The sequence below is a fragment of the Apteryx mantelli genome, chromosome 21 (assembly GCF_036417845.1).
Source record: "Apteryx mantelli isolate bAptMan1 chromosome 21, bAptMan1.hap1, whole genome shotgun sequence".
In the NCBI taxonomy this organism is placed as follows: Eukaryota; Metazoa; Chordata; class Aves; order Apterygiformes; family Apterygidae; genus Apteryx; species Apteryx mantelli.
In genome coordinates, this window is record NC_089998.1 from 10,211,710 (window position 1) to 10,355,888 (window position 144,179).

General features: G+C 43.1%; 2 protein-coding genes across 8 annotated transcripts in view; both read left to right on the forward strand.

The window, feature by feature from the left end:
- Positions 1-24,598: 24,598 nt before the first annotated feature.
- Positions 24,599-99,871, forward strand: TNC (tenascin C). Of its 7 annotated transcripts, XM_067309361.1 has the most exons (28): positions 24,599-24,777; positions 50,524-51,116; positions 52,503-53,909; positions 55,683-55,946; positions 56,805-56,920; positions 57,015-57,171; positions 57,782-58,051; positions 59,194-59,379; positions 60,124-60,213; positions 60,926-61,189; positions 68,077-68,496; positions 71,232-71,504; positions 73,532-73,804; positions 75,072-75,344; positions 77,745-78,020; positions 80,340-80,612; positions 82,120-82,392; positions 86,982-87,104; positions 88,386-88,529; positions 89,701-89,820; positions 90,290-90,433; positions 91,309-91,439; positions 92,436-92,568; positions 94,505-94,656; positions 95,652-95,748; positions 96,453-96,614; positions 97,870-98,033; positions 98,577-99,871. In XM_067309361.1, the coding sequence occupies exons 2-28, from the start codon at positions 50,654-50,656 to the stop codon at positions 98,685-98,687; spliced, it is 6,759 nt and encodes a 2,252-aa protein (XP_067165462.1). In that variant the 5' UTR covers positions 24,599-24,777; positions 50,524-50,653; the 3' UTR covers positions 98,688-99,871. The 7 variants fall into 7 exon arrangements, with proteins under 7 accessions (XP_067165462.1, XP_067165463.1, XP_067165464.1 ...); XM_067309362.1 differs by lacking the exon at positions 77,745-78,020; XM_067309363.1 differs by lacking the exon at positions 68,077-68,496.
- A 29,704-nt stretch (positions 99,872-129,575) lies between these two features.
- Positions 129,576-144,179, forward strand: part of TNFSF8 (TNF superfamily member 8) — a 17,271-nt gene continuing 2,667 nt past the window's right edge. Inside the window, exons 1-2 of the mRNA XM_013953805.1 lie at positions 129,576-129,770; positions 137,410-137,455. Coding sequence (XP_013809259.1) covers positions 129,576-129,770; positions 137,410-137,455 — 241 coding nt within the window. The remainder of the gene's footprint in view (positions 129,771-137,409; positions 137,456-144,179) is intronic.

The window sequence follows — 144,179 nt, forward strand, 5'->3', positions numbered from 1 at the left end:
AGTGAGCCTGAGTCTCCTGGAATAGGTCTGGACTAGGTCTGGACTTGTGCAGAGAATTAAGAATATTACTGTTTTTCAGACATACCTGCTTGATGCAATACCTAAGCACCACTGTGAAAGAGACCTAACTTGATTCCAGAGAGGAATAAAGGAAAGTGGTTCCTCCTTTTCCTTACATGATAACTGCTAATCAGCGCTTCAGAGAGGACTGTGTGGAGAAACTCTCCATCTGGAGGGAAGATGTGTGTAGGTCCAGGTTGTCTGTTATTATAACAAAAATGCATACTCTGCTGGCAGTTTTTATAACTGAATCACAGAGCCAACTGTTCTGAACCTGAGCTGGGTGAGGGGAAGGCTACCTGAGGATGTAATGACCTTGCAAGTTCTTGAGAAAATGTTTTAACTGTGTCATCCCAGAGAAAGGGCAGCCTGGAGATTGTATCTGGTATGGAAAACCCCAGGCAGGGCTTGTAAAAAGTAGCGAGGCCAAATCAAAATGATGATCTGAAAGAGAAGGCCAGCTTGTTACTCAGCATGACCTCACTGAAATCAGTTGAGCTGTATCAGAGTGGAGATCTGACCCAGAATACAAGTATGTTTGCAGCATGCTTGGACTATAGGATGTCCTATCCTTATAAAGTATAAATCCAAGCAGAGTCTTTTCTTGTAGCCCTATTCATATAAACAGTCTAACGCATGAGTTGTCAATCTGATTATTCACAGAAATAAAGATTAAGATCTGCCTTGCAATTTTGTATCCTGCCATGAAAATTGCATTAAGGCTGAGGCATAAAAAGAGTAAATTTTCTGATGTGTTTGGAGGCTGGTGTGTCTTTGGCTTAGACTTAGCATGTTGCTATGTGGATACCCGCACAGTTTGAGACAATTGTGTGTCTACTTTGTGTTCTGTGTGCACTGTCAAGCTGTGACATTGAAGAAATGATGCTGCTGTTCTGAGGCCAGTAATGTGCGTTAAGTCAGCAGTGTTAGATTAGCAGCATCTGGCGTGCAGGGCATATGTTGTTTCAAGAAAAGCAGGACAGAAGGGCACCTTAAAGCAAACAAAAGATTGAAATGATCTGGCTCCAGGCAGCCAGTAGAAGGAGGATTTTAGGTTTAGGGTATGGAAATGCAGCCAGCACTTGCTCTAACCCTAGGCCATGTGACGTTTCACAGCAGCTATGTAAAACAAGAACTCTTTTACACTTTAGTCCCCTCACTGTGATGGGGTGTTGCACTAAGCTGAGTGTTACCTGACTTTGATGTTCTCCATACAGCCCCCAGATTTGTTCATGTTTACACATTCTCATAGTGAGGGAACAGCTCTGCTTAATATCCCCCGGATTTCCTTGCAGCCGTTCTAAACACTGCAGTGCAAATAACAAACTCAGCAGGTCCGACGTCAACTTGGATGCCGCCAGACAGTGCGTGTGTCTGGCAGGGCAGCAGATGAGAGAGCAGATTGCTGACGTAGGTCTCAGACCTATAGTCTCTCCTGCGTGCAGATATTTGGAAAGCTCCTGTTCCCTCCAAATAGGGATAGGAAAGTGATGAAGATGCTGCGATAGGCCATTGAGTTTGCTCCTTCCTCTTTTCCTTTTAAACCCATCCCAGCATGCTTTATAAATACCTTTCACAGTAGCTGGGCTTTGAGGAGCTTTTCAAAAATACTAGTTGCAGGGATATTGTACTGGGTTTGCAGGTTCAGTCAGTAGTATCCTGCCTTTAATATCATATGTGAATATCTGACTAAATTCCACTGGACTTGATTTGTGGAAAACTTGGTTTTACGTAGTTGATGCTTCCTTTCTGATGCTGAACTTAATCCTGAGCTGAGCCTTTATATATAATAAATAACTGGCATGGGGGCCAATGTGCTGAACATCCTTGGTCAAATTCTACCCTCAGTCGTGTTGCTTTTACCCAGTATTCATCTTACTACAGGCCCTGCTTTGAACCATTGTGTTATGTGCAGAGTGCTTAGAAAAGAAGGTAGCTCCTGCCCTGAAAAGTTGGAAGAGTTAGAGGTTGTGTGGACATCACTTTTTCTGATAAGGAAACACTAAGCAATCTGGCCATGGCTTGAAGGTAATCAGGGTAATTTTCTCAAGACCATCCTTCCTCATCCTTCTGAACTTCAGTCATGTTTGCATCTTATTGCTTAATGATTTTCTTTTTGAGTTAATAAGGAAAAAGAACAAACAAACTAAAAGCAAAAGTGTATATATATTCCCCAAAGGTATACAATCTTTAGGATACTGAAGAAGATATAATATGCCTTCCCTTGAAGGACCTTTCATCTAACTCTTAAGCAGTTGTATTGTCAGTACGCGGGCTAACAAAGAATTGTTATCTTAATGACAAAGATAAGGCAGAAAGGAAGGTCAGGAGTACATACAGGTATGGCAGTGAGTGGTCCATACTGGGGTGAAGCTTTCCTCTCTGTAAACAAGCAGCAGATGATACTCGGATCAGTGAATTCCAGCACTGGACTCCTCTTGAGATCCTTTCCAGACCTGGGGCTCTTTCTGGCTTGCTTTTATTTTTTCCTGAATATTGTGAAATAGAAAATTAATGTGTCACATCCCAAGCTAGAATCAGACTAGCTGAAACCTTATTTGTATGCAGGATCAATGAGGTTAAGTGCAGCAAGCCAAAACCTTCATTAAAAGGCAATTTAAGTGTCCAGTGTAGGAATGCAAAGAAGCAGCAATTAGAAATAATGAATGCACTGTAGAGCTGCTGAAATGAGTCTATTCACATCTAATAGCTGTATTCAAAAAGACAATCTAGTCTTGCCAGTAATCAGAAATACAGGACAAAACTGAGAAGGGGAAAGCCATATTATCTCTAAATAGATACTGTAAGGGAACAGGGACTGGCCTGCTGCTAATGCAGCAGAATCAGCCTTTGGCTCTAAGGAAGGGGATTTTTTTGAGGGAGATGAAATTGCAGTGGTCTGAGGACCTTCCTCTCCCCATCCCAGGGCTTCCTTCAGCCAGTAAAGGAATAGTGGAAAATAGCAACAAACCCGGACTGAAAAGCCACAGTCAAAGCTTGGAGTGTTCTGTACTTGAACTGTCCATTTGGAGAAAGCACTAATCTACTCAGTTCAGGCAAACTTAGTGGGCGAAGAAGCTTGCCCCAGGTTGATTGGAGGAGAACATGACGAGTGCATTGAGGCTGGGAAAGAACGGAGCAGATATCCTACCCCATTGCCATGTATGAGGTCGAACAATCCAGCTCAGTCTCAGTCATTAAGATCCTGAAAGTTTAGACAGGTTAAGGTCTCTTGGGGAGCAGTGTGAAGTTGTGTAAGGCCACTATGTGTAGCTTTTTAATTTTGGAATAGACTTCTCAACTGAAAGATGGGAAAGGGCAATGGCACATCAGAAGCCCTTACGACTAGGGTAGATGAAACTGGTAGTCTGAATATCTGATATACTAAGGAAACAAATGTTATCAGGTCCTAAAAGTAAACTGTACACAAAACTAGATCTGCAGCTAAGAACTGGATAAACTCTATTAAAGCAAAGTTGAACGGTACTGCTTTATATTTCATGAAGATCTTTGTATTTGGCAGTGTAATAGATCAGGCTCCCTGGCACACTTAAGTGTGGATGGAACAAAGTAGGATTTCATTCAGTCATTGTAAATATTTATGAACATAGCCATTCTCCGCAGGGAATGCATCGGTGCCCAGCATTAACAAGGCAATGAAAAGGGTAAACAGGAGGCTCCTGAGGCCAGGTCAGGAACCAGTGAAACTTATATAAGGATCTGTTCCTCGCTAGCTCTTACATATCTTTCTGAAACTCTAGGCAGGTAGATAAATAGCTGCACAGAGGATGCCTGTTTCAAGTCAGGAATTATTCCTGTATTGATACTAATATATTGAACTGCAGGAAGAAATTCTTTGGTTTTTTGTAGGTAGAAATTTGGACTCAGTGATGCATTTGTTTCCTACTGGCTCTAATAACCCCTCAACTTCATTCTGCCTTATGCATGGGATCCCAGTGAGTCAGTATGACACCAATGAACCAGATTTCATACTGCAGTTGCCCAGAGGATTGTAGTCAGATGTATTTGTAAGTATCTGCAAACTTGGGATCTGACTCTTATTGTGGGGTTGTTAGGAAAAATGATTCTTTGACCTGAGAAAAGTTTGGGAAAGGGTTTCTTTCCAGTTCTACTTTGCCTAGAAGCAGCACATTTCATTGCAGGCTTGCAAAGTGGTGAAGGTTTTGGTTTGGCTTCTCACTCTACCAAAGATACTGTATTTGACCAAACTTTGGTTTATTTTCTGTCTGTAACTATATAGAATGCAGTGGGGGTTTGGGGTAGAAGATGCTGTAAAAGGGAAGAATTGTATTAAAGCACAATTCATTGTTTTTTCAGGTTCAAGTTTCTATCTTAGATCTATCTTATACCAGAAAGGATTTTGTTTAGGTTTGCTTCACTGGTATGAACGTGACATACATTGTAGCAATATTTATTTTTTCCTGTGTAAGACTATCTGTAAAAGTTTTTCCATCCAATGCTTGTGAGACTCTCCTACTCTAGTACCCTAAATATTTTACTATAGCGAGAAAGTGTCACAATGTTCTGATGTAGATAAAGCTCAAACCAAACATCATCTTTCACTCGCGGTACTAGCCTGACACCTTAGGGAGCTGTTCTGCAGGCACAGATCCATTTGTCAGACTCGTCTGGCGAACACCTCCGCACAACCAGATGTGTTTAGCTCTTTGGCTTTCTATCCTCTGGCTTTTAAACCTGATCCCTGGAGCAAGAGTTGGGAAAGAGTGACCCCTCACCTCCTCTTCTCCAGTCATCTTCTAGCTTCCAGCCTGCCTTGCCGGCACCTTCCTCAGCAGCGTGTGATTCCTGGAAGTCTCTACTCATTGGTTATATTTTAAGATGATAGAGTTGGACGGATCCTGGCCTGTGGAATTCAGTGGTAAACATTCTCACGAATGGCTTACTGTCTGTCACAATAATTTGCTAATCTGTTTATAGCTGAGATTCTTACAAAATGAGATCAGTCCCCCACATTGTCTTTTCATCCAGATATCTCCAAGAAACAGAGTTGGTGCCTCTGATGACATCACTTTTGCTTGCTGCTGTTGAGCTCAGTGGCATTGCTCAATATGCTTACAGGATTTTTCCTACTTTGGAGCTCACAAGGTACGAGAACCATTAAAAGGGTTTTTACATCCCCCTTTCCTATCAAAGGGAACCCTAAATTAATGATGATTCAAGAATGTCTGCAGAAGACTTGTTTGTAATAAATGTTGGCCAGACAGTGTAGATGGGAGCCAAAGCAATGTTTAATAAGTACATATGAATTTTAGTGAGTTGGAGAGGTCATTATAGAGAGCATTTGCCACTTCAAAATTATTGTGATATCTCCGTTATCTTGTGGTATGACTTTGTGAAGACTTTGCAGCTTAAAGAGTTTATGAACGTTGAACAGCGAACAGTTTTGTTGCCATTTATGTCATAACTTTGGGGCTCTTCCAGCTACTTTGAAAGGAGCCTGCATAGGACCCATTCAGAGTCCACCTTTCCTTTCTGTCCTCGCATATTGGTGGCCTATGCAGCAAAACAAAGAGCCAATTGTAATATAAGTGTGTATAACTTCAAAACAAACTTCAAACTGGTGGCATAAATAGCAAGGACTTTTAAAATACGTGGCAGATTTCAATATTGGAGAGCCACCACATTATGTGGTACAGTCTCCAGTAGACTTGATGCTGATCTCACTTCCAGCCAAACCGCCCACTGCCACTTGCTTATTGCAGGCATTATCTGTGCCACCAAGCTGAAAGTAATGTAGCAGTCACACCTATGTTTTGCTGTGCATACGCATCCCAAAAATTCTTTTGCATGCCTGAGTAGTTGCCTTTCCAGCAGAGATCATATAACTAAGAGGCCAAAGACCTCTGTTTTTCCTGGGGCTAACCTAGAAGCATCTATGAAGAAGCTAATGTTCGAGAAAAAACTTGGTAGTAGCTGAAGCAAAGAATTTCCCAACCTTTGCTGTAGAAAAATTTGTGAAGTTTCCTTGCGTATTTGGACTGCTCTGTTAGAGTCCTACTCTGTTAGTCTTTTCTTAGGTAGAGGGGGGTGAGTTTTGCAAATCTGTGCCCAGCTTAAATATATATGTATATATATATTAGTGGGCCCAATTCAGTTGTCCTATACTTGAAAGTGTTCAGTAACTTCTGGGAAATCACTGCAGCCAGTCAGGAATGATCATGGGAAATGGAAAATCCCTGCTCATCTTGCTGAGGAAATTCAGACAAGGCTGTGCAATCAGTGCAGAACTGCTCTCCTTGCTCTCTGAAGGGACCTACATGGCATTGTAATATCCAGCTCAGGTGCAGCCCAAACCCCTGGCAGATGGGGAAATCGCAGGCCAAAAGTAATTCCAGGAAATATTTCATTTTCTAGGAGTTTCTGGTATTTTGCAGTAATCCTTGTTTTATTTTCTATTTCTATCTGAAAGAGCCAGACCCTTTTATGGAGCTTTTGGGTACATCTATACTGCAGGCCAAAGGTATCCATGGCAGTTTAATCTTGGCTTAACTGCATGCATATAAATTTCCTAGTACTGGTAGTAGGACTCAAGTAGTAGGACTGCAGCAGGGCTCAAAGTAGTCTTCAGACCTCTCCTGGGATTGTGGAACATACCTGCATTGACTTTTGTGTTGTGAGATGGCCTGTTACTAAAATGTCTGTATGGAAACATTATTTTCTTCATCTTTGCATTCATTGCTCCCTTTGCCATCTAGTCTAGGACTAGCTGATTTGAATCTATATAAGCTGCAGTCCCAATTTTGAATTGCAGTTTGCCTAGATATCAAAACCCAAATAACTTGCCACTGGCAACAGCACTGCAGAATGATTGAAAGACCATATGGTCACTTTAACACTTCAATCATGTTGTTAATTTCCTGTCTATATGTCTGCATTACCGTATCATCTATTAATATTGGTTAATAACATGCCAAAAAGAGGTAGCAGTCATCAACAGCTGCAGTTCTGATCGCTGAACAAATCAGACTTTGGTAAAACGAAGGGGTGCTCTGCACCCTTTCACAGGTGCAGGGGAAGGAGTAATGACATTACTGTGCATTAATAATGACAATAAGGGCTGTCCAAAAAGCTAGGCTACCTGACGAGCCAAATCTGATTTCATGAGGCTGACTAGAGTTTCCTTAGCTGGAAGGACTAAGGCTGGCGTATGAGTACCAGTCTGTGTATACTGGAGATGAAGGTAAATCTGTCATAGAAACTGTGCTCCCCTGGGAGGAGATGGATGGACAGAGAGCTTGCTGGTCATGGCATGCTGCAGGCTTTCAGAGTGAGGAAGCTGTCTACTGGTTTTGTTTCTGTGTCAAGAAACAGAGTATTTGGGAGAGGGATAGAGGCGGACAAGGTTATATTAAAAAGAGAAAAATTCAGGATGATGTAATTGATTTCCTGTGGCAACCAATCAGCATTGTATAGCCCTGTATAGTGACTAAGGCAAGAGTATATGATTTCTATTGTTGCTACTGCTGTTGTCATTATCCTGAAAGAACCGTGATTTATTGCTAGGAACTTCCAAAAAATATGTGTGTGTGTGTGTATTACACATATTACACATATTTTGGAGGACAAGAAGGTGATCAGGAGTAGTCAGCATGGCTTCACCAAGGGGAAATCATGCTTAACCAATCTGAGAGCCTTCTATGATGGAATGACTGGCTGGGTAGATGAGGGGAGAGCAGTGGAAGGTGTCTACCTTGACTTCAGCAAGGCTTTTGACACCGTCTCCCATAACATCCTCATAGACAAGCTCAGGAAGTGTGGGCTAGATGAGTTGACAGTGAGGTGGATTGAGAACTGGCTGAATGGCAGAACTCAGAGTTGTGATCAGCGGTGCAGTCTTGTTGGAGGCCTGTAGCTAGCGGTGTCCCCCAGGGGTCAGTACTGGGTCCAGTCTTGTTCAACTTCTTCATCAATGACCTGGATGAAGGGATAGAGTGCACCCTCAGCAAGTTTGCTGATGATAAAAACTGGGAGGAGTGGCGGATACACCAGAGGGCTGTGCTGCCGTTCAGAGAGACCTGGACAGGCTGGAGAGGTGGGCAGAGAGGAACCTCATGAAGTTCAACAAAGGGAAGAGCAGGGTCCTGCACCTAGGGAGGAATAACCCCATGCACCAGTACAGGTTGGGGGTTGACCTGCTGGAAAGCAGCTCTGCTGAGAAGGACCTGGGAGTGCTGGTGGACACCAAGTTAAGCATGAGGCAGCAATGTGCCCTTGTGGCCAAGAAGGCCAATGGTATCCTGGGGTGCATCAGGAAGAGTGCTGCCAGCAGGTCAAGGGAGGTGATTCTCCCCCTCTACTCAGCCCTGGTGAGGCCGCATCTGGAGCACTGCGTCCAGTTCTGGGCTCCCCAGTACAAGAGGGATGTGGCACTACTGGAGCAAGTCCAGCGAAGGGCTACAAAGATGATTAGGGGACTGGAACATCTCTCTTACATGAGGAAAGGCTGAGAGAGCTTGGCCTGTTTAGCTTGGAGAAGAGAAGGCTGAAGGGAGATCTTATCAATGCGTACAAGTATCTGAAGGGAGGGTGTCAAGAGGATGGGACCAGACTCTTTTCAGTGGTGCCGAGCGACAGGACGCGAGGCAACAGGCACAAACTGAAACACAGGAAGTTCCATCTTAACATGAGGAAATACTTTTTCACTGTGAGGCTGACAGAGCACTGGAACAGGTTGCCCAGAGAGGTTGTGGAGTCTCCTTCTCTGGAGATATTCAAAACGCGCCTGGATGCGATCCTGTGCAATGTGCTCTAGGTGACCCTGCTTGAGCAGGTTGGACTAGATGATCTCCAGAGGTCCCTTCAACCTCAGCGATTCTGTGATATTTGCATGTGTGTGTATATATATATAAAAATTTTCTATGATGAGGTAGCAGGATTAATCAGATTTTTGTGTGCCCCAGTAGCACACATACCAGTTTAATCAGAGCAGTTGCAACTACCCATAAGATGAGAACACCTATGAGCTCATGAGTTGTTCCTTTTATCCTGCAAATGTTTTCTTGAATTCATTTAAAAATGTTTTTGAAAGATGAGAAAACAGGGTTCAGTTTTTAGGTTTCTGGACTGAGATGCAGAAAAGCTGCCTTTGATTCTTAGGTCAGCTGTACATTTCTGTCTCACACTTCAGCTTATCTTCTGTAAAAGGAGATAGTATGTCCTTACTTGACAATTATAACTAAGGGTAAACTTCATTGTTTGATGATTCGCTCGGATGTTAAAGTAGCAAATCATACAGAAGCTACATTATTCTATAGACTGGAATTTGCTCTGTCTTTACTATGAACACTCAGTTCAGGGAGAAAGTAACTGGAGATGAGAGGGATCCCATGTGAGTGCATGTGCAGACCTGCCCTCTTCAGAGGGCATATGAATGAGCTCATCTGTGTTACTAAGGGAACATCAGAAATAAGTCTTCCCAAAAGGTTTGCCTATGGACAAAGGTAAGATTTGGGCAACTCCAAATGCAAGATGAGAACAAGAACACTGAAATGAAGTTTGTGAAGAGGAGGGTGGGAACTATGTGGTTAGATGCACTGTGTGACTGTACTGGGATTGATGTAGGAGGAAAGGGGTGTGAAAGCTTCAGTTCAGAGGTTTGGTGGGCCTTAACCTACCTCGTAGAGCCAGGACATTGATTCGGAAAGTATTCAGCTAAAATGGAAAAAAAGAAAAACCTCTTTATTGAGCAAACCGTAGAGCTTATCTGCCCTGGAAGTATGAGTGAGATAAGCTGTTGCATGTTTTTTTTTAGAGGAGACAAACTCGAGAGGCTGCAGCTGTTTGCAGGAGCTGTATGTAGTACAGGGATAGTTTATAAAGCAAGAGGAAACCTCTTTACAAGCTGTTTCTGAGCCATAATCTGGATCTTGAATTCAGACTTGATGAGAGAATACATGGTTGACAGTGCTTGGTTGGTGGAACAGCAGGTACAAGGACCTGCCTCTCTATCAGTCATTTCCACTGCAGGCATGAGGAATAAAAGGATTTTAACTATGCAAGCGGTGTAAAATCACCTAGGTGGGATGTTTCTCAGTGAGGAAGAGGCTTTGGTAGCATTCTGGTATAAGTTGCACGTGCTGGGCAGGCTTATTCTCAGCATATGATTGCAGGGGTTGCCAAGTGTGCCATGTGCCCTGAGGAGTTGAGAAACATTATTCCTGTTATCTCCAAGGCCTCCCTCTCTCCTTAATGCAGCCATTTCAAATGCAGGCCTTTGCTCCCAACAAAGATGGCTATTGTAGTTGTGTCTCTGGCAAATGCAGGTCATGATCTCATCAGAGGGACAACTAGTTATGTGAAGGTGTGACTGACTTTCCAGTCTTGAAGAATCTTGAGGTGCAAGAGCCAAGTGCCTTTCTAATGTGGTGGTGTACATGGTCTCAGACTTGAAAGATGCAGATGGTGCATCATTTTGTATCTTTTGACCCCCTTGTCTGGAGAATAGAAATTGTGGTCTTTGCCCAGTCATTCTCTTTGATCTTCAGTAGATCTGCGATGAGGAACTTTCACTGACCTTTTTGGAATACTAAATATGTTATTTGTAGTCATTTTAAATTTTAAGTCCTCAAAACCTCCTGTGCTACTTGCATTTAACTAGGGAAGGAAACAGTTCAATTAGACCCAGCAAGCCCTGGAGTTCTGAGGACAGCTGGGTCTCACGCTGTGCTCAGCCCTGTTTCCAGCTGAATTGTCCTGGAGGCATTTGGAGAAAGCTTTGCAGCCATGTCCAGCTTGTTGACGTTTTCTCCAAATAGAACTATTAACCTGTGAAGGAATTTGAGACTTGCGCCACCCTGAGTCATGAGGCTCCCTAAACCACACTTTCAATGATCATGTTATTCATATTCTCAGGGAAAAAATAATATTCCATTGACGTATTATGTCTCGCCTTGTGTTTTCTGATACTATGGTAGGAGGCCGCACCTATGCATTTCTGATGTCAAATTCAACCACATTTAGAAACTTTCTTCCTCCAGGTAGAATATAGTCTATTGACACAGTTGGTTTTTTACAGTGTGGTGAAATGTTAACCGCTTCCTCTCCTCCAGTCTAGAACATCAGACTTTTCACCTGTCACTTAAAAGGCCAGGTTCCAAGCCCATTTACACCAACCAAAATCTGGAGTAATGTCATTGGTTTCAGGGAACCTGTTTTGGGTTTACACCCTTTTAAGTAAAATCAGAATGTGCTCCTGAATGTTCTCCTTTCCCTCAACCCCTTCCTGCCTGGTTAAAACACCCTGACTTTTTTGTAGACTCCCACATTCTGCTTAAACCCACAGCAGTCTGGAGGTTAGGCAGTCCCATGGCACTGTGGTAACTCTGTCTGCTTCCTCTGAAATAATTTCCCTTTCATCAGATTCTTTTTTAATGAGGTAAGAAATTTAATGGTAAATCAAAAAAAAAAAAACTCAAAAACCTAAAAGGTATATGTGGTATATGAGCAACTCCATCAGACTTTGTAGGAAAATGAGAATTACCAGACCAGGTCTAGAGAGCAGTTCAGCCACTCCAGTAACTTGTCTCTAAATTGGTTAATTATGGAACGAACACCCCACTTAAAACATTCCCCTGAGAAAAGCTCTGACTGTCAGGTTGTCCAGCAACCAACTTTGAAAAAATGCAGTATTAACATTTACAGGGTTTTAAAACATTGCTTTCAATAATGAAGTCTCTTGTTTGGAGAGAAAATTAACTTTGTAATAAATGCAGCTTATACATTGTCTAGCTTGTCTTTTGGTCTCCTTGCAATAGCTGCTATATTGCAACCCTTGGAGTCTTCTGAAAAGGACACAGGTTAAGTGAGGAACCAGTTGTGACATTTTGCCCTAGTTACTGGACTGTTTGCTTTTGTCCATCAGTAGATGCCAAAAATAAGATTTTTTTTTTCCTCATCTTTACCACAGTGTTAGAACAGGCACAGGTGCCTGAAGGTCACTTCCAAAGTTGTATTGTGGTAACTTCCTCAAGTGTCCATACTCTGAGATGCAAGTTCTTTAACTGAAGCATCGTTTGTTCTTTGCTCTGCTTTTTTTGCTGGATCTGCAAACACACAAATAAAGGGGACCACCTGAATCCATGTCTCTGCCACCTGGGGCAGCCACTGAAGGGAGTAAAATCTGTTGTATGATCCTTCCTGAATTGTTACTTAAACATAGGCAGTTTATAACAGAGGGCTCCACAGAATAAAGCGAAGGGCATTTTTCTTTAGTTATCTTGCTATTGTTGTCTGACTGACTGCTGCTCTGATATACCTTCGTGTACTCAGAAGCTTCTTACCTTAATGTTATTAACTACTCTAGACTAGTGGTGCTTCTCTTAAATAGGTCATGGTCTCTTTGGCAGCAGCTTACACTCTTGACTCGTTAGAAATGCCTATCAAGCCACTTAAAGGTGAATATTTAAATGAGTCATGTTGTGTTCATGTTTAGCGCAAGGTCTCAGTACTAGCAGGAGCAAGTCAGCACAGTAAGGGTTCAAATCCACCCTGAGGTCCTGCCTTGAGGACCTGAGACCTGGGAGCATGGTTGAGGAGGTGGCACAAACAGTAAAGACACTTTCTAGCTCCACAAAGCCAATCTCTGCCACCTTGCCTAAATAATAAAGGCAGTTGGCAGTTTAATAGGGGCTCCATGTCATTTCATGGTAGTCTCTCAGCTGGGCTGAGCATCCTCGACCTGCAGAGGGGAGTTTATTTGCATTGAGGCTGCTCACAAAGCACTAAGATGTCCCAGCTTAACTTCTCCAGCTACCTCATGGGATACTTTGAGAGCAAAGGAAGTTATTTGGCAGCTTGTTCCAGCAGACAATATTGCTGTTATTGCCAAATGCTTTCCTCCTGACTTGCTAGTTCCTTGTCTTGGGGTGGGTGGCGGGGGGAATCACCTGCAACTAATTAGAAACAGGTATAGTCTGCAGGTAGCACTGCCAGACAGAAGCCCTTTTGCGTCTTAGTCCACGCAGTGTCTGAACAAGCCTCATGGGGAAAGAGATGAATTTTTCACACCTGTTTCTCCAGATTTAATAATAATAAATTCCATGCAAGCTCAGGGAAGGCAACATTCCAGTAACATTTTGCTTTTACTGACTGAAATTTCCTGTAAGATGGGCCTCTGGCTGTAGAATGGAAAATCTGTCCTCACTCACTTCCCCCCTCAGCACTGGGGTGGACGTATGGAGTCGGTTGCTTTTTTTCATTCTTGCCAGGGCTGCAGCAGTAGCTCTGAGCTTGTTAGTCCTGGGTGCTGTGAAGTCAGAGACATGAGTCTGCTGTTGCAGTAGGCGGTGGGAGTTGGTAGTTTGTTCCAGGGGACGTTCCTAAACCCTGTGTCACTTCATTACACAGCAAATTGGGAACAGAGATTACCAGTGTAGACAGAGGGAGGAAAAAAAAGAAAGAGGAGTCATGATGCTATCAAAGAAATATGTGTAAAGTCCATAAGTGCTTCTGCACTTTGGCCAAAGGCCAAGTTCGAACCCAAGATGCTTGATGTATTGGATTCTGGTTTCCCACCACGCTTTTTTTTTTTTAATTTCATTTAACAATGGGTAATGAGACACAAAATGTTTCTGTGTGGCTGTTACTGTGTTGAGGTGGTGGAAAACTACAGCAGGAGAACCTGGGCTGAATTCAGCTATAATTGACTGGAATTCATGACACAGTGTATCTTGGTGGCTTTACCAAATGGAATCACTTCCTAAGTGTAATGAGCAATCTTGGACATGGTCGTTTTGGGATGCTAAAGCACTGGCTGTTACATGAGTGCTTCTAATCCTCATTGCATAATAGCGTCTGTAAAAAGCTTTTAAAGAGGAAATAAAATATTTGGAATTGGATACCTATGTTGGTTCTGCATCCTCTGTTCTCTGGGCATCAGTTTTTAGAAGTCAGTCTTATGGGACACACTGACTTTGCCAAAATACATGTGATTTAATCAAGTAACAGTGGAAATAACTGTAACACTTCATAATGCAACTGCTTGCCCTAAAAACTGCTTTAGTTGCAAGAGTGTTACCTGCACTCTAACTGAATCTGGGCTGTTTTGGAGAGAACAGAGATCTACAGCAGGAACTCTTCTCTCTTGGTTAGACCCTTGTCTTAGTTGTTTGCTTTTGTGCATTCCTCAGTATAGGCAATGACTGCCATTCGTCTGGAATAACTGACAAACTGAATTTACCCCTGCAACAAGTGACAAGAATTTTCTGCTGTCTTGGTTATTTTGAAAACATAATATTATTAACACTTTAAACTGATGTTCTAAGTCCAGAAAATGAAACTTGTCAGTTCTTTTGTGAATTGAATTTGTGCGTTCAATTAATCTCAATTCTGTAAATGAAGTTTTGGAGGAATGTTTGCACAACACTGTCATATAACTTGCGCTCCAGAAGTGTGGGGATAAAAGAAATGTATTTGGAATAAAAGCAGCATGCATGGTTCCTATTTTGGCACATCACATTGCAAGCAACCTTATTTCAGCACAGAGTGATTTGGCTTGCTCTGTTGTAGAGGTTTGCCTTCCTTACTAGCTCTCGAAGGGAGGCAATCTTAAATCTGAGCAAGACAGACCATTCTGAGCAAGGAAAAAGCCTTAAACTAAACTTGTTCTTCAGCTGTTAATGTTAACAGAGCCCAAACTTATGAAGAGATGAAGGGGTTGGATTTTGTAGAAGGTGCGAAAGGGTATAAGGGTTAGCCAGTTCTGCACCAACCTCTGCCTTAACACTGTAGCATATATTCTGCTTATTGCTGTATCTTATGCGCCCCAGTCTCGGGCTAGGGTGGACACCACTGCCTGTGTGAAGAACTGGGGAATAAGAAAGGGTTGGTGCTCAGAGTTCAATTACCAACTGTTGTAATTTTGTGTGTTAAATTGATGACTGTCAGATGCTTATGACAAACTCACTTGCCTTCATTCCTTGGTTCAAAATTATTGTTAAGCCTGGATCTCTAGAGATATAAAAGCAAAGAAAGAACTGAGCTAACCTATTCAAAGAAGTCTGGGATTACAGCTGTCTTTAATGAAACCTGAGTTAGCTATAGAGAATGTAAGTAAGTTAAATCCCATCTGCTTTGAGGTTTCCCTTTGGTCCCAGAAGCCGCCAAACGCAGGATATGAGGAGAGGTGTATGGGCTCTTACCGGAAATGCTGGGAGAAAGGCAAGGAAAAATGCCTCCCTGTGCTCTTTCTGTCCGCTTTTATGATGTGACCTCACTGCAAACAATTTAATGCAGCAACACGGTGCAGCGTGTTGCATGAGGAGGGAGCAGAAGGAGCTTGTCCTCCTCCGCACCACCGTGCCCCTGGGAGGAGAGCGCTGCCCAGCTGCTGCCGGCTCTCCCTCCTCCATCGCTCTCCTGTGGCTGGATCGTGCTCCCATCTCCATGTGGCTGGTTGCACGCTGGAGATGAACCGCTTTGAGCGCTCTCGTGTGGGCTTAATCGCACAGTGTGAGGTTGCTTGCCAGCCTTCGACAGCCTGGATGTGACATCCCAGCTGGTCAGGGGGCAATGCTGAGAAAAAAACACCAGAGGGGAGGGAGTTGCTAATTAGCACTTGTTGCTTAAAAAATCAGTGAGACAGGAAGGAGCTGGGGACACAAGTGCAAATTTTCTCATCTCTGCTTTTCCTTGACCCTATTTCTTGTTACATTATTGATAACCTATGCAACAGTGCAGCAAGCATAGCTATAAAAACCTCTTCATTTTAGGCTAGGAAGCCGGTGTTATGTTTCAAGGATACATGTGTATTGTACCTACAGGACCCTTGCCCCTCTGCTCCCAGGATGTTAACCTTGAACCTGAGGTTCAACATCCGAATTTGCTTCTTCCTTGAAACTGAATATATTAGTACCAATTCTCACACTAAAACACTTGGCTGCTCTGTACAAAGGCTGTGCAGGTCAAACAGCCTTGCTGTCTGGCTTGTCTCTCGACTGTTTCTGTGAACCTTTCACCTCTTCGACCGATTGTAGGAGCTAAGAATTGCAAAGAAAACAGTCGGTTCTCCATCAGCCAGATTCCTGACTTTCTATAATGACTTCATCTGCCACTCGTCCTCAAACTGGATAAATAGGCTAAAAATTTTGCTAATTTATGAGGCTGATTTATTATTTTAAAACACATTTTAGGATATGCTTTGAATACTAGAGATATAAGTGTCTAGGACCAGCATTATAAAGGGAATTTTTAGTCTCCTTCAGACTAGAAATTTTCACAACCTTTTCAAATCCTTGCTTTTTTATAACTGAGCCCAAGCTATGAATTTGGAATAGTCTGAAAGGTACTACTGATTTGATTATTTCTGCAAGTGCCTCTGCGTTTTTCTTACATTACTGGGATAGTAGCTGCATTTCTAAAAATGTTGCCAACAGGTGAAGAGTGGGAAAAAAAAATCATTATTTTTATTCATTAATAGAGTTACTGCATGGTGTTTTTATTCTCCTGTTACACATGTTCATCCCTCTTTTAATGTAGAGGTTAGTTTAAAACAAGGCAAAATTATCAAATAGTGTAAAAAAATATGCACATCTATTGAAGTAGTGAAATATTTCTGTGGAAAGGTATTGAACTTTGCAAGACTCCTTAGCTTTCCTAGACCCCTTAATGGGATGTTTCTTATCTCTTTAAGCACAGCTTGAGATTTCTAGAGTCTGGACAGAGCTGTTCTCTAAGACTTTCATTGCTTTTGACTCAAAGGACGGACAAACAGGTCTATTGCTCCCTTATTGGGCTGCTTCTAATTAATTTTTTTCCTCTCGTTTTTGTTGGTGGATCAGGACCCTCCTCATGGAGGACGGTCACACTTTTTGAGACAGACACTGTTTGTCTGCCCACCATCACATACAAGGGGAGCTTATCTTCAAGTGGGTCCTCTGTGGATGCTATTGATCAAATATTGATTGAAGAACCTATCATAAACAGTAATTTGTCCACATCCTTGCTGGTCTTCAGTCACAGGAATGCCCCAGTAATGAGGTGGATGGTATGATGGTTAAACAGTAGCTTTTACTTAATTTCTAGAGGGGTCATGATTCAAGATCCTTCTGTCACGTTTCTCTACACCTTTTCCTGTGTCAGGGTTTGTTTCAGCATTAAGACAGCAATGATGATGAGCTTTCTACTTTCAAGGCTGGGCTTAGTTACCTTGACAGCCAGTACGTATTATCTCTTAGCAAAAAATAGTCACTGCAGAGTGACTGTCTTACCAGCTTTAATCCCATGGATCAAAATGCTTATAAAGTTTCTCTTCTGTTTCATTTTTCTGCATATGTACGCTTCGTATGGGTTTTCTGTTAAACAGCAATTGGTTAACCAGGCCAAGTACAGCTTTAATCTTAATTGACAGCATTCCCTGAAGCATGAGTGACTAAACTGAGTTGTAATCTTTTTCCCTTACTAGGAAAGAATTTTTCAATCCTGTTTTCCCCGGAAAAGAGGCCTTCATTCTAAGGTAGGAATTATAACAGAACCAGGATGTTGTGTATTTCAGTATGGATAGCCAGAAAACATCAAATTTGTCGCATAGGCTTCTGGCTGGGTGTCAGAAAGCCATGTCACAATCTTTGATTTCTCATTCTGGTACTGACATCATGGTTAATTTGGGGGCACAAAAAATACTATTCTCTTTTGCAGAGCTCATTTTACTACTCTGTATTGGTTCTAGTATAGCTCGTTCTGCCCTAGGGAAAGACTATATTAACTTTAAATGGTCCCATCTCATTCTTGTTCTGTGCAAGTGCTGTGACATTTTTGGATGAAAGGTGTAGTTGAGACTAAATGTTTCTCTTCATTTTAACTTATGAAACCGTTTCTCTGTTGTCTTTGAGTTAAAGCACAGCATGGCTTGCACTACTGAGAATCACGTAAGGATATATCTAACTACCATGAGTACTTCTTGTTTGAATCTTCATTCTCCTTTCTCCTGGAAAAGTGCTTTTTATATTTAATAGCAGCAAGTGAAGAGATGTCCATGGCCCAGGTGTATGTTTCTGCAGAAGTGTTGTCCCATGCTCACGCAAGGTGAGTGGTCGATCTGTGGTAACCAGCTGGCATCTATCTTAGTGCCTGAAGGTATTTTCTATGTGCAGCATTTCTGTACTTAGGGAAGTGCTTCTTTCAGGCACTTCACTGCAGAACCCTTCAGGGCAGGGCTGTCACTTAGTCCAGGAGAACATCAAAGGTTATGGAGTGTCTAAGGCTCTTTTGCTGAGGGAGGAGGTATAGAATATCATAACAAGGGTATTTCTGACAAGTGCTATCAAATTCCTATTAAGAATAAAAATGTGTTCTTGTTAAACAAACCATACTTGACACATTGAGGTACAGATCAGTGGAATGTTACTATCATACTCTGTGGAGAGCTACATTTTTCAAGCACCACATGCATTAGATCCCCTCATCTCTCTCTAAGGGAGTGCTTGTGATCTCTGGCACCAATCCTGCGGCTGATGTAGACTATCTGCCTCCCAAGGCAAACCCCTTGTGATGATAGTTGGGTGAAAGTGCATCATAGTTTCTAACAAAGGATACATAGGTGTGGGCACATACACGTGTGCTATATGGCTGTCCTCCCTTCAGTCTTTATTAGAATAGGAATCCTTCTCATCACTGTTTTAGGACATATACTGATAACGACTATCATATTTGAACATCTTTCAGATAGAATGGATATGCACTACGGACTTCGCTTTGCTGCTATTCTTACTTACAGCTTCACTGGGGAAACGTTCTGTTCAGCAAGAAACTTGAGTATATGTTTAACATGATTAGCTGTAATATTGGCATCAATAGGCTTAAACACATGATTATAGGAGAGCGTACTTAAGTATTTAGAGATGGATAGAAGTATGTGCTTAAGTGTTTTCGTGAACTCAAGCACTAGAGGATACGAATTGGCATGGTACAGTATAAAGCGTTTACTGGCAATCAGTTGTGAAAGTTTGCCTGTGTCATCTGTGGCTTAACTACTCATAAGTAGTGCTAACATGCTGAAAAAAGCTTTATTCCATCCCACATAGTAAACTTCTTTTTCACCCTCTGTCCTCAACAACTTGGCATATTCTTCCTTGTCTCTTTTTTGCTATTTTGACACATAGCGAAAGCCATATTTTGTTGCAGACTTCTAATAAAGCTTATTGCAAATACAATAAGTGCCAAAGATATGTAGCTCAGAGGCTACTCTGTGTCACAGTCTGGCACCAACAGTTTCGATGGAAAATATTTATGCACTGGCACAGTTGTTATTCTTAGTTCACTCATTTTTTGCAGTGAAGTTTTGATTTTCTTAAGTGAATTTTGCATAGTGCTATCCCTATTCTTTCTAAACATTTCAGATACTACTAACAGCAAATTCTTGTCTAGTTTGTATTAGCAGTGTGTTGCTATGCGTTTAGTTCGGTTTTATAGAACAGGGAAAGAGAGGAAAGAATGTGATCGAGGTGATCGTTCAGAGTATGGCAGATACTGTGTTAGCATCTGTGTCACCTGGCTCTACTCCTGTGTATCCCTTAGCAAGCACATAGCTGCTTTTCGCTACTGTGGGAGGAGAATTTGAAATAACTTTATTAAGCATCAGTGTTTTCTCAATTACCTCCTCTTTCAGATTTGATTTGCAATCTTTTCAAGCCATATAAATGCTGCCAAGACATACTCAGCTCTTAAAAGAATAGTTAAGGAAAGACTAAATGAACATCAGTCACAATCAGCTTCCTGTGTACAAGCAGTGCACAAGCCCGACAGGTCTGCTTTCAAGCAGCTGCTTCATATTTTATCATTTAGGGGATAAAGGTAACCTTTGGGAAATATCTTGAGAATAATGATAAATGCAAATACTAGGGGAAATTTACTTTTCCTCTCTGGTGAATCTCTGAAAAATCCCCAAATTTTTAAGTATATTTTGTAATTTTAGTGACTAGCATGATCTTTGATCTTTATTTCATTGGATATTATGGGGCCTCAACTTTACTATCTTTACATGTGCAGTTGATTCTGCTGAAGTTCTCAGTACTGCAGTTCTGAGAAGTGATTGCAAACTTGCACTTTCAGATACTGCGTTCATCTATGTTGGTCAGACTTCCCCGGGGTTAGGTATGAGCTTCTGCATTCTCTGATATCAAAACACTGGATGCTTTTATGCCTTTCAATATGGGTTGCAATTACCAGAATCAATCCAGCTTCAAACCAAACTCTTCTTCAACGTGGTTAACATGGTTGTATCAGTGGTCATAACATTTGAGAAAGGAAGTTCTGTGTATGCCTATATAAATTGATGTTCTCACATAAATATAATCACTGGACAAGTAGCCATGCTGGAAAGCTTGCCATGCTTGTAAGCTCTTGTTACATTTGGGAATCATCAAAGCAGGGAAGGAAAAAATATTACTGAAAGGGCAACAAGAATAGCAAGCTACAAATAGCAAATATTTAAAACAATAATTTATATATTTTCTGGAAAATAAGTTGAACTGTCGTCTTGTGGAGCAGTGCTGAGCAATTTTAAATAACAAATGCATTCATAAATCTAAAAGTTCTATTTGCAAATGATTCCCAAGCAGGTAGCAGTGAATTCACTGGAAAAATGAATTGTTGCAAATTAGTAAGAAATCAATTGAGAAGCAGCAGATAAGATGGTAGCCCAAGAGCAAGCGTGCTAGAATACCTCTCAATGTGAATTAGAACTGACCTGCATTTGGCTACAGTCATGAAGGAATCAAGGCAATGCAGATGTAAAGACAAAAGCATTGTGGATTTGATTTTGCTCCAGGGAAATCTTGTGAATATTGGCTCAAAAAGATAGTGCAAGGGAAGAGTATTCACTGAGCAAGGATCAAAATGTCTCTGGAAATTACCTGTCCTGTAAACGTCAGTGGGTAAGAATGGAACACAGGATCTTTTAAGATCATGTCTCCATTAAGGATCAACCCTGTGAATATTATAGTCTCTCTTTAAACCATTATTTTTCTATCTTTCCCTTAACATTAAGTATGGTAGACTATCTTCTTCAGGCTTGTTGTGGCTAAATTGGTGCCATTTCTTAAGCTGTCTATCCTGAATCTGCCTGGGCTTTCTCCATGCTGCAGTCTCTGCACTACTGGGTGCTGCTTTTGAGCACTGTCCTAAAACATGAGTTTTCTATGAGAAATGCACTTTTTTTTTTAACAGACACAGGTACTGATACTTTCCTGGGTCCTAAAATTGTTCAAATCAAGAATCTGATTCCATGCACAAAAGCACAGTCATCTGGCCACTTATATTTCATGAGTTATGTTCCAGTGGTTTGCTGTGTTCCCATCTGCATGCTGCTGAAATCTGCTGCACCTTGTGCCTGGCTAAAGACCTCTCTGGCTACAGTAGCGATATGTTAATTCCCACTGTGTTCACAGTTCTTCATTTTCAGAGCAGTTTTCACAGTCAAACATTCTGCTACAAAGTAGATTATTTTGAGGCCTTGGTGAACCAGTACAGGTATTAAATTGGAACTAAGTCAACTGTGTTGCAACAATTTTGTCCGAATGTAATGATGAGCATATTTTGTGCAGTTCACTATATTTTCCAGAATAATGAATTGAGGGTGTCTCTCAACCTTTCATGAAAATCAATATATTCTTAGATTTGTCTGTCCGTTATGGCCTTCCCTACATGCTTGAATTTCGTCTCCAATATCATCTTGTAAGTGCATAAAAACACAGCAATAAACAGCCTCTGAAGTTCAATATTCCTTTACTTTCTCCCTCCTCCTTTCATTAAAAAAAATCAATTGCTATCCACATTTATCTGATGACAGAGGATACCACAGGGCACAGAAATCAGCTTTAGTCCTGCTCATTAGCGATCACAACTTAAAGATATCTTTCTGATTGAAATAAATTTTCCTGTTCTTTCATGTTATCGTTTGCTTCTGAGTCAGGGTATCATTCAATGTTTGCAGCAGAGTATGATTAAGGATGGGTGAGCCAGAAAAGATAAAACAAGAACAGGCCTGAACTCTTACCTGAAACATATCTCTCATGGCATGTTGTTTGAAGTCAGAAGATGAGTGGGTAGAGAAAGAGTGGAGAAAAAAGTGATTTAAATTTTGATTAAACAACTAGCAGCAGAAAAGCTGGTATTAACAAGTGCTAAAAAACCCAAATCCTGCAAATTGCTTTCCACAGTTTACACACAAGCTTTAACCATCTTAGTCTTGTGCAAATGGACGATGAAATAGTGCATGTTTCTCAAATGTATGTCAATTGACTCTGGAAGTAAGAGACAGCAAATGGCTCCTTGTATGGGGAGCTACCTTTTCCGAGTCCCCATCAGGTTTTATTGGACAAATTGTCTAACATCTCACAAGTTTTTGTCCTTCAGTACAATTCTAGTTGACTTTCACAGAACTATGCCATAGGGAGAGCTAATGTCGGCTGGCACTAGGGTCCTCCTGAGTATCTTATGAGAAGAATGGTACACAAGAATTGGGGAATTACAGGGGGCTGTATACGCTGACCCTATTGCCTTTGGGATTGGTGGAGATGTCCAGAACAAGACTTACTGTGGAGAAATTAGTGATCAAAGAGGACCTGATGCTTTTGTTTGGGATGAACCAACAATTTTGACAGTATTTCCAGTACCATCTCCAGCTTCTTCTATTAGGGCATGACTGCTTTGAAATAGCAAAAAATCAGAATAGAAATTGGAAATAGACTGAGAGAGATATGTCTCTATTTCTACTGAAACTTCCCATCTCAGTGGTTTTTGACCAATTCTGTAACTGGTTGAAGGATCAGAATCTGTTTTTTGCAAAAATAATTTGTAACAACTTCTAAAAACTTTTTTCCTTGTTTTTTTTTTTAATGAGTATCTATTTAGAAGTGACCAGAATTTGTGCCACCTACTGAGGATGGTGACCCAGCTTGAGCTCAGCCATAATATTAGACACCAGAGGATACACAAAGGAGATCAATGTTATGTCTTAAAGCCACAGAAAAACAGGTTTAAGCAGATTTATGGTTATATGATCTACAAAAATAATGATTCTAAAATAATGAATTAGGACTTCAGGGTCGGGAATTCTCCTGTCCTTTCCTAGACATGTAGGATAGGCCAAATCTTTCTGGTACTGCTGTGCCTGTAAAGCAGCAAAGAGGAAAAATCCTGATGTGCCAGAGTGTGAGGCAAGTCCTTGAAGCCTAGGAAAAGCCAGCTGAGAGGAGATGCATTCAGAAAGGAAAAGAAGATTGGAAGGACCTGGCAACCAAGTCTAATCCTTGTGAGTGTCCTCTTCCCGCTCCGGAGGAAAGTCCTATTTCTTTCTCATGGACCTGTCCCATAGCCTATTGAAATCAGTTTGTAGCATTTTCATTGTCTTCAGAAGCATTTTTATGCTTCCTAAATCATCAAACAGAAGAGCTGCTCCGTCCTTCATACAAGAAGACAGACTTGAATGTTTGAGGATTAACTGTGCCAGCGTAAAGAAAAAAAATACCCCAAGTGGGATGGGGTGTAGAGGATGGGGAGGCAGATTTTTAGTGTCAGGTAGGAGGAAAATCAGTGTTAATGAGAATCCTTCAACTGTGATCTTAACTCTTTGCCACAAGCCTGAGGTTCAAGGGTAGTTGGGAGATAACAGTTGCCTGTGAAATGGTCCCCGATGAGTAGTCTGTGTGTTACTGATAGCTCTGGCATGGGAAGTGGAGAGAATGCAATGACTAAAACAACCATAAACCTCACAAAAGGGGATGGATTATCTTTTCTTGCACACGCGGGCACACGCCCCAGCCATATAATCTCTTTTTATCAGATCTGTGAAGAAAGGGAAGCCCTCCTGTGTTCTTCTCTCTCGGCTTTTCTCTCTTCTTTACAAAGAGTCAGGCTAGGACTCTGATCACTAGGCTTTTCCTTGCTTTCTCCTCTCTTTTCCCTAGAGCTGTTGAGCAGGCAGAAGCAGTGCACTGAGATCACGAACTGGAAGTTACGTGAGTTTGCCAGACCCTCAGCTTGCGTAAATCAGAATTTTTCTGTTGGCTTCAATGGAGCGTGGTTGATTTATATTAGCTGGCTGTCTGACCCCATATGTCCTCTAGGTATTTCTAGAATTGAAATCCTACTTGTGAATCTGCTGATCTTATTTAATTTTGTTACTCTTTTGTAATGTTAAAATAATGGGGATGAGGGAATTAAAGCTCCTGATAATGTACTTTGCTGATGCTGTAAGGAAAATATTCTGCTTTCTGAGTCATTTGCCCTGAGCTGACTTTCTTTTTTAATGGTTCAGGGGTTTCCTTCTTTAGCCATAAATTGCATGCAAATTCTTTTTTTGTGTGTGTGTCTGTCTGTGTGTGTGTGAGTGTGTGTGCGTCTTTCAGAAGCTAAGCCAAAGAGAGAGGCTGTTCCTTTAAAGCAAAACTGAAAAAAATGCCTTCAGGCATCCTATTACAGTGGAATGAGCCAAGGATCAGGATTTGCAGCTCAGCTATATAAACCCAGCAGAATCTGGCTGATGTGACCAGTTTGCCTTACTGTCAAACACTTCTGTCTTTCACACACACATACACACACACGCAATATCAGGCAACACAACTTTTCTGAGTTTTTGACAGGACAGCAACAAAGTCGGAAGCCTGAGAGCTGACTTTAACATCGTATTTATTTCATGGAGGCTGCTCACAGCGGGATCTAATCTCTGTCAGAGCCTGTAAGGTAAGTCTGCTTCCTTCCTGAATTAAAAAATCAGGAGCTCTTCCACCCCCCAAGTTTGCAATAACACAGTGTTCTGTTGCGACCCTCACAGCTATGACTTTATTCAGTCTGAACAGGTAGGGGTCTTACTAGGAACTGTTTTTAAATTTGGAGTATGCCTGTCTTTAGTTTGTCTTTATTATCCAGTGTAAGAGCAATGTAATAAATGTTTCAGTGGTATCAATTTGAACTAATGAATGAAGGATGGGTTAGTTGGATGCTGGACACCTACAGAAATCTAGATAAAAACCTAACTGACAGGGTGGCTGGAAAATCAATAGTGTGGGGGATTCCCTCTTGGTTAGTCAAGTAATGCAAATATTTCCCCCATCTTCACCCCGCGTATCAGATTAAATCCCCTCCTTAAACCTTCCAGGTAACCTTCCTGTGCTGTTGTATGCAATTTGAAAAGTCAGGACCTTTTTGCTTTTTAATTTGCTGCCTGCCTACTTATTTGCACTGGAGGCTTTGTCACCTTCCTCCCTACCCCCCGGCTGCGGTTTCTTTCAGGAGTACAGTAACATCTGACTCTGTAGTGGGGAGCAAAAGACAAAGGAAGATTCAACTGGTATCTGATTACCAAGGCTTAAATGGGTGGGTTGTGAGCAGGGGGAGGGTGAAATTCTGCCATCATCATGGAAAAACCGAGACACTTGCTTTACAGTGCGTGTCTGCCTTAGTCTTAACTACTTGCTTCCTTGTGCACTGCAGTTTTCAGCCTGACTCTCTCTGTGCTTACCAGTAAGGCTCAGATTGACTTGAAATGCAGAGGTTGACTGGGGGAAGGTCATAGCACCTGGCTTCATTTAGCAATTAAACTTATCTACTCAAAACTTTGTGTTACATCACCTTTGCAGAGTTTTCCCTGCCTGATTTACTGTCTGGCCCCTGGGAGATAGAGTTTTTTGGCAGTTATTCTAAACTTCTCAAAAGTCTGTATCATACCATGCAGGAGGCTGTTATGTTCAGATTGACATGACCATGATGTGTCTTCTTGCACAGTGGAGACATCATCAAAGTAAGAAGCACAATAAAAGCATTTATTAACTTCTCCCTTATATATAAAAATATATATATATATACACATAGAAATGAATGAATGGCATGCTAATTGTATGGACTGGGTAGAAGCCCTATTGTTGAGCTGTTGTTTCTATTTGTTTTTTCCAGTTCATTTTTTAAAATTCATATTAAATAATGGGAATTCATTTTACATGCTTCCTGATTAATGCTTATGTATTTTTTGTTTTATTATGCTGGGGTCCTGCATTTGTCTTTTAGAGCTGTGAAATCTTAAGGGTGCTGTAGTTTGTGAATGAGCTAGGCAGTGGGGACTAGCCACACTGCTTTGAATTCCAGGAAGGCTTGCAGAAGTGTGTTATGAGCTTTTTTAAATTTTCTTCTTGCTGATAATGGAAACTGAGGAGTAAACGTTTGACCAGATGAATGTGCTTAGCCAAAAGAAGGGAATCAGTCTGTCTGCAGTTGACCACCCTGACAATGAGTTTTGAAAGTACATGAAGTGTTATCAGGGGGTTGATAGCAAGTCCCCTTTGCAGCTGTTACACCTCTGCGCCATCCGCTCAGGAAGGGACCCACATCTGAATGGAGCAAGGAGGTTAGCAGCTGAAAAAGGGCAGAGTGAAGAGGGATGCTGTACGGGGACTCCTTTCACCCACTGTCACAGACACTCGCATTCCCTATCCTTAGCAATTTACCACTCATTTGCCAGACTTTTTGTTCTTTAATTTCATCCTCTGGTTCCTTTTATGCCATAGAAAATTCTTTCCAAGTTCCAATCCTTAATCCTATAACTCTAGAATTACTTTATCAGTGCTTCCAAAGCTGTAGAAGAGCCAATGGATCTGCTGAAAAACATAGAGGCTCCAGAAGACCAGATAGGTAGCAGGTTCTGTACTTCTTAGGACTGATTCTCCTTTTTTCATCCTTTCCTTCCCAAAAGCAAAGCAAAACTGAAGAGCGTACATTTGAAATAGTGATGTTGCTTTGGAGCCAGACCTTTAACTCTTTCATCCTTTCTGGTAACACCATGTAAAATAATAGACCTGCTTGTACAGTTTTCTTCTGTTTTTCTGGTACAACACATCAGTACGACTGTTCATGCAACTTTGTAGGGTGTGTTCAGAGGTATAAGTGGTGCTAAATGTCAATGCAGCGTACCGGATTGTATAATGGAGTTGTCTGGTGTAAACGGATGACCTTCTTTGGCAGATTTGTAAGGGAGAAATAGTGATTGTTCAGTGGGCTGTTTTCGTTAGTGAACCCTGATACCTGTCTAGGTTGGATGTTAGGTTTAGAAACACAAGTGAATGCAGAGGGTGGTCCCTGCCTCATTGTCAGCTGCACGTTTATCTGTCTTACTTGCATGGTATACTGCAAAACATGAGAAATTAAGAATGGTTAAAAGTTAATCTACAGTTTGAAATCTGTGACTTGATATATTTGACCTTGGACATGTGCCATCACAGTGCTGCTAAGCCAAAGGACCATTGACAGTTTTAAGGTCCAGTGTCTCATAAAGCTCTAGCCTTAGAAATGCATGATTTATATTGCTAGAAAGTTAGACATCTCAGCTTTCCAATAACAAAACAGCTCTTGTTTTGAACTGTGACAGGTTGAGCTATTGGGCTTTAAAACTGTGCTCTGATTTGCCAACTTGCACTTTCTCAGACTTAATTTCTGGTGTGATTTTTAGCACACCTTTCTCAAGGACTGATGGTTGTCATCAAAACCAGTGGTTATAAACTACAGAAAATGTACTGTAAACTACTGTAAAATGTAATACCTACAGGGGTATTTTAAAGTCGTTTTAAGGAAGTGGCTGACATAATATTGCAGAAGAAGCATTGTTACCAAAGTAACAAGATAGGAAGGTAGGTAAGGGAGATAGCAATCAGAGCGATACAATTCAATGGGCCAATATTTTATCTTTATCCAGGCTCAGAAATATGAAAAGCCAGTACAAGTAACTGTAGGATTGGTAGCTTTTAGTTCTGGACAGAAAAAATAAAAATTTGAGCTCAAGAATTGAAAAATAAGAGACTTGTACAGGTCAGTTTTGAGTTTATAAGATGTAATTTAACTGATTAAACTGCTCTGATGTCTATTGATGTCCTTGCCTTATGCAGGTTTTGGATAGGACTTTATTAGAGGTTGATGATGTTATTACTACTGCTGCAGTATTTTAGGCCCTTATTGTATTAGAAAAAGTGAATAGACGTAATAAGTGATTCTCTTTTCCACAAAGATCTTACAATTGCTATTATTAGCAGTTCAAAAAAGTTCTTTGTGTGGTGAAGACAAAAGAAGAAGGAAGAATGCAGTTCTTTGAGGAACAAAAGTACCGGAAAGAAGGAAAATGAGCAACCCTGAGAGACGACATTGAGCTGTCTCAGTTTCCACTGGGCTCTGGGGTTTACACAAGTGAAACTTCCCCTAGTTCAGGGTGCTCTCTGTCTACTCGGGCGTTCGACCCTCTGTCCCATCTGAGCTGAAGTTAAATGCCTTCCACATGTGGGAAAAGTTAAAAACCGGGCATTCTTCCAGCTAGTGAAATCTCTCAATGTATGATGTAACTACACTGTGCAGAGTGGGCAGGCTGGGGAGGGGGGTCCAAAAGGGATCCTGCCCGACAAAAGGTGTCTCTTGGTCCAGCAGGAAATATTTGGGCATTGAAAGACGGATTATAATATGGATTGCTCTGCTGAATGGACAAAGTTGGGATTTACCTGGGATCCCTTTTTGATATTCATTAGTAGGGGAAAACTCATTACAGCATATGTTTAATAGAATGTTGTATATGCTATTATAACTAGATATGGACTTAATGTAGTACTTTACTGTGTTTCTGTATGCATCCTCCCTCTCTCTGCTACATATTTCATATCATGTTGCTGACAAAACATAAAAGAAGCTGCAGCTGTATCTATCTGGCAGTGGTTCTAGTGACTTAAAAGAATACTGGTAAATATATGAGGGTTGAGGTTATAGCCCATCATAAATGCAAGATTTTGCTGTTCAGGCCATGGAATCAATGAAAATATTCTTCCATTTTGTTTTTGTTTGGCTTATGTGTAAGTCAATCTCCAAAGATAAATTCATCCTGAGTTGATATGGTTGCAAGAAATTCACATCCTTAATTGTCTTGCCACTGTAGTTTCAATTAAACTAATGTAAGATGTTGCCAAGTTTTCAGAACTTTCAACTAGCAAGTCCCTGTGTACGAATAGCCTGTGGCATTTTGTATTCTTTGGGGAACGGAGAACAACGTTGCCAAGTTTGCATTCAGTCATCCATCACATATTAGCCTACTGGAGGTCCATTCTTCCCTAGCAATAGGGGAGTTCTGCTTCCTACTTAGAAAGATTACTCACACAGAAAGCTCTTTCCCTGTAACCAGAACTGCGCAGGGAAGAGAAAGGAAGCTTTCTTCAATTCATATAAGTGCTCGGTTTCCAAACCCTTGACAAAAATGATATTGTTTCATGCTTAGAAAACATATTCTTTTTAGTAATTGAGTAGAAAGTACAGGGTGGTGGGACAGAAATCGTTTTAATACAGATTTTAAAAACAAATGCTTGAATCATGGGCATGACAAAGGTCTATTGTAGTAGTCTGTCTCTTCCCCATGCCAGGCTGGAGCATTGACTGTACGTGTATAGATATCAGCCAAGATATTCAAAGGAGTCTGGAATTGGGTGCCTGGGGAAATTCCACTTTAATGGTTTTGATTCAACAAAGTACTTGAGCATTTGTCTGTGCTCTATCCCAAGATGCACCAGAACATCATAAGCTCATAAACCTAAAATTACAAATGCTAATTTTCTTATGGAGTTAGGGTATTAATGATAATATCAATCCCAAAAAAGCTTGACTCTTCAACTTAGGCTTTTTACACCAGTCTGGCAGCATAAAGCTAAAAGTGGATGTAAATGTCTTCATTTGCGTGTAAATGAAAATGAACCTAAAATTGTTTCCCTGTGTGCTCGCCGGAACTGGCTAAACAGTTATTTCCACCATTAAGGAGCTCCTGCTGCAAATGGATTAAAGATTTTTTTTTTTCCTCCCAAGAAAGGAGTTCTCTTTTCATTCCCAAGATATTAAAAGACCTGGAAACAGGCAGATTTTATCAAGCAGATTTGGGCTTGCCTCAAGGACAGGATGCAGAATTAGCAGGTGAGAGAGCCAACTGTGAGGTGAACGCTGTTGTGACTGGTGTTAAGCCTCTTTGTGATGAAAAGTCTTTATTGGGATGGGATAGACGCTTCGGTTTCGGTACATGGCGTTGTGCAGTGCAGTACAAGACCTTAGTGGTTATCTTCTTTCTTGGGCTAGCATGATCTCATTTTGTCAGAAGTCAGTTTGCCAGGCTTTCAAAAGGAGCTCAGTGTCCACTTTGCACTGGTTCTTTGTTTTTCCTGGTTCTTTTGGAAAATGGGCCCCTTTTGGGTACGCTGAATCCTCCTAAATAGCTTCTCTGTGCTCTGTGACAAAAGTCTATGCCAATAAAGATATAAAGGTAGCCTGTGATGTGTAGGCAACCCCTTCCTCTTGGTGAGACAGCGTAATGCATATTTTTCCTTTGCTTGTGGCATGTACTTCCCTTCTGCATTGCTTGGATTACAGTAATTTGAGTTTGACTCGGAATGAATGCTGTGCACTGTAGACTACAAGTCAAATGAGAACAGGATGCATATTAAGGGCAAGGTCTCAGATCATTCTTATTGAAGTATTTTGGCAATGTAAATGGCTTCCAGGAAAAAAATGCTGGCTTTTCCTATGCCAAGCACTCCTTATGAATGTCCTATCTATTTTTCCAGATTTGTGGCCAAGTGAAGTGTTTATAGGAGGATATACCATCTACAAGCCAGGGAATTTATATTTCCACTGCCAAGCGTTAATTAGGATGTAGGCTCATACACTTCACAGGTTAGCAAGTCAATCACAGTGACCCAGCACCAGAAGTTCCGCGGTTCCGGGTTTGATGGAAAAAATGCAAGACCTAGAGAGAGCCGTTCCCAAACACATTAGACATTCTTTACACTTGTCACTCTCGGACCTTTATTTCACATGCTGTCCATGTGCCTTAGTAACAGTACACTGGGATTTGACAGGGTCCCTGGCAGAAGCAAGGAAATACAGTTTTCTACCAGCCAACTATCAGTGCTTTTCCATGCTTTCCTATCATGGGAACTGGTGCCTAGACTCCTGCAACTCAGGAAACTCAGTGCAACTGCACCATCTGCATTTGCAAAAGCCCTGTGCTTCTGGGGTAGTAATGCCATGACAGCGCTGAGGAAGATCGGTTTGGACAAAGTCTGTTTGCTTTGATTTGGTTTGGATCCTTCCAAATATGGCTGTGAATACATACCCATGTTACTGAATACGTTACTAATGGTCCCACTGGCACTGTTCAAACAGGTAAAGGCTCATCTGTAAGAAGATAGAACTGACTCGAAATTATTACAGTGCTTTCCAGGTTATTGTCCGATTCTCTTTTATACTAAGACTGACTTACATTGCTCCTAATATACACAGGAGACCTTAAACTGTGTTTGCATGTAGATGGATATGGATGTCTATAACTTGCACTTGAAGTAAAAAATATGAAACTCCTTGATATGCCCTACCAGACTGATAAAAAGGAAGCTTTAGGGTAAATCATATTGAAGCGTAAGGTGTCTAACTTAAGCTGTTTCACGCTGAGAGCTGCTTCTGCTAGCATGAGCAATTGTTACTATTTCACTTTGAATATGGAGAGTTAAATATGAACATTTTCTTAATTATATGGTGCAGAAGTTTCTCTCTGCAGAGAATGCCTTGGGCTGGGCTGATCTGTGCTCGCACAAGTCAGGAGTACTGCTCATGGAGCAGTACTTGGGGGTAAGACCAATTTGAGGGAGAGGAAACTGGAGTCCACTGAGCATTTTTCTGGCATAGAATTGTATTTCATTGTCTGCACTATTTCTTGTCTACCTCATTTCAGCGTGCGTTTTTGAGGGGATCGTTCCTCCTGTGCAGACTTAAGAGACTGCCAGCCAAATTCTCGTGTGACACAATAGCATTGATTTCAGTGGAGATCTGTTGTTGGATAATTGAGCTCCACATCCCTTCTTTTGTTCCACGGCTCAAATTGCTGTCAGCTGAGACTTTTGCACAGACAGGTCTCAAGTAACTGTGCAAGGAGGTCAGAGCGTTGCCGGTGGAGGTCTCTCAAATCTCTCGTTAGTGTAATAGCGCTCAATTTGTTGATATTTGAAGCAGCAGAGCAGATTTTTGTCTGAGTTGAGTCACCATTTCAACTAATCACTTGCTCAGAGCTGTGTATATGGCTATATTTTCCATTACATTACATAATAAGTGCTTCTGCTTTACATCAGGGCGCTGAGAAACATCCTCAGACTGGACTGTTTAGAAACAGTCTCCTCTCTTTTTCCGAGTGACTCACACTCACTTTGCTTCATATTTTATGAATCTGATTTGTATTTTATTTTGTCTTGCCTCCCTGTGGTTGGTTTCATGCTCTCTTCAAATCTCCATTATATGTTTCATTCTGCTAAGAGTTTGCTACCCTGTCCTAGGCTGCTGAAGATGCAAATTGTTGATATCATGACATCTGACAGAACTAGGTCAGGCAGATATCTAGCCTGGAGGATATTACTGGAAGTCAGATTTCAAGGAACTCCTTCTACGCTCTTGTGAGTTAGAAAAATGTGCGCATTCCTGCACATTTAAAATGCTAGTACCAAGGACAGAGGAGCTCTGGCTGGGAGGAAAAGTAAACTAATAATTTGTTGAAAAGCAGAGGTTTGTTTTGGGGAGGGTTGCCCATGTGCTCCCCCAGCTTCTTTTAAGAAGGCCAAAGTCTGCTGATGACAGGAGATGAGCAATAACATTTCTGATCCCTAAGAATAGTACAGGCTTATAACTGCCTTCTGAGACAATTCAGAGATGTCATTTGCAGTGCTCGAATAAGTATGTGGTTAAATCAAAGTAAAATTGCAAACCGCATGCAAATAACCGCAATGAATTCTGAAAGTCTCCTGCTGCCTGGTGACCAATATCATCTTACCAACTCATACTTCTTAAACACTTTGTGTTATTCCAGGCCAACGCACATGTGAATTATTTGTGTTACTCATTACTGTGCAATCATTAAAACCTAAGAATTCTCCTGCACTTGCGTCTGTATGTGATGTTCCTTCAGGTAAACTAACTTAGAATGTGGAAAAGTGCAATGCTGGCCTTATGGAGTGGGTTGCTGGCTGGCCTCTTCTGCCTGACCTTCAGGAGCAATTTAAAAACATCTTCAGTAGAGACATTCCACAATGCAATGTTGTCTCAGTGTGCTTAACCTATTCCCTTGTATACTATGTGTGTATTTGTTTAATGTATCAATGACTTATAGTACTTATGAGTACAAAGATGATTTGCTCCTACCTATCATTATTAGTAGAAAAACTGACCTATATCTCTGTTGTTGTGAATTTTGGTGACAAATGAGACTTCACAGGCTCCTAGCCTCCGCTTTGGCTGTTGGCTTGCTCTCAAACTCTTGCTCAGCCTGGTGATGGGGTACCATTCTGGGACCCCACTCACTTTCCTTTTGGACTCTATAGTGAACATTGGTCTTTACTTCACCTTTATGGATTTCGCTATGGAAGCCATGAGGTGTAAAAGTGAGGTATTGCTAAGCTCAGTCCTGCAAAATTCAGGTCACTTCTTTCTGTCTATGGGGAGAGGGTCAGTCTTGTATGGTCCAACTTGCTGGGCCAAATGTGGTCTCGCTGATGTTGGTATCAATCCAGGGCAGCTGCTCTGAAGTGTAAATGAGGACAGAATTGTACAGATTCATTCTAGAGTCAATTTTGGTATTGGTGCAGAGGAATTGAGAGTGGACCAGCATCACGTAGCCTGTGAGTGAAGGAACATGAAGAAAATTCAGAAGTCCTGAGTTGCTGCTGTTCCTGTCACGTCACAAAACCTTCTAGAACTCTGTGAAATGGGCGCCGGAAAACCTCCGGGTGGTTTGGGAAGAGACACTATGGAGAAGGGTCTGGAAATGAGACAGAACTTTGTATGCAGAATGAACATAACTTGCTGTGATTCATGCAAAAAAAGCATACAAACCTCATAGTTTGAGACTGCATCAGCAAAGCCCTCAAAATAATTCAAAGCCAAGTCTCTGGTGTCTACCCAGAAAATAATGAGCTCCTGACAAAGTGTAACTTGGCAAAAAAACTTTCCAAAGACAAGTTTAGAAAACTGTAGATCTTTTCCAGCTTTGCATACGTCTTTACTATGAGGAGGGAAAAGCCAAGAGAGCAAGCAAATGCTTTTGCTATTAGGAAAGGCTTTATTAAAAGGTACAGTACATACTTTGAAGGCAACAGTGACTTCTGCTGCCTGTTTATGCACAGAAGTTGCTTTGATTGTGAAAGGCCTTTTATATCGGAAAAGTCAGTAATTTAAGCTTCAGTTTCTGTGACAGCTCTGCTATGGATCTGGTTTGATTCCACATTTAACAATCCAGAACGCCATGTGCATCTTCAGAGACTATCGGATAAAATTGACTTCTGTGCTATAAATGCAAATGGGGGGGGTTCAGTGGGAAACAAAGCAAAAGGAAGGTGTGAACACATCCCTTCTGCTTTCCATGGAGCCACTCTGAGATGACCCATTTCTATCATTCTGCTTCTGTTTTTAGAACAGAGACAGTTTTTCTGAATTCATTGCCTTTGTTGCTGTTCGCATTCCTAATGTGTCCTGCTGTTCCTAATCCATAGTTTTTGTCCAGGCTGTATCTGCCACCGGCTCTTTTCTTCCAGCTCTGAAAGCTACGGTAAGAACAGAGATTGCTTTGCAGATGGGAGGAAAAAAAAAGGTATTTGGTAGATGCATACTCTTGTCTTTTTATTTTATTTTTTTCCTCTCAAGTCTGTAGCAAATTGCTCTACTTGGCTGATTGCTGTGCACCCTGCCAGGAGTCTGAAAGCAGCTCAAAAGCACCCCGCTGACCTGCTTGTTTTGTTTCTCTTTTGTGAGTTCCCATTTCCAGAAATTGATGCTCAAGTGTCTGAGCTCTTAACAAAAAAACAAGCCCCAAGCACAGACTGAATTTCCTGTTAACTTGTGCCTCTTTTCAGTCAGTGGGAAGTAGGTGGGAGATGAGGGGTGTTAGTTTGCCCGTAGTTGTCTCTCTTAATTTGGAGTTTCTATCTCTTAGTCTATATATAACACATTTGGATAATCTGCCCGTAAAATAAGTGGCTTGTGGCTTGTATAAAAATCCTCCTGTGGTTTCAGCTGGATGTAGTATTCTTCTTTGCTTCCTATCTGAAAGCATGAATCACTTCAGTTGTGTAGCAGCATGAGATGTTGCTACACAATACTGGATGCATTTTGTCACGGAGGAAGACAGGGTGTACATGTGTGTATGAATGATTCCTGCACTGGGTTCATAAAATGTCTGGAGACTCTTACAGAAGAAGTGGCATTCTGTAGGTGTAAGATAATTAGTGGGACCCATGCATTTTGTTTTGGTTACAGTTTTTTCTCAAATTCTGCTATGTTTCTGTGTGGGTTTTGTCAACCTCACCATTTATTTCCATGGATTCATCTTCTTATTCTGGTAATTGGCTTGGCACATCCAATGTTTTGACTTCAGATTAAGTCTTCAATTTGCTGTCGCTACCCTAGAATTTTAGGCAGTCATGTAGCTATCTGCATGTTCCCTGCATGTCTCTGGTCAGCCTTTCTTCTCCAGTGCAAAAGACACTTCTCTATCTGACTCTTTTTCTCCCTTACATATTTTAGTGGAGCACACTGCAGTGTTCTGCTTTTTACTTACGTATTTTATGGCTTTGTTTTTAGCATTCTTCAGGAAAGTTTCTAGCTATAGGAAATGAGGATTTGAGAGCACCTTTCCTGTGAGGTCTTTGGAGTACTTAATCCACTGAGACATACATTCCCTCTGTGAGATTTTACAAATGGATAATCTGAGACACACCAAATGATTTATAAAATAATTTCAGTGCAGGAAGCCTGGGTTTCGGTCCTCTGTTCCAACCACTGGACCATGCTCCTGTTAATCCAAAGGTTGTGAGCATTTTCTGGAGTCTCTGCTGAGAGCAGACACTTCTGTGGGGACTCCAAGCATCAAACCCTAATGAGCCAGCTCTGTTTAGCTTCGTTTCTCTCGTTACGGTTCAGAAGACTCCTGGATTGCAGACCCTTGGGTGGAAAGCTTTCATCTCGGCTACTGTTGAGACATAGCTTGTCCAGGCCGGAGGAATCCATTCAGTGTGAGCCCCGTGCATTTCTCACTTTGCAATGATACTGTAAGGCAGCAGCCTGTGCCTCACCATTGAACTGTAATTCTCTGATGAACGTTTGCTTTGGCTGCCCTGTACACCCGTTCATCTCAAGTTTCATTTGCATTTTAATTTTCACAGCGGTGGGCAGCAGACTCCCTCATAGGTCCATCTGATACTCTTCATTCTCCATATCCATAACTGAGAGTAGAGAGAAGAGGCTGTGATCAGAGCATCCCAGACCAGGGCTCTGCTGTAGAGCAGAGCTGAGCGGCACGCTCCCTTCCCTGCCATCCTCTTCCGTGTGTCCCAGCAGGTCAAATCCAGAAGATACTTGCTGCTTTTCTCATGCTGCCTGTGTAGCAGAAACCAACTCACACTAACATACAAGCCACTGTTGTAAATGTCAGCTAAGCTATATTAAAAAAAAAAAAAAAGCAGTTTACTCCAAATGAACATTTGTTTGGCATTTTCAGCTCCAAGTTCAAACAGAGTTTCACCTCTCTGCATCATTCAGGGGATAGCCCTTAATTTGTGAAAAAGAAAAAGAAAAAAGTGTGCATTTTATAGAAGCAGCAGTTTAATTTCCTGGGCTTTGCAACTAAGCCAGAAAGGAAACAATATAAACCATGTGAGACATTACTTCAGTCAGCCCAGTACAGTTCACATTATTCCATTGAATTCAGTCAGCAGCATCCTTTTTACATGATCTAAGAAACTTTTTCTAATTTTCCCTCAAAAAAAATCCATCAACCCCCCCTGCATTTAAAGCAAAACTACTGCAGAGAAGTATTTTTAGTTGCTGTGAGTCACTGGAGCACCATGGGTCATATTCACCAGCTGGTCTAACTTGCTTTGTAGGAAAAGTGCTGTCAAGCGATACACCAGAAGAATACAATCAAATTATAAAATTGAGCAATCTGAGTACCTTTCCACTCTACTTCACCCCCCTCATTCCTTTCTCTTCTTTTTACCAGTCTTTCAAGCTGTTTGCTTCATATCTTGAACGAAGATGGTTTCCTGCCAAACATGCACGGTGGTGGTGGTGGGGGGGAGTGTTATTTATCAGCAAAAACTGATGGTATGGTAAAACTAAGCAGAACTTGCCTTGCAAACATAAGAATTGGTCCCCCAAAGATAGTAAGAAACCAGAATGTAACCAGACAGTGAGGCAGCTATCAGTAGAAAGCTGTTTGGCTCTTTTACCACTATTTTTGAAGTATTTGGGACCTGAAAACTCAGTTTGGAGTCTCATGGTATTTTGAAGTGCACCGATGTATCTTACTTCTCTTTGGGTGTGTATCTGTATTTTTAGGGGTTTAAATGAACATAAGGTTCATTCTGTCTCCTCCTGTCCTGGGATAAAGGAGAGCATGAGCAGTGTGGTTTTGTTTTGCTAGGGCTTTTCATTTAGTAATTGAAGTCCGGGCTGCTCTGTGTTTTATTAGAAAAATGAAGTTGAAAAAATGATTGAGGCAGTCATTCTTTAAAAAAACGCAGTTTTGTGAAAGCAAACCATAGCGCAGAAATTACTGGTTTCAAGGAAGGTTTCCTCAGGAAGGTTTCTCAGGGCTAGGATAGAATTTCTTGTTGAGAAGAAGCCCTGAAATGCTGCTGACTATGTTTTTAATTTTCTTCTTGCTGAGTTTTTAGAAACAAATGAAAAAGGGCAACTTTCAATGACAAATTAAGTGTTGTGAAAACCTTTCCAACCAGTCGTACCTGTTGCTTTCATCATATCTCAGATGCGGCTGTTTTCTAGAGCTGTTTTTACTGAGCCAGCCTTTATTTGTCTGCTTGATTGCTCAGCTCTCCAACAGAGAGGACAGGGAAACACTGAATGAAATAATCCAGCATGTGGGGAAGTGAGTTATGGTCTTCTTTCTAACAGAGTGGACCAATGGTGCCACCAAATAACTGACATAGAATGATACAACTCTGTTAAGTATGGGTATTTAACAGCAGCAGGTATCCTGCAGTTTACTGGTGTCTTTGAGTGCTTACAAGTAAATCACTGCAAAACAACTCAAGCTCGGCTGTTCTTAGGCTTCATGAGCTAAGCAGATCTCAACATGAGTTCTGCAAGGGAAGTTGAGGGATTGCAGGAAGAGCTGGTGATGATTTAGTTGTAATTCACTCTTCCCCGTCTGTCAGAACCGAGCTAGTGTTCCTGGCACAGAGTAAGGGGGACTACAAAAGTTGTCTGAGCCACAGGCCGATATAGTCTCATCCGAGGGTTGAATCTTTCTTCAAGTCAAATTACAACGGGAGCAAGTTTTAATTTACCTCCCCCAGGACTGAAGGAAAAGCCTGGTGTTTTCATAAGGATTTCGCTACTACGTAAGGTAGACCCTGTGTCACTCCAGCAGTGAGTGGCATAGGCTGGCTTCGGGGAGGCTTGTACGATTTGGATAACGCACTGTGGTTCTTTGAGATGCAATATGCCATGTAAATGTGTATCGCTCTTATCTGCGACAGGGTTGGGACTGTAGAAAACTTGAAATTAGATTCAGATCATTGTTATATCGTCTGAGAACAATGAGCCCCTTTCTTGTGCCCCTTTCCCAACTTACACCTCTCTTTTCCTGTTGGATAAAATGAAAAGGAAAAAGAGAAGAAAACAATTATTCACTTTTCAATTCTGCTTGAGACTCTTTTTTTAAAGACCCTGCTTTTGTGAGCTGAATCAGATGCTTGATAACAGAAAAAGCGTTGCTAACTAACGCGAGGTACAAAGAAACCCCTTCAGAGGGACACATGACCTCATCGACCGGATTACTCTATCACATGAATTCAGACTCCATCGCACACCCAAAATAAATGTTAGGCTCCGTCTGCAGTGAGGTGCTTTATTTGCCTCTCTTTGGCAGGACATATACTTTGCCAATGTCTTCCTCGGTTCCTGGGATTAAGCACGTATGGAAATTCAACACGAGGCAGATTTTCCTGGTTGCAAATAGCCTGCCATGCCCTTGAAAGCTTTTGGCCAGACTGTGCCTTTGGGCCGTCGCCTTCTGGGAACCTGTGAGCTCAGGCAGGGCTTTGCAGACACAGAACAAGTCTGGTTTTCGCTCAAGCTCCCGTTGTGTGTCTTGGTTTCATCGGGTGCTCAGAGCCTCAGCAGCCAGGAGCTGTGCTCTGGGGACGCTTGCCTGGTGGCACGCAGCACTCCCAAGACGAACTCTTTGCCAGAAGACAGCACATATCCCTCCCAAGCATGTAAGAAGCAACACCATCATGTTGTGTTGATGCTCTCAGGGTTCCCAGCACTACTGTCTGCCAGCACTTATCCTTAGCTCTTTACAGGCACTTTCTAGGAAGCCTGTGCCTGTTCTCTAACCAGGAGCCTTGCAATCCCAGCCTGGGTGCAAAGCTATAGCTTGCACTTCCTCCTATGAATGACGAGGAGGACACGAGAACAGTACAGCCTCCCACCCTGGCATGGTTGTGCTGGCTGAGGTATAGCAGCAGAGACCTGATGGTCTCCGAGCAAAGGCAAGAAAGGCTTCTGCAGATGTTGAAGGGAAATTAACTGAAATGGCAACATCCTGCCAAGTCACAAGCTAGAGGCATATTTAGTATAAGCCACATTGTACATAGCCAGGAGCCCAGGAGTATGCTGGAAACAACACAGCTGCAGCAGACTGAGATGTATCATTTATTTGTTTCAAATTATGTGCAAGTGACAATACATTACATGAGAGATTAAACACCAAGTTATGAGCATGAAATGAATAATTCTGCGTTATGGATCTAAGTCACTCAGCAATTATTCAATTCATTTCAAACTCACATAATTGTCTTAATTCCAGTGGCATCAAAAATGAGTTACTAGGAGCTTTCCGATTCCTGTGTTTAGTATGGGTCTCTTCCTGAGTCTGGTTGGCTATATATAACTATTACGTAATGCCACGTTGGATACTTCTTATGTAAACATTGGATGCAAAACAAGTGTGTTTAAACAGCCATAAGGCTCTGACAGTTCAAGAGAAGCTTGGATTCTGCAGATGTCCTTCCCTTAGGGCCTGATCCAGTACATGTGAATCTTTGATGGTTCCACATAACACTTGTCATACCTGTTGGTGGGGTAAGAGATGTTGCAAATCCTTATTCTTGAGGTTTTCCAATGGATATTTGTGAACATTTTGCTTAAGTGCGGGTCCAAGCCATTATAAATGCAGCTGGTCATAATCCAAGCTGTGCCTCTGCATTTTGATAAGGGGCAGCAGGTTTGTCAGCATGAATGGATAACTTCAAAGTCATCTGCAGGGGACAAAGCTGAGCAGTAATGACCCATTGCACATCCTGCAGGAGCTGTGCTTGGGCAATGAGCAGAGTGGCGAACGTGCAGCTTCTGCTGCAGCATCCATGGCACCGCATTGCTGGCTGTGTACATGGGGACTTGAGCCATCACTGCACCCTCTCCACCACATCCCACTGCTTGGAGAAGGAGCATTCCCAGGTTTTTTCCAATACTTGGTTTGGGACTGAGTTTAGGAGCTGTCTCTTCCTGTGCACAAGTTTAAGCAGGTGGGGTTTAACTTATTACCCTAAATGAAGTACTGGAAGGAGCAAACCAGGTAGGGTAGTGCAGGGGCTGTGCTGATATCCTGCTGTGAAGTGGTCTGAGCTCTTCTCCCACTTGTGCCCGGTCACTGTAAGTGTGCTTTAGCCTCATACTGCCTGGCCTACCTCATTCTCCAGAAACCACCTCCCAGCAGCCAGGAGATGGGTACTGGTGGGTGTTCTCCTCCAGAGGGCTGGTTCTGCAGCAGTCCCAGTGGGGCTCATGGTGCTCAGGAAGGATGTCTTCAGCAGTGGAGGGAACTTACTCCTCTCAAATCTAATTTTTGGGATGTGATAGGTGTAGAATACACTCAGAATAGAAGTCTCCTTATAGTAACACAGAGTGTTGCCATGAGGCTAATCTTTTAATAATGTTAAACACAGGTTTGTTATTTAATTTCCTCCATCAGTGGCTGGCCTCTGGAATGGCTCCAAAGGAAGCATTGAGTTTACTCTATAAATAATTATATAGGCATAGCCTTAACAAGAGTATCATATGCCCAGCAGCCCTGAACAGCATGGTAGTTGTTTCAGAGCGGTTCTGTTATAACCAGAGTATACAATTTCCAAAGGCATTGCACTTGCCCTTTTCACCACCAGTCTTGTCTAGTGTCTATTTGTAGCCTATTTAGAAGGTGACTGTGATTAACCTCCTTGGTAAAAACTGTAGCCCCTTGGCTATTCTTGTTTATATTAGAGGATGCTAGGGCTTCAGCATACATGCATTAAGAGACCACTTCTGGCACAAAGACCTTAAAATTTAAGCAGAAAATTGTGGGAAGAGGGAGAATCTTTTACACAGTGAGTCAACTGATGACTCTCTCTAGAGTTATGGTGGGAAATTCTAAAGGGATTAAGCAATTTCAGTTATTTGCACCTTGTATAGGATGCAAATTTCCCATAGACTTCTTAGGAGTCAAGATCTTAATCGACTTGGCTAAGCTTACTCCAGAAATTAGGAGCAATCTCAGGTCTCCCCAGTGCCAGTGCAGTGCCATTTCCACACTCCTGGCATTCCTCTGAATTGCTGCTCCTTAGTTGCAGCAGCAATATGTTCAGACAGGATTTCTTTAGGTTTCTCATCATCAGCTGTGAAATTCCTAAGAAACATAAATCAAAAAAGTCTTTAGGACTCTGGAACTGAAAGGCACGTCTTGGTCGTTGAGTTCAGTATCCTGTTATTGCAGGCACCTCCTCACATAATCTCTTTTTCACTTCTGTTTAGTTATTGCAAGTTTCCATCAGTCATTTTTCACCCACTGTATCTCTGCCAGTTGACTTCATTTTTCATTTCTTATGGTTATTGCTCATTATATCTAATACTTTATTGATCAAAGGTGTTACTGATACTGGGAAGGAGACCACTTCTGATCTCTGAACTTTTGCTCTGCTTTGAAAAACAGCCAAACCCGTTGTTTGGTTTGGAAACGTATGTTCTCTCTCTGAGATATTGAACAATGTTAGGGTCTAGAGAGAGTTTCTATGGCTAAGAATACGAAACTCTTGAGGCAAAGCAGTTTATAATGGAATAATCATGCTAATTTAACTCAAAATAGTCACCGTACAACAGAAGATTGAGTCTCTCGTGGGGATCCTTTTATGTTTATCATTCAGAATTTACCATAGCTCTTTCACATTTTTTATGGATGTTGGCTTCAGTGGGTTATTTTTCTCCCCCTTTGTGGTACTGTCATGCTGATGCCTTTGAAACATGAGCCTTTGCTAAATTCTAAATTGTACACAAAGCAATTAATTAAAATTCCTTCCAAAACAACCTTGGCAAAGTCCTGTCTATATGCTGCTTTGCAGCCAAGGTAGAATGGGAGGAGACTAAAATGAATCCAAATGGTTTCATTTAAGGATGACGTACAGTAGGATCTGTGAACCAGAAACAGTACAGCTTCCCCCAAGCAGAAATGTCATTAAGAGCTGAAGCCGAAGATGAAAAATTAACTGGAGTGAAGAGTTCAGGATTAGCTGAGTGATGTTTAATGCAGGACCTCAGGGGCTGGATGGGGCAAAAAAAAGTCTGTGCATCTGGTTTTGCTGCTACTCTTTGATACAGTCTGAGGTATAAATCTGAATGCAATTCAGATGATCACAGGACTGACTGCAGGGTTCATTTTTAGTACTCTACAATTTGTTTTGATTATATTAGTAAGTACTGCGGCATGGAGGAGGCCCTCAAATCACCATTTTTGAAAGTGGCGTGTTCTTGAACTGCACCATCAAAATGCATGAGGCATGCATTCTGCACATTAAAACCTAATCCATGAGCGCTCAGAAATCAATCATGAATTAACTGTGCAGATCAGCTCACATCTCCGCATGCAAAATGACCATATTTATAAGTGTTCTCAGTCCCGTGAAGGGGGCTCCTTGTAAATATGCAGTGCTAGAACTAGATGAGACACAGATGGCTTCAGGATGTATCCAGAGCTCTTAATTGTGGAAACTTACCCACATCACACACAAAATGCCAGTTTGCCCTTAAATAATAAAGATTTTAAGTTATAAAGGCAGAATTAAGAAAAGGAAAGTATGATATTGGGGTCTGGTGCTGGGAGGTGCTGAGAAAGACAGAAGTATGGGCATGTGGTTGAACAACTGATGGGGCTCCAGAAACCTGGATCCTACTTCCAGCTTCGTCAGTCTTGCCCTGGGTAAAATACTTGGGCTTAGATCCAGAGGCTTCTAGGGGCTTAGGTCTCTCGAGCTTGGCCTGTCTGTGCCTCACTTTTTCGTACTTAAAATAGAGGAATTAGGCTTAGCTTGTTCGCTATGATTATAAAACCTTTGGAGAAAAGGCTTTCTACCACTCCTGCAGTGCGCAGGAGTGCCGTGGGGCCCTCTTTTTGGAGTTACAAATGACTCTGAATCACTTCTGTAATGGAAAGTGGATTTTGGTACCTATACCTTGTAGCTTTAGATCTTTGTTTCTCTAGTTAAATGAGTACTTTTCAAAGCTTCCTTCCCAGCTGTTTGCCTTCTGCCTCTTTCTCCCAACAGTAGTTCCAGAGGGTGTTTTCTACCTCTTTCTCACGGTTGTTGGACATCCACAGACAGCAAGATCCTTTCAGCAAATGCTTTTCTTTCCTTTTAACTTTCAGGAATTAGTTCAGTGTGCAGATCTGGAGGTAGGTGGAAAAGGCATTCAAATCTGGGCTGTTGCATTTGGCATTTGTAAAAGAGGGGAGTCACTGGGTCTGGTTCCATAGTTTGTTTGGGAGTTTTCCAGATTTGGGGTTTCTTTTCAGTTTTGAAAAAAATGGATAAATACCTCCCTACAGAAATGTAGAGATGTTATAGAATTCCCTAGAATACATGCAGGACAGTTTTCTCCATGAGCTGACTATGGGGATAGAAGTGAAGTTGTTTTAATAAAAATTAGAAATAAGTCTTCACTGTGTAACTCAGAAACTGGATGGATTATAGCTTATGGCACTGCATTTTATCTGATTCAGGGAATTGGTTTCTTTCTTTCTTCCCTGATAGTTATGATCCTGTTTTCCCTTCTTTCTGCAGGTGATTTAAGACTTTGAAGAAAAATTCTGAATTGAGTTTTTTTTCCTTGAAAGTTCATGTTCCAAGGTCCTATTCATATCTGTGGAGTCTGATGGGTGTTGAGCTAATTGCAAAATTTCTTTGCACCCGCCTTCTTTTTACTCTTGAATCTGTAAGCCTCAGAGAATCCCATGGATTTTCTGAATTACTGTAGAAGTGGCCTCCTTAAAAATCATTCCCCTTAGAACGACTGCAGTGTAAATAAAGAAAAAGATGCAATGATTTGGCTTTGATCTTTTCTTCAAGCTGCTGGAAAGATTCAGCGCTGATAGTTTAGGACTATTACGGATTTTAGCTCTCCACTGTGATTTAATGCAGTTTAACCTACGCTGAGTTTCCCTGCTGATTCCTTTGGCCTGTTGGATTTGGAAATGGAAAGAAAATGATTTTCTGTGTGTATGAATGTATGGAAACAGCAATGAAAGTTGATGAGGTCACAACTGCTCGTGTTTTGGCCTGCTGTGTCAAAACCTTCAGTCCCCCCAGTCTTTCTTTGAAAATATTTCAGTATACTTAGACTTAGTCCATCTGTGCTTGAGAAGAAGTCTAGAGCCTCAAGAGTCGCATGGTCTTGGCAAAGCTCTGTTATTAGCGCTTTTTCTTTAAAAGGTTACATCTTTTGAAGCCCTTCCTTGTAAAAATCCACTCTGGCAGCCAGCTTCCATTTATTAATCCGGTGTAACGGCACTGCTGGTATTGCTTGTAGAAAATGCACAACAGTTTCTTTCGTTAACAAATCACAGAAAGCTGTTTGGAGGTTAGCAATTTGCAAACCTAAAAATGGTCCATTTTGTGTTTTCAGTAGAGGGCTCTGACTCTGCTCCAGATGAGTCTTCCTCTCTGTCAGAATCTAGCCCATTACTTTTATTTGCCAGATTTTAACAAGATCTGTTTGAATCCAATATATGCTAAAAATATTTGATCCATTCCTGCTGGGAGGCTGGAAATATCTGTTTGGCTAGGAATTTTTTCATTTTTTCCACTCTTTTTACTCCTGCCTTCTTTAAGGCTAATTTCCAAGTCCTGACGTGTAGAAGGTGTCTGAGCAGATCTAATCAGCCTTCTGCCTTCTCTAAGGAAGGACAGCAAGAGATATTTTTTAACACCTCCATTTCTTCATTCGTGCAATCTGTTTTGATTGAAATCACACAGGGTTCTCATTTGCATATTTATCGCTCCCTGTGCCCATAAGTCATCTCACAGCTCTGCCACTCCTGAATTTACAAGAGAGATTGGAGTGGTACACCAGAATTGTCATCTAGGCAAACATTGATTTTGTTTCTCACTCCTTATGGTTTCCAACAAATGTGTCTTTGAGGAAGCAAAATATTCATATATTTTCTTTGCTTAGCATTCCCTGGGAGTCAGGACTCTAGGGCTGTTTTCAAGGTTGATTGAAAATTTACTATTAAGAGGAAACAAATTTCTAATTAAATGGAAAGATCCTGAAACAGTTCTGATGTCACTTGGGAAAACAATGAAAGAAAGCAAATAAGTAAACAAAAAAATAACCCTAATTTTCTCAGCTTTTGACAACCAGAATGTGATGTGCTTTCAGACCCTCAGATGAAAGGGATTGCAGTGGAAATGAAAATTATTCCTTTTCTTTGTGCTATTGAAAATCCATCTTACTTCCACCATGTATTATTAAGAGTGTCACTTGCTAATGATCATGTTTTTAAGGAGTGTTTCTCTAGGAGTGGTCTCTTTTTTTCTCTTTGGATAACATCTAACATTTGCAGCTAGTGTTTATATAAGACAAGGACATATTTTCTTCTAAAACCCTTTCTGGGTCAGGCAGTACTGTGCAGATGCCATGATTAGCCTCTTAAATTTTTTAAACAGGCTAAAGAAACTCTAAAGTCAATATTAGCATGTCTAGAGCCAGCCAAGATATAGGAGTGCAGTGGAGACAGCAAGTTTAGGCCATGGCTGGGATGAAAAAACGTGCATTATCTTTATGCTCTTGTGACTGGAGCTGATGGGCATTTCCACAGCCTCCACCAGGGCAAAATGCTGGGTCTGCACGGTGTTCCTGCCTCGCAGCTGGCAGGGGAGCCTTGCTTTTCTCTGTTGCTTTAAAAACCAGGGTCCAGGTCGTATCCTGTGCTCTATACAAAAATGTTCCTGACTAATTTATTTAATTCCTCAAGCATTTGTCTAAGGTTATAACAGTGTGGTGCTGAGACAGTAGCATAGACTGTGGAAGTACCTAGATGAGCCTGTGTCTTATGCCTTCACTGAAAGTCCATTCTGCTTGCAGAGGTTCAAAGCTTTCTACGCTGCTACTGCTCCAGTGGCTGAGCCATTGCCAAACACCCTTTCCGCATGTCCCTTAGGTACAGAGAGCACTTTTCTCAGAGAGAGATTGACATCTTTAACCCAGACACCTAGAACAAGATTTTCAGACATACCACTTTTTGAGTTTATGTGCTTCAAAGGAGAGCTTGCACAATTAAAAAAAAAAAAAAAAAAAAAAGCACTTATGATGATGGCTTGTGCGTCCAGAGTTAGCAATAAGGGCTTCCTTGCACAGCCTGTAGCTGCACGAGCTGTGCTTAGCTAGGTAAGGCTACCTATGGGTTCTTGGAAGTAAAGGTGTGCACAGTGGGTCTCAGATGACTCTGAGAGATACCCACAGGAATTTGGTTTTTATCCAGTGCCAGTACACAACTCAGTGAGTGACATGGCTGCAAAATTCAGTCCGGCAGGAAGTTGAACACTCCTGACCCAGGAAAATTAAGATGGGTGTGAGAGAACACAGCACCTTTTGTTATTATTTGTATTGTGGTTGTGCCTAAGGGAACAGGCATAAGCTCCCAGGTGTGAGATGCTGTGCAAAGACCTAAAAGATAATCTTTGTCCAATGATCCAAGAGGGTAATGACAATAGGAAGATGCCCATGATCAAATGGGAAAAAGGGAGCAGCCAGACTTTATTGTTCTGTGTTATAAGCAGAAGGTTTTGCAGACCAACCACATAACCACTGACAAGGTTTTTGAAGCAGTGAGTGTGGTAGGAAGATATAAGAGGGGCACAATTTGCAGGGAGGGATAATACTTCTTATTAGACAAATTGCTTGTTAAAAATGGACACATTCCTGGGCACCCAAACCCTTCAGCATGTCTAAGAGACATGCCCCAAGCATCACCCCGCTCCTTTTGTATACATCACAGCAAGGCCAAGCTCATGATGAGAAAGGTCGTCTTCTTTTGCAAAGTCTTGCTGTAAGGCTTTTAGGCGCCTGTAATTAAAAACAATCCAGCAGCTGATGTCTGCAAAGAAAATACAGAGAGGATGTCTCCAATAGGTGGTATGTCTGCTGCTTTTGAATACAATCTAATGGGGAGTGTTCTGAAGGGAAAAAGATGGGGAAAAGTGAAGGATCAACAAAGCCTGACAATTGCTGTGGCTTCTATTTCTCTCTAGAAAGGTCTGCTCCTGGGTGGTCCTTCATGTCCTGAGCTGTTGTGTAGATATGTTTGAGGGATGGGAGTTGGAGAAGGGTGTCATCTTTGTAGTTCCAGCCAAAAATACGGCTAATGTATAAATAATTGTATGAAGGTGTCCTGTTCTGTAGATCTCAGATCTAGCACTGGAGCTCAGCTTATCAAGCTGGGTCCTAGGCAGATCTGATGAAAAACACCTGATCTGAATTAGCTCAGACATTGCACTCTGTGTCAAAACACAGAGGTCACGGATCAGACTCCGGGGAATGCTTCTTCCAGACCACTCTTCATAAACTTCAAAAGGATGTTAGCCAAGATACATTAAGTCTTCCGGTATCATCTGTAGGTTGAGAGTTTTGGCTGACTAATGTGATGAATATCCAGTAAAACTAATGGTGTCCATGTGGCTTTAATCAATAGCGAAGGTAACAGTGACAGTGGCTCTTGTCAGAAGCAGGTTTTTCATTTTCCAGGCATAGTCCAGAATCGCGGTTTGTACTGTCATAAAATGATATGTAAACTCACAGCAGTCAGCGGAAAAACTACCAGCGACTTTCTTGGTTTGGACCGGGCCCATATTCTTGTAGACTGGGATTTACAAAAGCCATAGGGAAAGTGATGCTCAACTTTCACTGAAATTCAGTGAGTTAGATGCACAGCTGCTTCCAGTTTGTTCCATTTACCCCTGGTGATGCATCTGTCAAGGAGCCTATCCCTTAAATAACTAGGTGAGGATTAGGCAGCAGTTTTACTATATAACCTTGTCTCAGGGCAAGAGGCGTATGGAAATCTCACTGCATGGAAAGCAATTTGCAAACCCCAAATGGGAGTGCTTGAAAGTAAAAATCTCACTTCAAAAACTGTCTTGAGCGCATTTCACGAACTGCAGCTCTATTGAGGGATTGAGCTGAGCCGCAAATGAGACCTGGACCCTGTCCTTTTCTGTTATTCTTTATTAGCTTCCTTGTGATCTCTTCTGGTGCAGACAAGGATTGCAGATGTATTTGAAGAAACAGGGTGTTAGAAATGACTAGGAACTGAATGCTTTTCCAAGACAAGCAAAAAGCATCTGCTGCTGCTTGTTTACTTCTGATTAATACCCCTATAAAAAGGAGGTAAAGCTCACTCTTTGTGAGCTCTGTTGTCTACACAGAAAATTAACTTCAGTAAAGTGCCTGTATTACTGCCACTGTTTTGCAAAAGCAGCTGGGATAGCATGGGAAAAAAATGATCCCTACAGTTTATGAGAAGCAGAAGGATAGAGGAAGCTGGTTTAGCATCTGACAAATGGGTTATCATCGAAACTGGTGTTTAGAGAAAAAATTGTTGTTTTGTTCATTACTGGAACAAAAAAAAAAGCTTGTAACCAATGAAAGCCGAGTCACTGACCTAACTGTTTAACCAAGCTTTTCTGGGAGTAGAAAGAAAAACAAATGTTAAGATGACATTTATTAAGTGTGCTTGTTTAGTCTGTCCATTAGCTGCCTTTGGTTCTCATTCTGCATGCTGAAGGGCCGATTCTGCGTGGAAGTCAATAGATGTCTTTCAGCCTTACTCTTTGCTCCCCTGACTCATATCATTTGAAATGAAGGGGTATGGATTGAGGAGGAAGAGGAAATATTGAAGCTAATTAACAAGAATGACTTTCAGGAAGAGCTATTACAGCCCAGCCAGGTGCTTGGGACCATAAGAGGGGTATTGTGTTATAGCTGATGAAAGATCAGAGGCTGGGAAGTGTTGCCTAATGAAAGGGCTAATTGGTTGCTAAAAAGGCTTTTTCACACCTGTATCAATGTAAAGCTTTCCCTTTCTCTTGAAGGACTTAGGTGATCAAAGGATTCCTTTTCCTTTTCTCCCTCTCCTCTTTTTTTTTAATTCTGTTAATATTTCCCTTCCTGCCCACCTGCCTGCTCTCTTATCCTTTGAAGTTTGCTGTAGCACACTATGGTTCAGCAGATTTCCTATATTCGGACTGATATTTCTTACAGTATGTTACCCTTGTTGGAGCCTCATCTGGGGTGATCTGCTGTGTCTCATTACTTTTATGCTAAAATATTGCTAGACTTGATGTGGACACTGACTCCAGAACCCTGAGCCTGCAGCGTTCTTCAGAAAGGTCCATTTATCTTCCTGCTGCGGGCAAATTAGCTTTATGGTGAGCCTATTATTGGCTATAAGCTCTGGAGTTCAGGTTCCCAAGCAGATTAAATTAAAGCATTTGGAAAAGGGCTGCGGTAGGCTTAGTGGTGCTGATATGCCTTTTGAAAGTGTCTCAAATTCTCAAGTGATCTAACTTTTGTTAGCCTGCAAGCAGTGGAGTAGTGGGGGAAGGGAATGCAGGCTTCTGACAATATCTGTATAATAAAAGAACATATGTTTTGTTTTTATGTATTTTTTTTGTTGTAGGTCCCTGCTCTGGGCCCTACATCTCTATATGAAAGTAGTGTTTTTGCATGAGGTGAGACTCGGCAGGCTGCTTTGCCCTAGTCTTCTGTTTGAGACAGTTAAACCTTCTTTACTCCATTATACTTGCTCTAAACTGGAAATAATAGTAGTTTCTTTCAAGATTGCTGTCTTGTTAGTTTTTGTTCACAAGCATGCTAAGATCCTGGAAGATAACGTACTGCGCTGTTGTTGTTTAAGTGCAAGTTCAGCAAGTTTGGGTTGAGTGAGATTATATGTTGAGTAGCACCTCAGCCAAGTTCTTTCAGGACATGGGCACGCGCAGTGTTGCAGACATTTTGTTGGGTGGTACAGCTGCTGTTCATCTCTTACACGGCTCCTTGTTGTTTTAGGGAACAACTGTACCAGGAAAGGAAAGGAAATCCAATTTGGTTTGAACTGGCTCTCCAATTTTGGCTCCAGACTACAAAGACCAAACAGAAATAAGACTCCATCAGCTTTCAGAAGGAACTGAACGCCACAATGGGACTCCCCACCCAGGTGCTGGCCTGTGTGATCTTAGCTTTGTTGTACCAGCATGCCAGTGGTGGACTCATCAAGCGAATTATCCGGCAGAAGCGGGAGACTGGGCTAAACGTGACCTTGCCAGAAGATAATCAGCCCGTGGTTTTTAACCATGTCTACAACATTAAATTACCTGTTGGCTCCCTTTGCTCTGTGGACCTGGATTCAGCTAGCGGCGATGCAGACCTGAAGGCAGAAATTGAGCCAGTCAAGCATTACGAGGAGCACACGGTGAACGAGGAGAACCAGATTGTCTTCACGCACCGGATCAACATTCCCCGCCGGGCTTGTGGCTGTGCCTCTGCTCCAGACATTAAGGATCTGCTGAGCAGACTAGAGGAGCTGGAGGGGCTGGTATCCTCCCTACGAGAGCAGTGTGCCAGTGGCGCTGGATGCTGTCCCGGTGCCCAAACAGCAGAAGGTAAGGCAGCCGGGGGAGCTGCTCTCCGGGAAACTCTCGTGCTGGCTGCAGCCCTTGTTTAGAATAGATACTAGAATCTGTTTCAAGAATGAGCAAAAGTCAACCTGTTAAATTTGAAACGTAATCAAAATTGGGAATGCGTCTGGCCAGCTTGCAAGATGTGTTCATTCACAGTTTTGCAGTTTAATGTATCTGTGGGTCAGAGCTCTGCCTGAGCACTGGTCAGCCACACTATTGCTGCAGCACTGAGCGTGTATGGTGCTTGGGCAAGGTGACAGTCAGCATCAGAGCTAAGATTAAACTCATACAGTCCAATCTCTTGGCTCTGCATTTATCCCCTTGAATAGGCTGCTAGTGTAACTATTTTTGTTTCCAAGTTTTCTCTAATAGAGACCAATAAAAATACAACAAGGCATAGACTATAGATGAATACTAGTGAGAACAAATGATTTGAGAGAAAAAAACATAGTATCCTTCCTGCTGTTTTTCAAACTGAGGTAAGAGACTGGTCATACAAGAGAGAAAGCAGAGATCTTCTCAGTAGTAATCTATCCCCCTGAGCACAGAACCAGTCTCAGTGCCAATGGTACAACATACTGCCTGGCTTTTTATGTTTTGGAGTGAATTGGTGAATAATGCTTCATGGTGCATGCTCTCATGAAGCTGTCTGCAAAGCTGCTCTGTCAGTGGAAAAGGGTTTTGAGAAGGGCAGACAAATCCAACACGCTAATTTGCCAAGTAGTTGGCAGGGGCTCTTCCCTGTCAGTAGTGTGAATTAAACTGTTCTTGGTAAATTAAATCTCATAAGAAAAAGGAGGAGGTATTTTGGTTCAAAAGCTTTGGCAAATCTCTAAAGAGACATGTCCTGCAGGGATCTGGGAAAATCAGACCCCTTTTAGGTAACTCCAGTAAGGGACCCAAAGGCTGAATATCTCCTGACTGCTTTAGAAACGTTACCCTGTTTGTTATAGTTTCTCACTGTTTAGTTTTTCTCAAACTGTTGTTGGACTGTTTGGGCCTGGCAGTAGGAGCAGGGAGATGAAGTGCAAGAAGCTATTTTCTGGGTGCTGGTGGTACAGCACACAGCAACAGATTTCTAAATCTTTGTAAACCTTTTGGATGCACCTCCAAACCCCCTGGACTGAAATGGGCATTGTATCCAATGTCACCGGCACATTTCTGCCACCATGATCATTTTTATTTTTCAGGGGGAAGATGTAGCAACAGGCACCACGACCTGTGGCTGGCTGTCCTCGCTGTTCAGCAAAGGCGCTAATCTGTATAACTCTGCCCCACGCGGCATGGTGGGGATGGAGTGTGTGTTGCACTGGTCTGACACAACCCAGAGCCAATGGGGGTAACAGGTTTTCTGATTCGTTGGTACAGGTCGCCTGGACACAACACCCTATTGCGGTGGACATGGAAACTACAGCACCGAGATCTGCGGCTGCATTTGTGAGCCTGGCTGGAAAGGCCCCAACTGCTCCGAACCCAACTGCCCGCGCAACTGCTTGAACAGGGGCCGCTGCGTCCGTGGCAAGTGCATCTGTGACGAAGGCTTCACTGGTGAGGACTGTGGCCAGGCCACCTGCCCGTCGGACTGTAACGACCAAGGCAAGTGCGTCGATGGGGTTTGTGTGTGCTTTGAGGGGTACACGGGCGCAGACTGCGGCGAGGAGCTCTGCCCCCAGGGGTGCAGCGTGCATGGGAAGTGTGTGAGCGGGCAGTGCGTGTGCAACGAGGGCTTCACCGGCGAGGACTGCAGCGAGCCTCTCTGCCCCAACAACTGCAACAACCGCGGGCGCTGCGTGGACGACGAGTGCGTCTGCGACGAGGGCTACACTGGCGAAGACTGCAACGAGCTCATCTGCCCCAACGATTGCTTTGACCGCGGGCGCTGTGTCAACGGGACCTGCTTCTGCGAGGAGGGCTACACCGGGGAGGACTGCGGGGATCTGACTTGCCCCAACAATTGCAACAACAACGGTCGCTGCGAGAATGGGCTGTGTGTCTGTCGCGTGGGCTTCGTGGGGGACGACTGCAGTGAAAGGAGGTGCCCAAAAGACTGCAGCAACCGTGGGCGCTGTGTCAACGGGCAGTGCGTGTGCCACGAGGGCTACCTGGGCGAAGACTGCGGAGAGCTGCGCTGCCCCAACGACTGCCACAACCGCGGGCGCTGCGTCAACGGGCAGTGCGTGTGCGACGAGGGATTCATCGGGGAAGACTGCGGTGAGCTGCGGTGCCCCAACGATTGCCACAACCGCGGGCGTTGCGTCAATGGGCAGTGTGTGTGCGACGAGGGATTCATCGGGGATGACTGCGGTGAACTGCGGTGCCCCAACGATTGCAACAACCACGGGCGCTGTGTCAACGGGCAGTGTGTGTGCGATGAGGGGTACACAGGGGAGGACTGTGGGGAGCTGCGGTGCCCTGAAGACTGCCACAACCGAGGCCAGTGCGTAGAGGGGCAGTGTGTGTGTGACAATGGCTTCACTGGGGATGACTGTGGGGAGCTGGCCTGCCCCAACAACTGCAACCACCGTGGGCGCTGTGTCAACGGGCAGTGTGTGTGCGAAGAAGGGTTCACAGGAGAGGACTGCAGCCAACGGCGCTGCCCCAACGACTGCCATGGCCGGGGCCGCTGTGTCGATGGACGGTGCATGTGCGAGGAAGGCTTTGTCGGGGACGACTGCCGTGAACGTTCCTGCCCCAACAACTGCAACAACGTGGGACGCTGTGTCGAGGGACAGTGCATCTGTGAGGATGGTTACATAGGGGACGACTGTTCTGATGGTAGGTTGTAATGTCCATTTCAACCCGCTTCCCTTGGGTAATGTCTGTGTTCATCCAGCAGTGTAGGAGGCTCTATGAACCCTTCTGTGTAGCTGGACCTTGGTTCCACTTTATCATAGTCCAAACAACTGAATCAGTGGAGTCACAGCACCCAGAGCAAGGTCTTGGCCTCCCCTACTTGTCAGGGCTATGTGGGGTAGTCCTTGCTGGTGTCTTTTGGTGGCCAGTAAGCTGATAATGGTAGTGCTATCAGTTTGTTATCTCCAAGCTTGCTCCCACTGCAATGTCACTGGAGCGGTAGCTAGTGCTGACTGGGGGTTTGTCACCCTTACCTTTCAGTTTCTCATAACACCTCTTTATGCTAAGAAGATTCATCCCCCAAAAAACATTCTGACTATGGAGAAGAAGGAGATGAATGCAGAATCTTCTTCCTAGGTTCTCAGCAGTATTAGTCAAAAGAATACAGAGAAAACTTATACTGAAAAATAAGGCTCTGCAGGAATGAAGTAATGTGGAAAATGAACTTCAGGGAATAAATAGCCTAGGTATCAAATGTTTCTGACAGCCAGCTTCTGCTTCCTATTCCAATGCTGGATTGGTACAAAAGGGATTTGCACTTGAGGTGCCATCACTATTGTAGGAGCAGAAAACAAACACATGGCACTGAAAATACATGAACAGGCTCCAATGGCTCAGTGGTTTTGCTGTGAAGGTAGATCTCTCTGAGCTGGAACCCTTGCGGAGTCAGAGGGTGTAATGGAGGCAAGGCAAACTCATAAAATAACCTTGTCCTATCTGACTTATCAGTGTGAGGCAGCTGTCACAATAGGATGGCCAGATGTTCCAAGCATTATAGTGCAAGCTTTCAGGGTTACTGGGGCCTTGGCTATCTCTCAGCTGGTCAGATGCATTTTTCTAAGTAAAGCAAAATTTGATTATGTATTTTTTAAGTGTTTTCTTACTCATACTGTTGGGTTTGACAAAGTTTGTAGTAAAATTACAGAATCAGCTGGAGTGGAAACCTAGCTATAAAGCTACATGCTTAGTTTCCCAGGACCGCTGACTGTATAGAAGTTGATAGAAAATTTTTGCAGCTAGATAATGACAGACGTTACACTATAAAGGAGATAGTTTTCTTTAGGAGATCCCTGAGGAGTAATTTTGGAACTGAAGTCTTTGTAGAGTAATCAAGGAGTACTTTGAGGGCGGGAACATTATAAAAGATAATGAATACCCTTGAAAAGAAATTCCCATATTTTATCTCCTCCTGCTGGAAGACTCCCAAGCCACATTTTGTGCTCTGCGTGTGCAAATGTGGAGTAATTCACTGGAAGTATTTAGAAAAATAATCACGTTTTATTTCACTTCGGAAAATCCATGCAATTCTGCATATGCAAAGCCCAGGACTTTCAGCTATAAAATCATGTGTTGCTGGCAGTTGACTTAACCGAATCCCTAAGGAGCCTGCTAGAGTAGTCATCTGCATCAGTCTTGTGCATTAGCCACCAGAGGAGGAGCTAGAACACAATGAGCTATAGGTTGCATGTGAGTGTGAGAGCAGAAATTGGCCCGTGACTTTTGGAAATGTCTGTAGTCTTCATCACTTGAACGTTCCTTTCTTCAGTTGGCTAATTTGTGTGACATGGCTTCTCCATTCCCTCTTTGTTAGCTGATTCTTATAAACTCCTCCTGGGAAGATGTAAAACTGGGTAAGTCATTCCTTTTTTAGCCTTGAAAAGCTCTTAAAAGTTTGTTTTGTTTTTCCCTTCCCAGTGTCTCCTCCAACTGAGCTGACTGTGACAAACATAACAGATAAGACCGTAAATCTGGAGTGGAAGCATGAGAATCTAGTCAATGAGTATCTTGTCACCTACGTCCCTACCAGCAGTGGTGGCCTAGATCTGCAGTTCACTGTGCCAGGAAATCAGACATCTGCCACTATTCATGAACTGGAGCCGGGCGTGGAATACTTTATCCGTGTCTTTGCGATCCTTAAAAACAAGAAGAGTATTCCAGTCAGTGCCAGGGTTGCAACACGTGAGTTTGATGTTCCTGTATTCACCCACTTATCTGTGTTTGTAGTGTATATTTATTTGTATCCTTTCTTTGGGGGTTTCTTTCTATTGTATTTTTTATTTTCAATTCATCTTCTCTTCTGGACCAAGACAGTCATCTTCACTTTCATTTTCTATACTATTCCAATACCAAAGACTATGTTAAAACTGCAGTTCACTAGCTCTTCTGCTCAGTGCAGTGCCTCCCAATGAATATCATAGAGTCCTTGTAAATTAAGATGCTCCGTTTTTTCATAATAAGGTACATTTTTAAACTTTGGTAATGCTTCCTAAAATAATGTAAAAATATAGTAGCATGTGAAAAAAGCAATATGCAAACAGTTGGATTCAAAGTGTTTTAACTAAAATGGAGATTATAGTGTTTTGCATCTTCACTGTGTCTTACAACATCTTACTTTTCCTGTGCTGTCTGTCTGCTTGTTCATCTTCTTTTTTATATCGTGCACATCACAGTTGTATCTAAACATCTCAGCCTCAAAAGATGTCCATTGACTTCTGTCACTGTGATCATTTTTAGACACCTGGGGCAGGATTCATCTCATCTAACTTGACAAGTCCACACAAAGCTTCTTTACAGATAAAGGGAAAAAATAGACATTTCTAGGGCACAATTCATTTTACTCTAAGATGGCATCTAAAATAGGTCAGAGGAATGTCACTTCAAAGGCAGAGTAACTGGCTGTGAAGAGAGTCTGAACATCTCAGATATGGGTCACTACATTGTGGATATTTATAGCTGTGTAAAGATGTCCCAATGCCAGTGCCCTCATTTGTGGGAAATCATTGCTCATGTAGTTATCCCCTTTTTTCTCTGTCACAGACCTGCCTGCTCCAGAAGGTCTGAAATTCAAATCTGTCAAAGAAACATCCGTCCAGGTGGAGTGGGATCCTCTGAACATTTCATTTGATGGATGGGAGGTGATCTTCCGTAATATGGTAAGGAAGCAGCGTTTCTTGCATAGAGGCCATATGCAAGTGAAGGATCCTGTTGTTTCCTGTATGTATGTTAACTGATTGTTCTGTGTTACAGAAAAAGGAGGATAATGGAGATATAACCAGCAGCTTGAAAAGGCCAGAAACATCATATATGCAGCCAGGTTTGGCACCAGGGCAACAGTATAATGTATCCCTTCATATAGTGAGAAACAATACCAGAGGACCAGGACTATCAAGGGTGATAACCACAAGTAAGCACAACCTGATATTTGATGTAGCACAACCAATAAAACAACTGCTATTTGGTGTAGTCTGTGGAATTTTTAAACAAAGAAAAAGCCAAGCTATGTACTGTATCTCCCGAGGAAAAAAAGGAAGCACTGAAGCTGCTAATAAAAAGGCATAAGGAGAAATTAATTCCTTTCCAAATTACCTGACTGAAGAGGAAAGGAAATTTGTTTTTATCTAGAAGGTAGCTAGCAGTATGCACTTGGTTCTTGTTCAAAAGGTACATTGACAGAAAAGAGAATTCCTGTCATCCTGGCAGTGACTGCATGAAGAAGTTATTTAGGAGAAAGAGGTTTTGTTGTGCAGATGGAGAACCAACTAGGGTTTCCTCTCATCTTTGCTTTGACAACTTCTGAAGTGAATGAATTTTGATGAATTAGCTTCTGATGAACTGGCTCCATTTGGCACTTTTTCTTACATAGCTAAAGGAAGAAAGTAAATCAAGATAAGCTTCAGCTGGTAGGAACCACTCTCTTTTGCCTTGATTCAGCAATTTGAAGTCCTGACTGTGTATGATCTTTCTGGTGAGATTCCTTAAAAAAAAAAAATCACATTTTTCTCTCCTCATAACAGAGCTTGATGCCCCTAGCCAGATTGAAGCAAAAGATGTCACGGATACCACAGCTCTGATCACATGGTCCAAACCCTTGGCTGAAATCGAAGGCATAGAGCTCACCTACGGCCCCAAGAATATTCCAGGGGACAGGACAACCATTGACCTCTCTGAGGACGAAAACCAATATTCTCTTGGAAACCTGAAGCCACACACAGAATATGAAGTGACGCTCATCTCTCGGCGAGGGGACATGGAAAGCGATCCTGTGAAAGAAGTCTTTGTCACAGGTAAGAGGCTTGGATACCAGCCCAAACTTCTGGGAGGGTAATGCAATTGCCACCAGTGTTCCTGTGCTGTTTGCAACATGTGACTTAAGCTGATAGTTACGGCATTGACACAGAACCACCTCTGTTACAGAGATATATGGAAGTGGAGATTGTTTTCCTGTGCATCTTTGTGACTTTAAGAGTGAGACTCCCAACAAAATATTTAGACCCTCAAGTCTCCAAACATCTTTTGAAAATGGAAGTTATGCTATTAGGTCACTTAGAAGCTTTTGGTCATCTTATGCTAAATCCCTGCTCTGGGAAACAGAGTTCCTCTAGGTTATTGCCTGTTTGCTGGGCTAGCCATCTTCCATGGTTCCTACTCCTACAACATCTAAAACCTGAGCAGCGACGTTATTTGTTTTCCTAAATCCAAAACAGATTAGTGGAGAACTTTGCTCTTTCTCCATCCTCTGTTCTGGCAATGTTTGCTGTCTTTTTTTCTAAATTTAGTTTGCCCCTTAGTGATCCTGGGAGTGTTTTATGAAAGAGGTGGGTCCTTTAGCATGTTGTCAAAGTTTGGATGCATTAATGGAGCTGAGTAAATGGAACATGGAGAATTACCTCCCTTTTCACCCCAAAATGTAGTCGTTCCTTCAAATCAGGATTTAAGTCTGTTATAGGAGTGAACAGTGAAATCCCATTGAATTTCTACATAATATTCTCCTTTCTTTTTGAGACCTAGAGTTCCCTTCAGCCATGATTGGAAGGTGTTTGCTGAACAGAAATTCTGGAGTTGGTCAATTCTTTTTTCTTACGGGTCTTTTTCACTGGAAAATTGAGTTATTTACAAAGGAAAAATAAGATTTTCATCCAAATATATTTTTTCCATGAGCATTTTATATTTTGTAAGAAAAAAAATTACTGAAGTTAAAAATGCTATTTTTGTTTCAGGAGGTAAAAGTTGAACTTCTTTCACTGAGTTTTTCCCAAAACAGTTCTAGTGAACTCTCCACTTTATGCCAAAAGAAATTTACTTGATGTAGTTAAAGGCTTGAACATAGTGGTATTATATGTGAGAAAATTTAATATCAGGTTTTTGGATCATTCTCATCTTCTGAAAACTACTGTCATAAGAGAATGATTCTTTTTTTCTTTTACAGACTTGGACGCTCCAAAGAACCTGAAGCGGGTGTCACAGACAGACAATAGCATTACTTTAGAGTGGAAGAACAGCCATGCAAATATCGATAGCTACAGAATTAAGTTTGCTCCCATCTCTGGTGGAGACCATGCTGAGATCACAGTGCCAAAGGGCAACCAGGCAACAACCAAAGCTACACTCACAGGTAGGAGGATTGAGAGGTTGTGAATGTCATGCTGTTATCATCACCCTAGTACACAAAGGTGTAGTGAAAAAAATGCCTTTTTGGTCATCATATCTAAGAGGTTACAAGCAGCGGTTACATATTTTGAATACAAGCAGTTAAATTAAAATACATATAATGTTTATTTGCACACCTGCAGATGGATGACTAGACAGCAAAAGGTGTCTAACTATTTCACTTTCATGTGCGTCTCTGAATCCCACTAGTCACTTCCCTGAGTTTTTAGGTACCTTTATCTCTTTGTGGGGATGGTTTCATATCTCCGAGTTTAAGACACTTCTGCATGGGCTAATGATGTATTTACTGATGCCAGCTTGCAGCTTTTCTGTGTACATGCAAGGTGCCTTACCTGCCTGCAAGGATAGATAATTAGAATTTCTCCATTTAATATGGATGTCTGTACCCTTTTCCTGAGTTGAAGTACCTACACTGCAAGCTTTTGCAAGTGGAATCTGTCTCTGATTATGTATTTGCACAGTGTCTAGCATGCAATCTTAGTCAGCCATAATCCTTATCATCTGGTATGTCCATGGAAAAAGATGCATTCACTTCAGATCGGCTGCAGGGTAAACGAAACCTTGATTCTCCACTTATACAGGAAAAAATATATCTAATCTCACTTACTTTCAGACTTCCTTATTTAAATAAATGCCGTTCAGCATCTCCCATAGACAGGGACTCATACCTCTTCTCCTTATCTCTTAGGTTTGAGGCCTGGAACTGAATATGGCATTGGAGTGACAGCAGTGAGACAGGACAGGGAAAGTGCTCCTGCTACCATTAATGCTGGGACTGGTGAGTAGCTTGTTCCTCTGTGCTCTGGAGGAAGCAGCAAGTCAGCTTGAGCCACTCTGGTGTTTCTTTCATTTTTAAGTAATGCTGTAAGAAGTATTTTAGAAGTTCTTCATTTCATCTTGATACAAATAGAACATTTTCCCTGAAGGGAAAGAGAAAACATTTCTCAGACATCTTAGCCTCTGAATCTGGGCTCCTTTTCCTGTACCAGGATCTCTGGGAGATTCACCTCCAGGTGAGCTCCTTAGTGGTTATTACGCTTCCAGTGATTACCCTGGCTGTCCTCTAGTTGTGAGGATTTGAGGCAGGAATGGTGGTTAGGGCATAAAGATTAATCTGACAAAGAGCTCAGCTTCAGAGGTTGCAGTAGTCCTGACTGCCCTTCAAATCCAGGAGTTCTCTCCCAACATCCCCCTTTTCCCAGGCAAATGCTCTGAAGGATTAAATTCTGCCTCTCCTTCATGCAATACCTGCTAAAGTGAATGTAAGCGGGGGAAATTTGGATCTGGTGTGGTTTGCCTGTAAAGGGAACTTCATCTTCCTCTACTTAGGTCATGCAACAGGGCTTCAGAGGCACAGAAAGGCAGATGAGACTCTGAGCTGTCACTAGACACGCAGTATAAATGCTGCTCTGTCTGCAGGTGCCTGAAACTGTCCCAGTGCAGATCAGAGACCCTGCTTAACATCTCAACTTTGCCTTTTTAACCTGTAGATCTTGATAACCCCAAGGACTTGGAAGTCAGTGACCCCACTGAAACAACCTTGTCCCTTCGCTGGAGAAGACCAGTGGCTAAGTTTGATCGTTACCGCCTCATTTATGTTAGCCCCTCTGGAAGGAAGAACGAAGTGGAGGTCCCTGTGGACAGCACCTCGTTTACCCTGCGAGGGTTGGAGGCAGGAACAGAATACACCATCAGTCTGGTCGCAGAGAAGGGCAGACACAAAAGCAAACCCACAACTGTCAAGGGTTCGACTGGTGAGTAACAGCTTTTGGTAGGTGCTGTGCACCATGTCACTGGGCAACGACTGGCCCAAGCACAGCTTCACCTGATTCTGTAAGTCATGTCTGGGGAACAGCTTGAAGACCTCAGCTGCCTGCAGAGGCCTGATTTATCTGTCTAGCATGATAGGCTTATTGAGGGAAAGCTGTGTATTTCCCTTACTACTGTATTTAACTCCATGTTGCCAGGGATTTCTTGCTGTCATTTGAGAAGACTCATAAACAACACAGCTGTTTGTCCTGCAGGAAATGCAGTCCTCATCCTTTGTCTTAAAAGGAACTGCTTTTTTGTGCATTATAACTTGTTTTGTTTTCTACAGCCAAAAACAAAGAGGAAGAACAACCAGAATGTGTTTAACATGGTTTATTCCTGCCTTATGACTTCTCTTCACAGTATGCCTCCATCCATCAGCTTCAGCAGAGTCAACAGGGCTCTGCTTTCCCCTTTTTTCAGTTTTTTCATCCAAGAGCAGAGGAAAGCTAATGTCACAAATCTGGTCACAGTCAGCGTTTCCGTTGGATACCATGACTGTTACGTTTGTCTACGAAGAAAGGGTCCATTTCAGCCATCTCTATTTGCACAAACTATTCTTTACTTAACTGGAATCAATGGGTTACTTGTTGAATAGGGTTTTATTCTTTGTGAATATTTTTCACCCAAAGTTTTTTGCATAGAGTTAATGTCTTCATATAGAACATAAGCGAGTCCTGAATCTTCAGGTGCCTTCAGGCTAGATACTGTGAGGCCAAGCCTCAATTGCTGTCACTCAGCAGAGCCAGTGAAATCAGAATCAGTGGGGTTAGAATTTTTATCTTTATTGCATTGTATAATATATACTTATTATAGCGTTTTCTCTCCAAGACCACTTATGAGGTAAACACATGCCAGAAGTTGCGGATTTTACAAATTAATGCTTGTATACAACTGAACTGGTCAAAACCAGTTTCATACTCCATAGGAGTGTTCATACCAGCAGTGCCTAGGAATGCTTTAGAGAGTCAGGTAATTTAGTTCAGATGAGAGTTATATGCTGTGGTGTAAACAACGGAAAGCCGTCAGCACTGAATTACTTGTTTGATGCATAAGTCAGGCTAGTGCCCAGTGTGGGGAGAATTTAGAAAGTCTTGAGGCACGCACATACAAAAGGAAGCTGAAGGTTTAAGTGGTGGGAGTGAGCAGGCTTTAATTTTTCCAAGGTTATTTTTCCCCCCCCTGTTTGAAGACTAAGTAGTCTCACAAGAAATGCATGTAAAGGATGAGACGGCATAAACAACAAGCTGTGGAATTTCACAGTCTGGTCTTTCCAGCACCAGCTCCAAAAGTCCCTCAAGATGCCTTCTTTTTCCTTGTGATTCTCTTTTTAAAATATATTCATCTGGCCAGTGTATTTGCTTTAAGTCTTTGCTCAGAGCGACCAGTAAACAAAGAATTCTCTGCAGCGGTTCCTTAAAGTCAACAGCAGTAGTTGACATAACCTGTCTCTGTGACCTTCCTCCTGTGTAGGAATGGGCATATCCAAACACATGAGCATCAGGAGGCAGACGTGGCCTGTAAGCCTGTGGAGTATAAGACAAGAGGTCACTTCAGTTTACCTTTTCCTCAATCCATCTCATCCATATTCCCAGTACTTGGGAGGTCCTCAAGTCCTCAGGCTAAGCCAAACAAGCTTGTTGTTTTACCTTCTCTTGCAGAGCTGTAGGGGACCTCAGGTCCGTTTCACTGCTGGGGAGAGCACTTGGAACAGCAAGGGAGAGAGAGGAACTGATTAAAGTGGAAGATGTCAGGAGCATAGCTAGGGCTGGACTAGCTCTTGGTGAGTGCAAGGAGGAGATAGGCCTGCCATTTTAGTCCTGCCTCGCTGAACAAAGGAGCCAGGTACTCCAGGAGGGCTGAGAGTATTTCCTTCCAGAGTTTCTTTTGCTTCTCCAGATTCCCGGTATTTGGTCTTATGTTCTTCCTAGTGTCTTGATGGTTCAGTCAAGCTTCTCTGCCTGCAGATGTCCAGGAGAGTCAGGGCTTTTGCTTCCCAAACATTGTTTTTATTTGTCTGTACAGTGAATTTTCTGTCACTGAGAATAGGGCTGCTTCTAGCCCCAGAGCTGAAGATGTTCTGTTGGTGCCTTCTCACCCCCCTCACATTGTCCCTGTTATCTTTTTATGTGCGTCAACTCTCCATGCACAGATTGTCAAAACTTTCAGACCTCATGAACCTCTAGCAAAGAACATGTCATGATATCTTCCATGCTGCAGGATGGCAGCCTTCTATTGCTTCTGTCTTTTCATATGGAAGAAGGTAGCTCAAGTGACAAAGCTTTTTTATTCTGATGTCCATGGATCTGCATTCAAGGGATGGTAACAACTGTAAAGTGCTCAGTTTGCTAAATGTTGTTTTGTGTTGTTGAAAAAGAAAGATTGAATATTTCACACTGCCGTTTGCTTGTTTATTTCTTTGTAGCTCCACATAGTCTAACCCTAATGCAGGCAATGACTCCTGACCCAGAGGAGCTTTCTGGCTCTGGGAGCTTTGTTGCTCCAGAGGCCTCAGGGCTGCAGGAGGATGCACTGAGGGACCTTGTGGTCTCCAGGGTAACAGACCACAGCTTTAGTGTCTCATGGTATGCGAACGCAGGCGTCTACAGTAGTTTTGTGGTGGAATACAAGGAAGTGTCACTGGCAGCTGTGCCCCCTGCAGAAATCTTCCTTCCCAGAGAATCCTTAGGTGCTGTGATTGAAGGCCTCCAAGCTAACACTTCCTATAAAATCAAGGTGTATGGATTGGCTGGAGAACAGCGCTCCCCTCCTCTGGAAGCTGTGGCTACAACAGGTACCTCTTTTCTGTTATTAACTAAGGTATCATGAACCAGGTACCACTTACCTGTTGGAGGTCCCACCCAGCATCATGTTGCATTTTAGGTTTAGATCAACTTCAGGACGCAAGGAAAACAAGTAATTTTGTTAGCCGGTAGGACCTCTCTGGCAGCATGTCTGGAGAATGTTACATGAGATTGACAACTAATCTGTAGGGCGAGCATGTAACCCAGCTCTGAGGAGGCTGAGCAGTCAGACTGCAGCTTTGTTCCTCCTTGCTCTGGTCCTGGAGCACTGCCTGTGTAGCACAATGTGGCTCCTGGAGGAGGAGGGATGGTAATACATCAGGCATGAGAGCCTGTGGAGATAAATGAGTGGACCTTAGGGAAACCAAGTGCCAGCCTAACATTCCTCTGCTGCAGGACCCAGATTGTGCAGCAACTGCTGATGAATCATGGATATGATGCTGCCTTGCCTCTGGAAATGAGTTGTGCATAAAGAACTGACCAGAAGCATGGCTTGGAGAAGCAAGCTTTCCACTCTGTTGAATGTTGTTAAGATTTATGCTGTTTACCAAAGACCTTGTCTGTGTTGTGCGTCAGTCCCTCTTCCTCTCCTGGCTTCTGCTAGTCTTGGATTGTGCCACCCTTTCTTATACAAACTCAAAGAAATGTTAGGAAGAGTGATTAGGTGAGCCAGTTCGATGGGAAACTACAGAGCTTACCACAGGGAAAATGAATTTGCCAGTAAAGAGTGCCCATTTCTTCAGCTGATTCTTCTGCTAAGTGTAGCTGGAATCTCAGATATTAATTTGAGGATTTTTAGTGATAGCTACTGTAGTATTCCTGGCTTGTGATATATTCCAATATTTTCCTTTGTGGAGCTCAGAGTTGCAAAGGCACTGTAAGCCCAATTTAATCAGCTGGTCAAGAGAGGGGAAAACTATTTAGATGAAGGCTTCTGAAAAGAGTGCAAATATCACGGTAGGCCATGGCTCTATAACCTTCTTTCCTGGAGCTGCAGTCATATCCTACAGTTTGTTTGAGCTGATGAGAGACTCCACAGTGAAACTGGCTGGTAGCCTCTCTTGGAAAATAATACAAAATCCAAGAGACGGAAGCAAGAAATAATACAGAATACTCTTTGCTCCATCCTAAGTAACCGGGGAAATGTCCTGGCTTGACATTAACATTCTTCTTAGTAAAAATGCCAATGAAGCATTAAAATGGAGTTTCTCTGAAGGCTAGCAACAGCAATAGAGACATAATTAGGCTATATTCAGCCTGAAGAATTTACGAAGACAATGATATTAAGAATTATTGCAGTTCGAAAAAGAGCATATGTTTGTTGTCCATCCAGTTCCCTTCTACACAGCTTTCGGTTCTTTGGCATCTGCTATTCATTTATCTTGCTACTATGAATCATCCTGTCTGGCTCTCATCCACCCACCTAGGGTTCCTAGAGCTCTGACTTTCTCGTCTTCCCATCTATTCCCCTAGTTGCTTGCTCAAGTGTTTGCTTTTCATTGGTGGTCTTATCTAACAGTTCATCGATTGCTCTCCAAATTTTCCCTTATCTATTCTCTAGCTGATATTCTATCTGATAAACACTGAAAGCTAATACTGTCTGTGGTATCAGGGTATTTTCCATGTATTCATATCATTTTCATTTTTCTATCTACTGTATGTTTGTACACAAAACCACATATTCCTCTATTACATGTTAACTTAATGTGGGGTATGTGTGTGTTTACCTGTGTGTGTGTGTAGATGGCTAGATTACTCTTTCTCATCCACAAATTCATTTGTTGAGTTAGTCATTAAACCCCAAAGTAGTATTCACAATTAGGTCTAAAAAAAAATCAGAGATAATGTAACTACATGGAATTACACATGCTTCATGGCACAGTTTGTGCGTGGCATTCCCACATGGATTCGTCAGAGTTGGCACAGTATGTTTAACCCACTTGTAGTGGCAAAATGCTGAATTAAAATGCCAGCTAGGGGGTCGGTTCCTCGTTTTTGGATGATGACATTGAACTGTTGCTCTGTTTCCCATTCAGATTAGAGAAATCAAAGTCTTTGTGTGCTCATACTGTAACTACCAAATACCTGGGGTAAGTGTCACTAGGGATGGTCAAGTAAAATGAGGGAAAATATGAAATGTTAGTCAAAACTGGCTTCTCAGGATTTTCTCAGGGATCCTCAGTAAAGCAGAACCTTAAGGCCAGTCTGATTTTTCTTTTTCCCTTGTTCCTTTTGACATTTCTTCCTGGGTTTCCAACGCAGGGTGCATGGCAGTTCCCCGGTGGGAGTATCCGGAGCATGGAGTTGTATCTGTGTGACATACTGCAGCCCTTCCCTCTCCACTGGTCTGAACACTGTGTGTACGCATGTCTCCTGCAGAAATACTTCACTGTAAAGCCCAGCTACTAGTATGCACGTTAAGTAGGCAGCCTTAAGGCTGACTAACTACCAGGTCACTTGTTTGGTGCTGTAGTTTTTGCCTATTCCCAGAATAGGAAAGAGCTGTTTGGCTTTTGATTGTGCATTTGAAGTTGATAGAGTCACAGAAGGCTAATGATTAGGTGCTGCATGTCTTCCTGCTTTGTTCCCTGGGGACAGTGCATTAACTCGGTGACCCCAGAGTGGTCAGATAATATTTCTAACAGCGTACTTATTGAAAAAGAGGGAATTAAGCTAGCAGTTACCAGTGCTCATATGCTAGTGTGATGACAACATTGCTGTCTTCAGGTTGTATCATGTGTAGGGTCTGGTTCGAATCACATGCTGGGGTAGTTTAGGAGGACTCTTACCTAAATCAAGAGTATCGCTGATACATATATATAGTTATAGTTTTTTATATATATATATATATATATATCACTGTTTGCCTCACAGGCTTCTTTCCTTCCTGGAGGTGAGCAGAAAAGAATGTTTTTACGTGTGTATTTGTCCTGAGAGTATATTTTTGAGATAACGTTTCTGCTTTTATTTGAAAACGTTTTAAATTGATCTTTCTTCTCTAGAAATATTTTTCTGATATATGTGTCAGTTTGGAGACAGATGCTGAATCCTGAGTACATATTTGTGCTGTTCTGACTGATGATAGTAGATGACTTGCTGTGTCTTAATTGGATGCCAGTGGGGCATGAAAGCAAGGCAGTCATTGGGGTGTGAAATGGTGTGGCTATTCCACTAATGGGGAAATAATTCTGCATGGCTAATTGAAGTCTCAGAAAAATTACCTGCCTGTTGCCTTGCAGCAGTGATCAAATAGACATTCTCTGTCATCTCTACAGCTCTCAGATTTTTGGAATCTGACTGTGCTACAGGGCATGTTCATAGTCTTGTTCAGCATGTTAAAGGCTGATCTTTTCCCCTTCCATCCTTTTAGATCTCTTTAAAGAAAGACCACTCAAATTCTTTCTGTCTTGTTGGCTTTTAGTTATGGATCCCTTCCCTTTTTTTGAAAATTCTGCATGTGTCCAGATGGACAACTGCTCGAAGCCTGTATTTCTTTGGATAGGAAGAGATTTAGCATGCTTCTGCTGCGGCTGACTTCTCAGTCTGGATTCGGCTATAGTTGCAATATTTGGCATGTGTTCCACTTCTGGTTTGTATCAGCAGCAATAACTGATATACTGTAGTAAAGATAAAAGGCATGTTTAAGAGATTTAGGGTTCAAATCCTAGCCGATGTAAATAAGCAAAGTTCCTCGGAGGTAGCCAAAGTGTACTGATTTACATCGTTTGAGGATGTGCCCATATCTCTGTTGAAAGCCAGTGTCAATGGATGGCTATGTGTGATGGTTGTTGCTCTGGATCTGCTAGTTAGTTTGGTTCTGTGTGAGAACCACGTTGTGCTTGGTGACACTATCTTCGCTTATGACTTGGATTCAGTCTCCAAAAAGGAAGTACCTGTATGTTTTCTCTGTTCTTAAAGATCTTTAATGCAAAACACAGAAACTGTTTTGTAGCAGATGTTAGACATCGCTTGGTATCTTTTGGGATTTATGATTAGGAAATTTTAACTTGTAATTTACCTCTGTTTAGCAAATCTAGTTACAACACCTGGAGAATCAAACAATGAAACATCATTTAATCCTACCAGTCCTGCACCTACTGAGCTAAGTTATTTAACAAACCCCAGCACTGATTCTCATGCTCTGCTTTCGGTGCCCACTGACCTTCCCATCTCAGAAGCCATTGATGCTCTTCATGACCTTAATGTCACACACAGGACTTTCACTAGTTTCACCCTGTCCTGGGCAGCACAAGATGAGGTATTTGATCAGTTCTTTATCACTCTGAAAGACCTGTCCAGTTTAAACAGAACACAGGAAATCTTTTTGCCGGGAAACCAACGAGAAACAGAATTTACCAATCTCACAGCTGGCACACAATACCAGATTAACCTCCATGGAAGCATTCAAGGTCAGCTCTCTTGGTCGCTGGAAGCCCTAGCTGCTACAGGTATTTTTTCTGGATTCATTAGCCATATGTTCTTTTCCGGCTTTGAAATGCAGAGCTTCATTTTCGTACTACTGTTCCATTGCAGAAATGCTAGGCTTTGGGAGTGATGCCTTTCTTCTGTTTTTTTTTTCCCTTTTTTTTAATGCACGAAATAAATCAATTACTGCTGTGGAATGAGGGCTTTAAGTTGTACAGCATGGACAATGCCCCATGCAGCTTTTCAGGTGTCATAGCATCAATTCTCTCTTTTCAAACTGCATGCAAAGAGAGACAATGATGCATCTGCTATTTCCAAAGCACATGAAAATAGCAAGATGTTACAGGGATCTGTCTGGATTGTAGTTCAAGCACAAGAAAGATTGCAAGGAGGTTGCAGTTTGCAGCGTTGGCATGGAAGTGGTGATGTCTGAGAAAAAAAAGATTGTAACACATTGGGAGTATGCCTTTCTGAAAACTTCCACCTATTATCCCTAATATATGATTTTCGTGAGGAAACAGGCCTGTAGCCACAGAGCTCAGTTCAATAATGATCAAAGCACTGATGTTTAAGCTCATGACTGGAGAACCTAGCTGGAGTCTAGTGACCATGCCAGTCCATCACCCAAAACCAAATTCACTATATGAGATAAAGTATTCGTGCAGAAACATATAGATTATTGCACACCTAGTGCTTGGTTAGAGCAGTCTTATCTCTCAATGGTTTGTTCTCTCTTTTTTTTTTTTAAGTTAAGAAACATCATCTCTTGGTATCGTTTGCTATGATATTGTCATTGTTTTGTCGTATATGTTGGATGATTTATGGATGAGGCTTTTTGAGCTCTCCAGAATTCAAGTTGGTGCATGATTTTATATGAGAATCTCTTGGTCTCCGTAGAGCATGATGGGGTTGTGTGTACTTCCATTTCAGACATGCATGAGAAATAAATGGGAGGAAAAGGGACTCTGCATCTTGGAGGGGAATGAAATTGAGCATTCTTCAGAGAAATCTAACTTGCTTTTAAGATGTGACTATTCCTGCATTACTCATTTATAATCATGCTTTTACTTGAAAGATTTTGCCATACCGTTACTTTTGGTTTAGTTGCATTTTCATTTAAAGGAAATACATTTGTTCTATTTGTTTCTGTTGCCATTGAAAGATCATTCATTTCTGATACAGCCAGTTCCTTTTCTGTCCTGCTTTTTCTTTTCCAGCTAAATGGTGCTATTTTGACAGGAGTTATGTTTTGCCTCGGAGTGTCTCGTTCCTGCTCCTGATAAAACAACACAGCTCTGGATTCATGCGTTTTTTTTTGTTGTTGTTGAACATCATTGTGTTATTCTGTAAATAACTTTATCCTTTCTAACAGGATGAGAAGAGCTGATCAAGACTTCTGTGTACCTGAGTGGTAGCAATTTACTATGTGTAGATGCAGTGCCTGAGCATGAGTGGATCACACCGATGATAACTGACTGTGATCCATGAGCGCCAGCCCCTGCAAATACAGCCCCACCTGTCTGTATCAGGCCATGCAGCAGTCACGCAATTAGCACTCTGTTCTCACAAGTAAAAAATTTATACAAGTAATCACTGAGCCTAATTCTCATTTATTCCAGGGCCACTTTACCTACACTGTCTTCAGATATGTAAAACTTTAAGTTGAAGTTTAAAACTGTCAAATTCGATCCATTTCCTTCCATGGATCATCTCTCTGTTATAAACGTTCAGTCCTGCAGGTTGGGTTTACTCAGCTAGCCTCTCTTCTTAGTACTGTGCTTATGTGTCAACAGTGCAAGTACATAAGAAAAGTGATAGAAAGTCATCCTAGCCCACAAGTCAATGATAGATTATATGACAAGATTTCCCATGTGTAAAAAAAAATAGGTAGTACTGTGTCATTTTCCTATGTGACTGCTGATTTTAAGGAGTCAGTTGTATTCCCTCAGTACCAGAGGGTTTTCTATTCTCACTGAGAAAATGACCTAAGCTTTCAAATTTAACAGCATCAGGGAGTTATCTTGGGTGGTTCCCAACTTCCTCGACTACACCTGTGATGGCTTATTAGAATGCTGATTTCTGCGAATGCGGATTTCAGTTGTAGATTAACATCAATAACTCAAATCTAAGTTTCTCTGCCTCCAGGAAGATTTTGGGACAGAATAATTTAGCATAATGGAGACAAATCTATTAAACTGAAGACATGCAGACAGAGAGGAAATTTTTCTTTCTTTATTGTTTTGGATTAGAAATAGTTTAAAAGAATAAGTAGTATCTTTCATGTGGACACAGTTAAAAGCATAAACATCTAAGCCCTAAGAGCTATAAGCTCACAGTATCTTCCTGCCCTTACAACAGACATTTTTTGCAGTATTCGTGATCACTTCATAATGACAAACACTGAGTTGTTAAGAGCTGCAGTAAAGTCGTTAAAGTAATACTTACTTGTCTCATAGGGAGTTGTAATTAATGTTGGCAAAACACTTGCAGCTGTAAGATGGTCTATAAACTGTCTTCTGTAAGCACTGTTTTAGCATTAATATGATTATTATTATTATGGTTCTTTTCTTACTGTTCTGTATTGCCAAGTCTCTGAAGAGACTTTATGAGTTTTCTGGGGCAGCCAAGAATGGAAATGTGCAGGGGCGTGCATCTCTGATTACAAATGAAATTCATTAATGTGAAAAGTCATTAGGCAATAGCTCATCTCCATTAGTCTGTAATCTGAGTAACTGATTGACTCTCTGTCCTTATTCAGAGGAGGAACCTGAGCTCGGGAAGTTGTCAGTGTCAGAGATTAGCTGGGATGGTCTCCAAGTCACCTGGACGGCAACCGACGGGGCCTATGAGAACTTTATCATTCAGGTGCAGGAGTCTGACAAACCAGAAGAACCCAGGACTATCACAGTCCCAGGTGGACTGCACTTTATGAATGTTACAGGCCTCAAGGCCAACACACCTTATAACATCACACTTCAAGGTGTGATTCAAGGCTACAGGACCAAACCCCTTTCTGTTGAAACCACGACAGGTATCTTTTCAATTCACCCAGCGTCGTGCCTCCCTTACTTTGCAGATGGGGATATGAGCCAGACCTATTTCAGCTGCTAGTGAAAGCTTGCTCGCTTGATCTGTTTTGCATGGGGTGCGCTGAACTCATTAAAGCTTGGCTGAACATCTTTGGCATGGAAATGTCTCATGATCAGACTTTCCAATAAGAGTCTCAGTGCCCTCATGGAGCCATTTGCTTTTAGGAATGCTCTTTTTTTTTCCCCTCTCAGAATGGCTTGTTTTCTTCCCTTTTATTCACTTCTCTGCTGGCTGACACTAACTGCAAAACCTAGGTGGCTGTTGTACATGGTCAGGAAAGCCCAGGCTGCCTTGTTAAAATTATGAATACCTGTTCTTTATAGCCCAGATAATCAAAGCCAAGAGTATTCTGGGTTTTATCCTTCAGAAGCTATTTCTGAAACAATTCACCAACTTCTGAGTAAGTACAAGCTCAGGAGTGTAACGTATGTAGCTGACTAAAGGTCAAGGACAGCCACCTTGCATAAGTTCTTCCATGGAAAAGTAGTGGATGCCTACCAAGAGTAGTATCATACACTGAGCTGTATAAAGTTATTAAACAGTCTGATTGCCCTGGAAAAGATATAATGCAAGAAGATCCAAATCAACAGAATTACATTGGTATAAAACTGACCCAAAACAAGAAAGTTAAGTCTCACATCATCAGAAGGTTGCATGACACTAATCAAGAGGCATGAAAATATTTTTCTGACTGACCTTGTGAAAAACTGCAGTTTGGATGAGTGGGACCTTTTGTGAGCTCCTACTCTGAGACATAGAAAATACACTTATGTCTATCCTATATAGCTCACTGCTCCTTCCAGGTATTAGGATCACTGGTAATGAACAGGATGTGAATCGATTGGCAATAGAGGGGCAGCAGTGGCTCGTCTTTGAGATGATTTCTTGTAGACAATATCTGCCGGCTCTAGGCTTCCTCACAGCCCTTTGCAACCTGCTGCAGTTGTGGAGTGGCTGGAGCATGCTTTCCCTGAGTACACATTGCCCAGCATGGAAGGGGATAAAAGTACACAGGAGAACTGAACAGAATTGAAAAAGTGGACACAGTGCAGCTTGTTTGTTGCAATAATGCTTTAAGCAGCTTGGCTTAGGTAGAAGTGTGTGTAACACAAGGCGCTTGCCTTTGGCTGTATCCTTCTGCAGGCTGGAAGTCTTGCGCTTTGAGAGTCCTGAGTGTGAGCTGGTAGCAGATTGTCCATTGAAAATAGACAAATGCGACTAGACTGGTAGGCTGTGGGGGCACAAAGAAGAAAATCGACTTCATGGGTGTCCTGCCTAAGTACACAATGTGCTCTCTTTTTATTAACTTAATGAAAACAGCAGAAGATGCCCTGCTGAGGTTTTCCCTTCCTTTTCTGGGTCACACTCAGCACCCAGCTTTTCAAAATTTTTCCCTTCTAGGGACTTCCAATTGTCAGAATTTTCTGAGCCTTCCTGTAGAGTGTCAGGGATGTCTACAGAGAGGAAGAAACCCTAAGGCAGCTATCACTGTTTTGCATTTTGGCTCCAACTCCCAAATTACATGCCAGCTTTCATAGTCTTAAGCTGAAAAGGAAAGTAGAAGAGCTAAAACAAAACACAACCTTTCCCTCTGGATAAAGCAATGGCTCTAGTTTCAGCTTCCACTAAAAGTGAAAGTTGACTTTTCAAGCCCTTGGATTTGGAAATCTTCTTTTGTGTCTGCTTTCATGCTCAGACCTCAAAGATGCATGGCTACTCCTGGAAGCAAAGGGGAATAGCCATAACTTTAGAGCTTCTTCTCCCCACCCCCCCATATAGCGTTTTGAGGTGCTTTCATTTGATTTCTTCTCCTTAGTGCCTGCCTGCCTGTAGCAAGCTTTTACTCAAAACATTTTCTCCAAGGGCAGCTTAGAGTGCTATCAGCATGTGCAGAGCAAAGCTCAGCATTTCTGAGCAGAAGGAAGTACGGGGCTGTCCCATTCTGACCAATGTTATTTCCCTCCTCAGGAGTGCACCCAGAAGTTGGTGAGCTAACCGTTTCCGACATTACTCCTGAAAGCTTCAACCTTTCTTGGACAACCACCAGTGGGGACTTTGACATCTTTACTATTGAAATTATTGATTCTAACAGGTTGCTGGAGCCCATGGAATTCAACATCTCGGGCAATTCAAGAACTGCTCATATCTCAGGGCTTTCCCCCAGCACTGATTTTATTGTCTACCTCTATGGGATCACTCGTGGTTTCCGCACTCAGGCAATAAGTGCTGCAGCTACAACAGGTATATAAACCTACCTCAATGCTAACTCTCCTTTTTTCTAACTCTTCCTTGCAGGTTGTGCCCCTTTCACTGCCCTCTGCTACCCCATCCATCTACCCATTGCCAAATCCTCTACCTCATTCCTTGACAACTCCCAAGGAAGACCTGCTGGAGACATTTGGAACTGTGAATGTTAATCCACCATCCTATCCAGCAAAGTCAGTCAATCACAGTGTGATGTGATTTCATTCACATAATAATACATTTTCTCTTTACTCAAAACATCAGGGTAGGGGCAACCTGTGACACAAATGAGAAACACAGCGAATTTCCCAAGAACCAACCAGGAGATGATGCATTATGTTAGCCCTGTGGCATGTGTTTCCATCTGTTACTCTGCATAAAGGAAGCACTATTTCTCTCAGATAAGCAGATTTCTAGATACCATTTTTATCCTGCTTCTCTAAATAGGTTTCAGGCACATTTTAGTTTGTGACAGTAGATGCCTACAAGGCCAATGCATTGCTTTAATTTGACTTCAGAGTTCAGTTTACATTGGATGAGAGATTGAAAGAGTACATTTGACTTGATGTGGGTAAATGAAATAAGTAGGTATTTAGCTGTTGGCACATTGCACATCCTGAGGTTTTATGACTGACAGTTTTTCCAGAACAGGCTGTTGGAGAGAGGGGAGTCAAATGTCAGATGTGTGCTGGCTAATTACAGTGTGAAAGTGGAAGGAGAGGACTAGATTACAGAAGCAGAAGGCACATTTTCAAAGCAGGCAGACAACAGCTCATGTTGTGATAATTTAATATCTCTACCAGATTTTGCCTATTGACATGATCTTAGGAAAAGTTGTTATAGCAATTTATCATAGTAATAGATTAACCTGGCAATAGATTGTACAGAAGATACAGATTGTATCTTCTTAAGGACTACAAGGAATATACTAGTTTTATCTTAAAATAAGCTTAGAAGGGGAAGAACTATGACCTGCAAAGTGCTCTTGAACTTCCTAAGGTCAGTGATATTAAGCATAATATCAAATATCAGTGATCAGATAATACAGGGTTGCAGTTTCTAGTGTCAGCAGGTTGTGAATATCCTTACTGAATCACAGGTAACATGGGCAGGGTGACTGCGGGGGTCCTGGAATGAAAAACATTGAGAAATACAAGGCTAGATATTCTTTGTGACCTGTGCCTCATGTAAAGTTCAAACTTCTATTTTATTGCTTTGGGTTTTAATAATTGCAACACATTTCCATTTGTTTTTCTTCCCATAGTAGAGGAACCTCTCCTTAGCAAACTCACTGTATCAAATGCTACCTCAGACAGCATGTCGCTCACGTGGGAAGCGCAGGACAATGCCTTTGATCATTTTATTCTAGAAGTCAGAAACTCTGACTTCCCTTTGGACTCCGTGGTGCACACAGTGCCGGGGGCCTCCCGGAGCTATGTAATCACCACTCTCAGAGCTGCCACTAATTACACTGTCCAACTCCATGGTGTAATTGATGGGCAAGGTGGTCAGACCTTGACAGCACTGGCAACCACAGGTATTTCGCCGTTTCACCTTCAAGGTTTGCTTTTTTCTCTTCTTTCTTTTGCTGTCCACCGAACTGCTCTAAAACGTGTCTCCAACTCATCGTTGTTCCTTTGGTAAATTATAGGAAGATTGCTATGAGGACAGGCTTAAATAAGCCGAGTCTGAGAGCACTTGGATAAAGAGAGATCTGAGACAATGGAAAAGGCTGAAAAAGTGTCCCCAGCATTAAGGGAGCTAGTGGTAAACCATGTTTGGTTTCCTTTATATATACACTTACCTGCAAGTTCTGTGTATATATAACTGGCTTGCTCCAGCTGGTCGTTGTTTTTCACAGAATATCTTTGCATTTGATCTGGAATAATCTTTCTGTTCATCCCATCCTCACTTGCTTTGTTCTTGGTGTGGGAGGGGGGGCCTTCATGTCTTTGTCAGATCAGACTGGCACCTGCATGCCATTTTGGTTCTTTCTTTAGAAAGGTAAAATGTCTTCCAAGGCATTTGCCTCTCTCATGGGAGTTTCAGGCAGCATGCTAGATGTCCAACCAAAACTGAGTGGAGTGGTGCAGCCACCTTGTGCTGGTTCCAGCATCCTCTCTGCCTGGTATTTTTATGCATTTCCAGCAGAGAGCTGGGCTCAAAAAGGAAGTCCACCCTTTCTTGATGTTCAGCCCACCGCTGTCACTTGCATTGACACCTTTGAGTCCTAAAGGAGAAAGGCCTGTCTGGTTTCGCTGGATGCCAGAGCTTTTCCCATGGTGATAATGGTTCCGGGATAATGGGAGCTCACTGAAACTTGCCTGAAGAGATGATTTCAACTTCTGTTGCATGTGGAATTCTCTGGAGTTTGAACGTCATGATGTGAGCCTGCCTGACTGGATGCAAATGGCATGTAAAGGAATGTGGCCATTTCAGGATAAGATTGGAAAAGATCGGTTTGTCCTCTTTGACCTGCATGCAGGGCTGATGGCTCCATGCTCAGTTTCACTGGGTTCTTCACCCATGCTTGTTTGCATTGTGAATATTTTCTGACCTCCTCCCCTGTCTTCAGAAGTACCATGCCTACATGATGGCATCTTCACTGTCAGCCGTGGTGGCACTGCTGGTCACTAGTTGACAGCATGACAACAGATCCAGCATGTGTCCTTAACTGGGGCCACTTGGATGCACTTGTTCCTAGACTTTTCTGGAGAAGGAGATGAACTATTTTTTAAAAGTCTTGTGATGAGGGATGGGGAGCAAAAGTTGGAACATCTTGCAGCAGTTCATGTTTTAGTTACAAAGAGGTTTTCATTCTTTCGTTGTTCTCTTGGTCGGTGAGATGTATCTTGCTTACTTTTCTCCCAGCATGAATCACTTATGTAATTACTCTCATGTATCTTGCTGGCTGCATTTCCCTAGGTGTTCTGGTTTATATCCAATTAGCAAAACAAAAAGTAGAGAATCAGCCCTGGGGGCAGACACAGGGTTCTCTAACCACCAGACAGCAGGGTCATGTTCATGCTCTCTCTCTGCTCTAGTGAATCTTTAATGATTTTATGCTAAATGGAACGACTTTAAGCCAGGAAGGGTGAAGAGCTCGCCTCCTGCTATAGCCTGAAAAACAGGGTTCCCTCCTAACAGAGGAGAGATGTGGTTTTGAATTTCCTCCAGCAGAATAGGAAAGTTTTTGCTTCCTGAAGGAGTGTCCTGACCACTGAACTGTCAGAGAGAAGGAGACCAGCAGCAGTCTCCTTTTGGAGGGAAAGGAAAACTGCTGATGTGTTGAGGTTTTTTGTCCTGTCCACTAGACATTGTCTATTGGTGCCTAATTAGAGGATGAGGAACACCTTATTTGTGGAGCCCAGGGAGATTTTGGCCCAATATCGGTGCTGACCTAATCACTGCTAGGACTGAAACCCCTAATAAACTGCAGGATCCAAAAATATGAGCATCTACAACTCTAGGCAACAGAATTATTAAGCAGAACCTGAGCTGAGATTTCAAGGATCTACATTTTGGACTTATCTAATTCCTGCCTGAATCCTCCTTTATCTTACTTTGGACTTGCTGTGGATTTGGGTCTCCCCATCAGCTTTTCAATGCTGAGTAACTGCAGTTTCCATGGTTTTACCTGGGGGCTGTATGCTGGTGGTGCTTCTGTAAATCAGGTCTACATTTCATTGGGAAAATTGAGTTTATTTAGGAAAATTGAATGAGAAAGATAAATTAAAAGTCAGCACTGATTTCCCTGGCTTCTTTCTAAAACCTTACAAATAGCTGTTGCAATGTTCCTTTCTTCTTCTTTCACTGCAGAGCAAGGCTAAAGGGTGTGTACAGCCATAGCTTTAAGCAGCTCTAACTGTCCACTACTAATTCACCCTGCCACCACTGAGTAATGCTGTCTCTTCACCTGTGTTCCTCTCTCCTTCAGAGGCTGAGCCACAGTTGGGCACGCTCACACTCACAAACGTTACCCCCGACAGCTTCAACCTCTCGTGGACCACAAGAGATGGGCCTTTTGCCAAGTTTGTTATACATGTTAGAGATTCTTATGCAGCACATGAACCCCAGGAGCTTACGGTGTCAGGAGGTGCTCGCAGCGCTCACATCTCAGGCCTGCTAGATTACACGGGCTATGACATTAACATTAAGGGCACCACCGATGCAGGTGTTCACACAGAGCCCCTCACTGCTTTTGTCATGACAGGTACCTGCTTAAAGGTTTGGAGTCTATTTATTGGTTTACAAAAATATATATTCCAGCATGGATGAAAGGACAGATTCTCTACAGCACTGAATATCTTTTCCAGCAACACTGGTTTCATTTACTAGCTTCCTGTGAGGATGGGTCAGACAGTCATGTTGACGCTTAAAGAAATTGTCCAGGATGAGCACTAGGTTCAAGTGAGTTAAGAGCCCTCCTGAGTCTTTCTCCCAGATGTAATAACCTGAAGTCCTGAAGTTTGAGGGGGAAATAGGTTCACCTCATGTTTGCAGTTTATCTTGCACTCAGTAGTTCCATCTGAAAGATCCAGAGAGCACTGGATTTTAAACCACCTCTTGTCCTGCAATGTTCCCTCAACGCATCCTTTACTCATACCTGAATATTTTGGCCAGATTTTGACTGGGATCAGTTAAGCGATATATGCCACCTAAGTCATCAAATAAATGCCATGGAGCTTGCATTCTAGGTATTATGTGGCCAGTATGCTCTGCTAGGGCTTGTTACATAGTCATCTGGAAGCCCTAAATAGGATTAAAGCAGAAACTGAGGCCTTTTTCTTTTTGTTGTGACTCCATCAACACACAGCAGAAACAGCAGCCACAGTAGCAGTGTCCCTCACATCATCTGGGCTGGTGGTTTTTGGGGAAGGCAACCTTCTTGACCATTTCCCTTAAAGAAAATAGTTGCATTTTGCACTTGCCTCCCTGATGACTTGTAGTTAGAAGTGAACCAGTGTTTGCTTTTACAACTCCTGTTCTTTTGCTCTGCCAGAGCACAGATGCTTCCTTTTGAAAAATGCAACATGAAAATTGGTATTTTGAAAGGAAGCTTCCCACAGCTAGGTAAATATGTGGCACACTCTACACAGCAGTAAGATGTGCCAGCAGTTCGCATAAACCTGCTGGGTTTAGAGTGTTGGTGTTGCTCAACACCTATCCCATGAAAATAGTTTCGGCATTTGAGTCTCATTTGTTTACCCACCCTCCCAGAGACCAAACTGGAGCATGGATGTTTGGGAACGCTTGATTAGAAGCAAATAAACAAGTTGCATAAATGGCTTCAAGTTAATAAAATTCTGACAGCATCCCAATGTGTAAACATCAAAATGTAAGGACTTATAAAACTTCAGGAGGGAATTTTTATGCCAAATTCTAACACAGCATTAATTTCAACAGTTGTGAAATGTCAGAACCAAACTCAGAACCTTTTCCCAGCTAAAGGTCTGGGTTTAACCAACTGATATTTTCTTAAGTGAGTAGAATTTGAGTAATTGCAAGATTTGATGAATTAACTCCTGGGACTAGAAAGCCAGACTTGCCGAAAAATTTAGAGAAACACTGGCAGTGGCTGGGACCCAAGACTTAGCAGAGCCAGTTGATCTCCCTATTTGTCCTGTCAGATTTTGAAAGAATATAAAACACTGAGAAAATATCCTGTGAAATTTGGCCTCATTTTTCAGGGCTATGACGAGAAAGTTTTGAGAAGTTGGTCCTCAGCCTCTAAACTTTGACACGTATCAGGTTGATGTGAAAAAAACTGCCAGGAATTTCTTTAAATTGTCAACATGTCACATCAGCAGCTGTCTATGAAGCTCTTTGGGCAGATGATTGCTCTGTTCTTCAATCATTAGCCCCTGTCCTTAGCCAGTGCAAGCTCTTGCTTCTCTCATATCCCCTTAAAAATCTGTGTTGCCAGTATTTAGCACTTGCACTGGCTATGACCCTGCCTGATTAATGTCCTGCTTCTGGCTGCCCTTCTGGCATCAATGACCCTCCACCACTGGAAGGAAAAGCTGGAGATACTCATGTGAAGTAGAGAGGTAAAGAATGCAAAATACAGGAATTGTGAATGCCAAAGTTGAAGCTTGTCCCTGAAGCACTGATGGTGGAGACAAGTGGAAGGAAATGACAGCTTTGTGCATAACATTTCAAAAACCGTTTCAATTACAACTGGCTTTTTTTATAGTGTGCATATATATATATTTTTATATATATATAGTGCTTTTTTATAGTGCATGTATAACAGAAGAAATGTGCTTACACAGTGAGCTTTGAAGGAATTTCAAAGGAGCCTGTGAGATGAGGTGCAGACACACCCGTAATGAAAATGATGTATTGAGCAGCTAACTTCTGGAGGCTCCATTGAAAATCCTAGTCTTCTCGTCCTGGCTATGCATTTCCATTAAATCCATATTTGGGGGGAAAAATTGTGGTTGATATTTGGTGGAATCTGTGACACTTTCTAATTTGCAATGTTTTTCGCTTCTTTTTTTGTGTGTTTTTGCACCTTCCCTTCTCTTAGAGGCCATGCCCCCACTGGAAAACCTAACTGTCTCTGATATTAACCCTTATGGGTTCACAGTGTCGTGGATGGCATCGGAGAATGCCTTTGACAACTTTCTAGTAGTCGTGGTGGATTCTGGCAAGCTGCTGGACCCACAGGAGTTCCTCCTTACAGGAGCCCAGCGGCAACTGAAGCTTAAAGGCCTTATTACTGGCATTGGCTATGAGGTTATGCTTTATGGTTTTGCCAAGGGGCACCAAACAAAGCCCCTAAGCACTATGGCTGTTACAGGTATTTTAACGTGAACAAATTGTTCTCTTCCACCCTTTCTCTCTTGCTTTTCTTGTCACCTCTTGGAAGATGTTTCATGCAATCCATTTGCAAAACAAACCTTGGCTTTTGCATCCTTTTCTGCATCGTGGCTACACATAACTCCTCATGATTGATAGGTTCACCAATGAAATTCCATTCCTTTTTACTTGACATTTCCTTTTTGGCTCTGAGAAGGAGCCAGTAGAGAAGCATCACATGTGGGTTGAGCGGTGAAAATTTCTGCTATGGTCATGCAGCTACTTCTAACTGGAGTCTTTAACAAAAAATGGCTTCATGCAGGAGTTTTTCTTGTTAAAAGCTGCTGGGCACCTCAGTAGTCTCCAACTTGCCAACCATCAGGACCATTCAAGAGGAGAGTCATACTGGCTTTCCTGCCCATGACCTCCTCTCTTTCATTCTCTGTGTGAGTTCCACCTGCAGACTATCAAGTGTGATCATTGCCACCCATAAAGTTGGCATCTCTCTCTGTAAAACCTTAGCTCATGTACTCAAACTCATCGTAGCTGTTGTTTTCCAGCTGCATTTGAGCTTTCTTGGAAAATTGTTGCAGACTGATTCCATAGCCCCATACCCATCCAGGCTCATCTGCATGTTGCTGACTATGCACCAGTAAAGCTGAGGGTTACCTGATTGGAGGTTGGTGAGGAAATAAATGGGAATGTCTTCCTATGGAAGAAATAAGTGCACTGGAGATACTGAAAAACCAGCACTCCAGTTACGCATCTGTAGGTAATGATGTTTGACCGTACTGAGTTAAAGATACTTCAGAGTTACTTAATATCTTAGAACTCCTGGGATCCTCTTGAGTGGGTTCTTTCACTAATGACAGTAGATCTTTCACTTTGTATTTAAGTGTGCAGTTTAAGGGATATGGATTTTCATGACTCCCTGTTGTCGCTTCAGCATTTACTTAATATAGAAGTGAAGGATTTATCTGATCAGAAACATTACAGAGGCCAGAACTGCATGGAAAAAGGGTTTTGCATGAAGGAAAAGACTCTTTCAAGTGGCTTCTGTGTCGTATTCCTAACAGAGGGAGATCTGACAATATTATAGGCATGGCTGCAGATCTGTAACAAGAGCTTGTTTCTATTATACATGAAGGTTTCGCATAGGATGGGTAACTCAGTGAAAAGCAAGGGACAAATGCACATCAAACTTACTATGAGCATGTTTAATTTTGCATGGCAGAGGCAAATGGTGTATGTCTATATACTGGGTTTGCTATGAAATAGTGAAAAGTTTGAGCAGGCCCACACACACTCACATATATCTTCTTCAGAATGTGTGTAATGCTAATATACTTTTTTTTTTTTTTTTAGTAACAGGCAGATTGTTTCCCTTTCTTTGAACTGTGGTTGGATTCTTGCAGTGTGCTATATCCAGACCTCAGGCAGGTCACTAATGAGCTGGTTAAAAAAGTCATCTTTTTTTTTTTCCCTACTGCTATCTTCTCCTTTTTTAGAAGCAGAACCGGAGGTCGACAACCTTCTGGTTTCAGATGCTACCCCAGAGGGCTTCCGTCTGTCCTGGACTGCAGATGATGGGGTTTTCGACAGTTTTGTTCTAAAAATCAGGGATACAAAAAGGAGATCTGATCCACTGGAACTAATAGTACCAGGCCATGAGCGCACCCAGGATATGTCGGGGCTGAAAGAGGGTACTGAGTATGAAATTGAGCTCCATGGAGTTAGCAGTGGACGGCGTTCCCAGCCCATAAATGCAGTAGCAACCACAGGTATTGTCTTTGCAGTAACAAAAGCAGAACATGTTCATCCCTGTTTCTTTTAATGTGTCTCCTTTTCCTAGATGGTTTGAGCTGTTACTGATGTGTTCAGACTGTCTTCTCCATGTCCCTCATTCAAGTTTCTGTTCTATGCAGTGTACTGATTTATAATCAATCATCTCTGATTCCTTAGCTTTGTCTTTATCTGTTTAATGTGGTTTATTTATTTATTCCCATGGTCTGCAAGTAGGCAGCAGAATCTAGAAACTAAAGCATTGGATTTGGGAGCTGAGAAATATATTGTGTCTGTATCAGGCTTTATCAATGATTTCCTGGGACTAATTACATATCCCCACTTCACATCAATTTACCTACTTGGAAAAAAGGGATGATGAAATGAATTTACCAGAGGTATTGAGAAGTTTGTTTATGACTTGATCAGCAAAGGACTGAGCACCATTAACTCAGATCGATTTTACTATGAGTAACAGCTGCTCAATAATTCAAAGTAAATTTGAGTTTCTTGCAAAATTAAAGTTTCAATGCCTGTGAAGTGCTTTGAAATCCTCCAGCAGAAGTTGCTATATATTCCCATTCATTTGTGTCAAGTATCCTGAAGTGAATTATCTTAGTGAATTATCCAGGTAAAATCATCTAGAAGAAAAGAAGCAGGTATGAGTGCCAATTACTGCTGTTTTATTTAAAGATACCAAAGCCTTGATCCTCAGTTACCGATTCCACAAAGCTGGAGCTCTTGCCTTTCATCGTCTCACACTGGCAAAGAAACCTTCTAAATGAAAATGCAGATGTCTGGTGTCTGAAGTTAGCCTAAACCTCTATATGTTTCTGAAAAATCTCCACCAGAACAAAGCCTCATTTGCACAGCGTCAGTGAGGAGGAATTTGTTTGCTGGTTGTACCTGGATGTATGTTCTTTCTTATATTGTTTTTCTATGAAAATATGCAGATACTAATCAAGTAAAAAATTTTTGAGGCTCAGGTTGAATTCCTCAGATTAATATAATCAAAAAAGGATTCACAATTTGAAGCATTTCAATTTGGCACTTTTGAATGAAGCCTTTCCATTTTTTCTACCAAAATCATAGTTGCATTTTAACTTATTTAAATCCTTTAAAGTTATTATTTTTAAAGCATCAGCGAAACAAAATATTTTTATTTAAAGCAAATGAACCCATGCCCTTTGACCCAAATTCTCTCTTTTAAAAATTTTGAGCTTGCTGATATTAAAGTGCAATAATTTGAAATCAACCTAAGTTAGGGAGGAGGGCGAGGAGAAGAGGAAGCATAAGTTCAGTGTGTGAGGGCCTCATGGTTCACCTCAAGGTCTGTGATGCCAGTTGTTAGCACGGAAAGGCACATTTCTGACCGCCATCACCTCCCTTGAATAAACAGCGAGGGAATATATACACTCACCGAGACTTTTACATGAACCAGAACATGCATCTATCACACGCCGCCTTTCTCCACGCTTGTGAGGGTCGACTTGTAATGGAGAGGGATGTTTAAAGTCAGCTGCACTTGTTAGCAGTCTGTCCCCATCTTTACTGACTCCTAGATTATTTATGGTAAACCACTAACGGCTATCATTTTCCTCATGACTACATTTTTATTCAGCCCTTTCAGAGAGATTTAGGAACATGTCAGATACTGAAGCCAGCAGCCCCAAAGATGTTTGTCAGCTGTAAATAGTCTATGGATAATTGATAGGAGAGCTGGATCCACAAGAACCCAGCTAAATAACTCAGACCACAGGTTGCACCACATAGCTGGGGCCACCAAGGCATCTAACTAGATCCTTGATTTACGAGTTATTAGACAAATGTATGTACATATATATATATTATATATAAAATATCTATATCTTCTAGTTGTGTTTTGCTGCACTGTGGTGGCATTTTTCATCTGAGAGGATCCCCGAACACCTCACGTGCTATTCGTACACGATAAGCGTAGCCTGATGTTTCTTGTTACTCAGGGGAAAAGAATTAATGAACATATTCCTGTAGTCTGTTAGTGACGAAGGAACAATTTTTTAGTCAAAACGAAAAATAGCAGCTCCTCAGGTACCATGGATGTTTTAACAACCTCGCAGCCTAGGAAGGTCCTCAGTCTCTCATACAGCTTATTGGGGATGATGCTGGAGGATAACGCGAATTGTCTTTATCTGCCCAACAGCTGCGCCTAATTTTTTTCCTTTTTTATAAATGGCAAGACAGAAACTCACTGCCTATTTTTTATGCCTGCTGAATCTTGGCTTTCAGGTAGCTGAAGATGATCGTTTCATTTGCTCCTTTTTCATTTCCCTGTGCTCAAGGGAACAGCTCTGTTACGTCTCAGGGACTTTTCCAGGACTGATGCTTGCTGTGGTGGTTCTTTATGCTGTTTGCCCTGTTTGCTCTCAGAAATGTAGCTGTGGTTGGGATAGTTGGGGACATGGGACTTGCTTTTTCCTGGCTCTGAGTACGGGAGGGGCAACTCTAATCACCAGCCAGTCTCTACCTCTCACGTCGAGGCTCCCGTGACCCGTCTGCTGCGCAGCAGTTCCGCCGGCACAGAACGCGAGCACGAAGCCTGTGCCCACGGACATGTGCATCGCAGAGCCCGAGTAGGCTGGATTGGGGGCTTTATTTTCTGTGCAAGGCTGAACTGCCTGTGTCCGTGAAAACCCTGAACGACTTCCCACCAGCCCTTTTTGCTAAGGGCACCTGCACTGTGCAGGAAAATCAGTGTGCTTTTCATTCCTCTTCCTTACCTGGCTATTTTGTGTTCTCCCTGTTTCCCTCAGACTGTAGCTGGATCAGTAGCAACTCTGGGTGCCGTGTAGCTTTACTAACCCTACCTTGCTTTCTTCCTTATCTTTTATTATTTTTTTGCTTTCTTTCTTTGGCTTTTCCTTATAAGCGAGCCCCATAAACCCAGCATATCTAGTGAGCTCCAGAGGAATAATTTATGTTTCTCTTGAGAGCTCAGTTATTTTTCTTTCCTTGCCTTCCAGCTGATTTAGTGCATTGCTGCTAGAGCTTTGGGGATGCATGGAACAAACAGCCCTCTTAGACTTCTTTCCCGCAGACACGTTCTTTTCAAGCTATTTCAAGCACAGTCATTTCTTTTCTCCTCTTGCCCCCCTTCCCCTGCCCACCACCTGTCTCCACCACTCTTAATGTGGCTGGTGTTTGGTATCTGTCGCCTTTGTGCTAATGGCCTTCTCTGTGTGGGCTGTTTGTTTATTTTTTTTTAACACATGTCAAGATTGTTTTGGTTACAGTCAAAAAGGCGAATTGGAAACGAGATGCTGAATGTAAACTTCTAAGTGGCAGGTCTCTCCCATGTGCTTCCAAAAGCCCTTTCCATGCTCATTTTGAAGTAGCTTAATTAAACCTTCGACTGGAATGTTACTTGGACTGTGGTAGATGTTGGTTCGCATCTTCAGATTAGGTTATTTTGACAAGCAGGCGCTCTCTTTACTATCCAGGTGTCCAAGGCAGTTGTTGAAAGGGAGCAACATCTGGTTCCAAGCAGTGCAGCTGCAACACCCTGCCTCTAGTGGAAGAGTTAAGGTGTTTGGGGCTGTATGCATGCCTATGTGTTTAAAAAAAATGCAGTATCCTACATCCCTTTATAAGTCATCATAAATCCCACCAGTAGTGTATAAAGGACTGCATTCTCCCCCTATTCTAGCAGCATCATGTTGCTCCGAAATTAGCAGGAAATCCAGTTAAACTGGACTTTGACAGCAAGGCAAAACAACGGGATCATACCAGTGAATCTGTCCTGCTTTACTGCTCTATCTTGTATGGGCAGATGTAGTGCTCAGGTTTATATAGGGTGAGGCCAGGTTGTACACCAAAGAGCTGCAGTGCAACCCCAAGTGCCTTCCTTGTGATGGATGTACTTGGATGTCCTCTGGATGGATGTACTTGAATTTACCTATGAAAAGCCACAGTCTCAGATAGAGATTCCAAGAAGAAAAGCTCGTTGCTTCTAATCTGAAACCAAGAGAAGTTTCAGACAGTCAGTGCTTAAGTGCACTGAGGGCTCCATCCTCTCAAACAAGTGAATCAAAGTCTTTTTTAGGCATCCTCTGGCAGGAACTTTATGCTCAGGAAGAAGCTTCTTGCCCTTGCCAACAGCAGTTGTCTGCTATATGTCACTCAATGAGAAAACTAAAAATCGTTCAAGTGAAGCTGGATAGAGAAGATGATAATTACGATGAACCCTAGGTAATAGAACAGTATTCCTATAAATAATCCTCTATACTTTTCTGTAACCACTGAAATTTCTGTTGCTTCCCTGGGCATGATATATAGATACATGTCTGGGGAATTTTAAGCTTCGCACTACTGTAATTTCAATGAAAAAGCAAAATTTAGACCAAATAGATTATTGCTCTCAGTATGTATTAAAACCATTAACTCTTTGGCGCTCCCTGCGTCGTTGTCACATTGGACAGAATATTGATAGCATCAGCTCTTGGAACAGAAGACTAAGACAAATCACTCTTCCAGCAGGAAGGATTGATAAACAAACGATTTACCTTTTTCTTTCTATGTGGTGTCTTTGTCCTCTCTTCTCCACTGGCAGTTGTTGGATCTCCCAAGGGAATTTCTTTCTCGGACATCACGGAAAACTCAGCTACAGTCAGCTGGACACCGCCACGCACCCGCGTGGAGAATTTCCGGATTTCCTACGTCCCTGTCACGGGAGGTGAGTAAGTACAAGGAGGGAGAGGGAAGAAGATGGGTAGAGGGGGCCAGCAGAAAAGGTTAGTTGCACTGGTGTCCATCACTCAGTGTGTAGCAATCTTACACAGATCATCTCTTGTGCCTTCCAACTGTTGACCAGGAATACAAGTGAGCGTACATGGTCCCAATGGCCAGCCTCTGTGTGAACATGTCCCACATCCCATGGACAACGCTTGCAAGGGAGCTCGGAGCTAGATGCTTGTATGGCTGCATGTCTAATTGGGCCCGCATTCACGAAAAGCTCAGTTCCCACTGAGCCTCCTGAGTAAGGATATATTTCTGAACTGCCTCATTCTTTTATAGGCACTTTATGAGCTAAGCATATCTGAAAAGATTGCCCTTGAAAATAATAATCATAATCCATGGTTATAATAGTTTTCCAAGGCAGTGAGTTTTCTTCGTATTCCCCAATGTTGTTTCATTCCATCCATTTTATCTCTGTTTTAGTGTTCAGCATAAAAAAACTTCCTGTACTTAAGTAGATTTTTAGCATTACTTAGGGACATCTCTGAATGGATACAGCTAAAATCACATAAAGAACAAATATTAAAAATATCAGGAGCACAGAAGTGCATTTTGAGTAAGACAGGTCAAGATAGAGGCCTCTAGACAACATACTATGTAAGCACACATGCAACTTTAAACATATTAGTAATCACGCAGAAGAAAAGGAGCAATCCAAAATCCTGAAGCGAAGTATTTGCCCAAATGCTTTGCTGGAATAAACCCAGAATTTGAAATAAATATATGTCCTAAGTCCTCATCCACATATGCAGGACCTCTTGAAATACTGTATCTATATTTGAGATAAGATGGGTAAGGGAGAAATTCCTCATACTTAGCTTATCTTTCTCCAGCCCCTGTAAGAAACAAAACAGATTTAAACTAGCAAGCCTTGTCCTTTTATGTGTATGAACATATATAGAGACCTGTGTTTTCAGCTGTCTCATTAGTGAACTTCTGGTATTTTTGTGAACAGAAATGTTCATTTTTTTCTTACTTTTGGCACTGACACCACTAGGAAAAAATGCAAATCAATATCTTAGATTTAGGTTTCATGGCAACAGTATTTTTTCCTGAGCTTGTCCCTCGATATTAGTGATTGTAAGTGATTGGGGAAAATTCAGCCCCTTCTGCACAAGTTCATCCATAGTGGTCACAATATCTTTCAGCTGAAACACATCCTTAAGGCATTTACTGGAACATTATGTTATTAATCCCTTGGCATTTGGCTTCATCTTAGGTACTCCCAGTGTTGTTACAGTTGATGGAAGCAAGACAAGGACCAAGTTGGTGAAATTAATCCCAGGCGTAGACTACACTGTTAGTATCATCTCTATGAAAGGATTTGAAGAAAGCGAACCCATCTCTGGAACTCTGAAAACAGGTAATACACACAGAAGAAATAGTTAGTTATTTTCAAATGCATTGTTCATGCCATAAAAAAGACTCAGGAATTGGAGCCGAAGACCCAGTGAGATACCACTTTGGCTATCACCACAAACTGTAGGACTTTTCTTGCCCACTCTCCCTTTCTGTGTTTGTATTTCAGATGAGACTAGAGCTCATAAGTTTAATCAGGTTCCCATTCTGTTAAGTGCTGAACCAACTTGCAGTGAGACAAAGACACTTCATGTGTTCACAGTCCTAATGCATCAGAAATTCCAGAAGTTTGATTAATACTATTTTACAGATGAGGGAGTAAAGGGCCAGCTCAATTTAGTTCATCCCGCTTTCTGGTGTGGACTCAAACTCCAGATCTCCCAAGTTCCAGACCAGTATCCTTAAAACAAAAACATCTTCTCTCTCATATTTTCTCTAATATAGCTTTAAATATCCCAGCGGGAAATGGGGTTCCACTCTACTCCTGTTAATCTTACCCCACAGACTCATTCATCCATTCTTTCTTGGGGACCAGCAAGTTTTCAGAGATGCAAGGAACAAGAAGATGAGTTTTGGATAATAAGGTGAAATTTATAGCCCATTCTAGTTGTGCTGGAGGCAGACATCTATCCCAATTCAGGAAAAGCATAAAATGAAGTGCAAGATAGAGTCCCATGAGGAAGAAAGGCAGGACATGTGGGGGTTTTGGATGGTTGGCTGTCTGTTTAATTGGTTTATTTTTAAACATGCTGGGCAAGCTGAAGGTCAGAGTGGCTATTGGTTGCCGTCACATTAGTTCTTTTTCCCAAGCTTTCTTTCCTGAGTTCGCTCCAAAAAGCAGTCCTGACTTGAGGTGTTGAGAGAAATATGTCAGCTCTGGCAGAGCCCTTAAGAGTGATGATATCAAGAGTAGATCTGAAAACAGAGCTAGTTACGTCTGTTCCCAGTGGTTAATCTTTTCAGGCATTGACCTCCCTTTTCATTTGAGGCAGCTGATGTCTCTTTATAGGCACTGACGTCTTTTCTGGAGAACTCCGCTGTTCCAAAGGGGGATCGTAAAAGTTGCATCAAGCAATAATGTTTGCACATTTTGTATCATATCGTTAAAGCAGAGCATTGCATGGAGCTGAGAGTGTTTGTCTAACTCCATCGATCTGGTATTCTCTTTCTTTCAGCTCTGGACAGCCCGTCAGGCCTAGTAGTGATGAATATCACAGACTCCGAGGCGCTGGCAACCTGGCAGCCGGCAATTGCTGCCGTGGATAATTATGTTGTCTCCTATGTTTCTGAGGATGGTAAGAAGAGTTAGTGATGGATCAGTGAGCTGTCAGCATTACAGCTTTTAAGAGGGATGCTCAGGAATGGGTACAGCAATGTGATTCCAGGAGGATGGGATGGGGGGGACAGCGGTTATTTGAAGGAGATTTCTGATTGGAAGCATTTTGAAACATCATCATTTTAGTTACGAGTTCCTAATTCAGACCTGAACAGAGAAAACTGATATTCAGGAAAAATAGTGTTGTATTTCATGTGAACACTAGGGAGTGCTAACACTTTTAGTTAGAAGACTCTGGTATTAATCCACATTCAGTGTAGGTGTAAGCAGAGAAATGAGGTCTGTGCTTTCACTGCTAATGCATGCTTACTCCCACCTGGTACAAAAAATGATCACTGAGCAGAGCATGGAGTTGAGCACACTGTGACATGTCTGTCCTGCTGAACAGTAGCCAGGATCTGTCCTCTTCTTGTGTATTTGCTTCTTAGAGCCAGAAGTTACTCAGATGGTGTCAGGAAACACTGTGGAGTATGACCTGAATGTCCTTAAGCCTGCAACTGAGTATATACTGAAGGTCCACGCGCTGAAGGACACGCAGAGGAGTGAAACCCTCTCCACCAAGTTCACTACAGGTGCTGTGTCATGCCTCACTGTGGGGAGACGGGGAGAGCTGCCATCTCTTGTAGTCCCACCAGGTTTACATTTTTCCAATACCATCAAGCCATCCAGCACATTGTACGTTTTTGGCCCAGAAATCTGAATTCTGATAGTCTTTGCACTGTGTTTTCCCCTGATGGAAGGCCACCTGGCTGGCCAAGGAGATAGTTTTCTGTCACCAGTTCTGCAGCAGTTCTTGCACGAAGTAAGAACAGGAGCACTCGTTTGGGCACTAATAGTGAGGTGCTAATACTGAACCTATTCTGCTGGTTCCATCCTGACGGCTTCCTCTGAATATCAGTGAAATGATGCACTGTTCTCATTTTGCTGAGCATAGACTGCTCTTTTACTGAGCATACTTGCCTCATCCAGGGGCATTTAGTAAAGAGTTAAGAACAGAGCCACACAAATTCAGTGTTATGATTATGGTAGAGAAGAGAGGCTGTAACCAGGCAAAGTATATTATATGAAAAGTTTGCCTGTTCCAAAGAGGCTTCTTTGGAAACAAAATGTTTTTCCTGAGAATATGATCTGTTTTCTTGTATGAAATATTAAAAGGCACAGCTTTGTTTCAAAAGATATTTCAATGCAACCGCTTATAAACCGAAGTGCCTAAAACAGGCTGATATTTTAACTTAGATAAATATCTGCAGTTTAAAACTTCCCGTGGTAAAATTATTTTTTAATCACAAAATGAATTTAATGAATAAATTAATGATTTTTTTAAATATCAGTTTTCTGCAGAGAAAAAGTTTGCTTTCCTGGCCTGTTTTAGTATCCTGCCCATAAGACAGCCTCTGTACTTAACTCCATATTGATGCGATTGTAACTGGTATATTGTCTCCTTCAGGACTGGATGCTCCAAGAGATTTAAGTGCCACTGAGGTTCAGTCAGAAACGGCTCTGATAACTTGGAGGCCTCCACGTGCTTCCGTCACTGATTATCTCCTGATCTATGAGTCCATTGATGGCAAAGTCAAGGTATGGCACTTGTATCCAAACCAGAGAGGCTGTGCCTCAAAACTGAGCACTAGGGATGCTCAGTAGTGTATTGCCGTGGGACATAAACACACGCCTGAAGTTAAACATGGTAAAATGCGAAGTACGTGTTTAGGTGCTGCCGTGAATACAAGTGAATTTAAAACCTGCTTACATATGTTCCTGAATCATATCCTGAAGCAGAAGCTTAGTTGCAACCTGAACTTTGACAGTCCTCTCTCTGCGATACAGAAAAGGCACAAGCAGCCGTTTTCCCTCATTCTAAACCTGTACCATGGAATGAATTCACATGCCCCAAAGAGAGGGATTCACCTTTCTTAACTCAGGAGAATGCATTCCCATGAAAGTTAGGTGTTTAAGGTAGGGTGAATTGCCTTTGGAAAGGTCTCTTGATCTCCATTAATTTTATTGTGTTCCTACGTGACTGGCTTACACTGGATGCTTAAATCTTAATGAGGTGAGCTCCAGCAAAAGTGACAGATGAATTTGGGTGCCCAGTTTGGGACATCTGAAAGGGTTCTGATTTTCAAGAAGGCAGATTCTCTGAGCTTACTGAAAAGCAGTGTTTTAAAGTTATGTCAGCATGGAGGTTCAAAATCCAGTCTTTTGAAGACTGGGGGGTGGTATTTCCCAGCACGTCCTAAAGGGTAATCCTGCTCAATTTTTTTTGAGTTTCACAGAGACATGTATAAAACATGTATGTTCAAGGCATGTAAATATTTATGCTAACTTGCTTTCAAGCTACATATCTTAAATATTATGACATTAAACATTCATTTCCAGACAGCTTTTCTCATACTTCTAATGAAAGTTAGCATTATAAGAATCTTCAGGCAGTAAAAGTATTTTATTAATTTAAATGGTAAAATACCATAAATAATTTATATAAAAATCATCTGCAAATGTAAAATATGTAGCAGTTCCAGTCTTTATGATTTTCCCACTGAGATTTCTCTGTATTATTTATTCTCCCTATAGGAAGTCATCCTAGGCCCTGAGACAACTTCCTACAGTCTGACGGAGCTGAGCCCATCTACTCAATACATGGTGAAACTTCAGGCACTGAACAAATCCCTGAAGAGCAAAGTGATCCAGACTATTTTCACCACAAGTAAGAACCTTAAAGTGTGTAAGCAGCTGAAATAACATTTAAGTTACTGCCCTCAGGACAGAGCTGAGCTCTGCAATAAGCAGATACAGTCTCGTAGAAGTTTTTTAATACAATTGTCAGTAAGCACTTCATTCGCTGGTAGTGTCAGTGCAAAAGTCTCTGTGCTCCCTGAGCTTCAGTCCCATCTGCTTCTCCCAGACTGGCAGGATGAAATTCGTTTCTTCCTATCCATCCATGTTCACCACCATAGTTGTCCTCCTGATGAGACATTCTGCCTTTCCCATGTAAAATGTTGAAAGGAGCATTACTTTTTAAAATCCAGACCGACGTTCCAATTTATTTGTGTGTTGATGCATAGCAAGCTGTTAAAACAAATCAGCATTTTAACTTGAAAGGAAGCAAACCAACATGTACAGAAAAATCAGTTCAGCGGTCCTCAGACCGGTCAGCGGAATTCCTGGGCAATTTTTTTCTCCTCTTTGAGATCAGTTTTCACACTGCCACGCTGGCATGTTCATTCCAGCTCTAGCAGGAAAGGCTCTCCAGCAAGCTGAATGCAATAATAAATTGGGTTCTCTGAAGGTCACTTCACAGTTGACATAGCTGGCAGTCACTGGTCTCACTGACACATTTTTTGACGGCAAGGAAAATAAAATGTTGCTTAGTATTAACTGTGAAATCTTGCCTGTCATTTGTCTCCCTTTTCACTGTTTCCAGCCTTTCAGACCCAGCAGGACTTTCAAATGTGTGCATTCTTCCTTCCGCCACTTGCACTAACTTCAGCTCAGGGACTCACAGAAATGCTAATAAAAGTCACAGAGCCCTAGGTCTACTCACAGTCAGTTCTTGTATAAAGCAGGGTGAATTCCACCAGATCATTCAAGATGATCTTCAAGCAGCAATAAGAGAAGAGTTGAATCTGGGTATATTTAAGTGACATTTGCTAAATTGGTCATAAGCGGGAACTGAACGGGGTACCTTCCCCCATGCAAACACAGTGTCAGCCTCTCGTTCAGACAATGCTTAAGCCTGGGCTTAACTTTAAACGTATGCATACATCCTATTAGTTTCAGTGAGAGGGAAACACTGAAGTAGCTCCCTGCAGGGAGATGCTTTCCCCCAAATCCCAAAGCTGATGCAAATTTCTCTGTAGCTGAGACACAGACAGGGATCTACAGCACACTGGAGAGGGAGTAACAGTCACTCTGTGGGCAGCAACAGTTGGAAACTCTCCTGTGGACCCACCCAGAACGTCACTTAATTGCACCATTGGCTTAAAAAGTTAATGGCCTTAGTGAATTAAAAAGAAAAAAAAAGCTTTTTTTTATGGTTAGAAATTGTACTTACTGCGATGATATTATTAGCTTGTTGTCAGAAAGAAATGCATAGCAACATTTCCCTGTAGTTTCAACTGTCATTATTTGCTTTGTTTTTTAAAAAAGCCTAGTTTTATAACGTATTTAGTATTATACTTGCTAGCAAATAATTCCTGATTTATTTATTTTTGGTTGTTGTCCTGCCTTTGTATTTCTCTCTCCCTTCTCTATCACATAATCAGAGACTTGTAGGTTTGGTTTTACCCAAAAGCTACTGTATACACAGCTCATGCCATTTAAATATTTAGCTGGAGGATGCACTCCTATCATAGCAGAGTTAGTTGTTTAGCATTCAGACCACTTCCAAAACTGTAGACAGATGCGCAAAAGCTTACTTAAAGGGCAAATTTGTCTCTGAATATTTTCTATGACCTACATCATCTGCTGTTTACTGTAAATCTTTTGTATGAAGGGTAGCAATTATGGCCTGAACTTCTGGGCTCTGTACCTGGCTGTGCCATTGACCCAATACAGATTCTTACGTGAGTCACCTGATTTCCACATGTTCTTTGTAATTGCTGATTTCTTAAGGACTGTTCCCTGTTTTCTTTCGTTTGCAGCTGGTCTTCTCTATCCTTATCCTAAAGACTGCTCCCAGGCTCTCCTGAATGGAGAAACTGCCTCTGGGCTCTACACGATTTACCTGAACGGGGACAAGGCACAGCCTCTGCAAGTCTTCTGCGACATGGGCGAGGATGGGGGCGGATGGATTGTGAGTAACGGGTAGAGGGCCCGAAACAACCCTCTCTGTCATCTGGTTTTGCCATGAGAAGGGGTAACAGATCCCAGCCTTGGTCTGCTACAGTGTCTCTCATAGTACTCCATCAGGGTAGGGCTGTCTTGTCTAAAAATTTGGGAATTTTGTCTTGTGTAGGACACCTCCATGCCTAGAAGCTAGGTTGCCAGCTCTCTCTGTAGTCAGAGGAGGGGGAGGCATCTCCAGGGGATGGGCCGTGTCAGTGGTCTCAGCACTTAGGAAAGCACAAATTGCTGCCAAATAGCATGGATCTCTCTCCATCGGCTCTAGGGGGAGCTGAAATGACCATCTTAGATTAGATATACACCTTCTAAACTAGCTAGTTAGGTAAGATGAAGGTGGACTGACTCAATTTAGACAGCAGGGAGGGTGAAGGAGATTAAAGCAGAGGTACTACCCCTTGCAGACAGTCGTAGGGGGAGCCAGGCCAGAGAAGGTGTTCATTCAGCAGCCGCGTGGAGTGGTGGCCGGCTAGGCCTCCCAGGCCATTACAGGGGACATGTCCCACCAAGACAATGGAGGAACAACAGTAAAAATGCCAGTGCTCTCCTCTGACATGGCCTTGAACCTGAACATGCTGGAGCAACGCAGGCAGAGAAAGGGAAAAAGAACTAGAGAAATGTGTGGGTAGGACACTGAGGGATGTAGAAGGACTTGTCTGAGCAATACAGAGCTATGAGGGGCTGTTAAAAAGGCAGGGGACAAGAATTAAAAGGCCACAAAACCCAGAGGAGCCTGGGAATCCTGCAAACTAGAGACTTGCTTTAAAAAACAAGGAGCATTCAACAGACTTGATACGATTCAGTAATTGCAGTGGGACTGCTGCTTTGGATGGTAGGGGTGGGGGAGTCATCAGTGCCAAGCTCTTCACGTGTAAAAGTCAGAGCTGCTAGTACCCCTTATGTCAAAGGCAGTATGACGATAATGCTCCTTGTATGCTGTGGTTGTAGGTGTTTCTGAGGCGCCAAAATGGAAAGGAAGATTTCTACAAGAACTGGAGGACTTATGTGGCTGGTTTTGGAGATCCTAAGGATGAATTCTGGATAGGTAAGTGGCAAGAATTCATCTTAAAGACAAATAAGCAAAAAAAAAGACAACCCCCAAAAGGCTAGGAGCCATTTAGCAGCCTTCATTTTGTTGGCAAAAGTATTTTGTAAAACCCCTTGTGGCAAGAAGATAGGGCTAAGGAGACTAGGAGGAGCATGCTGTGAGGAATATATTGATTGTTGGATCCTATCCAGTCCCCTCCAGCTGCAGTTCATCAATATCATCTCTTCTTGGGTCAGTGAATGTACCAAATCAGCGTTCCCTGGTGCTCTGTAAGAAATCTCATGATTACTTGAGGCGCAAGTTCAAACCTTCTTCCTCCTGTACACCTAGAACACCCCAAGCAACATAAGCAAATGGCCCAAAGAAGCAAAAATAGAAGTAAAAAGCAAATTTTCAAAGCTTGCCCAACATTTGTTTGGTGATCATGCATCACACCTTTGATAATTTTTCCCAAAGGGTTATATGCTGCTGTGATTAGAAAGGTTGAGAAGGTCCATGCGAATCTCTTAAAGTCTCTGCCAACCCATTTTTTACTACTTGTTTTTGTACTAACATCATCCTGTAGCTCAAAAAGCTCTTTCCTCACCAGTGTTTATGTCCTGTTGTATCTATACAGGCCAGTTAGATCCCCTTTATGAGATAACATGATGGTAGAAGAATAAACATGGGGAGATAAATGGATCATTCATATATTTCTACAGGTCTGGAGAACCTCCACAAAATCACTACTCAGGGCCAGTACGAGCTGCGTGTGGATCTGCGAGACAGAGGCGAGACAGCTTATGCTGTCTATGACAGGTTCAGCGTTGGAGACTCTAAGACCCGGTACCGGCTAAAAGTAGATGGATACAGTGGCACAGCAGGTGAGCTGATATATTTTTTTTCTTCTGATTTACTATTTCCTCCCAGTTGGCTCAGAGTAACAATGTGTAAACGTGGCAGATCATCTCCACAGCAGGTACCTCTTGTGTGTCAGGCATTTGAAAATATGAACATATCAATATCTTTTATGCTTCCGTTCTAAATCCTCCATTCATTTAGGTGCCACTTTTTATGGCATGCTTATGACAGAATATAAACCAGTGTATTAAACAGACATATATCTCATTTGGGCAATGCTTGACTGTCATTTATGCAGCTAATAATAGCTTGGCACAGTCTCAGCTCTTGTCAGTGGAATATGCTATATTCCTGCTATAACATGATATACAATTTTGCTGAACAAATCATCTGCCTTTTGTAATTATACTGGGGCAAACCCTGCAGCCCTTATCGAGTCCTCTTTGGGGCTTCCGAGGAGTAGGACATAAATCCAGCTCCACAGGGTGTCTTAAAGGGAAATACTTTTATAGTGCAAGGTGTATAAAACAGATCACAGGAAGATCCGTTTGTGGACTCTGCCCTCTGACCATCACATGAGCTTCTGCACAGCTAATAGGGGTGCAGACAAAGGTTTTTCAGCAGTACTAGAATGAATGTCTATTACAGGATTTAACCTGGGGGCTGCTACTGCGAGTAGGATCTGATCTGACTACTTCTTCTTCATGAGTGTTCAGGGCTAAGTAAAAGGAGATCTGAAGGCATTGAATATGAGCTCAACTCCATGCATATATTGAAGGCTTCCCTCATTGCACCCAACTATAAATGGGCACCCAGACCTTGGGCCTGGGAAGTCAACAGTAGGCAGACATCTGTATGCTGTGTTGCTGGCTAATGAAGATGAGTAGCTTAACTGCATGGGCCAGCTAAGTGTGGAGACTCCCCTGGCCTCAACTCGCTCTTTGTGGAGGTCCCTTTGAACCTGGCTTGTTTACACTACCTTATGTACAGAGGGCCAAAATCTGGTTTACAATAAGAAGTGCAGAAATAGAGCTGCATGAATGACCATTTAATAGCTTGGGGATTACAGATGACCCGGAAAAATGTTCCGAGTGGCTTCCAATGACAAAAACTGTGTACTTCCTTCTGAAGTAAAACAAATCCACTTTGAAAAACACACAGCCAGGCCTTACAGTTGGCGCATGGCACAGTGCAAATATTTTGTGCAGAATGGTCCCCTCCGTGTAATCTAAACCATGCAAACCAGAACCCTGCTCTTTCTTTTGTCCCCTCATCCAGGTGACTCCATGACCTACCATAATGGAAGGTCCTTCTCCACCTTCGACAAAGACAATGATTCTGCCATCACCAACTGTGCTTTGTCATACAAGGGTGCATTCTGGTACAAGAACTGTCACCGAGTCAATCTGATGGGCAGATATGGTGACAACAGCCACAGTCAGGTGAGCTTGGTGTTTGAAGGCTTCCATAATGCAATAGAAGAATGGGAATTGCAATAGTGGATCTATTGTTCATTCATTCATTCAGGTGGTTCAGGTAGCCAGATGTCAGAGCATAAAACCCACTCTGTAGGCCAAAGGATTGTAGGGAAAGACATGGGCAATTTCTCACTAAACAATAATTTCATGTCAGCTGGGGAAATACTGATGATTTTTTTCATATGTTTTTCCATGGGAACATCCCAAATGTGCAGGGAAGAACTATCAACCATTCAACCATAGGTTCCCACATGTGAAACAAAATGTTCTCTCTGCCATGAAGGCCAGGCAAAGAGTGGCAGCTCTGGGGGACAGCATGTGGTCTGGCCCATATGGGCTGTGCGTGCTAGAGCCCTGGCCTGTGCTTCCCAAAGCCCCTTAACTTTGCTGTGCTTCTGTTCCCTGAGGTAGAAAACTGAACCTACAATCTGAAATGAGGGCAGTAAAGGCTGAAAACAGAGGGCAAGTGAATATGCAACCTCTCATGCTTCATCTTTGCCTTTGCAGGGTGTTAACTGGTTCCACTGGAAGGGCCACGAGTACTCCATCCAGTTTGCAGAGATGAAGCTGAGACCCTCCAGCTTCCGAAATCTGGAAGGAAGACGAAAGCGAGCGTAAAGCCCCGGGGTGATGAAAGGGCTACAGGCAGGGCGATGGGGGGGAGGGAGAGAGCGGGGGTGAGGGGGGATCCTCTGGCATCATGGGGTGGTGGGGTGTGAGGAGCTGGTAACCTTACCAAAGCATCAGTGACCCTTGACTTGGTCCGACAGAGGCTTCTGCAGCATCCCAACAACGAGCCTTACGCAGCCACCGCGTTTTCAGCAGAGCAGCTCCAGCTGCCCACAGTTGATGTCCTTTACACCAAAGACAATGATCTCAAGGGTTGTATGTTGTTTTATTAATTTTTATTTTCTCAGAAAGCCTCTGGGATGAAGTTCTTGCACAGTCTGACTATCTCTTGGGTGGCCCAGGGTAGGGGAGGGAGAACAGCTTGTACATTGGTAGTTTGTTTTAGAACCAGCCATATTTTACACACAGAAATGGGTATGATTAATTATCATTATTATTATTATTAGTTATAACTGAAATCCTTTGGTCATTGGAAAGCCTTTTTTATATATATATCAAGTACCACAGAGAAGGATGGGGTGGGAAGGGGAAAGCAGTATGTTTTTAAACTTAAGCATAAAATTAATATTATTAATATAATGACAAAGTAATAATAATAATGATAATAATAAGCTAAGTTTTTGTCATTTTTAAGAGAACCATGCTTTCCGAAACACAGCAGGACAGTGTCTGATTGTAAATTTTTTTTTTTAATAAAAGCACAATTACTTTTAAATAAATTTCTACTTTTTTTCATACATGTTGAGTTTGTGCATGTCCAGGGTATATTTACTTACATGGGGAAGTTAAAGAAAGGCTGAGAATGGGTCGGGCTGCTAAGCACATACAGAAAACGGTTCCTTTTATTAGTGGTTGGTTGTGAGTATTGTGGTGGGCTTGTTACAGTGAAAGGCCTGTATGATTTGATTTCTTTTAGAACATACTACTTCTTTTTTCTGCCCAAAAGCTTTTTACATGTATTTCTAAGTGTTACTGACCAACACTTGCTCCGTCTAGGTGGGAATAACTAACACAGGAGAACAAGGAAAATGCAGAGCTGGGGCTGGGTACCAACGGTGACTCTGAACACTTGTGTAAATAAAGGGCTCTCTTTTTTATATGAATGAACGTTATGTGTAGTTCCTCTGTATCATATTCTTCAAGTGAAGACAATAAAAGATCTTTTGTTTTAATCCAGTCTCTCTACCCTACTTCAAGGTTGCACTTTTTAAAACAGAGCAAATGTTTCTGCCCCTTCCTTTGCCATCACTGGAATGTGGCCGGGCAAGAAGAGGCTTTCGGTAGGAACAGATGTGACCAGCTCCGTGAATAAGACGTAATGTGGAGTGGTAGCTATTAGGTAAGGTCAGATATTGTTGATTTGACATAGGGTGTGAAAGACCACTTCCCCTTAGGTCACTTAATCCTAATTTGTATCTTTTTCTTTATTGCAATCCTTTGATTTTTACATTCCTGAGCTTTTTGGCCACTTGGGCATGGTTGTGTCCCAGGGCTGTCTTGTTCACAGTCTTGACCTAAGCTCTGGCGCTGCCTCAGAGGAGACCCCATCACCAGGGTCTGCACTGGGACCAGCCTCCCTGGGGGAGAGCACTGAGACAGCCGGGAGCGCCGTGCCGAGGCACGAGGGGCTGCAGGCACGAGCATGAGAGCCTGCGTGCTGGGCAGTAAAGCACAAAAAAGTCAGTCTCAGCAATAGACTGGCAATAAAGTCAGTCTCAGCAAGTACATTTCAGAAATGTCCAACGTTACCTGAAGCATGATTCTGCTGTAGGTGCCTGTAATGTGTCTCCCAGGAGTCATTTCACGCAGCGCTCAGCTGCTCACCATGAAGCCAGCTTTAGGACCACAGGTTGGGAGACTGCACAGGGACAGTGCAGAGGATGAGAAAGGGAAAAGCCTGGCTGGGGAAGTGGGAGCAGTTCCTCAGAGAATTAGGAGTACATTGGAAGTCTTCTGTTCATTTGGTCCTTATTCCAGCATCTTTTGGCAGCCCCGAACTCTCTCTAGTGCAGTTCAAATGCACTTCTGTGCCCTGATGGCCGGCAGGTGGCACACGGAGTCTGTCTTGGTCTGTGCCTGGACTCTGCTTGGCAACACTTGGAAATCTTGCAGGTATCCGGCGTCAGCCCAGGCACTGCCGTCATTCACTGCCATCTTCTCATACGGTGGCATCTGGCACTGGGAGCTTCTTAGCTGTCCTCAGTGTCTCTGCAGCCGTGTTCTTTGTGAGGAGAGCTCCTCGCGTAAAGCCAAGCCCTATGGCCACAGAGCAGCAATTTTGCTCCTTGTGATAAAAGGCTTTTTCTCTTTGAGATAAAAGATTCTGGGCTTGCAGAAGCTATGTCACAGCAAAATTACTCAACAAAGAGGAACTCATGTTTACTTTCTCTGTGAAAATGATTTCATGTGCCTTTGAATTTCTTTTTTCTTTTCCCCAAATTGAAGTTATACTAGTGAATATTGTTTGTTTTGCACAGGGAACATGAGTGTCTCTTACCCTTCCGGAGCACTGGTGGGGTCTGAGCTGCAGCACAACATTAAACTCCCTCTCTGTAATTAACAGTCCTTCTTTGGTGTTTGTCAGAGCAAATGATGGGCACTATAAAAGAGAGCAAATGCAGCACTGAAGAATCATGCCCCCCCTTAAGATATTTTTCAAGGTATTAGGAAATGGCAGTAAATAATTCTGTATAACTGGGAACATGAAAGCCCTTGCAGTCTGTTTGCAGACATGCAGAGAAAGAAGTGACATTTATAAAACGATTTCCTCGTTTCTAGTAACATCACAAAGCTGCCTGTATCTGGCTGCGTTGTCACGTAGCTTTGGCAGATCCAAACACGGCTGCTGGAGACAGGCTCAGCGTTGCACCTAGCCCCAGAAATGACGCTAACAAGCTGCACAGAAGGAAGGTGATGTTTCCTGTAATTACCCTCTGGTAGGTGCCCTGCTTGGTATTTTTCATGATTACTACTGAGAGAGAAACTGGCAAATCGTTGAAGCAATGAATGCCAAAATACCCTTCAGACCTGACACAAGCTGGACTTGGTACCAAGCATCTACACCATAGGCTATTCTAAGGGGTATTTTCTGTCCGTGTTTTTCTCTCCCCTCCTTCCCCTGATTGCAACTTGTGAGAATAACTTAAAAACACACTCAGTTTTGAAATTCATTTCAAACCTGCCCAGGTTGTGCCAAATTGCTGGCTGGCTGGTTTGCAAACTCAGTATAAACCGTGTTAGCATCAGGGTTAATGCTTTTAAATCATGAGATTAAGCAGTGTAGGAGCCTCAAGGGGGCAGGAGGAGAAGGGTTTCAAAAATACATAGGCAGCAAAGCCCAGGCTCTCAAAGGCATTGAAGGAGATATTGGGGGAAGTGAATGGGATCTGTGTGGTAGGACCACATCCATACGGGAATCAAGTATTTCTGAGACATGTAGATGGCAAATCTCTTCCAGCGCAGCTGCACCTATCCTCCCTGATTCAGCCAGCGTGCGTGCCCCGGTCTGCCAGACACCCATGCCCTTATTTGCACTCCAGCCCTAGTAAGCTCTCAGACGTGGATTGCTTACTCACGTGGGGGCACGGTGGGGCCCTCAAGCCGGTAGGTCAAGCTTTGTGCAAAAGACAGCTGGATAGGTCAGCGTTGGGACTGAGGCTCAAATTCATGGCAGCTGTTACTATATTAAACCCTTGGGGTTTTAGTGGGACTTGGGCTACTAAATGCTGCTTTTTGCAAATCCAAGCATGAGCGTGCAGCTGGAATAACCTAGTGGCTAGAGCACTCCTGTGGGATGTGGGAGATGCTTTTAATTCCTCCATCTTCCTGACTCCAGATGAGCAGCCTCTTAGGCTGCCCTGCCTTTGGGTGCAGCTCTCTTCCGTCTCTTCCTGATACTGTTACATTTTGTTTATTAATCCATGAATTTAATCCCGCCTACTGCTGGACTAAATGTAACCACCAGCCCAGGGCATCTTCCCCGAGCCCGCATGAGTGAACAAGTGGCCCACACTATTGCAGTGGTCTATAACAGAAGGCAGCTTCTATTTTCTGTATTTCCTTGGAGGTTACTTCATTCAGAATTACAGCTTTGAATCGCTCTCCTTTAAAAGGGCTTTCGGCATGCAAAGAAGCCTTTTGGGGACAGATGTGCAAGGCTCCCGCGGGTTGAAGAGCATGCATAACTAGGAGTCAAGCACTGTGTGATTCAGTGCCTGCCTTTGCACCCCCCACCCATTCGGCCTCAGTTTTAAGTGCTTAAATCCAAAACTGCAGCCCTAAAAAACCTGCTTGCAGCTGCTACGTTAACTCTGAGGGTTGCTAGACTTGGGCAGAGCAGTACTTTTTCTTTTTTTGTGTGTCCTTTGTCCTTAACTTTGTGAACCTTCTTTATCAGACATCGATTAGTAGCAATGAAAACTGAATACAAATGTTTATGTGTTACCAATAAACAGCAGTGTGATTCTCCACCTGGCAAGTGGCTGGAGGAAGGCCCAGGTGTGCTGCTAGGACAATATCTTTCTCATAACCCTTGATGGCTAGTGGATCTTGTGGATCTTTATGAATCTTTGAATCTTTTGGAGATGGTCATTTGTGTCCCACATTTGAAGCCTCACTAAGGAAGGGCTGTAGGCCCCCAAATGGCACTGTCTCTGGGCAAACTCTGGAAGAATTTGTTCTTTGAAAGATAAGGTTGAAGACCCTCCCATCAGAGCAATGCTCTCAGCTATGAAACCTCAGCTGATAGTGATGCCTCCCTGCAGGCTCTCCTTGACAGGTCGTTACTGCCCAGGCCCTTTGGCATCCCAAGATATTCTGAAAAAATTGCTTAGGACTAGGATGGCTCTAGAGAATGTCTTGTAGTATTCACAGCCATTTTGTACATTCCTGAGCCCTCGCTCCTCCCCGAGCCGTGAAGGCAGGGTGGAACCGCCTCAGCAGATGCACGCGGCCGTGCCTCATTTGTCTGATGCTGGGGCACTTGCACGTCAAAGTTATCAGATGCTAAGTTTGGGTCCTACTTCAAAAGTCTGCTTCCAAGGGGCTTGGGCAAGGTGACGTGAGCCTCCGGAGCAGAGGCAGGAGGGCCCAGACAGACGGGTGGCCGATTGCTCCTGGTTCCCTGCACTTGGTCAGCAGTTACAGACAGACTGGAAGCCAAGAACAGATTTGAGACACAGTCGTATAATGTTACGTGTATTAGGTCTTCCATGCACTATCACATCACCACTGAATTAAGTCAAGAAAAATCATAAAAAGTATTTTGTGGGAAGTGGGGGGAGAAATACCTGTATAAAAGAAAAAAAAGAAGAAACAAACCCTTCAGCAGCTCTAGATTTTCAGGTGGGGATATCCCCTGTTCAGGATTTCCTTAGCGTTTTCTTTGAAAAAGTCTGCTTAGAAACCCTCTTGACTCCTGTCTTTATTCGTATGCATTCTTCTTGGGTATTTCCCCGTCGGCCTCATCAGGTAGAGAAATCTCAGCCTTAGGTGCCATAGCAGCAGCGTTGTGTGGGTACAACATATGTTTGTCCTGATAAACAAGGTGAGTGGCTGCGAGCACGTATCAGCAAGAGCTGCGCGTATGATCGTCGTTCTTGGAAGGCTGACAGCCTCACTGTAAAACAAAAACACAATCAGACCTTCAATCTAGAGAATAACGCAACCTTCTGTGGTGAAGAAGAAGAAGAAGCTGGTTTAGGTGAGAGGCAAGGACAATTCTCAGGAAATAAAAGAACAAAAAAACCTTAATGTTAGAACAGCTGTGGCCTTCTGGGTTGTCCTCAGTGCTTGCAGCCTGCTCCTGGCTCCAGCTTGAGCAAGCTGGGAGCAGCAGCCCTGATGGTTGTAAGGTGCAGAGGTTTTCCCTTGCCTAGCAGCCCTGGGGGCAATGTCCGTGGTGTTGAGGAGGATTCTCCAGCTGGGCTTGTATCAACTCATCTTCCTTTTGCAATAGGAATCAGCCCTACTTTATTTTGCAGTAGAAATGGCATCCCGAGTGGAGGATGGAGCAGGAAAATATAATCACCTAAAAGCGTTGCAACACGTCTAGTGAAAGGATGGTTTTGTGGAGGTAGTGGGAGTTGGAGAAGAAAGACAGAAAGGGGAAGATATTGAACTATAGAGAAGCAAAGAAGCTGATATTCTACTGAAGTATGCAATCTCTGTTTTTCTTTATCTTTCATCCCTTCCACTCCTACATTTAGATACGTGCACACTCAAAAACCCACCTCAGTTTTAGTCACTTTTAAAGTGTGAGGAAACTCATGGTCTCGCTGAGATACTATCTGAGGAGTTACTCACTTGTGCCCTTTTAGGTGACACGCTGGCTAAGTTTTTTTTAGAGTAAAAGTCCCTCTTTAGGACTTCTGAAATTGCAGCACTTTGGGTTGAGCTTTTCAAAGCGGCCTTGCAATTTAGGCTGCTCAAGTCTCTTTCCTTACGGCTGAGGTTTTGGTCCCTCACTCGGCTTCTCGGAGGGCTGGGGAGGGCGGTCGAGGGGACCGGTTCGAAACGACAGCTATGGCTACGTCTTGGAATGGCGTAGGGAAAAATCCCAGCCCAGCGTCCCCACCGCCTGCAGCACACCGGCGTGCCCACCTCAACGGCCCCGGCGCCGCGAGATCGCATCTCGGCCTGAAACCGTGGAGGATACAGGAGGAGCGATGAAGTCAACCGGCCTGCTGAATTTACTTACTAATATTACTCGTTCACCTCTTTGTCAGGTACTTTCCTCAGAGGAAATCGTTCAGCTTCCTGTGTTTTTACTGTAAATTATATGCTGCAAAGAGGAAAGAGAGAAAGAGAGCAAGACCGACAGACAGATTAGGGAAAGAAAAGCACCCGGGGACGGTTTCGGTACAGACGATTCCTTTCACCGGCACCTCCGCGGCTCCGCTTGCCTAAGGCATCACCCTTCTTTCCGGTCGTTCAAGGAGGGGTTAAAAACAACAGCTAACCTGCAACTCTGTCCACTGCTTAAACTGAAACTACTTTCAAGACTGAAAGTGCTGGTTTCCTCCCCGCCCCTCCCCTGCCGCTTTACTTTTACTTTACTTGCTGCCTTGTCCTGCTGCTTCTGCACCTGGCAATGAGCGAGCAGGAATGATGTGAAAAAGACTGTTTCTTGCCCAAATGGAAGAGAAACGCCTGGCTGTGTCACTAGAGAGCAGAGCTAGTCAAGTTGAGTCTTGCAGGTAATTTCCAATGTTTCATCAAACCAATTGCAAAAGCTTCGGGAAGAGCTGAGATGTTTTTATGAATAAAATGTAGGTTTCCATGCAAATGAGATGCTGCCTTTAAAAAAAAAAAGGGAGAGGGGTACTTTTAGCCAAAAAAACCTATTTCCCCTAGAGAATTGTTCCTAAGGGAAATGTTCAAGCAGCCCCAGCAGAGATGTTTCTAGCCCAGAGAGCCAAGAAGTGTAACTGACTGCAGTAAACCTGGGTGGGGAAAAAAAATAATCATATTTTGATATGTGTATACACCAAACCATTTGACTTTTCCCTAGAAAATAATTGGTAAATATGAGCTCAGACTCTTGAGATCTCGACTTTAATACATGCTTTAAGTACGAGCTGTGTGCCTCACGCTCTGCCTCGTAGCAGTCAGACTAGAATAAGGCACCTGCCTGCAGTGCTGGCACAGCGGCGTCAGATTAGTTGCAGAAGCTTTTTTTGTTTGTTTTTAATAGGAATTTGATCAGAACAAATGACACAGGAGGCAGGGCTGGGGGGGGGGCAGTCTCCAGGCAGCCAGTAGTCACATCCGAACCCTGTGTGTGAATATAGTCCAGCAATGGAGATGATAGCAATAGATGTGAGTGTGTGTGTGTGTATGTGTGTGTATAGCTATAAAAAATATATATATATATACACACACACACACACATAAAACATTATATATATAGTTGTATATATGCATACATGTGTGTGTATATATGTATACATAAAGTGGGGATATCCTGGGGGGGAGTACCCTGATTGCACATTTACGATTGATTCTGGGCAGCTTGAACCTTTTGCTTTCTGAAGGCTTTCCAAGAGGTCACAGCAGCAGCCCGTGCTGGGAATTCATCTCGCTGAAACGGGCTAGAGGCTCTCAGCTGCCAGAACGTCCGTGCCTCTGAACAAAACCTTATTTCTAAGCCCTGCGTCTCTCCCCGCTCTCCCAAAAAAGCCCAGGTGGCCGTGGAGTCGAGCAGCGGCTCTGACGTGGTGCTGCATCCAGACGGTAGCAGGAGAGTCCGTCTTTAACGGAGAGAGGGACCGAGGTCGCCATATGCCTAGACTGCAACACTCCCGTACACGAGTGTTAGCGTGTGTGCGCGTGTACACGCGTGCCGTTAGCTGTGCTGCCTTGCGACTGCCGTCATACAATCAGAGCACTGCAGCGATTCAGATGGGAAACTCCTCTGGTAAAACCCCCCGGTGCTGGAGGACGTAAGAGCCAACGCAGGTGACACATCTCTGGTCACTCCAGAGTCCCGACTTGCTGCAGCGCTGGCGGGTGCGGGCACCTCAACCTTGTTTTCTTTCCTGTTTGATGCTCGCTTGCTCGCTCGTGTGGGCTGTTGTGGCTTTGTCGGGCTCTTGAGCGATGCCTTGCCCGGGCGAAGGCGCTCCCTGCCCGCTTCCCAGGCCAGGGAGCGTCCTACACTCTGCCAGGCTGAGTGAATATAGCCGTGTGTATAATGTTTATGCGTATATAGAAATTATCCATGACTGTGTACATATTTGTCCACAAATGTACATCTATACGAGCATGTATTTGTTCTACGAGCGCGCGTGCGTGCGCGTGTGTGTGTGCATTGCAATGCTGGGAGATGTTCAGCTGAGCATCGCTGGTAGAAAGACCACTGGTAAAGGAAACCACTGAGCTCTGGTACCTGCTGCCTTGATACAGGAGCTCAGCGTCAGCCCTCGGAAGCTGCTGGTAATGGACTTAAAGTACGTTACAGGAAAAGAAAAGAAGGGAAAAACCAAACAGGTGCCTCTGTCCTGGGATGGATTTGTCCCAGACCAGAGCTTGCTTTATTTGCCTAAGACCCGAGCAGGTGAGGAACATGAATCAAGCCAAAGGACCAGTAATCATGTACTTACTGTGTTTGTTTAATATTCCTAGCTGGAAAGTTTTGCTTCTCCCAGGGAAGGCTTTAACAGCCTGTGCCTTTAGAGCTTGTCTCCTTGCTACCGTTTGGCAATTCTCATCAGCTTTTCCATGTCAATAAAGCACTGATTGGGGAGGCTTTGCACCATGCTCTATTCTAGAGAAGACTGTTTCCTTTTCCATGTTAGTTGACCACTGAATAAACATCACCTGACAGTGTTACATATGTGGATACCCAGGGATCTTTACAGTACTGGAAAAATTGAGACACTTGGTGTATCTCAAAAAAGAGATAATCTTTTCATTCAAATGAGAGGGTTTAAAAAACGAGGATATCCCATCAGCTTTATCACAAAGGCAACGGCTGCTACAGCGAATGGACTATCTGGCATTAGCATGTAGCAAGAGATCAGAACATGGGTACGCTCAGCTCTCTGTTGTTCTAGACTGACCAGCTTGGGCCCAAACTCAAAACGGATAAGTTGGATTTACTTCCCTGTACACTTGAGGATTAGACTGTGGAGGCAGAGCAGAAACAACAGAAATGTTAAGCATGGCTGGCGAGCAACTTTGATTCTTACTGAAGATCAAACCGGTGGGACTTCAGGCTTTCTTCAGCCACGAGAACTGAGCTTCACATACGTTGCTGGCCAAAGAAACCTCAGCTGCGTTACTGTCCGTGGTGGCCACGTGCTCATCAACAAAGTCAGAGCCTCTTGTGAGGACTTTGCACCCACTCCAGCAATGAGATTTCCAAAGTGCTGGAAGCACAGCACGTTTTGGGGGGGCTGTTGTGCACTTAACATTTCTGAAAATAAGAGCATCTTGTTAAGTGACCATCTAGAGATCTTAAAACCTACACTGAGAGTTTCATTTTATGTCAGTTTTAATCCTGAGGTTAGTATGTATGTTCATACAGGTGAAGAATCAGGTTAAGCATGTATATAAAGTGAACGTATGATAATAGTCTGTGCAATCACTGCTTGAAAATCTGTTTTATTTCAGACAAGTGGGTGTATAATAATTATTTTTAAATCTTAACTTTTATTGGTGATCTGCATATATGAATACATGTGGTTATAGACATATATATAGACATATGTATATCACAGAAAGATACCATCTCCCGCAAACAACATAGCGAGAAATATCCCATCAGCACAAATGATCGTCAGTGCATTCTGAGTTCACAGGAGTGTCTAAAAGCAAGACTATTCTGTGTGGTTTTACGTTTCAGTGCAAACACTTCACAGAAGGCTTCTGTTGTTATTAGTGCTATTATTTGCAGTGCACTATTTCCTAGAAGCTCCGCTTGAGATGATGGACTTTTAGGGGGTGCTTTGGATGAGCCCATAACACCCTGGCTGGACACTTACCCTCTTCTCAGCACAGTACTTGCTGCAAAGGCACCGTATCCGGAGCACATCAGCCTTTAGCACCCGAGGGCCTCTGACGTTTAGATGTTTGTCCGCTGATAAATCAACGGCGTGCCCAGGTTGTTGCGGCACTACCACATTTCTTTGAGAAGCAGCGTCTCCCTTCTGGGGAGACAACCGCTGCCGGGGGTCAGACCCGCTGAACGGGCCACAGGGATGAGCGCTGCCTGGAGGGTGTTCACAGCATCAGGAAACGAAGGTGTCTGCTGTGGTCATCCCAGCTCAGCCCAGGAGAAATCAGCCTGGAAGCTGGTACGTTGGCTTATGTAATGGGCAAGGCAAGAAAATAATAAAAGCAGGCAGGCTGTCAAAGAGGATTTTAGCAACCCGTACTCACATAAATCTTCTGACCTAGTTTCTAAAAAGGCCTATATAAGGAAGAATATTCTCCACTGAGCAAGCAACTAATAAGCAGTGCCAACATTTAAGATTTTGGAGCGCATCAGTTCTGAGATTCAGCTGTCTCTTCCTGGAAAAAAAAATAAAAGCACAGAAAGCAAACACTCTTCAAAGTAAATTCCCCCCCCTCTCCCCCCACCAGCTCTAACAAACACAAGTGCCACGTCTCCACCACGCTGCAAGCTGGCACGATGGCCCCGGAGCCATTACTCTCTTTGCCTCCCCATGGGTGAGCTGCCAGGTGGACTGTACTGGGAAGGAAAATTCCTGGCCAAAAATTACTACAACTTCCCGGTGTATTTTTCTGGAGTCACTACTGATGTCCCTTGAACTACACATTTGCACAAACATCCATGATTACAGAGTCTTGGCATTGCCCTCTTAAAATTCCCTGATGGACTCTTTCTCTTCTTTTTTTTTTCTTTTTCTTTTTTTATAGTTTACAGCAAACTGGATGTGAAACTGTTGACAGACTTATGCCTACACACACAAAAAGGCCCCTCATGTCGGCCAGCGTGACCACAGTGCGAAGTTCTCTGCGCCCTTGGGGCCTCCATTCCTGGGTGGCCAACGGGAGAGGTTCAGAGGCTTCCTTTCTTCAGAGACACGTAGCTGCAGGCCCAGCCTTCCACTCCCAGTGGGGTTGTACGTACACAGCACCTCTGAAAATTAGTCCAAAGTTTATCAAGATGGACTTCGAAAAGCAGGAAACCTAGAGCTATTGTCCAAATCTCATCATTCTGGCCAGTTTTCACATCTGACAGATCTTATTTCACTGCTTACATTGGTTCTAGCTGGGTATACAGCAATAAATGGCACTGGTGCTATTTCTAACTTATTGAGTTGAAGGATAAATAGTCCTTGTAAGAGTCACAGGATTATTTTTCATGTCTTTCTCCTTTCAAAAGCTGCTTCATGTGTTCTAAGGAGTAAAAGACATCACACTGTTTCAATGCTTCTTACCCATGAATCAAAAAAAAAGAGCAATATATCAGAAATTACATAGAAGTGCTTTCCTCTGTAAGAACTCCAGCTTATTTTTGTAGACTGAGGTAAACAAACCTTAGCTCAAAACAGTCTGCTCCTCAAGGTGATGATGTTTTCAAGGCCATTGGGAGAAAGTGAAAACCAACTGTACAGTGCTGTGGTTGGAAGAAGAGAGATGGTTTGCACGTAAATCATCTAATATAATTGACTCACTAACTTTCTTGCTTTCTCCTTAGAGCATCACTTATGGGAGAAGCCTATCTATATATTTTTGTTTGTATAACTGCAAAAAACCATAGCCAGCTATTGGTGCTCTTGAGGGGTAGCCTAGTAGCTTGTACTTTATGTGGCCTGGAGACGAGTACGAAGTAAGGGCTATTTACTACCATTCCTTTCTTTAAATGTTTTTCTAACCTTCTTCTTATATTAAATTTTTCTTCTCCTACAGTAATTTCATGGAAAACACTTCCTATAGGAACCTCTGAAATACATCAAGTAGCCCCATATCCAACCTCCTAGCTCCCTGGGGATTTCCGCTTTATCTGGGTCAAAACCCAAGCACAGAGACAGTAAATGTCCGGTTCAAGGGTACAGAGCAGAGTCGCAAGCGTCACCTTCCTCTCTTGACCGCCATCGCCATGGCTTCGGCCATGCGAGCATCTCCCGTCGACCTCTGCTGCGCCTCCTCGAGGGGCAGGGATGAGGACGAAGGCAGCGCTCGGGTGGAGGCCTCCTGGCACTTCCGTAGGATGCCACTGTAATAGTTTCCACTGCATGTTCTCTCCTCTGTGAAAAAAAATTAAAAAAAGGAAAGAAATCTAAGGCTTTTTTTAAAAATAAAATAGCGAGCCCCAGGGGAACATATGACACAGTCTCCCTCCTCCTTTTCTTTCAGCGCTGTCTTGTACAACATACGCTGCCTTGTGGGAGGACCTCTGAGAGGAATTTGCCACAGGTGCTAGTAAAAACTAACCGCATTTTTCTTGCAGCTTCATAACCATCTGCCTCATCGGTACGTTGAAATCCCTCGGTGCCGGGCGTGCTGTACAGCTACAAATAACCTCAAAGCCCGTTTGCCGAGACCAAAGGGAGACCAGAAGACTAGTCGACGGTGGTAGTGCTACGATTTTTTTGCCCCTCTCTAACCTTTCACAACACCTACCTGTTTATTAGGTCTTTATAGCACTTAAGCATACTTGTGGCTTTCTGTAAAATTGCAAAACAACAAATGTCCCCTGATTCTCAGGAAACCATACAAAACCACACTAGAAATCTGTCAGATATTCTGAAACGCGTTCTCACTGTGCCTGCCTCGGTAGGGATGAGGAGACTAAGACAGACCAACAGAAGAAGTGACCTGACATTATGCCCGAAACTGCAACGAAAACGAATGTTAAAACCTGCTTCAGCTTTTAAAAAAAGTAAATATCTTTGCATTTGGGGTTTTCTTTATAAGTTTGGCTGCTTTGGGATTTCCTGCTGTTGGATAAACTTGAAGGTGAAAAATCTCAAACCGAAGAGAGACCAGCTTAGCTTTGCCACGCTCCCTGTGCTGGGCAGTAGCGGGAAAGGGCTGCGTTTCCCATCCGACTGGCTCAGAGGGCACAGAAGTGTGGGCGGCACCATCCGCCCTCGGCACAGGCAGGGAGCCCTTCCTGGTGCTGGTGCCTCTTCCTTCCAGAAACCCACAGTGACACTGTCCTTTTTCACACTGCTCACTTTTATGCCTTTTGGTCCAGGTCAAATACACAGCTGCCATCCCTTTTCCCTCTTTGGCTTTTGGGGTTTTATTTGCAGCTGCCAGGGGAGGCTTGAGGACACTGCCCTCTGGGTCTAGCTGCCCTGCAGGTTTCATATTAGAGCACACCTTGCCTTTGATTTGCCTTGTTCTTCCCCATGTTCTTAGACCTCCGGGTGCTTTCACGCTGCGCTGTGTGTACTAACCTCCCAAAGACCTCCCAGGCACCACACGGGTGAGTACTGCACCTGGAAAGCTGGGGGGCTGCTCCTCTGTCCTGCTGGGCTCCCTGCCTGTCCAGGCACCTTAGCGTCTGCAGATGGAGCCCTCTAACGAAAAGCGGGCAGCATCTGAGTCGATGGAGAGAAACAGGCACATCCAGGGCACAAATCATCTCATCCTGAAGCAGATATATAAAAAAGTTAGACCAAACCCCTCCTAAAAATGTCTATTTCTTTCTGTTCATTGCAAAGCGATGGGTGTACATGCAGGCAAGTTGCATTGCAGATGGCTACAGATAGGTGAAAGCAGCACTCTAGTGGCCTCCAAAGTCAGCAGCCATCAAATAAAAAGGATCTCAGTGCTCTTCCGGCTCAGTCCTTCTACTGTCAGTGTAAAAGACAGGTCCTGGCACAGAGCTAGGTGTCCTTTCAGTTAAGCAAAAGCTCCTCATCGACTTCCATCTCCTGCGACCAGATGTTCACAGCTCTTGTGTTGCCCGGGAGACCCTCTTGTGCCAAGGTCTGGTTACAGCAAAAGCCTTGTGCGATGGGGCTGATGCTCTTAGTTATTTCCTCCAACAATTGTTCGGCAAAAACTGCCATCTATTTGAAAAGGCATCTTTTGCTGTTGTCTCACCCCATGTGGAGTTGGATGGACTGGTAGGAGAACAACTAAAGGAGACAAGGACAGTCAGAGGATTCAACAGCTTTTGGGCTTCTCTGCCTTTCTTAAGAGAGGCGATATGAAAGAGCACTATGAAATAACCAATGCGATGGAGGCAGTGAGTCAGGGGATGATTCTAGCTCTTTATATAACAAGTCTAAGGGGCACCCCAGGAAAATAAGCACGTTAAAATATTTTAAATAAATGAAAAGAACATTTGTTTTGTCCATTTCACCATTAAATTATAGATCCCATTGTCACAGCATGTAACTGGACTCAAAAAGGAATCAGTCAACTCAGGTGGATGATCACTGTATTTGCCTGTTTCTTACACTCTCTTCAGAGGTATCTGCTACTTAATGACTATGGCTGAAGATGGCATAGTGGGCTAGATAGGCATTTGGTCTGACTCATTGCATTGGCCAAAAACAGCAAGTGGTGAACTCTTCTGGTGTTTTGTTAGACGGCTCTTGACAGCCTGTGCCCGCTAGCTCCAGAATGGTTTTATTGTACACACAGGTCCCACCACCCTAGTGCCCATTGCTGCTGCTGGAATGAAATTAAAATTACAGCTCTCTCCTTTTCCAACTAGTGTTGAATTGGTTGTTGATCTACTGCAGGGTCCAGGCCATAATTGTCTGAAGTCACAGACTTACCTAATAGATACTTATCTAGTAAAACTGAGTCTCAGAGAGGGAATTTTAACATGCAATTTTCAGGAAATAATTATCAGATAGTTTCTCACTCTTTCATTCTAGTTGTGGTATTCTATTCTGATTTGTGTGTACTATTTAACCGTTAATTTATTGAAAGAAAGATCTTGAGAACAATTTATTGAGGATGGGAGAGCATTGCACAATATGTTCTCCAAATCAGTCACAGAAGAAAATTGTATCTATAGTTATTACAGTCTGCATTAGTATCTTAATCATCTAGCTAGCGAATGAAGAATAGTGCCTCCATCACCAGCAACTCTGGGAACCTAACTCAGTTTTTTGGCATTGTCTTCAAAACCAAAACCTTTTGGATATATCAAAGCAGTTTACCTCGGAACTGCCTAAAGCTCCTTAATCCTGCCTAACTTCAGTGTTTCAGCATTTCCAAAAGTTTTCAGCATTTGTGGTTTTGCCACCACCATTCAGCAAAATGCTTGGCTTGGCCAGCCTGAAGGTGCATTTTACAATGAATCAGTGACTCATTAAACCAATTTCTCCCAGTTCTAGAGCCTCAGCATTTCATGGAAGCCAGCTCTTCACTCAGTGATGACTATCAGAGCTGATTCCACTGTAGGAGTGTTGAAAGCCTGGTTCGTGGGCTGTACAGCCATCTAGAACTATCTTCTGCAGTAAGTTGAATGCTTTTGGCACTTACTCCCCTGTCTTCTTTCATGTAATCTATCAGATTTGCAGTATACTATTTACCAGAGATAAACTTGTCAAACTTCATATTCTCTTTCTGATTGGCTTGCGCTTTGATTTCTGTGGCCATTGTGTGCTCTGCTTGTCCCTCTGCTTTCAGCTTGACTGGTTTCACCTCCTGGAGGCTGCAGAGTCAGCTGCGGGTCATGCCGAAGATTTGCAACGTGACACCATATAGGAAGGGAAGACAAAAAAAGTCTCTTATTTGGTCTACAGATATTTCTCCCTTGTATGGAGAAGCTGCCCCAGCTGTATTCAGAAAATTGTTCTCAAACCAGCAACTGCCCTGATGAGACAGAGTGCCGTCACCACAGTGTTGCCTGATGCGCCTCTCCAGGCTGGTGGGAAGAGCTGTCTGTTTTGCCTTCCTCCATCCCTCCACGTCCTGCGGCTGCAGGAGCCTGTGAGGACTCATGCCAGCGCCCCTCACCCTTGAGACCTGGCCAACTCATGTCCTTGGCCTTCTTCCACCACTGCTGCTCGCTCTTCTCCAAGTACCCAGAGGAGCGAGAAAGCACCATGGGGCTGGGTCTTCCCCTTCCATCCAGGCCACGCACCACTTCCCCTGCCTACGTCCTGACTCACCACCAACCGTTCAACTCGCGCCTGTGCTCCTTGCTGGTGGCAGCTCAACACGCAGGTGCCGCTACCTCCCTTCAGCCCCAGCAACCTCTTCTCTTCCTCAGTCCCTGAAGCGTGAGGGTGAGGGTCCTGTCCGGGCCATATCCATGCCAGTATTCTCATCCTCAGAGTAGCCCAAGCTTTTTTACTGCCAAACTCCCAGGCTCATCCCATGTCCCCAGCATCACCCAGCTCCCTTCTCCAGCCCTGTCACTCTCATGTACTGCATGAAGAAAGGCAGAAGAAGGTCCCTTGCTAGGGACAGCAAGGCAGCTAATGAGACCTTAGTTTTGTCACTGATATAGCATAGCAGTTCATCTGTGACACGTACGAGTAAACTTTGAATAGTTACAACTTTTTTTTGGCCCTTCGTTTCCTTTCCAGTGAGGCACAGAGTATTTGGCAATGTTCCCAAGCGACATTTAGCGGTGGAAGAAGCAGGGAGCCCCTGCTCTAGATCACATCGCGGTGGAGCTGTGGGCCAGTGGGCCCGTGGACTTGATATTTCAGTCACCCAGTCCCTCACTTATTTCTACAGCTACTAACTTTTCCTGCAGCTCTTCACAGCTTTTGTATTCCACTCACCTTATCTGTCTGCTAAACCTTGACCCTTCTTCCACCATCTATGTGTGCTGTCATCCAGTTCTTATTAAACTGAGTTGTCTCTTTGGGAAGCAAAGCACACTGCTCAGTATTCAAAGCATAACAAAATTCAGTAAGACGGTAAGAGAAGTCTTCCTGAATTACTAAATAAAAATGCTGATAACATTTGCTATCACTGGAGACCTGCTGGTCACTCAGATACTTCATTGGGAGCTATCATCTTTTGTATTTAGGTTATGGTTCTGCAATTTAACAATAACTTATTCAGAGAAGAAGAAAAAGAAAAGAAAGAAAGAAAAAAAGAAAGAAAGGAGATTCAGGAAGCTGTCACAATGCAAAAATCCCTTTCTCCACCAAACTATAACAAGGGGGGGGGGGGAAATCAAAGGGTTTAATTTTGCCCATAATTCCAGGCTGAATAAATACATTGAATAAATAACAAAGTATTAAGTGAAGTGTTTCAAAACAAAACATCATTTTTTATAAAAAAATCAAATCATTCTATTCCAAAAATGAAGTGGCATCTTTCAAACTTATTAAAATGTCTCATTTTTTTTTCATTTTCTGAATCATTTTGTCTGAACGGGCACCTTCCTGAAAAAGGGGTTTGCTTTTAACAAGATAGCATTTTCCAGTGGGAAAATAAATAAATAAATGTATGTATATGCATGTACATATATGTGTATATATATATATATATATGTGTGTGTGTGTGTATATACATATTCTTTCCATTGCGAACTTTCCAGACAGTTGCACTCCCTATCAGACTGGGACTCAGTTGGCCAAAGTCCTGGTCTGGGAGGTGACACAGACCTGCAGCATGATTGCCATCAGGTCACTTCCTTCAGGCTGCAGCTGCACTGATGATTAAGCTTGCCCTGTAGGTCACTCTAAAGCCCATACTGCCCAGATATATCCATAGCGAGCCCCCAAATGCAGCTGTTTGTTGGTAGCTGCCCTACTCACCCATGGGACCACCGGCTTCCTTGGGCTTGGTGACCCTACTGGCACTCACCTCCCTGCTGGCCTTGCTGGCAGTCTCGGTCACGCTTGGAGCCCACCCAGGTGTGCAGAAATGCAGGTGGGGTGCCCAGCAGCTCCATCTCCAGAGACGCTGCTCCAGCCAGTCCTTCCTTCCTCTTCTCCCCCAAAGCCAGGCCGATTCCTTGCAGGATGGTGCTTTGGGTACCGGAGCCAATCAATCAGCTTTGCTGCATACTGCTGGCAATGCCCCAGGCAAGCAAGGGAAGTTCAGGTCCTTCAGGCGGAAAGACAGAGCATTAAATGCCAGAAAACCTGAGCTCAGTGCTTTTATTTTCTATCAGACTTTGTATCTTAATTGCCTGTTGAGACTACAAATTCTTTGATGAGGGACTGTGCCTTATAATACGTGTGTACCACAACTAATGCAGCATGTTTCCACTGCTAGTTGTTACCATGACACGGTAGGACTTTGCAAAGGCGCTTTCAGCTTTCTGAAATAAGTGCACAGACAACTCTGTCTAGCTGCTTATCAATGGTCATAGATCTTGTTAGCTTCTAGATTTTGAGTTCTTTGTGTCTCTGCCTAAGTTGTCTTTTACGCAACAAAAATGCTTATGGCAATACACACACTATCACAAAGCAATGACAATCACAGCTACAGATTAGCTGTTCAGCCATGCTGTCCTTCCTTCACGGCAGATGTGCTTGAGGGAATGACCTATATTTGGTTTGTGGCTACACAGTACCTGGTACATCACAACCCCAGATGCTCCTCTCCTGTTATTCATATTGACTAATAATAATAACAACAACAAGTTCTTCGCAAGCTGTTTACCACCCACACACATCTACCCCCAAAAAACCCCAGAGGAAATAACATGAAGTAATATGTTGTTTCTATTTATAATCAGAAAAAAGATGATTCCCAGTAATAAAACAGATAGATAGATGTTTATCTGCTGCGACAGAAATGTTGAGTCGATTTTTTGAAATTCCAAACGTGAAGTTTCCTTTGCTTATGTCAAAGCTGTTTCATCTGCTCTCACAACCTACACCACCACCTCTTCTTTCTCATTATCTTCACCAAACTCCTTCCCTCATTCCTTGGGGTGCCTGGTTACATGTGAAGCAACTGCCCGGGCCCACCCAGGCAAGGTCAGGAGCTACCAGCTGCCTCCAGGGACTGCGTGGCTTTTTTTCACAGCCTTGGCCTGTGGTGCCGTCTCTGACAACTGGCTGTGCAGGCAGCTTGGTGGGGCACTCACTGTAGCTTTATGGAGGTCGCCTGCCCAGTGGCTTTGGCAAAGGCTTCAGAAGCACATAAGTTGCCTCTGCACTATTAATCGTTTCTCCATCTTCTGCCTCAGTTTTCCTGGCTGTAAAATGGGAGAAATCAAGTAGATCTTTCCTGTAAAAGGGTTTGAGGTCCAGGGTGGAAAAGGCTGGAGTTAGAACTATTGTGATAGACCCAAAGGCATTGGCATCTCTTTGTGCTCAATACTGGGTTCAAATATCTCCCTTCCCAAAGAGTTCACAGAATAAACAAACAAGTTTAGAGTGGGCATCACTGTCTTTCCTTGCGGAGTGGTCATTTGCTCCCTTCCCATCTGCTTCCCTTATGCTTTTGTCCTAAGAAACTTAAGGCAAAGCCATCTTTAACACCTCTTCTAAAATTACCCTCCTCTTTCAAGGGATTCAGCCAGCTGGCGAGGCCATACGTTTGCATAGCTCTTACTTGAGCAAATAAATATGCTCTTTTCCTCACTGTGCAGCTGGGGAAAGTGGGCCACAGAGTTTGAGTGACATGGCTCTGGTCACACAGGAAGGCTGTGGCAGAGCCCAGATGTGAAACCAGGTTTCCTTTCAGTCTGAGTTGTACCCATGGGCCAACCACCTCTAGAAAATAGCTAAAACAAAACAAAACAGCCTGTCAAGACACATCCTGAAACTGCCTAATTACATTAACAATAGCCACAGAGATATGGGACATTTTTTGCAGTTTAGTGGGTGCCTCAAACTTTCAATTATTTGGTGTGTTCTTTTTTTTCATTTGAAGCATTGTTTGAAGTTGCAGTTTGCAGTTTCCTATCCTGTATGTTCTGACAAAAATACCGTTACAGATTTTCCCTGCTAAATAGTTAGAGTAGCATGAGTGAGCAGATGATTCAGGGTCTGGAAAGTGCCCTTATGAAGAGAAATTCAAGTGATTTGATCTATTTAATCCAATTGAGGAATTAAGAGACAATTTGATCCTGGTCCATGTGAATTTAGGTTGGGAAAAGGAAAGGTTTGACCTACTAGTCAATGGAAATAAGAAGTATTGACAGATGAGGGGAAAAACCACCAAGGCTTTCATCTTCTCTTTCCTTCTGTCTGTCTGCCTGTCAATCCAGTAGGAAAGAGAAACAACTCTGTGAAATTGAGGTTAATTAATCATTGGCACAGCTCCTTGAAAGAAATGGCAAGTCCATCATCACTTGAAGTCTCGGAAATGAGAGCTAGATGTCTTGTTAAATATCTTCTAGTCCAGACAAATTTACTGGTTCAGTTGTGCTCAGTAAGGTGATTTCCAGGGAAGTCAGAAGGAGGATTCATATTGATGGATCCTGGAAGACAGAATTAGCTCAATACAGAAGACACAGTCTTTGGAAATGTATGCAGCAAAAAATGCACGCATCTGTTTATACGTTACAAAAAAATGTGTTACAATTTGGGACAAATTTTCTACAATAAAATATACCCTATCAACAACCATCCTTCACCTCATTCCAATTTTTGTTTTTCTAATGTTTGTCTATAGCGAATTCATGGCTGGAGCCATCTTTAGCATTCGCTGTTCCTGCAGTACAACACTTACACATGTGTATGACTGCCGGATTTCTATTCCTCAAGCTTGAGCTATCGAGTGCTTCAGGAGTTTTCTGGCCTGACTTAGAGATGATCCAAGAAAGAAGCAGCTGTTAATCAGTAAGAGAGAACATCACTAGAGCATTAATGCTTTCTCAGTCTCTAAACCCCAAGATGTTCTTTATCCTAAAGGATATAAATGCTACCTATGCCATGCCTGCACCATCTATTGTTTTCCCAAGACGGCAATGAGAATCCTTGATTTTTCTCTTCCAGGCACGTGTTCAAGGCTGAAACTACACTAACATGACAAATCTGAGGGCCAAAATTGAGTTCAGCGCTCAGGAGCCAAGATGGACCACTCTTACTTAAAAGGAACTGAGGGTTTACAGATTGCAAAGAACCATCTCTTTGCAGCCATATGGCGCAACATTGGCCTATTCTAAAGAGATGCATTTTCAACCATTTTATTCTAAGACAACAAAAGTGTTTATATAGATAGCAATTCAAAATGCCTTAAGCTTTGTTTCAAAGGACCTTAAGCTTTGTGTTTGTTCTTTCAGACTCCATGAAGTTTTCGTAATGAAACCCCAAAAAACTAGGTGAAATATATGGTTTGGTCTGGAAACCATGAGCAATTCTGTGGTTTTGCTTGGGTTTGTACTGAAACTAGTCAAAACTAGGTAGCTTTTTCTGGCTGAATTTTACTTAGAGATTTTGAATTCATTCATACCTGAAACTGAGAGCGAAATGCAGGGGACATGAACCCATATAGTCTAAAAGGAGGAAAAAGGGTTTGCATGAAACCGCAGGCCAGGTTTGCTAATTGAGCTTAGCACCAGTTTGAGTCGCTCCGCGTTGTTTGCTGCTGACTCACTGAACCACGGTTGCTGTTCAGTGGACCCCATGACTCTTGGCTACTTGTGATTGCCGTGCTGTTGCGGGAACACACATGTACCAACACATTGCTGTTTTCAAGGCAGCATGTTTGAATGCACAGATGAGCCTAGAGTCTTGCAGAATTCCTTCTGCTTTTCTCTAATCAACTGGATATCCACGTGGTGGATTTCTCCAAAGCAGAGAAAACATAAGGAGGAGTAGTGCTGCCAGAAAAGCACTGGTTATGTGGTGCAGCAATTCATGGTGATGGTCCCTTTGATTGTCTTTTGGACCTCTCAGCTGTTGTCCAGCTGTTCTGAGAAGGGTGAAAAACCTGCTTTTCCATCAGAAGTGCTCCTGTGGTGTGTTGCATGCCAAAGGAAATACTAAGACATTTGTATAAAGGCATCAAAATCAGAAAAAAATGAATTTGGGGGAAAAAAATCAAGAATGCCCAAGATTAAATTTTTCAGCCTAAGCCTACAGAAATTGAGCCTGACATTGCTAAGTTTCCTGGGTTACATTAATTCAAGAGAAGCTGAAGGAGAAATGATGTGAATATCAATGGAAATGCACAGAGCTTTTGTGCACTGTGACTGCAATCAAAGACAGAAACACCAAATTTAATTCTGCAGAGGGCATACAGAACAGGATACGTGTTGGATACGTCCTTCTCATGGATAAGAAATACAGCTTTGGATATTTCTAGGGTAACTGCTCCTGTGAAAGTACTAGCAGATGCAGTATTTTGCCTGATATTTCCCTTTGTAGGGACAAATAAAAACTATCTCAAGGCTGAGATTTTGCTTTTGCTTTTTCAATCTCCCCAATAAATTTTCTCTTGCTTATGTAAATGACTGGCCAGTTTTTCAGAAGCAATCATGCCCTGACGGTCCTGGGCAGCCATGGCTGTAGTGTGACACAGTGATGCCTTGGTTTCCCTATCCCCCTCCCCAGATGCACCTGACCGAGGTGGCACTCATTCCCTGGGTCACTGCAGCAGGGTGATAGTGGGTGATATCATTTAATTCCCAAACTTGGTGTTCTCAACAGCTTTATTCTCAATTGGTACCCACTCAGAAAGGTGGCATGTCTCCCATACGGTGGGTATGATTTTTCGCAAACACTGCTAACAGGATTCACCCTCCTAATTCACAAGACCCCAGTCATTTCCCCTGCCTTTAGCTATCAGAAAGGCATCCAGACCAAACTGCTTCTCTAGGCCACGTCTATAATTTCTCCCTGGTAGTGGCTGGGGACACGAACGCTACCAGAGTGATTCACTCAACCTAAGATAACTGTTTTAGGCTAGGATGAATCACTTACCAGAGGTCCCATTTCTCCCCACTATCTAGAGAGCACAGTGCTGGTTACACTGACACCTGCCCTCAGAATTGGCACAGGGAGCTGAGACACATTTTACCCACGGCATTCCTGGAAATCCTACCCCTTGTCAACAAGCAGAGCTTGCGAGAGCCAAGCTTACCTGCTGCCAAACAACCCTGAAAATTCACTGCACAAAAATGCTCATCTGGAGCTGTAAATTTTCACAGTTGCAAATTTGCATAATTGCAGATTACACAGGGCTGGACTCTGAACAGCTCCATTTAGAGGTGTCGATTGCAGCTAAACACTGTATTGCTCCACAGAGGTGACTTGCTAATTTTTTTATGGTGAATTTTTTTTAGTTTTAAATATATCTATGGGAGACTAGAATGGAGCCAGTGCTGGCAGGTGGCCCAGGCTCATAACTGAAAGCTGCCAGGGGCTTGGGTCTGACCTGCGCTAATTGCCATGAATAAAAAGTTCCAGGTGACTTTCATGATTCAAGGCTGGCCAAAACATCTTTCTTGCCCCAGTCTCAGGATTCCCACCAGTCCCACATCCTGAGGGAAAGCACAGCCTAGTGATAAGGGCACTGTCTGAGCAGCCAGTGTTTAATTCCTTCTTTTAACAGTGATTTCTTGCGTGGCTTTGGACAGATCACTTAAGCTACGTCCCCAACAAGTCCCCTTTCCAGCTGGAAAGGGCCAAAGCAGAGCCTTTGCGTGCACCTGCACCTAAAGACGGTCCAGAGACTTGAGTGCACAGCAGTGATTAAACCCCCAAGCCCATATGGAGGCACTTTTGGCTTCTGTATGCTTCATCTCCTGTCTTGGACAGGGAGATGGGGAAAACAGCAGCGCTGACCCACCTTAAATGCCTCAGTGCTGTGAGGACAAACCCATCTCAGACTTTGTGGTGACCTGTGGCTCTGGTATCTAAGGCACCTAACATACACTACAGTGGAAGTTTTGCAAGCTCTTTTCTTCCTTGGGCTACAAGGATGGGAAAAACAAACAACTTCACAGCCTCTTCCCTGAGAAGAAGAATAATGGATTTTTATTATTTTGAGGGAAGCAAACTATTGAAGCCTTTCAGCTTGCCAGAATTATAAATATACTTTTATCCTGCATTCTTTTTCTTCCTGTGATGTATAGACCACATTTCAAGTTAGATGTGACTTTGGCTTTTCCCTGGTTCTCATATTATTTCCCTATTGGATTTAATATACAAACACCACGCTCAGCAGATTGTGTATATTTCCCCTTTTTATAAGACAGGGAGATTTATTAACAGTCAAATGTAGACTGCCATCCTTTCGTGTGGTCTTTTTTCTAATCTGGATACATTACGCTGCCAGCTAAATTCAGCTGTGATGCAATTCCACTCCTCTAGTGAATTTTAACCAGCGATGATTCGGTCCCTATGAAGGTTTAATTATTTTCCATCTGACCTTCAAACCACTCATCTCTCCTTAACCAAAAGCTTTTAATACACTTTTGTTGTGCAGGAACACAAATAACAGGCTTTGACATAAATCAGACCAACAAGCCTGAACAAGTTCAGGATTACACTTCCTACAGTGGCTGATACTACAAGTTTTATATTCATTTCATATGCAGGGAAATTCCTATCATTACAGCCTAACATTTCAAAAGCAAAGCATTTCCTAACCCAGATCCTTATAGCCATGCCTCCAGAGAAGCTTGAGCTCCTCTTTTTCACCTGAGAGGCATTTTCAAAACTATTGCTCATCTGCAGCCCAAAGTCCCTACATGCTGAGGACTCATCCTTAGGGGTGGTGGGAGGGCAGCATGCAAATGCCTAAAGCCACCCAAGTCTGATCCCCCACCACGGCACAGACCCCACCTGAGGAGAGTTTCTTTGCCTGGCTTGTCATTATTTTTTTTTTCAGGTTTTCCTCAAAAAACAAGGTATTAGGCCCAAAATGAGAATGCAAGATACTTGTCAATGATCCCTCAATCACAGTGCTGCACTTACCTGCCAGTCCTAGGTGTGTACAGACACCTCTGAGTTCAGTGCCGGTTTCCCTCATATCGCACATGGTCAAACCATGGTCTCTGTAGACCTCATCCAAAGCCCAGCATAATCAAATGGAGCCTTTCCCTTCGCTTCTGTGTGTTTTAGCACTTATGGGTACCTTTTCCTACCACCCAAATCCATTTGTTAGAACTTCATACGGCTGTCTTGAAACTGCATCATTGATTTTCCGAGGCCAAGATTTTCAGGTGTGTCCAGAGGACCATACGCAGACCAGCAAGTGTATATGTCCTCTTTCTCTCTCTTACTGAACTGCAAAGTGAGGCACAAATAGAGCTGAATATAGCTCTGGGTGGCTCAATTTTTGATTATGCTGCTTGAATCACACAGAAATGACCTGATTTTCAGGAAGTGACGAGCACCGTACTAGAAATGAGCATCCTTCCAGTTTTCTGGAACTTCCGGTGCCCGAAATTTCCAGACACAGCTGAAAATCTCTTTCTAAATAATTGTACATTTTTAATTTAAGCAATGATTTTAATCATCCCATTTCTTCCAGTTCGGTAATTCCTGCATTATCTTCTTCATCCCACTCCTGAGTCATTAATGAGAATAGAGAAAGGTGTAATACCCAGAAAAGAGTTTTTTCATTTTGATTGAATATTATGAGCAAATGCTGCTGAAAGATACCAAAGATTTTCCAGCAGAGTAGACATCTCTCCTCTCCGGAGAGGAGGTTACATGGTAAGAACAGTTACTGTCTGGGCAGACAGTAACTCCTGCTGAGGGAAGGCACTAACCGACAAATCTGTGGAAGTTATTGTGCTTTTATAACTGTTCCATTTGTACTGCTTTATTATTGCATTTTATTATCTATCTTAATGCCTCTGGTTTCTACCTGCACTTAGAGAAAGATGGATGGTGCATATCACATACAGTATAAAAGGGTGTTTTTTCCCCCTAGAGCCAATTTTCAGCTAATTTAATATACCTGCTTTTCTATTGCCTTACAAGGCCGACTGATATAATTCTTTTGAACAAAGAAGACAGCTTCACAGCAAGAATAAACACTGTGTAGCTTCCCAGGGAGCTAATACTGCACAACAGTAGCACTAACCTTTCTTTTTTTCTCTTATTTTATTCCCATCTGATGTCTATTTTTATTCAGTATTTTTGTTTGAGAAACAAAATGGGAAAAGAACATTTCCATTCTTGGAAACCCTCCAATAAGTTATGAAAGCTTGGATGACAGATACACAGCATCTCCCTCAAAAGCCTGTTTTATGGCAATGGCCAAAAATATCATCACGACAATGTTAAGAGTATGATACTGGAGTGTCGTTTACTTTGTTCTGTGACCAAGCTTGGATCAGGAGCACAACAGGCACCGATTCTCATAACTGCCTTTTTTTTTAAAAAAAAATCTTTGTTCCAGGCTAAATTACTGGCTTTCAATAGGAATGAGGCTACACTATGTTTTTGAAAATCTTACCTGTAGTGCTTTCCCCTGGCAGAAGTGGGGGGTTCTCTACGCTTCCAATTAATGGCAGAACATTTCTAGTCTGGAAACTGCCCAGCTTCATCTCCCCCTCCGATGGGGAATATACCGCACTGTGTACTAGAAGCTGAAAGGCAAGGTGGGCTGCACCTCTTCTGCTCCCCAAATGAGAATTCACATGTTACTCCCGTAGGATCAAATATTGCAGCATTTTTCAGGAGCGAGGTGGTAGTTTGTGCTCAGGAACAAGATCTGGGCCCAAGCACCCATCTTCCTCAGCCCGGGCTGAGACGTGGGGTACAAACATACGCCAGAGCACAATACAAGAGAGTGAGTCATCGCAGAAAACTTAAGAACCTGTGATTCATACCTTGAGTACTAATGGCATTTTGCAGTAACCTCAGTTTACTGATTTTGCATTTCCATTTCAAGCGATCTACAAGTGCCTGAGTGTGTTTGCATGTGTTTATGTGTGTGCATATGTGTGTGTGTGGGGGGGACTCAAGAACACTTCAGCTGAAATGGCACTATCATCATTAAGGGAAGAGGTTAGAGTAGGGGTCTCTCTTTGGAGGTAAGAGGCTAATAGCATACTTTTGCTATGTAAGAAAGACACTTAATTGTCATCATCACTGCTGTTCTAGGAATCTGTTTGGGTAATGAAAAATACAGTATGGTGCATATTCTCTGAGCTAGCTTAGATCTTTAAGAGCTAAGGACCAGAGTTTGGCAGCAAACTACACATATAAGCATGAGCGATGGTTTTCATGAGAAATGGACCCAATTCAAGAGGAGGATGAAACAGAGAGTCCTAAAGATATCTATGCCCTCAGCGCCCCTGGATTTCAGTGGCAGTTGGGGTTCCCAAGTATCTCTGAAGAATTGGCTATTAGTGTCTTTCAGGAAGGTTTTCAGTTCTCACAGACTTCAAGCGAGGGTAAATTTCCATCGACTACATGGATGGGTTTTCAGTTCTCAGCAAGTTTGGTTTCTTTCAGCTGAAAAATAGCTAAACAAATATTAAGAAGGGGCTGGGATATTTTGTATTTTTCTGCTAAACAGAGTCACTTGAAAACTCTACCAAGAAATAATTAGAATTTCTGGTTTTGTGGTTCACTTGTTTTCTCCCTCTTTGTCCTTTTATGCAAAGATCATTGCTGCCAAGGCTGCAGCACGTGCTTCGTATTAAAGAGCCAATGCAAATACAGGGCGAACACCTGCTGTTCAGCCTCTCGAACCAGAGCTCGTGAGAATGGACGCAACGCTGGTCAGCAGGCACCGAAGCAGCGATCTGTGCCCTGGAAATCAGACACTACATAATTAAGCAGAGAGTAGGACAGGGTTTGCAGAGTGAAGTTATTAGGACGTAAAGGGTAATGGAGCATTGCACTAAAGCTATTTCTGAAAATTCCTCACCATCTACAGGCCAGGGGATAGAGGCTACAGCACCCCAAGCTCACCTGTTTAATGAAGATGTGAGGTTATTTATTTACTGCCTAAGAGAAAGTTACAGAAGTATTCATTCATCCTGTAACACTCACCTCTTAAAAATTACTAGCTGCCTTAACAGAATGCTTCCCTTTTAGCTACATTTCAAGATATTTCCTCCAACACAAAAGGGGAATCATTCATCAATCCTGTCCTTACTTAAGACAGCCTTAGGCGCTTACCTTTGCTATTTTGGAATTCTCTGTTGCATAATATCATTGCAGGAGTGGATGCTCTGTGCTCCCATGCATTCATATATTACGCGATCTTACCAGCAGATTTTGGCATTGCTGGCTCAGGGCTGCGATGGGCTCTGACACTTGTCAGAGAGATTCTGCTTTTTGAACCACACCTGGAAACAGAAGAAATCAGTCTAAACATTGCGGTTTTTCAATGCCATACGAGTGGGCTGATACTGAATTTAGCTTAGAAAGTAACAGGCCAAATGTAATCTGCATTATACCTCTTTACACAGGGGCTGAATTTGTCCCTTTTTCCCCTCACTGGTCTTCCTTAATCTCTTTCTTTTGCGGTTTTCACCAGCGTAGTATCTGGCTGCCTACTAATAAGTACATTTAGCACAAGCATTTTAGAGTTTGGAGAGCTGACCGTGCAAATCCCTGTGCAACCATAGAAGCCCACAAGCCCACAGAGAGCAGCACCCTCTTCATGGTACAGAGGACGAGGTGACACAGAGCCTGACTCACCATGCGGCTTTTCCCAGACCTCTGGATTTAAGCCCAGCTTCATAACCAGAAAACTGCCTTAAAACTACACCACCACTATTCCTCTTTAGCAAGGCATCTTCCTTGCTGAGGTATATACCTGGAATCCACCATGAGCAAGAGATGCTGAACCATCTTTTCAAGTATAGGAGATGCTAGCAGGTCACTTCAAGATCTTTTTTAGCTTGGATTCTCCCTCCTGCTTTTCAGAGCTGTCACACTGTCAGGGAGGACTGACAGGGTAGCAAGGACTGTAGCAATGACTGTAGCAATGACTGTGTTAGGGGAGGTCCATGGTCTGCTTCCCAAAGCATGGGTTTGCTGCTGTACAGGACCGACTGGTTTAAGGGTTCAAATGGCCCTTCACTGGCAAGAATGTGCAAGTCTTTTCCTTGCAAGTCAAGATTAATTGCCAGTGAAAACCAGGACAAGCAAGAACCACTGCTGTTAGCAGCTGCACAGAAGTTTTGCACCCACCAGGCAGGTCTCTGTGGGTGAAAATCCACATCATCCAACCTTGAGTGACCAATTTACTGAGAAAGCCCTAAGCAAGGGTGTTACACTATTGTCTCAGCCTTATGGACAGAAGGATGCTTCCCTTTTTCTCTGATTAAAATGGATAGCACCTGTTTCCATGGTGATAGAGGGATGCTTTTTCTCTGAACAACATAATTTTGGAAATCTATAAGAGCTTTCGTAGTGTGCTTCATTCAAGAAGTAAGTTTACCTGCTTTTCCTGTTCTGATATAGTCTTCCTAAGGCATCTCTCATTGCTCTGTGCTGAAGGCAAAATATTGATTTAAATGGACCATTAGTAAGACCCTGTTTGGCCATTCTTATGTCCTTATATCATTGAACTGTGAACTGGTACAACTAATGCACCTAGCCAGTTTGATCATGTTCCATGAGTTAACAGGCTTGCACAGATATAAATCAAAAGAAGACATGTATCTAGCTGCAAAAATTTTCAAAAACACAGAAGTAACTTTAGATTTGGGCAAACCAGAAAGCAAGGAGTCATCTCTCATAAAAAATGCAGGGTTTGCAATTACTGTTCATGTCATATTGGAATGGAAGAGAAATTTTCCCGGTTAAAGAAATCTCATTTGGGTTCTGTGGCAATCCCCCATGGCTGGGAGCTAGTCCTACTCTAGAGTATCTGAGGGTCTCAGGGACAAAGTAGGAACCAGAATTAATTCACCAACTGCAAATAACTCAGGACACAACAGTGAATACAGACACCCAGAACTCTGTGGGCACATCTTGCCATCACCCTTTCAGCTATTTTGATGTGATTGCTTTCTTGCTATGGCTTTCCCTGGAACTTGCGTCCTGCATCTAAGACACCTTCCTGACACTTTTCTATGAAATGCTTCACTGAGAATCCCACCCAGCATCTCCAGATCTTTGCAGGCAGGAGCAACAGTCACCAAACTCAAAGCATAGGTCATATCTGAACCCAGACCTCTGGAGATCGCAGCGCTAGGATGCTACTAAGAATAAGAAGAGATTACTCTGTATAACAGGAAGGCAGTATTCAGGGGTGATTTACTGTACTGAACTGCAACTGCGCTGAGTATAAAGCGAAACAGAATTTGCATAGCACTCCATTTCACAGAAAGCCAGTGGCAGGGGAGGGGGGACTGATCTGGGTAACTATTCACCTTCTGACATCAGAAACCTCCGATGCAGCATACAAGACTGCCGTCGCGAAATCCCTGATCAAGAACATGAAGCTCCTTCCCCTCTTCACAGCTGCATCCTGCTTCACGCCCCCAGGTCCCTCTTTCTTTGTACCACAAATGATGAAGTTTTTTTTCCAGATCACATGAGCCAGGATGAAGGGGGAAAATCCTGCCAGGAACAGAGATGGGCTGCGAGTTGAATCTGATCAAGGGGAGATACAGAGCAGTACTCTGAGAGCTATATAAGAATGTGCTCGGCACAAGAGCAAACTCTTTTTCAGGTGAAGGACTCTCATGAATCAGCCATGCATATGACCGAAGACACCGTTTCAAGGAGGCTTGGGGCCACTAACAAAACATGTTTGTATTTCATCATCGCTACCCTTGTTGCTTTACTCGTCTTTGCGTTAGCCACCATCATGGTCTTAGTCATTCAGAGGACGGTAAGCAATTTCTAACTTTACTCCTTGGCTTTCTCTTTTATTTTTTTAAACTCCCATTTTCCAAAAATTATCCTGTGCCAGAAAAATCAGTCACTGCCACCTGTTATAAATGCACACACACGAGTTAGTGGTGAGAAGGACAAAACAAAGAGGGAGATAAAAGAACTTTCAAGAAAAAAAGTGATTTCTCTATGGGCAACATTAATTTCTAGCATGCAATTTCTTCTCTATCAATGGAAGTGGAAAGCTCGTAATCCAAGGTTCAAGTCATCCTCTGTCCAGCCTACTTAGGAGGAGAGGTGTAGAGAGATCACTCCCTCAGTGTCTACTACCTGGTTATTTACCCTTTTCTGAAGGGTCTCCTGTGGCTTCTCTGGAGACCAACTGCGGTGTGAGATTGTCTGGTCTGGTCTGGCAGTGCCTACAGTTGTTTCTCTGATATGCTGCTAACTGCTTTGGTGGCAGACATAAAACATGGCATCTCTAGATGTGACATGGTGTCTGACATTGCCTGATACTGATACAGGAAAGACCAAAACAAAAAACAAGAATAGAGAGAACCTTTGTAGTGAATGCCTAAAAGCCTTCAGCTTCCTTCAGTGGGGGCACCCAGCTAGACGAAGAAAGAGACGGGGATGCTGCTGAGTGGAGGGGTGAGACCACGGCGCTGTCTGTTAGCATGTACCGTGATGTGGTGAAGCAGAGCTCTCTTGAACTCAGAGCAGTGGATGGGGAGCAGCAGTTCACTGTGCCTCTCTTTTTTGTCCGTCTTGCTCCTGCGTGTGATTCTAATGCAAAAGGAGAGTTGTAGCAACGATAACTGAAGGATTTAAGTGAGGCAAATTCCGACAAAAGATGCTTGCCTCTCCCTGCAACTGTTTCTACCTTTTTAAAATAAAGAGGACCTCTCCGAAGTGGGGCTGGGTTTGAACAGGGAACCAGCAGCGTGGTTCCAGCCAGGGGAGAGGTAGTATTTTCTTCTGGTGCAGGTGACTGTGAGAATAAAGGGTGCATTTCTGAAGATTGCCACAAACTTCACTGGGGTAAAATGCCACATTAGAAGTTTTATAAGCTTAGAAATCTTATCACAAAATCTAAGTGCTGAAGTAACCTCCGCTGCTATTCTTAGAAGGAAAGCATCAGCTCTGGGCTGCTGAAGGAAGCTGGCCATGGAAAACAATATATGACCTTTTAGCACAATATTTTCTCTTACTAAATTGATCGTGTGCGCATTTATGTGTCTATATATGCATATTATCCAGAAATGGAACCATTAGGGCTTGAGTGATATTTTTTTTAAGTTGTATCAGCAAGGAGTCATTTACCTGAAATTACTGTTCTTCCAAAAAAGAAGCAGTTTGGGCATGGTTAGAATCACACATAGGTATTTTTAAATGATAAGTAGTGGGACATTAAGGGAGATCTTTAAAATTACAGCCTGGGTAATTACCGAATTGCCACAGCTATCCTATATAATGTGGCTTTCATTTGTACCTGTTATGAAAGTAAGCATTAAATTAGCTCGCTATCAGGATAAATGCAGTTACACCACTTGCCAGAGGAATTATATTACTGAGAGAGTCAGGGTTTTCATTTAAAAGAATAATGACATTATTGCAGCTGCTTTGGAAACTGAGCTTGGCTGAAGGAGAAAGTAGGAAGCTGAGGTGTGTGAGAAACACAAGGAAGTCGAGCAGCAATTTTACACTGCAAGCAGAATTTGGCAGTAAAAATGTGATTTGTGTTCTTGCTCTCTGTGAGCTAAAAGACGCTCAGTCCAGAAGCAGCAGAGTCATTCTCCATCCATGGCTCGTCTTGAATTTCCAGACCAGGGAAAAAAATGCTGATTTTGTGAGAGGGGTTCCCTCAAGGAACTCCAGGGTTTGCTCCAAAAAAACCTTGGCTCATGATCACCCTGTCAGCGCTAGGTTGGGCAGAAACTGCTTTGGTGATATAGTTGTGGCTTGGGCTGAGCATCTTTTAGTACTGACTTAAGCAGGTGCCAGAGCAGGGATCTGGGGAGTTGTCATAATTCAGTGCCTGTGGCTATTAAGTCCTGTTGCTGTAGGGAGTAAAGCATCATCAGTTGGCTTAATTATTTTCTTTGTAACTTCTCAAGAGAGGACCAACATTTTGAGCGATCAGCCCCATGGGATGATCTGATTTTCTCTACAGGATGCTGTCAGCTGAAGTGCGTGAGAGGTCCTTGACCACTGGTGCAATGCTGGTAACTTCATGCTCTCCTTATGCTGAGCCGAGAAGAAACTTTCATGTTTCTCTGGTCAAAGGAGTGCTAGAGGGTCTCAGGGACAATATGGTCCTTGGGGCATGTCTTAGGTACTACCGTATGAAGTGGAGGCTTCTGGTGGCGTACAGATCTTAAAGTCACCTCACCCCATTGCAGGTACATGGAAATTGGCTGCTTAATCTCCTTCATCCCTTTTGATGAATTTACACTTGTCTGATTCAGCCTGAAGGAAGATGCATTGAGAAGGGGAAACTCAAACGGTGTGAAAAGGAGGCGTTCTCGCCATCCAAAATCTGGGTGCTCTGAGTATTTATCCAACATGAAAGACCAAAACAAACAAACGAAAGAACTATGATTCCAGAGTTGCTTCTCTAAACCTAACAAACACTGTTTCTAATATACAATATTCATCCCCTCACATTTTCCAGCACCCTAAAAATTTTCCGTCATACCATGTTTTCAAGAAGGGCAGCACTGCACATTTAATATTTGGCCAGGGAAGTGTCATTTTTTGGAATCACATGCAGAGCTGTGGTCATTTTAGTTGTTCAGCTTGCAGCTGTGCAGACACTGGGCATCAGGTCATTCACTTATATGGATCTTTCAGAAGTGATTTTCATTTTCTATAGGATAAGAATGTTTGTTGTATGGGGGTTCTTTGCCTATATTTTCCTTCTTAATACTGTTTAAGAGTCTCAAAACCTCTACCCTTCTGCCTGCTGCATTTCACTGCTGCTGGATATATATATATATATATACACACACACACACACACACGCACACACACACACACACACACACACAGGTATATATAGGGATTTGTGTATATGTATATAGGTATATATAAATCTAGTGGAAGACTTCAGGACAGAAAGTGCTATGCAAAGGTAGTTACTATGACACTCCAACCATAGGTTATCTTATGATGTCCTGTTAAGCATGCTGTATTTGACACCTAAGTCACAAGATTTAGTGCTATGGGCAAATTCCGTGTGAATATACAAAGCATATATGCTGAGACAGTCCATCACTGTTCTGGGTTTTATAGAATTCATGTTTTTAACCTCCACACTGTGTGGGTTAATCTTCTCTGTACTGTAAAGGCACCAGAGTGGCAAATACTTACAGTCAGTAGAGTATTTATACTTGCTGAACTAATTTCCAAGAGTGCTGCAGTTAAAACTTAAAACCCCATTAGCAGTGGGACTGCAATGATTGGAAATTATTCCTATACTACCTAGCATGTTCCTGCACTAACAACTTGGTGATTTATGTATGCTTAAAAAAAGGTCTGCCATAGCCTGCCACAATCAATGCTAATTGGCCCCCTCTGCTGGGCAATCTTGACAGAAGCGGAAAAAACAACCGAAAATCGCCACTGAAAGTTGCTTTCCCACTTGTTGAACTTGTGCAGGAAAACCACTTAGGCATTTTAGGAGACGAGTGCGCTGCTCTGACTCTCGCCATAACAAGTCTGTAAATTAAGAGCTGTATGCCGTCTAAAGGCGTCGGTTCAATAGGTTTTGTCAATACTGGAATAACTGAATTTAAGATGGGCCTCCATTTCCCGTGGCACTTGTCACCACATCAGCAGTGGAGACAGTGTCACATTTTCTGCAGGATTCATGTCTGATTTTACCTTTGCCTCCTGGTGACTCAGGGCCAGCTGCCTTAGCCACCACTACCTTCCTCACTGTCTTGACCATGAGACAGTTCGAGGCTCAGGGATGAACCAACGTCCTGGAGGTCAGTAGCTGGGACCCTTCATTTTCTGCCCCAAGAGAGCAGAAACCCAGGCATCGCTGTGGTGTTTTCAGCTGGTGTCCTGATGATAGGTTGTTCAATTGCAAAACTTCCTTTGAGGGTGGTAGTCCAAAGAGCTTGTCCCTGGGATCCGCTCAGCAGAGCTGCTGTGTGTGCACACGCCTGGACTTGTGCTTGGCTCTCAGAAGAAACCTGGCCCTAGTGAAGCTGGCCCAGTGCAGTTTTCTGGGGATTGTGTTTTGGAGGTGGTTTTTCTCTTGGACTTTCTGGGGGGCAGATACGTGCTCCAAAGACCTCAGTTATTCAGTTCTGACCTGGATGTTAGAATTAACCCATAACCCTCTGCCTGAAAACTGGGGGAGGAATCTCAAAAGTCTGGGTGCTTTTCCAAGGATGACACTTTTGCCAGAGCATCACCATAAGACCATGGCTTCAAGTTACTGCCTGCCCACCTTGAAATGTTGGTGCTTATCTGTGTCTTATTGCAATTACTGGGCTCAAACCACTTGGGGCCCATACCTCTGTGACGAATGGCTCCAGCCACACCATTCGCTTACAATGGCCAAATCCTGAATATGCCACTTGGGCATTGCAGGCTCTGGCTACAGCCAGACATGGAAGTGGAATAGAATGATTGCTCAAATATCTCACAGATAACCCAAAATATCAAGGCAAGCTGCAATTCAGTATGCTGGCTTAAGCCAAAGCACTGAAGTTAGTGGAGCAATCCCTTCTTCAGTCCAGGAATTAAAGCCCTAAAAGCAGGTAACAGTTCTGGTCAGGGAGTACATCTTTCTGAGCTCATTTACCCATCACTGCTCAGGAATTATCATGGCATACGCCAACACCGGTATAACAACACCTTGCAACACTCACTCTTTGCTGTTGCTTGACTGCTAAGTGTGTGTGTACGATTCCTCTGCAGTTGGGACCAGCCTGACTTTATAGATTTTCTTCTAATGAGAGGGGGATTGCAAGATACATTTAATAAGAAGGTTTTGACCATATAACAGATGAGGGTCCAGTCTGATTTGGTTTGGAAAAATTTCTTGAGGAAAGAAGAAAGAAATGGCTTTCACTAGGACCTGATTATCATTTTCTCTAATGAAGCAAACTCAAATTATTCTGTTTGCTGAGTAATGGCTGAAATCCTTTATTACCAGCACCCAAAGTCACTTCAGACAGGGTGAAATTCATTGTAATGATTTTTTTCCTGAGCTTGTGCAGTAGAATTTAATCTCTTTGAGCTTCTAGTCTCTCAAGAGAGACTCTTTACATTTCAAATTATGGCATTATATAGAATATTCCTGCTGTCAGAAAAGAAAACAGCAATGTCAGTAATATTTCAAACCAAGCTCTAAAGTTTTATTTGAATAACTACTCAATTGTCGCTAATTAAATTGCATTAGTATCTGGTGTTTTCACCCACTGGTGAGAAGATGATACATTAATATATTTTAATTTTGGTCCTGTTGCCCTGACTACAAAGCAAGCTGCGAGTCATCAGACTCTTTTCCTGCACGCCGTCTCCAAGGGAGGTCTACAAGGTGAACACCTCGCTCTGACAATAATGTCTCAATCGCTTTACCAAGCGCTCCTGTGCAGGCAGCAGTGGGACTGTTGTCTGATTTCATTTGGTGTAATGTAGTTGTGGATGTCGCATCTCCTTTCTCTCCTGAAAAAATGCCTTTAATCCTCTGCAGAGGGCAGAAATGCTCATACATTGCACTGAAATGCAATGTTTCTCCGTGCCCTGAGAGCGGGATGGGAGGGATGGCGTCATGCAAGGCACACTAGGCTGGAGCAGAGAGGCCGTGGCAGGTGGTCCTTGGGACCACGAAGACTTGAGGGTGTTTTCAGTCCCACATTTGATGATAGGTGTGCATGGGATCCATGGGAGTTTGGGAGGCTAGATCTTATGGGAGGGGACCAAAAAGCTTGGAAATCCCTGCTCTTCCAAATTACAGCTCTAGATTCCCTTTCGGCTCCTAACGCAGCAGATTGCCTGTACATCGTAGGCAGATCACATGGAGAAACACCTTGGCTCTCCTGCAGCTGTAATATAGATAACTTCTCCCCTGTCTTACACAGGTGTGGGGAGAGAAAGTCAACAAATCAGGTATTACAGATACCCAAATCACACACTACCTGCACGAACTCTGTCTGCAAGACACAGCATTTTGCTATTAGAGCCCAAGGGTAATATTGTTTTGCTGAGAGCAGAAGCAGGTCTGTACTTTAGCTGCATTTGAAAAAATGGTCACGTTAGGTCAGAGTCTAAGTAAAACTACATTTACACATTGAAGGCCAAGACCTTAAGTACCGCAGAGAGACACAAGATGACTTCTCTTACTGTCCAACTATCTTTCTTCTCCCCATGCTACACATTATCCTATTTATGTCCAGAAATAAAGTACTTATCCCAGACTGCTGTCATAAGACCCTTGATTTCTCCAGCCTACCGGCACATGGTCTGCCTCCTTGCTCTCAGGAGGTTTTAGATGTCCTGCCAAAGTCAGTACTTGCTTCCCTACTGTCTTGTTCTTGAATATGCTAAATTGGGCTGCCTACATCAGACTGCACAATTACCCCAGGTAATCAGTATCCAGAATAAAGGAGCTGGTTTAGGCTAGTCTGAAAGGGAGCAAAACCACTCCCTGATACTAAAATTACTGTGGATCTGCCCTGATGTGTGTGCGCAAAGGGACATGACGCACAGTTTCCAGTGCTGAGACACTCTCAGTTTCTTTCCTGGTCTGTTGGGAGAATTTGTTTGCTCCTCAAGGACATTGCTGCAGGTCTGTGAGTTGTCAGTGATTTAACCTGCGTGGAAATAATACGCAAGCAAGCACACACTTGAGGATTTGACATTTGGATGGTGGAGGTGTGATGAAACACCACAGACTAAGTCTACCACAATTACACACTCAGGGCATGTTTCCTGCTATGCGAGGACAACTTCCTCTGCCATCTTGACCCTTGGGTTTACATCCCAGCCAGAAGAGCTGTGAGGCAGGACAGATGTACCGCTGCTCTGAGACCTGTCCTGGGCATTACAGCTTCTATTTCTGGCCACCCACGGGCTTTCTGGAGATGGACGTTGTTCTCAAAGGCCACCAGTCCTGTATGAGGAACCCTGCTCTGTCCTACTCTTTCCAAGCTTTGCAAGTCACAAAACATGGGGGGTTCAGGGCTTTTGCTTCCAAAATGACCCCAACAAAAGCTGCACAGATTTCCTACGGCACCAGGAGACTTGCTGGCCATGTCAGCAACACAGATTTATAAATTTGGAAAAAAATGGAACTTTTCAGGCCACACAAACACCTGCTTGCATCATTTTTCTGCCACAAGCTGTGATGAGAGATGCGTGAGGGTGAAATTTGGGTGTGTGAAGAAAGTTGTATCTGGAGGCCTGTGCTCCCTAGCAAGCCCCCTCAGACCCATGTGTCTCTATAGGAGCCACATGATCCACAGTGGCTGGTGCTGGCTCCTTGTGCATCAGTCTCTGTATTGCCCTCCTGGGATGCAATGGAAATTTTTAAGATCCATTTTTAAAACTGGGCCCTGCTTAACCACTGATATGCCCAGCTCTCCGAATAACCATCCGTTCTCATGCCTCTCTTTCAGGCAGCCGATCCTGCCACGGAGGGTGTTGCAAAACCTATCAGGACAGGTAAGACACCTAAAATGTCAATAGGTACAAGCTGTTTGATCTGTAATGCAAATATTGCCCAAGATGACAATCAATCAAGCTAATTGTGCACATCTTAACCTTTCACATAAAGCTTATTCTTGGTGAAAAGCCACAGCAGTGTTAAAAAAAAAAAAAAGAAGAAGAAGAAAAAAGCTTTCAGATTACTCGGTACCTCCGGAAACCAGTACATGAGGAAATAACAAGCATTTCTGAACTTACCCTGAGATGTCTTTTGCAACAGAGCATTTTTGCCAGAGGATGTGAACATCAGTCTGACTATTAGTCTTGGTTTAAAGGCTGGCTCCTGCACATGTGGGCGTAGCGTCCCTGTTTTTGCAAGCCCTGGGTGCAAAGGCACCGGCATGTGTTTCAAAGCAACTGACTCCTCCTGAACTCCCTTGGTCTGGAGTAGTCATGTGTTTCTTACTGGTTTGCAGGAAAAAGGAGGAGAGGAGGGGTAGATCTAGGAGAAGCAAGTGGAAAACAGTAGCAAGAGATGCAGAGCAAGAAATTAAAACAGGCAGACTATGGACACAGGGAGCCCAAAGCAGGTGAAAACTTTCTAACAAGACTATCAGAGACTTGTGTGCCAAGGTTCTGCTTTTGCTTAGCGTAAATCAGGAATAGCCCTATTTATTTTGTTGCAATTGCTTCCCAGGTTATATGGCCCTTAGTACCAAGTATTTTGGCCTACTGCAAACAGGACCGTCTACTCAGCCCAGGTGGATAGGAGATGCTATTGCCTTCCACTCTACACTGGGGGAAACTGAGGCACAGGGTTCCTCTAGAGGGGTTGGCAGAACTGGGAATCGAACTTCAAGGTTCAGAGAGTCCTAACTATGTAACCAGCTCTTCTGCACCTCAGTATTTGCACTGAATCAGGATAATGAGGCCTCTGGCCAACGTACCCTCTGCCTAGGAGAAATTCTGAATGCAGGGCTCTTTTGGGGCTTTTTCATGCCCCAAAGGTCTTGAAGTGGTCCCTGCATGTCACAGTGCCCTACCTCAGAACCTCACATTGGCCTAACCATCATTTTTTTAAAAATTCACGTAAAACTGGAGGCATTTTCTTCTCCCTGGGCCAGGACATCCAAAGCATGTACTGGTTTCTCTCCATCATCTGAAGCACGTCGTTACGTCTTGCTAAGTGTTTCTGGTGCATTATTTTGTACCTGAAGCTCCTCAGAAATAAAGCAGCGTGTTGATATACAAGGCGGAGGTGGCTAAGGGCATTTGGGTAGATGTGTCGCTGTGGCCCTCCAGCGCGCCCCGCGGGGTGCCCAGAAGGGAGCCCTTACACAGGCTGTTGCAGCTCGTCACCGAGTCGCCTCAATTAATCCCTCCCCAACGGTTTGCCGGGCACCTGCCTCTGCAGCCGGGCTGTTTCTAACCTCCGTGGCAATGGAAAAGGCAGGCAGTGACTGCGAGAAGGTGCGGCCCCAGAGAGACACCCCAGAGCAGAGCCTCCGCTCTCATAAACCAACGTAACCTCAGGGAAGTCACCAGAACTGCGCTGGTTTCCATGGCTGAGTTTTACCGCTAGGTAGCAAGAAGTAGTGAAAGCTGTCGGAGTGGAGTGCACTGATTGACAGAGGAGGAGCCACAGAGACATTATCAGTCAGTCAGTCAGTATTACTTTAATGCAAAGCACGAGCAATGCTGGCATGACCAGAGCAGGAAGGAGGAGTCTATCTAATCCAAAAGAAGTGCATTGATTTTTTTTTATTATTTTTTTTTAACCCAGCCAGCTGGTGCCTCTTGCTTTCTCTCCTCATCAATAACTGGCAGCTGCCAGGCAGGAGGCATTTGCAAGATGTCGTTCCATTAGCTGGAAACCTTTCTGTCTTTGGGTCAATATCGATTACAGGCACCCTCTTGCTCTGAATCCTGCTGGTAAATCCGAGACGATGCCATGAGTGAAAGATAGAGGAGGGAATGAGAGAGAAACCCCGCAAGGCAGGAAAGATCTCTGAAAGCTGTTTGCGATGGGTGCGAGCACTTTATCAGCCTCGCTGTCATTGCCTGTCAGGGTCTATTATACAGCTCCGGCAGGATAATGGAGCAGTAAAGTGTGAGTGAATTACAACGGCTTTTTATTTTTCTGTTAAAATGCATAAAGCAGGGCTAATTGATTAATTTATCCCACGGGTTAATTTACGGAGGCCCCCCGGCAGGAAAGCCTGTCGCGCGGCGCTGGGCATCACTTGCTGACTTCTAAGCAGGGAGAGGCAGTGACCCGCCGCGGGGTCCCGGCGCGCCGCGAGGGACAGAAACACGGCGCGGCGCTGCCGGATGGCGCCAGGCAGAGCATTGCTGGAGATTTAGATCGGCAGGGTGTCTGCCACGCAGGCACCCCGGATGCGGGTAGAGCAGTCTGGCTGTGTGCTTCACCCCCTGGTTCACAACATTGCCCTCGAAGCTATAAGAGCGGCCAAGGATGGAGAAACTGAGCAACGCTGAGATGCCAGCGCTCAGCCTCCCTCTAGCCCTGCGTGTACCTTTGTACCGATGGGGAGGCTACAGGCGCTGGCTAAGCTGGTGGTACCTGCTTGTGCAGAACGCCTTGGGGATGCTAAGGGGGGATGCGGGAACGTGCCAGTGAGAAGGGTTTGGGTTCCCGCGGGCAGATACTGCTCTGTAACATAAATGGACGGTCGCCCAGACATAGCTACTTCCCTGAATTAATTCAGTAATGTTAAAACAGCCAAACAGAAAAAAAAAAAAAACAAGCAGTATTTCATTTAGATTTCCGATGAGATTATATTCTATTATTAGCTAAATACCAGTGGACGCTAAAGCAGAGCTGGGGAGGGTGCACCTTCCTGACTCAGCTGTCAATCCTCAATGGATGGGTTTGCAGTAATCTGCAAGCAGTGGCTGAGAGCGATGCTAATTAAATGTTGGTGTGAAAAACGACACCAGTCTCCCGAAAACCTCTTTGCCATACTCTGTGGAATGGCTGAACAACAGGGGAAATAATTAAATTTGCCATGAAATAAATGTTTGTGAAACGCTCTTTCTGAGGGTATATTTCTCCGTGGAAACCCATCCACTTTTCACAGCCACTGAATCGCAAGCTAATAAATACCACAGAGGCATTATCATTACATTCACTTTATGGAGGGAAAACCAAGGCACAGAGAAATTTGTAATGGCCTGCCAAGGATCAGGGCTCACGACATCCTAGCTCTCCTCTCCAGGCCTTGTTTCCCTATAAATGTCGTATCCCTCAATTGCTAGCTTTTCCTGTTATTATTTGAATCACAAAGACACGTAACACAACCTGTTCTCGTTTGCAAAAGGAAAAACGTAGAGATGCATATGCACACGCACACCATGTATATTTTTGTCTGGCAGTAAGACTGGCAGACAGAGAAGCAAAGGGAATTAAGCATCCCGTTCACAGTTTCGATGGGAAATGGGTTCCCAAATAAAAATCTGGCCCTGAGAATTTAAGATAATACAGATGACTCACATCCTTGCTACACTAAGGTAAACCAGGCTGAAGCCAACGAAGTAAAGAGAGTCGTTCCAGATTGGCAGCGGTATAACCGCGCGCAGTTGGGCCTGCTGCAACTAATTCTGGTCTCCTCCAGGCTGGCATCATTCCAGCATAGCACCACTGAAACCCCCGGGGGGTCTCAGTCACTAATCCTGGCACGGTGCCTCCTTCAGAAACGGACAGCTCACGTTCAGACCATAGAGATTTTTATTCTCTCAGCTTCAGTGCGGGCATGTATGTGTGTGAAACTCTGTCTACTTTTAGGGAAGTCAGGGCAGAAGAGCTGTGCTTTTCACTTAAAAAAAATTTGGTAAGCCTGGGTTCGCAAATGCTAGAGAAAGTGCGCAGGCATCCTCCTAAGCAAGCATCCGGAGGAAACTGCAGCTAAACGCATTCAAGTTAGTCATAACGGGTGGCTGGTTTCTTATTTAATTAATAATGAGGTGATTGGTATTGCCAAATGCCAAACGATGGGTCCTCTGCCTCTTCAATACTTAAAACACAAGTTATGGGGCTGTATAGACATATAGCTCATGAAATTATGCAGCCTTTGCTATACTGAGGAGCAGGCTAGAGCACGTACAGCAGTGCCTAGGTGAGAAACATCACTTGGGGACGCAAATCTCGGTTTGCTTTACTGAGCCAGTCCTCTCTGACTTGTCTACCTCTGCTGGCTGGCAGCTGCTTGCAGGACACTTAACTGGAAGGGGATGAGTTAGCGATAGTTAAGGAGACTTCAGACAGGCACTGCAGAGAAATAAGAGGAAGTCAGTCCTGCTAACTCCAGTATACTGCTAGAGACTAAATCATCTCACTTAATTTTAAAGGCACTTAAACTGGGGGTGAGGGGGGTTAAAGCTGTGTATTACCGGCCTTTACCTCTTAGGATAATTTTCTTATTTAATTTATCCGTAAGATGAGTTCAAGTGTTTGAAAGGCTCTTGTGTCTGCCCACGCTCAAATCTCCAGCCAGCCCTGATGTTGTAGGCGCTGCAGAGGAATTGCACTGCAAGAGATGACTGCTACTCGGAGGAGCCTCAAATGTCCTGTGGGGGGGCCTTTGCCCGTCTTGGTAGCAAAGCTTTGCTCTGCCAGGCCACTTGGTTTCAACACCCTTTATACTGCTGCTGTACCCATCTCACAGGTGGGAAAACTGAGGCAGCCAGGAGGCAGGAGAGCTCCCCAGGCTGAGCAGCTTCTCCCCAGGCCCTGCCGGGCGCTGACCGGCCGCACCGTGTCAGTCCACGAGCCCCACGGCCCTCCCGTTCCCACGCCCGGCAGACGCAGCCTGCCAGGTGCTGCCGCCTTTCTGCGCAAGGCGCTCGCCCGTTTGCAGCATGGGTGGAAGTTGCGCGAGCCTCAGCCGCAGCTCCCGTTTCACAGCCCTGAGGTGCATCCCCTTTGGCTCGGTGGGCAAAAGCTGCGTTAGGCTCAAGCAAATTCTCTGGCCCTTTCCCGCAGGGCTGCCCCTCAGGATGCTCATCGGGAGACAAAGGGGATCGGGAAGACGAAAGGGAATTATCTTCTCATAGCTTCCTTAGGAAAAAATAACCTAAACAGGTTCCTATCGAGACTCCTTTATCAGCGGGTAGCCTTGGAGCAGCCTGGTCTGGAGCAGTGTCCGTGTATCCTGCATCACAGGGGACAAGTGAAACCAGTATGGTCTCCTTGGTACTTAGTCCACAGCGTGGCTTTGCTTTTCCTCCTTCTTACCATACTTTTTAGCCCATATAATCCTATTGACTTCAGTGGGATTACTTCCGATTTACATGCTATTAGTGCAAAGCCAATTAGGTGATGTGGCTGAACATATCCACTGATCAGTGCTGAAACTCTGGTAGTTTCAGTAATGTTTCAAATAAAAGAATTAACTTTAGAAATAAACCTGGAAAATGGTTATAAGCTGCCTCAGCAGAGCGAGGACAGGAAATGTCTCTATACAACTTTTTTTTTTTCCATACCATGTCTTCTCAGAAACACAGCTGATGTCACCAAATAAATGGCTTACAAACACACACACACAAACTTGCTGACGTCAATGAATGTAAGTGCAAGTTTGCAAATGCGAAATACAGTCAGATCAGCAAGGAGTGGATGGGGAGAGATGCCATGCGAATATCCTGAGACAGCTCAGGACGGATACGGCTCCTGGAAGCAGCAGCCTGCTTGTGGGCAGGTGCAGCACTTTGCTGGGTTAGCAAAAGTTACAGGGCTGCAGCTTCCAAAGTCTGCTTGAGCAGCAGGGGATTTTCAGCCTTAGAGGGTAAAACCCCCTTAAATGCCCCTGAGTTTCTATAAAGATAGTCTCCCTTCATGCAGGACATCCGCAAGGTGAGTGGGCTCAGGGCTGCTGAATATGCCTTACCAGAGACTGCTGCTGCCATTCTAACAGTGTTGGTCTGGAGCAAGGGCCAGAAGGGTTTTCTTTTTTTTTTTCCCTATCCTATTCCGTATCTTCATATTTGCGTAGTGTCTGCACACTCACTAGAAACTACATTGACATGACTAACAGCAGGAAAGTAAGTTTTGCTCTTCCTCCGGGGATTTCCAGCACAGCCAAGGGAGTTTGGTACACAACCTATTCATTTTTAGAGCATAGGGAGCACCTGCTTCCTTCCAGAGAGTTTCGGTTAATGCATCTAGAAAAAGATTGCAATTCTTTCAAGACATCCACAGACTGCTTCTCCAATGGTACGAGTGTGAAGATGGCAATGTCACAAAACATCAACCAGTGTGACGCGTACATGTGACCAGCTTCTCCCTGACTTGTCCACCCTCCTGACCAGGAATCTCTTATCAGGCCAAGCAGACACCATAGAGGTCTGGAGACTTGAACTGCCTTTTTTGCACCCTTAGTTTCAGGAATTTTATGAAAATTAAGATCCTTAACTCGCTCTGCATTTAGTAGACCCTTTCTGTACTGTTCATGTTAGGAACAACAAGAAATATATCATCTGTTATTGCAGTTATTGCATGGAGTTGTTATTGCAGATTTACTTATGTTATAACTGGGAGCTGAATTTAGTTCTGTGTTTTATCCGTCCTTCTGAGAACCTTGTAGTGTAGGTAACTATCATACCAATTTTATAAACTGATTCATAGGAAAACTTGGGTGATACGCAGACCCTGGCATAGGGGGATATAGTGAATATACTGATATATACTGATATACTATATATGGCTCTGCTGAAACTTGTTCAC

Excerpts from the sequence above, each read along its gene's own strand:
- TNC (XM_067309361.1), top strand. The coding sequence starts at position 50,654 with ATGGGACTCCCCACCCAGGTGCTGGCCTGTGTGATCTTAGCTTTGTTG. Across the intron at positions 58,052-59,193 it reads GAAAGAAGTCTTTGTCACAG|ACTTGGACGCTCCAAAGAAC; the intron begins GTAAGAGGCTTG and ends TTTCTTTTACAG. Across the intron at positions 61,190-68,076 it reads AACTGTCAAGGGTTCGACTG|CAAATCTAGTTACAACACCT; the intron begins GTGAGTAACAGC and ends ACCTCTGTTTAG.